This window comes from Ictalurus furcatus, chromosome 14 (assembly GCF_023375685.1).
Source record: "Ictalurus furcatus strain D&B chromosome 14, Billie_1.0, whole genome shotgun sequence".
Taxonomy (NCBI): Eukaryota; Metazoa; Chordata; class Actinopteri; order Siluriformes; family Ictaluridae; genus Ictalurus; species Ictalurus furcatus.
Window position 1 is genome coordinate 7,170,939 of NC_071268.1, and position 144,179 is coordinate 7,315,117.

Sequence of the window (144,179 nt, forward strand, 5' to 3'; positions counted from 1 at the left end):
TCAATTGGGATAAATTCACTCATTTAAAATCTGTATTCTGTGTTTATATATTTCTGTAAAGCTGCTTTGAGACAATGACCATTGTAAAAAGCGCTATACAAATAATTTTGAATTGAATTGAATTATCCTAGTATTTTCTAAATAGTTTATTAGGGGACGGCGCATTTTCCCAGATCTATGATCAGAAATCCCCACAGCCATGCCCCAAAAGCTTGTTGAAGGCATTCCCAGAAGAGTGGAGGTTATTATAACAGCAAAAGGATTGGGACTCAGAAATCAGTATGGTCAGGTGTCCACAAAACTGTAATCAGGTTTAAGGCAACAGAGGAGAACAATGGACTAGTATTATTTTTTTTTCAGCTACAAATTGAATGTACTGTTTCTTTAATTGATTTTATTTTATGCTGCGCAGTCAATAGCGCAGTGTTGATTTGCATGAACTCACTGTAACGTGGAGGAGGACGCCGGTAGTTTTGTTTGCAATCCAAATAGCCCTGTATTCACTACTTAACTGCACTACGTAGGGTAGGCATTAAGGTTGTTTACACACTATGTAGCCCACTAGGTTTTAATCAGCGAGCGATTTGGGATTGAGCCGTAATCTGGTAATACGTGCAGTGTAGCTCTTCCTCACGACGTTTCACTAAACTCAAATGGGCTAGATAGTGTGTGTGTGTGAGTGTGTGAAGCGACAGTCTCCCTGAAACACTGGGCTTCTTTAATTTCATTAGTGTGGTCATAGTGTGTTATGTTTTTGTGAGTGTTCATCCACCGGAGAGTTGCTTCATGAGGAGGAGTCTCACTAACAAGCCAAGTGTGTGAGAGCTGTTGTTTGCTAACGTCGCCGTGGATACGCTGATTAAAAAAGGTAATAAAAATAAACCCTGTTATTGTTTCCTGCTAGCGGTACAGCGTTAGATAGCATTAGCCTGGACCTAGAAAACTACGTAGTTGTCGGTAGCTACCTGGATTATGTAATGGGATTTTTGTTGACTTGTTTAGCTTCGTTAAATTAACTGGATATAGTTTCACTTTCAAACTGTTCATTATAACATTAATATGTTTTGTATTATTGTGTTTTATCTCTGTTTTGTTTACTTTCTCTCTCTCGCTCTAACTCGCTCTCTAACTCTCTATATCTATCTATATATATAATGTGTGTGTGTGTATATATATGTACACACACACACACACACACACACATATATATATATATATATATATATATATATATATATATATATATAAGAGAGAGAGAGAGAGAGAGAGATGTGTGTGTATGTGTATAATGTAGCTACCGTGAACATTTTCTATATTCATCTACAGTAAATAACTGCTAATAGTCATCAAAGTTGTGTGTGATTTTATCTGATTCATCTGAACAGAAAACATCAATATTGTACATATAAACTGTACTGTATTATTATTATTATTATTATTATTATTATTATTTTGTTGTTGTTATTTCAGTTACAGAGAAATTTGGGATTTGTTTGAGCCGAGTGCAAAAACAGTTATTATTATTATTATTATTATTATTATTAAGTTGTTCAGTATTGTTCTAAGTCTGAATAGAAAATGCATGTAGGAATCGTTAATATTCGGCTTGGCAGATTGTCAAAATCCAAAAACTGTACTGTTTCAATGTTCTTCATTTTACACAGAATCCGTTACTGTTGGATCATTTTATTATGTTCGAAAAAATGTCAGGTGTCTATAGTTTGCTCAAACAGCTATTGTTTTTATATCTGTGTAATGTTATAGCTATATATTTAACCAGTTTGTTTTTCTGTGTAACCATGAAGGCCTTCAGACTGACCAAAATCCACACAGCTTATTTATAAAGAGCGCCGTTGTAGACGCTGTGAGCGTTTCCCGTATTTATCTAAATTAAATAAACTGGTGATTCGTTTGGAACGGCAGGTGGTGAAACTGTCCTAACAGTCAAGATCTACAAACATAAATTATTTGGCAGATTTATTATTTACTGGTTATTTTTATATAACGATAATGAGTCTTTATTGGTCACATATACATTAGAGCACAGTGAAATTCTTTTTTCTTCGCATTTACATTATTATTACTGGTTATTCTTTTAAACAGCATATTGTTGCCTCATATTATATTGCTTCAGTTTTATGACTGTGTAAGTAAACTGATTATGATGACGGAGACCCGCTATCCGTTGATCTGTTAGTCTTTTCTAACACGTTCACATGGTTAATAAATTGAATGCGGGTGCTGTGTTCAGGTTAATTCAGGTTGTCCTAATGACGGCTTGGTTAGTTATGACTTTCAGTTTTCCTCTGGCACGACTTTACTTTATAAGGATCACGCCATGTACTCGTGTTATTACTTGAAAACAACGTATTCTTCCCGGTTATATTGTTTCAGCGTATCCAGTAACCATGCGTACCATGTGCGCTACAACCAGCACCTAATATTTGCTTTACAGGAACACATGAAAGGCTGTTTGTATCTTCTGGTGCTTTTTGTTCCCGTATCGAGTTCACCTTTAGCTTTAACGTGCCTTGTGTGTTGTTTTTCTGTGTACTAAAGAGGCAGCATGATGTTCAGAGGCAGACTGTGCTCCGTGACCCTGTGTGTGGACGGGATGACGTGCGCCTCCTGTGTGCAGACCATTGAACAGCAGATTGGGGGACTGCCAGGTGTAATCCACGTAGAGGTAATCTTGTGCAAATAACAACAAACTATACATGTATTGTGACCAGTTGGTAGCAGGGGTATACAGGACTAAGTTTGTTGCGAGTAGTGTTCTGTATTCTTTGTCAACACAAATTCATATTACGGAGAGCTTCTCGGTTATCCGAAGACTTGAAAACATCAACAGTGCAGGAAATATGAGTATGCATTTGAGCGTCCATTGCACAATTTAATGTCAAACTTCTCAGACAGAAAATCTCTGTGTTATATCTACAGTGCTTTAACCAGCAATCATTGTTTGCTTACAAGATGTACAAGCTGGAGAAATGCCTGGTGTGTAAACATTACAATCCATAACAGGTGTCCGAACACATTAAGACAACGTGGGAAAAGACATTCTGAGTATAAAGGAGACTCACTAATGTGAATCTCGATTGATCGGCTTCAGATAGTTTAGTTTGAACTTTACAGACCACATTTCAGCATCTGCACGGTCCTGTAGCTTAGTTCTGTACAACATCGAGAAAATCAGACCCTATCTCACTGATCAGGCTACACAGCCTGGCTCTTGTTATCTCAAAACTGGACTATTGCCACGCACTACTCTTGGACCTTCCAGCCAGCTCCATCAAACCCCTTTAGATCAGTGGTTCTCAACATGGGGGGCGTGGAGAGATCGGAAGGGATGCAAGTTGTTTTCAAGAAGTAGAAAAAACACAGACAGGGCATCATTTGGGTCCTCGGTGTATTTTATTGCGTTTCAAATAGAATGTGAATAAATGAAAAACCCTGTGTCTCCTCTGTGTTCTCTTTTTGTTGGGGAGAGGCGGAGCTTATCCTGCCTTTTAGCTAGCTGTCAGTGCAGACCAGTGTTGCCAACTTTGTGACTTTTCAGACCCCTTTAGCGACATTTTTTTGCAAAAGAAGCACCTAATGATAAATCTAGCAACTTTTTGAACAAAGTTTAGCGACTTTCCCAATGTGGCCAGTACTGTCCTGCAAGCATGGGGTCTTGCTTTCCCGCTGCACTCACACCTCTCTGCGTCCCCTCTGTTCAGTGAGTGACTGAGAGCCGGAGATTTAACAATGTCGTGGATAACGAGACGTGCCGTTCGTCCCAATTTACATCATTGCACACGGGAATGAAGTGAAAATTAATGACTTGAAAGGAAGAAATTTTAAACAAATCCATAAACTAAGACCAATAAGACTAGGCAAAAGTAATGGCTCTCTCTATAAAAGGAGGAAAGCATTAGTGTTTGTGGTAGTCGCTGGGCTGCATTATTGGAAGGTTTCGTGCAAACCACACTTAGGAGGCATCATTTAGTTGTCATGTTTTGTAGGCATCAATAAACGCGGATCTGCAATGCCGTGAACAAGCTTGGTAATTAAAGGGTGATTTGTATTTATTAACATAACCAAAGAAATAGTAAGAAAATCAGCGTTACTGAAACTTGAAAAAATGAAATAACAATCTGGCATGACTCAGAACTTTGCTAAAAGATTGATAAATGAGCCCCAAGCTGTGTAAAGTTTTTTTTGTTTTTTGTTTTTTTTTGTAATCTTGTTTTGTTTTTTTGTAATTCCTCTTTGTGAAGCTGCCTTTGTGGCAAGTTGCTAAAGAGACATCATATTCACTCTATCTGGCTGCTTTCACAATAACATGAAAGTGCTTATGGTACAATGACTGTCACGATCTTCCCTTACAGTGTCTGCAGGTACTCTTTAGTTGACCCTCGAGATGAAGCCATAAAAAGAGACAGTGCAGAGAGAGAGAGATGGAGAGAAGTAAATGATTAATAATTGACTAATAATAATAGTGGTCTCTCTGTCATAACAAAGCACCAAATCAATGGCAGGTAGTTACTGTAAACCCACTAAAGCCACAGATGAGATTTGTAGGTGTCATTTTTGTTCCAGGAATCAGTTAATGATTATAATACTCTGTATCAGTTTTCTATATGCACACAGAACACTGAAAACCCTCATAATAGAATTTACTCGTGTCTTCCCCCAGGGATTGTCACGTAATTGAGGAAAGCCATTCATCTGTACAGGTTAGAGATGCATCCAAATGTGAGCCAAATGTTGTTAATTTGAGCTGCCCTTTTCCTTAATCGCTTTGTTCCCCTGAAGGCTCAAGTCAGAGAAACAGATAATGATGTTATGTATGTGTATACGAGTGCTTTGTCCTTTCCAAGGCAGAAACTGGATGTGCCACTGCTGGTCATTAGAGTCGCATGTCACAATACTATGGTCCCTTATTGATGAATGGGGAATAATACTATCTTTGTAGTTGTTTTAGTCTTGAGTTCAAGAGGAACCAGAATCATTTGGACTTGTTGCACCAAAGACCAGGAGTTAGACTTTTCATTTTGGGGAAGTGTCGATGTCTTCTAGCAAATTAAATATCTACAGATATGACCCTAGCACGTAGCAGACTCTGAATGTTGTTCTCTTCTGTTGCTACTTTAAAGGCCTAGTTTTCATTCATAGAATTCACATGACTTCATATTTCCTTTCTTTTTTTCTTTTCTTTCTTTTTTCAAAGTTCTCCAGGCTTTCTTGCTGCTCACGTGTAGTCCTGTGCTTGTGGATCAGGTGACGCAGTGGATCACAAGTTCTCACTGAGTCAGAGGAGATTACTGAGTTCTGTGTGTGCGTGTGTGTGTAGGCAAACGTGCCAGAAAGCGCATAGATCTGCAGATTTTAAAAACAGTTACATAGACTTCATTGCGCTGTGTTTTATTTTCTTACAGCTTTTCATTGGGCAGTTAAACAGTTAAAGAACGTGTAGTTAAGAATGAACCCATTTCTTCTGCCTCTCTTGTACTATAGGTGTCCTTGGAGCACAAGATTGCCACAGTGATATTTGACCAAGCACATCACACTCCAAAATCTTTAGCAGACGCTATTGAGGACATGGGCTTTGAGTCGAGTGCGACAAACGCTACTCCGACCACGGTTGTTCAGACAGAAACGAGGCTGTTTCCTGTCAGCAGCTGTAGTGCGGTATCTGTCTCTCAGCTCTGCCAGGTCAAGGGTGTACTGGAGGCCAAGGAGAATGGCGAAGGCAGGAACCTCAATGTCATATTCGTCCCAGCTCTTGTGAGTGTCGAGAGAATCCAGGAAATGCTGAACACACTGTCCAACTCTGGCAACACTTCCACAGATCAGGCAAGTTCCCGTAGTTCTGATAGTGTGGTGTTGCTGAAGATGCGCATTGAAGGCATGACCTGTCTGTCCTGCACCACCACCATTGAGGGCAAGATTGGAAAGTTAAAAGGAGTTCAGAAGATTAAAGGTGAGCCTAAATACCATCAGTGTGATAAAATGTATTCAAGTTTGCACAGTTGTAGTAGGCCATGATCCACGGGACTTGTCGCTTGATCTTGAAGAAATGTCTCCACTCACCCAAGAGATTTCATCAGTAGTTTTTCATCATCAGGCATTCATATGTGCAACATTGAAATGTGGAAAGATGTAGACAATGTACATGTATGTACAATTAACATGCATGATTATTAATTAAGTAAGGAATAAAACATGACGGGGCATGCTGTAATTGGGAAATAATCCATGACAGGGTGGTGTGATATGGCTCGACGTGAAGCGTTACTGTTACAACCCCAAACTGGATTATTTTAAAGTTCTGAAGGGTTTTATTCATTTTGTACAACAGCAATTTGCCACCAATTCAAAGTTTTATTATTTATTAATGACTGACACATTGTGTCATGTTTTTAACCATATACAGGTGCATCTCAAAAAATTTCAATATCGTGGAAAAGTAATTTGTTTTCCGTAATTTTATTCAAAATGTGGAACTTTTCAGATATTCTAGATTCATTAAACATAAAGTGAAATATTTGAAGTCCTTTTTTTGTTTAAATCTTGATTACAGCTTACAGCTCATGGAAATCAAAAATCCAGTATCTCAAAATATTAGAATAAAGAATTTATAATACAGAAATGTCGACCTTCTGAAAAGTATGTTAATTTATGCACTGATACTCGGTCAGGGCTTTAATCGTTTTGTAGGAATTACTGCATCAGTGCTGCGTGGCATGGAGGCAATCAGCCTGTGGCACTTCTGAGGTGTTCTGGAAGCCCAGGTTGCTTTGATGGCAGCTTTCAGCTCGTCTGTATTGTTGGGTCTGGTGTCTCTCATAGATTCTCTATGGGGTTCAGGTCAGGCGAGTCGGCTGGACAATCAAGCACAGTAATGGTCAGCAAACCAGTTGCTAGAAGTTTTGGCACTGTGGGCAGGTGCCAAGTCCTGCTGAAAAAGGAAATCAGCATCTCCATAAAGCTTGTCAGCAGACGGAAGTATGAAGTGCTCTAAAATCTCCTGATAGATGTTGCATCGACTCTCGACTTGAGAAAACACAGTGGACCAACACCAGCAGATGACATGGCACCTCAAATCATTACTGACTGTGGAAACGTCACACTGGACTTCAAGCAACTTGGATTCTGTGCCTCTCCACTCTTCCTCCAGACTCTGGGACCTTGATTTCCAAATGAAGTACAAAATTTGCTTTCATCTGAAAAGAGGAATTTGGACCACTGTGCAACTGTGTCCAGGTTTTTTCTCCTTAGCCCAGGTAAGACGCTTCTGATATTCTCTGGTTCAGGAGTGAATTGACACTAGGAATGCAACACTGCAACATTTGTGTATTATAAATTCTTTATTCTAATATTTTGAGATACTGGATTTCTGATTTCCATGAGCTGTCAGCCGTAATAATCAAGATTAGAACAAAAAAAAGGTTTGAAATATTTCACTTTATGTGTAATGAATCTAGAATATATGGAAGTTCCACTTTAAATTAAATTATTGGAAAAAAAAGAATTTTTCCGTGATATTACAATTTTTTGAGCTGTACTTGTATAGTTACATTTAATGTTATGGAACGTCTGTGAAATGTCTTGCTTTATCGCAGCTGGTTCCCTCACCAGCCACTAATTTTTTCTTTCCCTTGAAATTAATATGACAAAAAAAATAATAGAGTGTAATGTTACTGAGAAATTGGTGGCTTTCCAATAGTGGAAAACTTACTGACTGTTACAAAGCGCTGACGCCTGAGACTCCATTCCATAGAGGTTAAACGTCTCCTAACAGAAAGGATTGACCAGTATGTATTTGAATAAACGCAAGCGGAATGGGAATAATGTCGAAATAATTAATTATTTGAAATAAACCCTTGTAGTTAGAAAAATATGCACCTCCTCTTTTAAAGCTAGACACGGTCAAGTGGTGTAAACAAGGTGCTGCATAGGACACACCAAATTGACCCATGGGTATTTATTGAAGGGCGAAGAAACAACAAAATGCCAATATTGTAACACTCCCTTTACCATAAAACATATTTTTTTGGTCTGCCCTATTATTAATGTCATGGGACAGTGCATTTCATCAGGTCAAACATTGAAAGATTTGTTTTGTAAGATGGACCCAGGAAAACTATTATAATTTTTATACAAGCAAATTTAAATCTTTTATTGTGTCATGTTGTACAGAAATATCAGATTTTTTTTTTTTTTTAAAGTTGAATTTTATTGAGTGTTTGATAAATACTTTATATTCGCCATGAAATAGCCATTGAAGCTGGTATGGCAATAAACCCAAATACAAACAAACCTAACAGAAAGCTTCACGATATCAGTGATTATACACGTTTCTTTGTTTTAATAACAACCTTTTTAAACCCATTTATTATTGTTAGATTATGTAGATTGTCTGCCATACAAGTCCCTTTAAATGAGCTGTTAATATTGATAGTGATATTTAAATAAACCTGTGATTTAAATTACAGCCAGAACACCTTCTGACCAATCAGATTCAAGATTTCAGTATTACTGCGATATATAGCTTAATCATTTTATGACTGATGTTAATAAACGCATAAATTCATCAGCGTTGAATTACCATTTAATATAGGTGATTATAAGTGATTATAATATAGTTGACAAGCTGTTGAAGCAGAACTGGCAAAGTCCCTTTTAATAAGTGACCAAATGTCTTCAAGATTACGAGGCACCTTTACTTAATACTACCTAAGAAATGAATTGCTGAAAACATTTATAGGCATATTGAAAAGAAGCTTAATAGTTTGCTGTCATTAATTTTGTGAATTATTTGTGTGTGTGTGTGTGTGTGTGTGTGTGTGTGTGTGTGTGAATTTTTTATTTTATTTATTTATTTATTTTTAAATTCTCAGTAAATCTTGAGTCCCAGGAAGCCTCGGTGTCATACTTGCCCTACCTCATCACCGTGGATGAGATCATGAAGCAGATCGGTGTAGCAGGCTTTAAGGCCTCAGTGAAGTCCAAGCCTCGTCAGATACAGCTCTCTTCACTGGATCGCCTACTAAATGCCTCACGATCCACACAGTGTTCTCCAGAAGGGAGCACCAACAAGGAGGCTTTAGACTTCACCACGTCCATCACCACATTAGTAGACATTACAGGAATGCATTGTAACTCATGTGTGGTGAACATCCAAGACAATATAGGCAAGCTGACAGGAGTCAGCTCAGCGCAGGTCTCCTTGGAGAAAGGACAGGCTGTAATCCAGCACAATCCAAATTTAGTTACGGCACTAGAGCTACAGAGGGCCATTGAAGCGCTGCCACCAGGGAAATTTAAGACCCAGTTAGCTTTACGTGAGGCTGTATCACCAGCTTCTCCCTCGGAACAATCCCTCGCGACGTCCTCTAGCTTCTTGCAGCCGCTGGATTCTGTCGTTCAAATCCACATAGAGGGAATGACCTGCAACTCGTGCGTGCAGACCATCGAGGGCACCATCTCCCAGAGGAAAGGTGTGAGATCAGCGCAGGTGTCTCTGGCTAACCATCAGGGAACGTTCGAGTACGATCCACTGATCACCACATCGGAAGAACTGCGAGCAGCGATTGAGGATATGGGCTTTGATGCGTTTCTTCCTGGTGAGCGTCTGTGCTCATTTTTTACATTATTTTAGTTTCTGCTTCTGTTATGAATTATTATTACAAAATGCTTGATTTATAAGGACTGGTTTTGTGTACATTACGAGTGAGACATTTCATGCTCTACTTTAATTTAGGACCATAAAAATGCTATCTGTACCAGATTGGTTCCATAAATTCCTGCCAAAATTGCTTTTATATAGCCACCTTAAAGTTTATTTATTTAGATAACGGCTTAGATTTGTTACACTGCCAAGAAGCAGTGAAATTTAAGGTCATCTCGACCGTAAGATCTTTTACCTAGTAAGTCTTTTGGTCATAAAAATAAATAGCTTTTGCAAGCATCTTGCTGACTCTGCATATTGTTTAATGCAGTGCAACCTTCTCATAGTTTGGTGGATTAGATTGTAATATTTGCTGTTTTTTTAATGAAAGCCCTAAGAGGCCATGCACTGGTATTTTTTTCTTTGTTGTTTTCTCGTGATCATGACTTAATTTTTTTAAATTTGTGTCCTCGACATAACAACACGTTGTTTTTATTAATCTGGAGGCAGCAAAAGCTTAACGCAGTCCCACAGCCTCATGGATGAGCAAATAAATTTTTACTTTGATCAGGGACTCACTCCAGCTGAAATAGCTCTATGTCTGTCAGTGATTAACAACTTAAACATTAGTATCTGACACTTGAGAAGGAGGCTGTCCGGTCTACAACTTTATCTCCAACGTGCATGCAACACCAGTCCCATTCATGCCAAGATCATGAGAAAACAACCTTTTTTATGTTGAGATAATGAGAAAACAAGAAAGGAAAAAAACATACTAATGCATGGCCTCCTAGGGCTTCCGTAGTTGTTGGGTCCTGTAAGTTCCTTACCTAACTGAAGACAGTGTGACCTTATTTCTCATATATGTGGTAAACAGAGACGAATTCATTGGTGCCATCAGAAGCGAAAAGTCCTCCATCTGTACAGAAACCTGCTTCGTCCCCCGCACTCTCCACCAAAAAGGAGAAGGAAACGGAGATCGATGCTGAGTCGGCAACAAGCACACATTCCAAATGCTTCATCCACATCGGTGGGATGACGTGCGCCTCATGCGTAGCCAACATCGAGAGGAACCTCAAAACCGAGCCTGGTGAGAGAAATCAAAATGAGTTTTCCCCAAAAGCCTTACTCTACACATACGATCGCAAGCTCGTGAGGCACCGACGTATTTCACAAAGCCATTAACTACCCTATTAACAGCAGAATTTCTAATCTGGATGAGGAATTAAAAACTAGTTTGACTGATTGTCAGTATTTATGCAAATGACGTCCGCTAGCTGTTAATTCCTTTAATTTTTGAGTTTGTCACGGTAGCAGTGTGAGAGCGTTTATATCAACTAGTCAAGTTGAAGGTGAAGATATCGGTGATATAAGTGGTGTCGATTTTGGCGACATCATCTAAGCTCAGTTGCTTCAGGGCATTAGTGCTGTCATTGTATATATGTATTTAAGCCTGTACATGAACCCAGGAACAAAGGCATTGACTCCAGTGTCGAGGCCAAAGTTTGCGCTTGCCCCAGCAAACAGCACAACATGATTTTGCTGATTGGTTATTGTTTTTGTCTCATGACTCTGACAGTGATGTAGTCATGTTTAAGGTCACAGGATCAGAGGGCAGGGAGGGGAAAGGAAAAAAGTCACAGAGCTTTAGTGGAAGTGAAAGTCACTGTCTAAAGCGATTAGTACAGATGAATCGTGCAAGAATGAATCTGACCAAGTAAAGACAAGAAGATTTTTTTTTTTTTTAAAAAGGGCATTTTTCATTTTAGGTTGTCTTTTGATGCTGAATTTAAATGAGTCATGTAAAACAAATTGTTGTAATACAAGTAAAATATCTAGTAAGCGTTGTGATATGCAATAGCGTTTGTTCATTGCTGTTGTTCCAGTGCCCAGGGGAGAAATGCTTGATGTTAATCCATTTTAAATTAGAAAGTAGTAAAGTGTAATGTAAGTGGAAACCCTGCCAGTGTTGAAAGATCACATGCAGGTAGGCCTGTCACGATAACTACTTTTGTTGGACGATATATTGTCCCAGAAATCATTGCAATAAACGATATTGTCATTTTAAGACCATTTTTATACCACTGATCTAATGATTAATAAAATAGCATAATAATTCAAGTTCACCCTTTCAAAGAGCAACACACTTTTAATTCTTAAGCATATTCAACTTTGGAATTTCTAATGTCAAAAAATAGTTTTTGTCTCCTGACAAAAAATATCCTTTAAATGTAGTCAATATTTCATCATGTCATATTTATTAATTTGAGTAAATTTTACTCTGACTAAAATGGCATAGAATATTAGACAACTGCATTTTAGTTGACAAGAAAATACAAAAATGAGACCAAATATTCACACATTTTGTGCGTTCGCATCATTTTGTGCAGAAGCAAGTTGTAGTATTAGGTTTATGTTGTGTGTAAATGTCTGATTAATCTCATATGTGTATAGGATGCGTTTGGGTGAGTTAATTCATAAAGCGCTTATGTTTACCGTGTTAGTGTTTATTCACAGTTCAGTTTCAGCTCACGCAGCTTAAGCGGCTCAAACCCCGAGATTACTGACTATGACTGGATTATTTGAAACACGAAAACTTTTCTTTCTAGACTTCAAAAAACATTGTTAGTGCGTTGTTAATATCTTGCGTCATGTTTTTCAACAGTGTTTTTGATTCAAATCGCTAGTGCTCGCTACACATCTTAAATTCGAACACACACAGTTTTTCATTTGAATGTCCATTTTTATCTTAAATTCAACGAATTTTCGAAGTTCGAATTTTAATTTGACATCCCTAGAGCAGACGAAAGGACATATAGAGGACAGAATATAGGCATACAGTGGCCTACAGAAATATTGGCACCCTTGGTAAATATGAGCAAAGAAGGCTGTGGAAAAATTGTCTTAATTGTTTAACCTTTTGATAAAAAAAATTCACAAAAATACTCTGCTCTCATGGATTTCCAAGAATTGTAAACAAAACACAGGTTTATCCAAAGAAAAATATCTTTGTTAAATATACAAAACAAAGATTTGCCAGACACTACTGAACAAAAGATCAAAAGGTTAAACAATAAAGACAATTATTCACAACCTTTTTTGCTCATATTTGCCAAGGGCATTGTAATTAGTGTAAACACATATAATGAACACTTGGTGTATAATGTAAGCATTTTTGTTACTGGTTAATTGGACCAAAAATGTACATGCTCACATATTTTGTTGATTAAATGAGGTAATTAGTACAGCAGGTCCTTTACCAGTGGGGTTAATGGCTACGGTTAATAATATTTACATGTACATTTATTCATTTAGCAGACGCTTTTATCCAAAGCAACTTACAAATGAGGAAATACAAGCAAAGCGATATATCAGGCGGAGAACAATACAAGTAGTGCTACTATACAAGATTAATAATTGAATTCTAGAGAAGCGAGGTGTAGGAGCCAGTGTAAGTGTTTTTATTTATTTATTTATTTTTAAATATAAATAATATTTGGGTTGGCATGTTAGGGGTTAGTTTAGCAGTGTTTTGAAGATAGTGACAGATTCTGCTGTCTGGATTGAGGTTAGAAGTTCGTTCCACCACTGAGGAAGAGGTACTGTGAAGGTTCTGGAAAGAGACCTTGAGCCACGCTGAGTAGGTACTATACCAGGCATCGGCCATTGACCGATCACAGGTTGCACAGGTTGCTTTTATAATTTAAGATAAACCTGAAGGAGAGAGTAGAAATAGGGGGGTGCTGTTCCAGTCAAGGTCTTGTACATGAGTATCAAGGCCTTGAATTTGATTCGGGCGGCTACAGGAAGCCAGTGGAGGGAGATGAAGAGGGGTGTGACATGGGTTCTTTTGGGCTGGTTGAAGACGAGGCGTGCTGCTGCATCCTGAATCATCTGAAGGGGTTTGATGGAGCTGGCTGGGAGGCCCAAGAGTAGTGCGTTGAAGTAGTCCAGTTTTGAGATGACAAGAGCATGGACTAGTAGCTGTGTGGCCTGTTCGGTGAGGTAGGGTCTGATTTTCTTGATCTTATGCAGAATGAACCTACAGGAACGTGCAGTTATTGAAATGTGGTCTGTGAAGGTCAAGCTGTTATCAAAAGTCACCCCAAGGTCTCTGGCTGTCCTGGTGGGGTAATAATACCTGTGGTATAAAAAAAAGTGATAATTATATGGTTGCAGACAACAAACATTTTTCACAATGTATTTTTACTTTTCATATCTGCTTAACTACTGTAGATAATTAGTTGTTAATATTAATATATTGTGCTTTCTCCGTAGGTATCCACTCTGTGTTGGTAGCGCTGATGGCTAGTAAAGCGGAAGTGCGTTATAACCCTGGTGTCATCGACCCGCTGAGGATAGCCGAGTGCATCAAAGAGCTGGGTTTCACCGCCTCTGTTATGGAGAATTACGACGGCTCTAACGGCACCCTTGAGCTTGTGGTATGTACTCGTTAGATGGTCTTGTTATTGGGTTGAAGGAAAAAGATTTCATTAGCTCTAACAGCTCTGTGTCTTTGGACCAACAGGTCAGAGGAATGACCTGCGCCTCATGTGTTCACAAAATCGAGTCTAGCTTAATGAAACAGAAAGGTATCGTCTACGCCTCTGTCGCCTTGGCAACAAACAAAGCGCACGTCAAATATGACCCGGAGGTGACGGGCCCTCGGGACATAATGAGATTGATTGAGGTGAGAATTGAGGTTTTAGTTGGATGAGTTTGTGACAGATAGATTTTAGCCATCAAGAGAGAGAATTAAAAAAAATATATCTGTCTATTTTGCTTGTTGTGATTACAGTTGAGTCTTAGCACATTTTTAGTTACATTTACATTTAAGTTGCTTTTATGTGTTTGACAGAATTTGGGTTTTGAAGCCTCTCTGGTGAAGAAAGATCGCCCAGGAAATCATCTGGATCACAGCAGAGAGATACAGCAGTAAGTGGAACAGTCCTTTGTTTCACTGAATCACTGAAAACTACATCATTTACATTTGTATTTAATATTTCATGGTAAGGGAATAGAGTAAGTTAATACACAGCCTTGTGTGTTGACTGTACTGTTTATTATGAAACAATATTTCATCATGTGTGCCATATTAGGGTTGTAATATTTAAGGAATTTCCTTGATCAGTTATTGCTAATGCTAACGAACAGTGAATGCAAAGCACTACATCAGAGCTGTCTCCAGCTGATAATACACTATATGGCCAAAAGTATGTAGACGCCTGACCATCACACCCATATGTGGTTCTTCCCCAAACTGTTGTCACAAAGTTTGAAGCACACAATTGTATAGAATGTCTTTATATGCTGTAGCTTTACAATTTCCCTTCACTGGAACTGAGAGGCTCAAACATGTTCCAGCATGACAATGCCCCTGTGCACAAAGCGGGATCCATGAAGATTTCTTTTGGTTTGCCAAAACAAGATATTTTGGTTTGCCAAAGTGTTCTGCACAGAACCCTGACCTCAACCCCACTCAACGCCTTTGGGATGAACTGGAACACCGACTGCACCCCAGACCTCCTCAACATCCCGACATCAGTGCCTGATCTCACTAATGCTCTTGTGGCTGAATGATCACAAATCCCCACAGCCACACTCCAAAATCTAGTGGAAAGCCTTCGCCTAAAAGTGGACGATATTATAACAGCAGAGGTTACTAAATCTGGAATGGGATGTACAGCAAGCTCTGATTGGTGTGGTGGACAGGTGTCCCCAAACTTTTGACTATATAGTGTACCTATGTATAAAAGTGATTTTCTTTATACGTAGGTCAGACATTGATGATGGACTACACAAAACACTTTTTTTTTCTGCTCATTCATACCTTTATTAAGAACTCAAAAGAACATAAAAAAATCATTGCTGAACCTAACATGTATAGGCTAATTTGGACTCAACTTTTAATAGCTTTTAGTAGCTTCAATTAACCGAAAAGTAATGTTTAGTAGCTCAGTGCATGCTACAGAGCTCGATGGGTATGCACAGATGCCTCTGCAGTAGTTTAGTCTTGCTTTTATAATTCAGAACTTCATCAGTACCGGCAATGCAAACTTCATAAAATGCTCCCACAATGAACTTGTCGCACTGCTTCGTGTAAATTGTTTGTTTTTTTTTTTTAAAACTTTTTTTCAAAAATTAGCCTAATATAAAACCGAAAGTTGTTTTAATTTGATAATATTGTTGTCTAAATTAAATGATTCATCGTTAACAGCACTGTGCGATATGTTATGTGGTGTTTTCTTCCAGATGGAGGAGGTCTTTCCTCATCAGCCTGGTGTTCTGTGTTCCTGTTATGGGCATGATGATCTACATGATGGTGGTGGACCACCAGATCGAGGTGAGGCACCATCACAACGCCACACCAGAGGACAGACAGATGTACCACTCCAACATGTTCCTGGAGAGACAGCTCCTCCCTGGCCTGTCCATCATGAACCTGCTCTCCTTCCTCTTCTGTCTGCCTGTGCAGGTAACACACAGCTCATGGAGCCTACTGCCCTAATCCATGTTATGTAATATGAAGGGTGTAATAATCCTTGTTGGGGTCTTACTGTAGAAATGAAAGTTCTTGCTGTGGAAAAAGTTTTTGTTTTGGATTTGGAGTATGAAATAATGTCCAATATTTCATTATCAAGGCAACAACGTTGGTTTATCATCATCAGTATAAGAGACGAAACAAAGATTGGTTTAACTCTGGCATTGGAGAAATTCAGAAATTCAAGAGAAGAGGAGCTGCTTGTGTGACTTGACTGAATGCAGCCGTAGTTAAAGTGTCACATCACAAACTGCTGAATGTCCCAAAAATAAACAGTTATTTTTAGTATCATCAGTATGTCTGTGGTTTTTTTCCCCCTCCATTCTCCAGTGTGAAAATTACAGGCTGAATTACAGTCTGATCATTTCAGTCCCGCCCTAGAACACATGTCCGTGATTTTTCTATGTAGATGCCTTATAGTGGGAAAAAAAAGTTTGACTGTTCTTACTTGCTGGATTTAGTGTCATGGCGCACGTATCAGTGACCCTCTCCCAGATATTAAACACTTCCCAAGCTGCGAAATGGCAAATCGATGCTTTGGAAGAGGCATGTACTTGGTCTGGGTGGTAATCCTCAACTACACACCGATGTCTCTTCTCTACTCCAGCGCCTCTTCGACTGCTTGGACACCATTTTGTGAATGGAGCGTGATCACACGACCATGTGACGCAAACATCCGGATGCATGGAAAATGCAACCCACTAGAAATTCACTCCTCTAGTGGTGATTTTATTGCTGTCCAGATGTGGGAGTTTTATCACTGAGGGAGACGCTTATAAAGAAAAATAAATAAAAGATTCCCCCTGATTAATTAATCCGATCCGAATAGGGCTTTTTTTTTTTAAACATTGGAAAACTTCGCAATGACGTATTTTCAATTCAACATGTTTTAGATGTTCTATTTGCTCACTAATGACTCTTCTTTCACTATCACTTTGTCCTCCATGTTAGTTTTTCTAGTGTGTCGTCCATCTTGTCCATCTTGTGATCGGTTCGGGAAGTATAAAGTGCTTGGCGTCACTTGACGCTTTTCTGAAAAGTCTAACTGTTTTTTGGGGTCCTTTATTTTTTCAACTTTTGGAAGTGTTCTGCTGTGATATTAAAATGCTGGCAGCATGTTTTAAAAGTGGTCACGTTCCAGCCACTTTGTGACTGCTTCCCGTAACATTACACCTAAAACATGCGCTGGTGATTGAGGAATAAATGCCAAGTGTGAAAGCAGACTTACTCCCTTATATTTTGCATGATTTTGCAGAGAAGTTCCCCAGACTGTTTAACATATTCTAATGTCAAGGTTCAGGATTTATGCATTCGGAGTCATGGCAATTAATGCGGAAATTAAGCATTTTAAAAGAGCACACCATGACCCATACAATGCTCTGTCTTAGATTTTAGAGAGATGTAATTATCTAAATGGTTAAAGTTTGCGCTCTGTTTCTTGCAGTTCATAGGAGGTCGTTATTTCTACACCCAAGCATACAAAGCACTGAAGCACCGGACTACCAACATGGACGTGCTGATAGTCCTGGCCACTTCTATAGCCTTCAGCTACTCTGTGGTCATTCTGACGGTGGCCATGATAGAGAAGGCAAAGCTAAACCCCATCACCTTCTTTGATACACCACCAATGCTCTTTGTGTTCATTTCACTAGGAAGATGGCTGGAGCAAATAGCCAAGGTACAGCTCCTTAACATGAGTTAAAAAAAAAAAGCTTATTTTACCTTTCTTGTTTTTAATGGGATTGACTTGCTAGTAGTATATTATATCATCTTATTATATCTTATCTTGCATCCTGATGGAAAAAGAAAAGCGACACTCGTAATTGGGATGAAATTCAAACGTTGATTGTGTAAATAACCAACACCAGTCATTCTGCAGTACTTCAATATTTTGTATCAGCACCACTTGCAGTCACAGTTGCTTAACAATTCTGGGAGATGCTTTTATCCAAATCGAGTTACTGTTCAGCTGAGCAGATCAGATGAGGGTTCTGTTTCTTGTTAAAAGCTCCCTTGCCAGGATATATTCAGACCAGTAAATCTTCAGGGAGGTTGTTGTGTCTTAAATGCAGATTTAATCAGTTAAAAAGGGAACAGACTGAACACGTAATAGATCTATCGAACATTTTCTTTGGGAATAATGATGATTTCTGCCTGTGTTTGCTTCATCACAGAGTAAAACATCAGAGGCTCTATCCAAGCTGATGTCCTTACAGGCGACCGAGGCCACTGTTGTCACTCTAAATGAGGACACCATGACTGTTTTGAGGTACCTAAGGTTCTTCTCTGTAACTCCAGTTCTCTCTGTTTTAAACACATAACCCACTACCATTTTAACATTCCCTTGCTTACTAGGTTTTTCTGTGATCCTGAGATCATAATGACCTGAGGATTAATATTAGAGATGCACCGATACTAAATTTCTCAGCCGATACGATAATCGATTATTCAGAGTGATATCGGCCAATACCGATACCGATAGTTCTGCCTTTTATGCCTTCTTTTAAATTAATAATAATTAATTCCACAATTCTGAAAGAAATGCAAATAAAAACTTTATTCTCTCCATTTCAACAAGTTGTTTCACAGTAACTGGTCTCATAAACAGAAAACACATTACTCTAACATTAAAACATGAACTTAATTCTGAAGATTAAAGTAAGATTTCTTAACTTATTGAATGTTATTAATTCATATTAACATTGACTGAATTGTAAAAAAAACCTCCTGTTAGTCTCACATTCACTCTCCACAAACAAAAGCATTTCTACTTCATCATTAACATCAAACTGGTAATATATAATATCAACTTTTTATATATTGACATTAACTGGATATGAAATACACTACTCTACAAATATATATTTCTGTGTAATATATACTTTTTTTGTCAACTCATATTCATTTAAATCTTTCAACAGTGTACTGGCGTATTAATTCAGCGCGAGCAGCTCGAGCAACGCGGCAAAAATAAATTAGATTCGGCACTGAAACTCCCGCTTCACTGCTGCAGCGTCCGGTGTAAAATTTTATCAGTGCAGAGATTACAAACTGCAGTTTTATTTTCATTCCACACAAGAGACATCATCTTTACACACAGCACGGAATCGATGTGTTTTCCCGCCCTATTTTGATTGACAGGATATAATCGGCCTTGATCATCGGATGTTTTTAGACTATCGGCCGATGGCGTAAAACATTGCCTTTATCGGCCGATACTGATTATTGGTTGATACATCGGCGCATCTCTAATTAATATACGCATTTCCTCTATTTGAGGTACTACTTTGTTATCTTAACTGTTACATTAAAGGTAAACCTCAGTTAAAATGGAAGACCTTGCTCCTCCTCTCCTTTTTCGATCTTCATTTTATGAATGTTGGTGCCTCTCACTCAACAAGCCCTAGGAGATCCACACCCTTCATTATTTTGAACAAGGCAACAGATTAACCTCTCTTCCTGTGTTTTTCTCTCTCGCTCTCTCAGTGAAGAGCAGGTGGATGTGGAGCTGGTGCAGAGGGGCGATATAGTGAAAGTGGTGCCCGGAGGAAAGTTCCCGGTAGATGGGAGAGTAATTGAAGGGCACTCGATGGCAGACGAGTCGCTCATCACAGGTTAGGCATACGTAAACCTTCCTAATTATGCTGCATGCTAATGATTAAGAGAATCATTCATTTTTAAGTTAATATGCAATATGAAGAAATCACTCACTCTTGTGGATATTTTGTTGTTTACTGATCCTGGAAGAGAAGCGGATTGTTGTTAAACCTGTGCTGTGCTGCAGGTGAAGCCATGCCTGTGACGAAGAAGGCAGGAAGCACAGTGATCGCAGGTTCCATCAACCAGAACGGCTCTCTGCTGATCCGAGCTACGCATGTGGGCACAGACACTACACTCTCCCAGATCGTCAAACTGGTGGAGGAGGCCCAGACCTCAAAGGTGCATTTATTAGAGAATGTCTTTGTGCACATTTTGAAAATAATTTTATTTATATTTCTTATTAATGAATATAAATAATTTGTATTGTTTTGTCCTAAAGAATGTCAAAGCACAAATTACTTTGTTCACTGTGTACATTGTGTTTATGATTTTATATTTCTAGAGTATTTATTTATTTGTGTTTGACAGAGTATATGTGAAACACTCCATCATTTTATGTCACTTTGATCCAAAACCACGTTGATTTTTATGTAACGGGGTAATGACAAAAGTCACAGCTTTCTGATATAACCCCAATTCTGAAAAAAGTTGGGACAGTATGGAAAATGTTAATAAAAACAAAGAGGAGTGATGTGTAAATGTACTTTGACTTGTATTTAAACAAACAAAAAAAAATATCTAAAGATAAGGTATTTGATGTTTTACTTAATCAACTGCATCGTTTTTTTTAAGATAAACATTTATTTTGTAATTGATGCATGCAATGCATTCCAAAAAAGTTGGGACAGGGGCAATTTAGGACTAACAGCGATGTGACCAGTTGAAATAAGAAGGTGATATGAAACAGGTGAGGCAATCGTCTAATCATAGTATATAAGGAGCCTCCAAAAAAGGCCTAGTCCTTCAAGAGCAAGGATGGGTCAAGGCTCGCCAATCTGCCAACAGATACGTCAGTGAATAATCCAACACTTTGAGAGCAACATTCCCCAAAGACAAATCGGTAGGATTTTGGGCATTTCACCTTCTACAGAGCACAATATAATTAAAAGATTCAAGAAATCCGGTCAAGGGGCAAGGCCGAAAACCACTTCTGAATGTGCGTGATCTCCGATCCCTCAGACGTCACCATGTTAAAAACCGTCATGAGTCTGTAATGGATAACCTGACATGGGCTCGGGAATACTTTGGTAAACCTTTGTCAGTCAACACCAATCGCCGCTGCAGCCACAGATACAAGTTAAGGCTTTACTATGCAAAGCAGAAGCCGTACATCAACACTGTCCAGAAGCTCCGCCCACTTCTCTGGGCTCGGTCTCATCTGAGATGGACAGTAGCACAGTGGAATCGTGTTTTGTGGTCCAACGAATCAATGTTTCAAATAGTTTTTGGACAAAACAGCCGTCGTGTTCTCCGGGCCAAAGAGGAAAAGGACCATCCAATCTGTTATCAGCGTCAGGTCGAAAAGCCAGCGTCTCTCATGCTATGGGGGCGTGTCAGTGCCCATGGCATGGGTAACTTGCACATCTGTGAGGGCAGCATTAATGCAGAAAGATATATATATACACATTTTGGAGCAACATATGCTGCCATCCAGACGTCGTCTTTTCCAGGGACGTCCCTGCATTTTCCAGCAGGACAACGCCAAACCACATTCTGCCCGGATTACAAGTGTATGGTTGCGTAAGCAGAGAGTGCGGGTGCTAGCATGGCCTGTCTACAGCCCCGCAGCCAAAATAAGGCAACGAAGGCCCTGTACAGTTACGCAGCTGAAGAAATGCATAATGGACGAATGAGGGAAAATTCTGCTTGCTAAACTTAACCAACTGGTGTCTTCAGTCCCTGAACACTTAATAATTGTTATTAAAAGAAAAGGTGATGTTACACAGTGATAAACAGTTGACTGTCCCAACTTTTTGGAGTGTGTTGCAGTCATCAGATTTGAAACGTGTGTATATTTTCAAAAATAATTTAAACTCATAAAGTAAAACATCAAATAATGTTTTCTCAATATAGTACAGAGAGAATTGAATTTTCAAATAACTGTCATAACTTTTTTCGTGCATTGAGTAACTAATGCTTATTTTGCAGAGACTATAAGTCTGCACGGCTAAACAACAACCCCTGTCTTTTGATTTCTGATCCACTTCTCTCTCTCGACCCTCAGGCTCCCATTCAGCAGTTTGCAGATAAGATCAGCGGCTACTTTGTCCCGTTTATTGTAGGCGTCTCTGTGCTCACCCTCCTTGCCTGGGTTGTGATTGGATTTGTAGACTTCTCTGTGGTGAAGAAATACTTCCCAGTAAGTGTTGCTTTGCCTCTCACTATACAAACATAGACCCTTCTCTGTGCTTGTATGCTTTCTCTGCAATCACACTTGGGTGCGGACCAAAACAGCTGACCCGAAAGAGTCTGAGTGAGGTCGTCTTAGTCCAGTTCCTACTGAACTCTAGTGTGGTTTGATTGCAGTGAGAAAGCTGAATTGCTGAGCCACGAGGTACAAACTGATTCACAGGACAGAGCTGCAACAATGTCATGTATAGTGAATATTTGTACCAATGAACCAAAAAAGAAAAGAAACGCGTAAAAACATTTTTTAGGTTCTTTTAATTATGTGCAGCGTGAAACCAAACCAATTAGCAAACAAAAAAAAGTTTCAATTGTTCCTCTGATTCAGACTTAGCAAATAGTCTCATAATAGGTGTGAAAGTGCCCTTAGAGAATAGCATTATTTATTAAATACCTATGTGGTAGAATATAATAGTAGCATTGTAACAAAGCTGACTTCATTATGAAGCTCGTGCATAATACGACTTTACTGAAGGATGTTTTTTTTTTCCTCTACAGGATTATGATAGGAGTGTGTCTGAAGCAGAGGCTATCATCCGCTTCGCCTTTCAGGCCTCAATTACCGTGCTTTGCATTGCCTGCCCTTGCTCTCTCGGCCTGGCAACCCCCACAGCAGTGATGGTAGGCACAGGAGTCGGGGCACAGAACGGCATCCTCATTAAAGGCGGGGAACCTCTCGAGATGGCACACAAGGTGAGGGAGAAAGAAAAGGGCTAGTTTTTGGGAGTGTGTGTGTGTGTGTGTTCGGTCACACAATTTGCCATTTGATGTCAGACATTTCACTTTGGCAAATGTACTGTAACTTTTTCTCTACAAAGAAGAAAGATCTAAAAAGTGTTTGATCTTTGCCTCAGATTCAGTGTGTGGTTTTTGATAAAACGGGCACGATTACCCATGGAACCCCCAAAGTGGTGCAGGTGAAGATGGTGGTAGAGGGGAACCGAATGGCTCGCTCCAAACTACTAGCGATTATGGGCACGGCGGAGAACAACAGCGAGCATCCTCTAGGGGCCGCAATCACCCACTTCTGTAAACAGGTCTGTTCTTTTACCAAATGAACGAATGCTTCTGTTGAGTCTGTCTGAAGGCCGTGTCTGACCGTGAGGAATGGAGTGTGCTGTGTGATCTTATTCTGGGCTCATATTCATGTTCAGGAGCTCAGAACGGAGTCGCTGGGTACTTGTACTGATTTCCAAGCAGTGCCGGGTTGCGGTATCAGGTGTCAGGTGAGCAACATGGCGAGCTTGCTGAAGAAAGAGGACAGCAATGGTGAAGAGAACGAGCGCAACGCCATCCTTGTGCAGATCAGCGACCCCAGAGCCAGTTCCAACTCTCATCCTCTCATCATGGACCCTGAGCCACTGAGTGAGTCATCTAACCTGGTTCTGGATTTTTTTTAAAAACCCAAAAAACACGAGTGTTGACAACAGTTACCTTTTAATGCTTAACAATTAGTGTTTATAAATAATGGCTATAAATAAGACACGTACTATAAATTTAAAGTGGTTGTGTTTTTGTTTTGCACTAGCACGTCACATTACCACTTTTGACAAGCGACATAGACACTGAACAGATATGAGATGTTTTGAACTTGACTGCTCATACTTGTAGGAATTAAACCAGACCGGGAAATGAAATTAAATAAATCTATAAAAAAATCTCCCCTTTCTCAATGAGCTGCCTTCAAGTAAATCATGAAATAATCAAAAATAAATGCAGGTGATTAGCAGCAACCGAGGATCTGCTACAGAAGCTGCTGGTTCCTGTTTAATATGGTGGATGGATAGACATTATGGGTGGATAGATGGACAGGATGGATGGGAAAAAAAATGAGTGGATGAATAAAATGGATGAGTGGATGGATAGACGGGATGGATGGATAATACGGATTGATTGATATATGGATGAAATGTGTGGATGAATGGACAGGATCGATTGATTGGATGGTGAATGAATAAAATGGATGGATATAATGTATGGACCTATAGATAAAATGGATGGATATGGACTAAAGCATTAAGTGGCATTCTTACAGATACCATATTTTTATTTAACAAATAATAATTTTTCACAAACGGTACACGCCTTCATGCAGGCTAGTCATTTTATTTGCAAAAGCTATTCAGTAGTAAAAAAAAAAAAACCCACATGTTTCTGTTGTGGTGTTTCAGCTTTGGTGCAGTCGGCCTCATACACCGTCCTGATCGGGAACAGGGAGTGGATGAGACGCAACGCCCTGCATATACAGCCTGAAGTGGACGAGGCCATGATTGAACATGAGAGGAGGGGAAGGACTGCTGTACTGGTGGCTGTGGATGGTTAGCAAGAGCACCAGCCAGCATAGTTTAGCATCACTCGCACTGATATATTTATTTAATAAGGCTGTAGAAGTGATTTAATCTGGGTTCCATTTTCATGAGATGAAAGTTTTTATTTGTGTAGGCTCTGTTATCCTCACTCTGTTATGCTATAGTTTTCTCTCCTCAAGCACCTCCTGTGCATTTTCACCTGTGCTCAGGTGTGCTGTGTGCCTTGGTCGCCATTGCAGACACGGTGAAGCCAGAAGCTGAGCTGGCTGTACACACTCTCACCTCTATGGGTCTGGAGGTGGTGCTGATGACTGGCGACAACAGCAAGACAGCACGGGCCATTGCAGCACAGGTACAATACCCTCCTCTCTTTTCAACATGAATTCAGGCCACCTAGTAACTCAAATTTCACTCTTGTATTCAGCCCATTTTCTTTTTTGTGTGCCGCCTTTGATACATAAACGTTTGAAACTCAACACAGCTGTCCTCTTTGTTCAGAAATGAAACCTGTGTGTAAGAACTAAAACCTATTTTAGCTGCTTTACACCAGTCTGAAGCTTCTGGCACAGCAGTACAACTGGTTGTTATGCAGAAATTGTAAAAACATGTTTAAATAGTAACGAATACAGCAATGAACAAAAATAAAACCACAGCGTAAGCACCTGATTGTAATCACAATGCACCTGTCTTGACTTTACTGTGTTGTTCTGTAATCACTGGTAACGTAATTATGGATGGATTTACGCATGGATAGAATTGTGTGGATGAATAGACATTATGGGTGGATGGATGAACATGATGGATGGACAGGATAGATTGGATGGATGGATGGATGGATTGTGGATAGGGTTGGATGGATAAAGTGGATGGATGGACGGACAAGATGGATGGATATATTGTATGGGCCTATAGATAAAATGGATGGATAAAATAAATGGATGGATATGTACTAAATGATGAATATGTATTATTAATAAAAATATATATATATATATATATATATATATATATATATATATATATATATATATAAACATAAACATAAACAAACTGGTGCTTTTTGCCCGTGTCTGTAGGTTGGCATCAGTAAGGTGTTTGCCGAGGTGTTGCCCTCTCACAAGGTGGCGAAGGTGGAGCAGCTGCAGCTGGCAGGGAAGTGCGTTGCCATGGTGGGAGACGGAGTGAACGACTCCCCAGCTCTGGCCAAGGCAGACGTGGGTATCGCCATTGGCACAGGCACTGATGTGGCTATTGAAGCAGCAGATGTGGTGCTCATCAGGGTGAGAGCTGTCGCACTGTAGTGCTCAAAAGACATTTTATGTCCTCCTTTATTTTATCCACAGCAGTGTTTTGACAAGAACTGAGGTTTTTTTTTGTTTTGTTTTTTTAACAGTGGAGCACAACAATTATCTAATATATTTTGGTATTAATATGAACAGACTTTGTGGTATTTTAATATTCTTGTGCTAACTCTTTATAATACTTCCTGTCTGTCTTTGCAGAACGATCTCCTGGATGTTGTTGGGAGCATTGACTTGTCAAAGAAGACTGTCAAAAGGATCCGTATTAACTTTGTTTTTGCACTCATCTACAATCTTGTAGGAATTCCAATTGCAGCCGGTGAGCACATACATTGGGAGAAAAAAAATGTAGATTGAAGATCAACTTGTCCTTAACAAGTGATAATGGCACCATGTAGAATGGCTTGGTTGCATTTTCAGCTAATAAATAGTCACAGATTTTGGGATTACCCTGACATCTTGATCCAGGAATGTTAATAGCTGCTTCTCTGTGTCTAGGTGTGTTCATGCCTATAGGACTGGTGCTGCAGCCGTGGATGGGTTCTGCTGCTATGGCTGCATCTTCTGTGTCTGTGGTCCTCTCCTCCCTTTTACTCAAATGGTGAGTGAATTGACTGGTCAGTAAAACATGTTATAGTCTGCCTGGATTTACCCCCAAATTATTAATTTTAAAAGCCTAAATAAAAAAAAATACTTTTAAAATCAATTAATATTATTATTGTAATATAATAATAATAATAATAATAATAATATAGGCATCTCTGCTTTCTACTTAATGGCTTGCACCAATATGTCAGCCTTTTTGAGATTAATTTTAAAGGACAGATGTTTATCACGATGAAAGCATCCCACGTCACACCCCTCTTCATCTCCCCGTACTGGGTTCCCGTAGCCACTCGCATCAAATTCAATGCCTTGATGCTCACGTACAAGACCTTGTCTGGAACAGCACCCCCTTATCTCAACACTCTCCTTGAGGTTTATGTTCCCTCACGCAACCTGCGATCGATTAATGACCAATGCCTGGTATAGTACCTACTCAGCGAGGTACAAGGTCCCTTTCCAGAGCCTTCAAACTGACTGTCCCTCAGTGGTGGAACAAACTTCCAACCTCAATCCTGACTGCAAAATCTGTCACTATCTTGAAAGAAAAATGGCTTAAGACCCACCTCTTCTGTGAACATTTAACTAACCCTTAACTTGTCCCCAATAAAACAATTAAAAATCTGCTCCTGGATTCTGTGCACTTTGCTCCTCTAGCACTCAATTAAAAATTTTGTATGGTCGCACTACTTGTATTGTTCTCCGCTTGATGTATGGCTTTGCTTGTATTTCCTCATTTCTAATTTGCTTTAGATAAAAGCGTCTGCTGAAGGAATAAATGTAAATATAAAACACAGCAGTCCCATTGATGCTGGTATTCTAGCACCACCTAGAGGTAGTCCAGTCAGTTAACACAGGGGTTTTCAACCAAAGGAGAGCAAGATAAACTCAAACATGCATGTCTCCCACTGAGGCATGTAGACGATCTCCCTGGCTAAGCAGGCAGAATTCTGTTTTTTTTTTTTTTTTTTTTTTTAATGGATCATTGGCTTGTCAAATTTAGGCATGTAATTTAGGGTTTTTTTTCCATCAGAGGAATCCATATGCAAGATTATTTAAGCCATTGTGCCCTCCACATTAAGTGCAGGGCTACTATGGAAAAGGCAGGAGTATGATGAAAGGTACAGAAAATACAATACATGGCCAAAAGTATGTGGACACCCGAACACTCATATTTGGTTTCCACAAAGTTTGAAGCACACAATTGTATTGAATGTGTTTATTTCCCTTCACTGAAATTAAGAGGCCCAAACCTGTTACAGCATGACAATGCCCCTGTGCACAAAGCGAGCTCCATGAAGATATGATTTACAAAATTGGAGTGGAAGACCTTGACCTGACCTCAACCCCACTGAACACCTTTGGGAACTGGAACACCGACTGCACCCCAGAACTCGTCAACATTCCAACATCAGTAGCTGATCTCACTAATGCTCTTGTAGTTGAATGAACACAAATCCCACAACCTCTCCCCATCCAGAGTAAAGGTTATTATAGCAGCAAAGAGGGGGCTAAATCTGGAATGGGATGTTCAACAAGCACATATGGGTGTGGATGGTAAACTGTCCACAAACCTTTGGCTATATAGTGTATGATTTCACATGCCTTATCTGTATGTACAGTGTGTATGATGGTAGTTATATTGTTTCAGTTTGATGGGGGTGGTAAGGGCACATATTCAAAGTAATCCAAACAAACAGAGAGGAATGCCACCATCCACCCTCTTTAGAGGACCCATAAGACTTTGTTCCTGTTATTAGATACCATAAAAGAGGGAGAATGCAAACTAATACAAGTGTGAAAATCAGTTATAACACAAAACATGACAAAAAAATGAAGAAAAGGAAACACAAATACAGTAATACAGATACAAATAATATCTACAAAGTAATATGAATAGTAATAACATGGGCAATCTGGATAGCAGGGATCTGAGTATATGTGATGAACTAATAATGTTCCTACATTGGACATCTGTTAGTTTCGCATGCAGAAAGATGTAATATAATACAGTTTGTTTTCCATCCCATGAGCGATGTCTTGTGTCTTCTCACTCCTATCTTAACAGTTACACTAAGCCCAGTGCTGAGAAGCTGGAGCAACAGAGATGCGGGCAGCGGAAACTGGGCAGCCTTTCAGACGTCAGCGTTCACATCGGCATGGGCGAACTGCGCCGTCCCTCGCCCAGACTTAGCTTACTGGACCGGATCATCAACTACAGCCGAGTCTCTATCAACTCCCTACGCTCAGACAAGCACTCGCTCAACAGCATGTCATTGAGTGAGCCTGACAAACACTCGCTGCTCGTAGCCGGAGCTCACTGCGATGAGGAGATCGTCTGATGGGGCATTACCAGGCGCGACATGACTCCTTAACACACCTCAGTGCCTGTAGCCTGTAGGGAAGGAACCAAAATGTGATCTCATCCACACACACACACACACACACACACACACACACACACACACACACACACACACACACACATCACACCAGTTCTGCTTAATGCTGCATGACTCTCTGGAAGTTTGTGCACCAGTCTCCATGTCTCTATGGCACCCTGCGTGTATCCGGTGTGATCTTAGAGCCAAAACTGTAAGGAAATAGTAGGCACTGATCATGTGGCTGTTTTGTTTTTGTTTTTAAACTGACAATCTACATACCAACCCAAAGAATTTTGGACATGCCATATTTTATTTCTTAGACAAGTGTATTGAGTTTTAAAACTTTAATTGAGTATTTATGTCATTTATTTATACTTTATAATGTAGGAAATGTAACAAAGCATGTTAGCGATTATTATAATTTTATTTATCCGAATATTTTCCAGTGACAATTTTGCGTCTGATCATTGAATGCACATTAGTTACATTTACCCTGCTCAGTGTTCAGTGTTCACATACACATACTGCTTTTTGCCCAGTACTGAACTCAATCTGTTTTTTATTTTTTATTTTGGGGCTTGAATATCGATATATTAAGATACAACACATTCCAAAGAGGCGGTTGACCTCTTCCATCTAAAGAAGGAACGAAACACCTTGAGTGAAAATTGCTTGATTAAAATTGTTAGTAAGCATGGAAGAAACTAATCCTGCAGGGTTCCTCTGTTGTATCATGTCTTTGATATAACAGCTGTCTTTTTTTTTTTATACAGATGTTACTAATGCGAGAGGTGGAAACTCAAGTCCTTGCTGAAATTATTAGAAGAAAACATAATCACATAGTTGCTATTTATTTTTTCAGGTGTGCCTTGATAGCTGATCTTGATCGAGTAATTGAGTCAATGCTAATTCTAAGTGCTTCTGTCACTGATATACTTTCTTATTTGTAAGGTTTTCTACATTTTCAAATATCATCACCTGAATTGTCCCTGTAGCTCAACCCAAAACACTACTTTAGCCTAGTTATGTAATATAATGTATGGGAGAATAGAAAAACTGCCCATGAAGGAAACCGGGCAGTGGTAGTTCAGTGGCTAAAGGCTCTGGGTTACTAATCGGAAGGTCATGAGTTCAAGCCCCAGCACTTCCTAGCTGCCACTGTGGGGCCCTTGAGCAAGGCCCTTAACCCTCAACTGCTCAGATATATAAATGAGATAAATGTAAGTTGCTCTGGATAAGGGTGTCTGCTAAGTGCCGTAAATGTAAACCAATTGAATCATTTTAGGATTAAATTTGATTTCTAAATGATCACACTAAAGTCACTAGGACGAAAGCTACTTAGGAAATCAAACTTAAGTTTAATTAAAGTTAAATGCATTAGGGTTCTGTTGTGGTAGATACACCAAGGTGGCAGTCAGGTGACAGGGTGGGAAACAAATACAACGGACAACCTCTGAAGAAACTGCTCGATGAACAGAAAGATAGTGGCAGCTGATTAGCAGAGGTTCCTAAATTGGAGAAGGGGTTTACATAATTGTAAAAATGATGATAATAATAAATAAATGGGTCACATTTTATGAAGCACTTACAGAGTGCACTGGTACTGGAGAGACCAGATTCACAATTATATGAATAATATTAATGTCTTAAAGAATAATATTAATGAATAATAATAAAGTCAACTTTATTATTATTATTATTTATATGGCACAATGAAATGAAGTAGCAAGCCCTTAAATTAGGCAAGTAAACAAATGCAAAAATGAGGTAGTTAAGTACTGGTCGAATTGTATGAGTTTTGGTTTCAGCACATGAAGACCTTTTATTAGTGTGCAGATGAATAAATCAAAAATCATCAGAAATTGGATCTGAAATTTTTAGGCTTCTTTAGATTCGGGGTGGGGGTTGTGGTCGTTGTATCTTTTTGCGAGTCTACTCTATGGCCTGCTCTTATAGATTGTTCATTTCTTATGGTAGATATAGAAAAAATAGTTCCAATTGAACAACACGCATTAAATCCAGACATTCAGAATCTACAGCTCTTTCACAGACAACTGACTATCTGGGATTTGTGCCTTTCTATGAACAACGAACTTGTGAAATGTGTCCAACCCTTAAAGTTCTGTGGCGAGGGAACATGGGAAGTTGTGCTACTGTATATTTTTTTTAAAAAGGCACAATCACTATTTTGAAAGTTTTTTCAAGGCCCCAGTAGAGAGAATGAACCGAAATGTAGGCCTCGTGTGTGATCCATGCCTTTATTATTCCACAGTGTTTTCACTGCAGTGAGTTGCTGTATTTATTGCTCTTCTCGCCAGTTGTTCTGTAGGTTAACGTCTATTTGAAGCTGTGAGTTAATGTAATGTATAATACACAGATTCGGCAAATTTTATGGTTGTTACGCAACACGATATATCAATAAGCTACAACGTACGAGCTCCATTTCATTTGCAATAAACAGTTGAACCTGTGCATTTCTTAAAAATACGGTGTCTTCATTCAGCACAACGAGACCTTTACTGAAAATACAATCAAATATAATGATAGTTTTGTTGCAGTTTTTACCTACTTACTTAAATTCTTGGATTGTATCACTGTTACCAACTTTGAGATATTAAATAGTCGTATCTCATCTGCTAATGAGAACTTTATCACAAGATGGCACCCCAATGATATTAATGTGCTGATACTTTGTTTTAAGGAATCACATATTGATCTAATTTACTGAATGCATGCAAATCCAAAGCTTCATTGAAATGACTGTATGCATTTCCAGTACTGCCAAAGCATCACGGAGAACCATCGTGGAGAGAGAAGAAAAAGCTGTCACAAATAAGCACATCTGCTGAAAACATTACGTGACAGAAAGAAAACCGAAGTAAACATTAGAGAACAGAAATTGACATTAATTACAATAATTAACAATAATAAGAGCAACGATTGTAAAGAAGTAAAATAACACCAGAGAGCTTTTCTTTTCTTTTTCAAAAATCAAAATCATCAAAAATCTTTAACTTGAACTTGAGTCCATATCACCATATCATAGGATACACATAGAAAGCATCCCAGGAGAAAAAAAAAAAACATCTTTAATTAATCCAATGAGGATTGTTGATCATAATGCTTTGTCAAATAGAATAGCGATGATAATAATACTAGTGAAAAGAATTTCCTGTAGTTACGTCATGCTGTTATCTAAGACAGCCTGAAGAGAATGGAGGAGGGAGGGCTGACAGCTTTATGTGCTGAATAAAAGATGGATCTTATTTAACAAGGCACTCACCACCACCACCATCATCATCGTACAGCCAGTGTAGATGTTTTAATGAAAAATTCCTGGTCCAATTTTTTTTTTTTTTTGCACAAACATTTTTTTTTAAAAAAAGTAACAACAACAACAAAACACTTACTTTTCTGTAGTTAACTGGTGCTGTTACGTAACTCTATTCTGAAATAGTCAGCCAGTCGTGCACACGCATTCCCAGAGCTCTATTCATTGCACGCTCATGCTGTCAGGGAACGTTGCCAGGAAACTGAAGTTGGGGAGAACTGGAAGCAGCAGGTTTGTGCTGAAGATCCTAAGGAGGGTTGGCAAGTTTTATCTACTCAATAAAACGTTTGTCATATTGAAGGATTAAGTAGAAAAATACTTTATATGAAACTTTATATGATGATGATGGTATTGACACCATAATACATTTTTTTTTTTAAAAAAAAGCACCTTTCACAACACCCAAGGTCACTTGCATGCCAATACAATTCACACAGTTATACATATGCATGTGCAGTGATTGCTTGCTGGTTAAGGCTCTGGGTTACTGATTGGAAGGTCAGGGGTTCAAGCCCCAGCACTGCCAAATTGCCACTGTTGGGCCCTTGAGCAAGGTCCTTAACCCTCTCTGCTCCAGGGGCACTGTATCCTGGCTGACCCTGCACTCTGACTCCAACTTCCTAACATTCTGGGATATGCGAAGAAAAGAATTTCACTGTATATGTGACAAATAAAGACTCATTATACAATATTATAGATAAAACACTATAACATATATTATAATGAAGTATTATGTAACCATGTCACAGAGAATATGAAAGCCTGAAGAGATGAATTTTTAAAGAACTTTGAATCTTGAAATGTATTCACAGTTGCAGATGTGATGGGGAAGTAATTCCAAAGCTTAGGGGCAATGTGACTAACGGCTCTTCCACCCATGGTGGTAAAGTTCATGTCCGGTATTGCTAGTAGACCTGCTGAGGAGGATCGCAGTAAGTGGGGAGGGGTGTAGTTCTCCAAGAGGTTAGTGAGGTAAGCGAAAACATGATTATGTAGGGCCTTAAATGTGAGAAGCATAATTTAGAATTTTATTCGATAGGAAACAGGAAGCCAGTGAAGCTGGATGAGCTGAGGTGTTACATGGCTGGTTGATTTGGAGAATGTAATGATCCTTGCTGCAGAGTTTTGGATTATTTGGAGCTGGTGAAGTAGTTTATTAGGGATGCCAGACAGGATGGGATTGCAGTAGTCAATGTGGGATGTAACATAAGCATTGACCAAGACTTCTGTGCTGTGTTGAGTGAGGGATGGGTGTAGTCTTGCCATGTTCCGTAGATGGAACACTGCATGAAACATTGCTAATGTGTGCAGCAAAGGAGAAAGTGCTATCTAATATGACACCAAGGCTCTTAACCTGAGTGGAGCAGGGTATGGTTCAATTGTCAATGGAGAGGGTAAATTTGTTCATCTTTACAAGTGCAGTTTTAGAGCCAACAATAAGTATCTCAGTCTTATTGCTGTTTAATTTCAGATAGTTCTTAGTCATCCATAAGTTGATGTCATGAAGACAGACTATGATCGTATTGGGAGGAAGAGAGGCTGAGGGTTTCGTGGACATGTAAAGCTGAGTATCATCAACATAGCAGTGAAAGTGAACACCATGATGTCGAAGGATATTGCAGAGTTGGAGGAGATAGATGATAAATAAGAGAGGCCCTTGGTGACAGCAGAGCTCTCTGACTTGCAGCTCATTATTTGGACTAATTGTGTCCTGTCAGTGTGGTAGAATATGAACCACTGATGTACAGTGACACGGACTCCAGTGTTAGCTACACATTCTAGAAGAATCCGATGGTGTCAAAGGCTGCTCTGAGGTCTAGGAGGATGAGAATGGAGAGCAGTCCAGAATCAGTTGCGCAAAGGAGGTAATTGTTATCTTAACCATGGCAGTTTCTGAGCTGTGGTTAAGCCGGAATCCAGACTGGAATGGCTCGAACTGATTATTGTTTTTTAGGTGATCCTGGAGCTGAGATGCCACGTTCCTCTCAAGGACATTTTTAGTAAATGGTAGGTTAGAGAAAGGTCGATAGTTATTGTAGTCATCAGGATCCAGTCCTGGCTTTTTCAGTGTTGGCCTGACAATGGCAGTTTTTAACGAAGGGGGGACCACACCAGTGGTGAGAGAAGTGTTAATTATTGAGGTTATCAGAGAGGAGATTGAGGGCAGGCACTCTTTAAGTAAGTTGGTTGGAGCCGGATCCAGTTGACAGATGGAGAAATTGCACTTCATGATGAGATTTAAGACGTGACTTTCCACTGGGAGACTGAAATGACTAAATGCACTGGTATGTGGAGGGCCCGTAGCATTCAGGGAGCATGGTTCCTTTTCCTCGTTAATTGAACAAGTCAATTGTTGATGAATGGTAGCAATTTTAGAGTGGAAAAACTTCAGGAATGCAGAACAGCGTTCATCAGAGAGATTCAGATGAATGGAGTTATCAGGTTGTTTAAGTAGTCCATTCACGGTGGAAAAAAAGAGCTCTGGTGTTTCCTTCTCCTGCACTGATGATATTTGCATAATATGATGTTTTTGAAACAGAAAGGGCATTGAAGTATGTGATCAGAATACATCTTTTTATGTTTCACAAGATTAGTCCTTTTTGATAACCGCTCCAGACACCAAGCCATGGACTTCATCTGGTGGAGTTTAGATGTATACCAAGGTGCAGTGTGAACAGATAAATCGGTCAGAGTCTTCAGGGGAGCAAGACTGTTAAGCGCAGAAGACAAGCAATGGTTGTAATTGCTCACTAGATCCACTAATGAAGCATTAGGAGCAGGGCAGGGATAGGACAGTTCCTGACCTTGCACTAAGCCTTCTGGCTGCTATTTTCGCACTTGAAAACAATTAGTCATTAAATAAGTAAATAAATAAGCAAATAAATATAAAAAATCTTTTTATGAGTCGTTATTTTTTCTGTACTTAATTGGCACTGTTGTGTAGGACTTTATTCTGCAAGAATAAACAAACACAGGGACGGTCAGTCAGTCATGCATGCGCATTCCCAGTATTCAGTGTGCATTCTATCAGGGAACCTTGCCAGGAAACTGAAGTTGGGGAAAACCGGAAGCAGCAGCTTGGTGCTGAAAATGATCCTAAAGAGGGCTGATAAGTTTATCTACTGAATTAAACATTTATCACAGTCAAGGATTAAGTAGAATAATACTTTATATGAAACTTTATATGATGTGATGATGATGATGATGATGATGATGATAGTGATGATGATGGTGATGGTGGTGATGCTGATGCTGATGATGATGATGGTGATGATGTGATGATAGTGATGATGATGGTGATGATTATGATGGTGATGATGTGATGATGATGATGATGAAGATGGTGATGATGGTGATTATGATGATGATGATGTGATGATGATAGTGATGATGATGTTGATGATGTGATGATGATGGTGATTATGTAATGATGATGATGATGGTGATGGTGATGATGATGATGGTGATGGTAATGATGGTGATGATGTGATGATGATGGTGATGATGATGATGGTGATGATGTGATAATGATGATAGTGATGATGGTGATGATGATGATGGTGATGATAATGATGATGATGGTAATGATGGTGATGTGATGATGATGATGGTGATGATTATGATGGTGATGATGATAATGATGATGTGATGATGATGATGTTGATGATGGTGATGATGTGATGATGATGGGGATGATGTGATAATGATGATAGTGATGATGATGATGATGATGATGATGATGGTAATGATGGTGATGTGATTATGATGGTGGTGATGATGTGATGATTATGATTGTGATGGTGATGATGATAATGATGGTGATGATTATGATGGTGATGGTGATGATGATGATGGTGATGATGATAGTGATGATGATGATGATGATGATGGTGATGATAGTGATGATGATGATGGTGATCATGATGGTGATGATGGTACTGCCATCACCATCATCATATGCTACACCTAGCTGCTTTTCCAAATACAAGTCTGGCATAATAGCCAGTGCAAATATTTCAAATAACAGTTCCTGACATTGCACTAAGCCTACTGGCTGCTATTTTTGCACTTGAAAATGATTAGTCATTAAAAAGTAAATAAATAAATAAACACGCAAACAAACAAACAAATAAATAACCTTTTATGAGTAGTTACTTTTTTCTGTAGTTAATTGGCGCTGTTGTGTAAGACTTTATTCTGCAACAATAAACAAACACAGGGACGGTCGGTCAGTCGTGCACGCGCATTCCCAGAGCTCTATTCAGTGCGCGCGCACGCTGTCGGGGAACGTTGCCAGGAAACTGAAGTTGGGGAAAACCGGAAGCAGCAGGTTGGTGCTGAAAACCTCCTAAAAGATAACAGACGAGGGGGGGCTGCTTAGTTCGTATGTGCCGAATAAAGGATTTTTATCTTACTCAAGGAATGAAGCAGAAATAAACATGGCACTGACCCAGACTGTGGTTTTGTCCTTTTTAATGACGCGCGGCGGAAAAGTGAAGAACACGGAGCTTTTGAGCGCGTTCACGGCGCACATCAACTGCAGCGAGCCGGAGCAAAGAAGACGCAACAGGGATCTGTTTAAGAGTTTCATCAACAACGTGGCTGTCGTGAAACGTGTCGATGATGTCAAATACGTCGTCGTGAAGAAGAAATACCAAGAGATGATCAATGAAGGAAAGTTCTCCATAGCATCATCACCATCATCATCATCACCATCCTCATCATCATCATGCACAACACAACAGAGTTGCTTTTCCAGATGTGAGTCTCGCTCTATAACCAGTGCAGATATTTTAAATAACAATTCCTGGTTTTGCACAAGTCCACCTGGCTGCTCTATTAACACCTCTAAAGATTTAGTCACAAAACAACAGTTGCAAAGTAGACCAGCTGAATGTGATGCCGTGATTTCTCCTGTCACTACATCCAACCAGGAGGAATCTTTGACTGCTCGAGTACTTAATGTAGCTAATAATACCAGAAAGGGCAAAACGGGGGCTGTTTTTGCTGTTGTGGCGATAAAATCACCACCTCATTCACAAACTGAGAAGATACAAGTCAACCTCAGAACACCTGCCTGTCTTCAGAGATTGGACATCCCACCACAGCAGGAGTTAAAAACTGTGGAAGCTGGAAAGAGTTCCCCGTACCTGAATCATGAACCTGATCTAAACAAATCACCAAGAACCAAAAGGAGACAGACGGTGGTGCCTAGTTCACCAGCACTGAAAAGAGGAAACAAAGTCCGTAAACCAGGTTTCAGTGATAAGGACTCGTCAGCGATCCGTCTGGAGCCACGAGAACACGAGTGGCTTGTAATGTCAGCAACAGGACGCTGGAGTCAACTCTACAACCTCTTGCTGCAGGATGTCCTCCTGGCCGAGAAGAGAAACTTCATATCAGGCTTCACGGCACTTCACTGGGCCGCGAAACACGGAAACGTCAAAATGGTGCGCAGAATCCTTGACATTGGTGAGAAAGTTGACGTGAACATCAAGAGCCATGATGGTTACACGCCTCTGCATGTTGCTGCCATTCACAGCCACGAATCAGTCTTAAATTTACTGGTGCGCGACTACGGTGCTAACTGCCATATACGTGACAACAGTGGCAAAAAAGCATATCAGTATTTACGCAAAGAATTGTCGGCTGAAGTGAGAGAGCTGCTCGGAGACCCGGCTGCTTCGTGTCAGGTCACACAGCATGCATGCTCAGATGATCAGCACTTTTCCGATTTGTCTAAAAACCTCAACACATTTAGTAAACTATTTCAATCCAGCGTGGGACACAGAAAGAAATCCAGACTTCGATCAAGCTTTCGTTCAATCAGTGATGAACAGGAAGAGAACAAGAAAGACTGCTCATTAGACCACTAACACGAATAAAGTGCACAAATGAGTTTATGCACTTGAATAGATGTTTGCCGTAACATATCTGTTTTTAATTTCATTTATAGAGATATTTAGCTTTTATACTACAGTACTACTAATACTACAGAATTCTCGCATCCGATTGGTCCGACAGTAGTCCCAGCTCTAATTGAAATGGTAGTTTTATATTAAGGAGCCTGTTCTATTATGGCATCATTTCTATAGTAACAGCTTATTCAGTGGGATTCGTATGGTGGACTCTCTGCATAGTCCAAGAATAATCATAAACATAAAAACAGTGTTATTTAATGAAGAAAAACGTATTAATTGTTACTAAGGAGACATTTATTTAACATCTGTGGAAGGAGTCTCCAGGGTCAGTGTATTTGTGAAAGTTTCCCATCACAAGAAAATCTTTAGGACTGAGGACTTTGCTCTTTGCAGTTTCTTGGAAACATGACAGGCTGCATTATATATATATATATATATATATATATATATATATATATATATATATATATATATATATAAAATGTATATCCATATTTTATAAATATATATATATATATATATATATATATATATATATATATATATATATATATATATATATATATCCAAGATGACCACTGCCTTGCTAAAGAAGCTGAGGGTGAAGGTGATGGACTAAATCCTATTGAGCATCTGTGGGGCGTCCTCAAACGGTGGAGGAGCACAAGGTCTCTAACATCCACCAGCTCCATGATGTCGTCATGGAGGAGTGGAAGAGGACTCCAGTGGCAACCTGTGAAGCTCTGGTGAACTCCAAATAATGGTGACCACACAAGATATTGACACTTTGGGCCCAATTTGGACATTTTCACTTAGGAGTGTACTCACTTTTGTTGCCAGCGGTTTAGACATTAATGGCTGTGTGTTGAATTATTTTGAGGGGACAGCAAATTTACACTGTTACACAAGCTGTACACTCACTACTTTACATTGTAGCAAAGTGTCATTTCTTCAGTGTTGTCACATTAAAAGATATAATCAAATATTTACAAAAATGTGAGGGGCGTACTCACTTTTGTGAGATACTATATATATATATTAACTTCAAGAAAGTGAGGCACTTTGTGATAGGCTGTTATAGGAAAATAATCCACTTACTGGCGGTGATGACGTTAACATTTACAGTATTTTGCAGACCCAGCTTACAGAAGTTGTTTGTAGTCTCGATCAAAACCACATGCTCATGCTAGTTTACTACTGTAGGTCATGGACTAACAGTACTATCAAGGTAAACCCTGTTGGAGGAGGTTAGTACAATATGAAAGAAAACACAGCATGACACTATTCTATTGTGTATTATTTTCCTGTAACAGCACACCCTGAAGAGTTTTATTCCTTATTTAACCACGCTGATGATGGGAAAGACTGTCTGTTGAACCCCAGTGTGTTCCACTATCACTAATATACTGCCCAAATTAGAGTTGAATAGACTTTCACAGTGTACCTGCTGTTAATTTAAATAGCAGTTATTAATTTATTTAATAGAGATATTGATGCACTTGAATAGACTTTTGCCAGAACATATCTGTTTTGAATTTACTTGATAGTGATATTAGGTGGCATGGTGGTGTAGCAGGTAGCATCTCCCCTACAGGGTCTCCGGTTCGATCCTAAACTCCAATTAGTGCCTGAGTGGAGATTCTTCTGGGTTCTCCAGTTTCCTCCCACCTCTCAAAAACATGCAAATAAGTGGTTTTGGAGCACTAAATTGCCGCTATAGGTGTGTCCCCACGTCATGCCCGGTGTTCTTAGAACAGACCTCAGATCCAACACCCACCTTGACTAGGATAAAGCGCTTACTGAACTGAACATGAATGGATGATAGTGATATTTTGCTTCTAGCGAAGTTGAGAACAGCAAAAGACTATATATTAAAATGCAGAATTTCCCACTAACATGAATGAACTTCCCAGTAAAAGTTGATGCACTTGAATAGACTTTTCCACCATATATTTTGTTAATTAATTGCTATTTATTAATTTAGTTAATAAAGATAGTGGTATTTTGTTTAGGTGTTCAGCCAAGTTTTGACTAATTTGTGCATAGAGTTTTCCAACACTAACCACTGTCAGTTTGAATTCATCAGCTATAATCTAAGTTTTATTTTAAGTCTTGAGTATTTTTTGTTTTTATTTAACTTTTATTAATTGAATGATTTGAGAATACTATACTTTTTGTTCAGTTTTAAAAGAAATGTCACAAGTAGATTCCAAGTAGATTCAGATATTACACTATAATCTTGTTTACAGCTTGACAAGTTAGTGTAACTGCCAAATGACATTGTAACCGATGTACAATTTGTCTTTATAGCATTTTTGTAGAAAATATGAGCTATGTACACCTGTCTGTGATGCTGGTTGTATTTGTAGACAAACTAAAAAGTAAAAATGTTTGTTTTTTTGTATGTATCGCAGTGCAAAAATGTCAGCGAGTCATATTTTTCTGTTTGTTTTTATTTTGTCTGAGCACTGAACTGTTTTAGTGTTTAAGTGCCTAGAAGATTAAGAGTTTCAATCCCAGGACTGCCAGGAAGTCAATTTTGGATCCTTAGCAAGGTCTTTAACCCTCAACTACTCAGATATATAGTCCTGTGCAAAAGTTTAGGCACCCTATTTTTTTTTAGTACAAACTTTGTTATAGATTTTTTTTTATATGACTTCTACATTATCGAGTCAATACAAAAACATTTAAAATTTCCAAACATTAGTTTTCTAGCACAAAATTAAATGTTACAGAAAAATGTTTGTAGGTCATTAAAGAAACCAGCATATGAAGTCACAAGAGACACTTTTTGGACAAAAAACATAATGATGGCTGCTGGATTTTGCTGCAAAACTAAGAAGTGGGTGTGACAGAAGAACCGTGGCTGGTTCTGTAAGATGCTCAGTAAAACTTACAGCTCATTTCCTTATAAAACTGCAGTAATTCTACCTGAGACTACTGTTTTTTTGGTTTGTTTTTTAAAAGCAATAAACATCGCCTTTGTTTAATTTATTACTGTTTACTGCTCATTGTAGTATTTTTTTTAAAGTGGAGAAACATTTAATTTCATTATTTTTGAAGGCATCTTTGCTCTATGGCATTTCTTTGCATGTGCCTAAGACTTTTGCACGGTACTGTACAATTAGATTGTATTCTGAATTGTATGTAGATTTAGATAAAATCACGAAAGAATAAATTTACCATATATTTTTTAGAACACTTGATTCTTGTAACTGGTAATGAATTAATTACTAGACACTGATTATTTCATATTGTTTGTCCTTTAAATTTCTTGAGGATAGTTACATTATATTTCAGATTGGGGTAGAAATCCTGTCCGTAAAATCCTATTTTCTTCCTTATGAATGGGTACTTTCTCACATCTGTCATATCTGATTCTCTGATGGTGTGTGGGGTGTGCTGAGAAAAAAACTGGCTGATTGTGCTCGAATAAAAGAACGAGTCAGTCTGTGTGGGCTGTAGGAATGTGGCCCTTGAATTTATTACATTTTGCTTGTATCTATGAAAGAATGAACTTTCTTTCCCGACTCCACAATGATGCAGAATCTGAAAAAGAAGTAAAACATATTTCATGTACACTAATATTATATTTATTTATTTATTTATTTATTTATTTATTTGCATTTTGCTTAGAAATCTTAACGCTTAACACTGGAAAGCTCTGCATCAGACCCTTTGGCCCCACATCAACCTTGAATCTAATTGTTTACCTAATATACATCAATAACTATTCCATACACTTTTCAATCAAGCTACCATTTCACTTCTTGTTTATTTATAATCCATCTTTATAACCTATGTGTTAATGGACTATGTTGAAATGTCTGGTTGGATACAGCAGATCCCTGCTGTTTTTCATCCTTGGGGTGTATGAGTGAATTGTCCTGTATTGCCTGCCAGAGTGGAGCAGTTTGTTGGTGTGCAGGTTGGGTGGCGTCCCTGATTATTTTGGAGGCCCTGCTCTGACATCTGGGCAGATAAATATCCTCAACTGCTGGTAGCTGTGTACCGATGAGCCGATCTGATGACCCCGATCAGGCCAATCACTGTCGTGTTATCTGCGAACTTCGCAATGGTGTTTGTTGTTGCATGGGCAGGTGGACAGTCATGAGTGAAGAGTCCATACAGAACAGGGCTCAACAAACATCCCTGTGGGACACCAGTATTAAGGGTGAGAGAGGAGGATGTGTGCTTTCCTAACCTGACATACTGGGGACGGTTGGTCGGGAAGTTTAGTGTCTAGCTGCAGCTTAGTCCTAGGCTGTGGAGTTTGGACACCAGCGCATTGGGGATGGCCGTGTTGAAGGCCGAAGTGATGTCAACAAAGAGCATTTTCAGCATTCTGCATATTCGTCGCGAGGCTCATTGCATCCTCTGTTGATTTGTTTGCCCAATAAGCAAACTGACACTGGTCCAGAGTGGCAGGGGTGATGTTTTTAATATGTGCTAGAATCAACTTCTCGAAACACTTGGATATCAGAGGCATGAGTGTAATCGGATGATAGTCATTCAGACAACACACATTTTGCTGTTTGGGGTTGGGCACAATTGTTGCAGTTTTGTGGCAGGTAGGGACAACAGTGCTGGTCAAGGAGAGGTTGAAAATGCTCTGTCAGCTGGTTGGCGTATGCATGAAGTATATGACACCATCAGGACCAGCCACTTGATTGAGCCACTGACATTGATTATAAAGCTGAATTTAACACAGGATATGAATAAAAAGTTGTTTCATTTCATTCTTTATATATATATATATATATATATATATATATATATATATATATATATATATATATATACAAATATGAAATATTAACTGGGATGGAATACATTTCTATCTGCCACATAAATGATATATTTGTGCTGTATTACTTTGAAAGAATTTAGAAGCTTCCTTTAGCAATAAAAATAATGTACACAGGTTTTTGGCCATGAGATCTTTTACAGAAAAGTCACATGAAGTCATCAACTTCACATGTGTTAGTCATGTGGATATGTGGCTAAGCCCCCCCACACAAACACACACTTAGTGTATGGGTGTGTCTCGATCAGTGTTGGTGTCGGTAAGTTACCAAAAAAAAGTAATCCTCTACATATTTATAATTACTACTTTCAAAATTGTAATCTGATTACATGGCTGATTACTGCATGTAAAAAGTAATCAGATTACTAATTACTTTACTTTCACATTACTTTACAAACCTACAAAAATACACTACAAAATGAAATTCATATTTGTATGACTGAATGTTCCAGTGCACTGGAATGAGTTTGCAATTGAGACAGCCCTTAAAATGGCCGACTCCCTGATCAGTGCCCTGACTTCTGAACTAGGGAACTGATTGAGATGGACCCCATGTGTTTATTTTTCAGGCCATTTCCCCCCACATGACTCATTCATTCAATAATGTTAAATTTCCACATGTAGGCCATGTGTTTTTATTTGATACACGTTGATAAATTTATTTATCCATCACGATGTTCCATGCGCTTATCTGAGCTCAATTTCAGGCCATGACACAGCCTAATAAAAACACTTTTCCCCTTAATTTTTTCTTTTTTTTTCTCTTTACATGTGATCACGTGTTACTTCCATAATCACACGTGACATGTATTTTGAGTAAGGGTTTGTTGGTAGACAATAAGTAGGAAACAATTATGTACATCTACAGTTTTATTTCTGTGGTAATGCAAAAAGTGAAACAGGCTATCAGTAAGGTTAATTAATTGACGGAGTCTGAGATGCATTTTAATTGAAGTGTGTGTGTGTTTTGCCGGAACTCTCTCTCCCTCTCATGTCCATGTGCTGAAGAAACGTCATCCACGCGCACCCGGTTTGAGATGATTGCATACACCTGAGCGCTAAAGCGCGACCGGAACTGTGCGTGACCCTGGGAGAATTCCGCAAGAGCAGGTCAAAGAATGTGTTCAAGTTTGATGCATTTATTGATCATGGTTAAAGAGAGCTGCGCAGTCTTTTTCCTGAACGCGCTGGTGCTCGTGCTGATGGACGCCGGAGTGTCGGGACTCTCAGGCCGCGGTGCTGGAGGTCAACCCGCCGAGCAGTTAGTGCATCACGGCAACATTTTAAGCCCGTTACTGAAAGCCTTATCAGAGCACGAGCCGTGGGGAACTGATTTCCCGAGAACTAGACCGGATTCGAGATACGTACGGTTCATGAAAAGGCTTTACAAGCTGTCTACGAAGCACGAGAGGAGCCACGAGGCGTCCCACCTGTACAACACGGTGCGCCTGATCACAGCACGGCAGGAGTGTCTGGACCAGAGTGGAGGTACAAACAAAACAAGCACACTCCAGAGATCTATTCAGTTACTGAGTGAAGATTACTTGTGTCATTATTCAGCATCACTTCTAATATATCTAGTGTAAAGGACCAGCTCTCCTTCTCATTCTCAGCAAAGGGGTCACACTCAGTACGTTTACATGGACAACAATAATCCGATATTAACCCCATACTCAGATTAAGAAACTAGCATGTAAACAGCGATTCCGGATGACCGTAATCCGACTAAAGTCATACTCGAAGTAAACACAAATCGAATTAAGACGTGGAGTATTCCGGTTTTAGTCGTGTTATCGCCATGTACACATCTTAATCACAGTATTAACCTCGTGTAGGAGTTTTCGCTGCATTTTGCGACAGGACACGTACACACACGGCAGTGCTCAACCGTTTGACGGCAAACAAGAGCGCACGGCTGTGTCCGAAACGGCGTACTTGCATATGAGATAGATGTATTTCTATATACTATATAGTAGGTAAGTATGCGGTTTCAGACGCAGCCCATGGTTTCGAGCAGTCGTCTGTTTGCACGTATAGCATGACTATATTGATTTCAGTGTTCCCAGGATAGGCTCTGGAGCGACCTTGATCGGAATGAAGTTAGATACAGTTACTTTTATATAGCGCTTTTATAGACACTCAAAGCGCTTTACGTAGTCCGGGGGGGGGGGGGTCGGGATCTCCTCGACCACCACTAGTGTGTAGCATACACCTGGATGATGTGACAGCAGTCATAGTGCGCCAAAATGCCCACACCAGCTATTAGTGGAGAGGAGAGTGATGTAGCCAATTCAGAGACGGGGATTATTAGGGGGCCATGATAGAGAAGGCCCAATGGGGGAATTTTGCCAGGACATCGGGATTATACCCCTACTCTTTCACAATAAGCGTCCTGGGATTTTTAATGACCGCAGAGAGTCAGGACCTCGGTTTAACATCTCCTCCGAAAGACGGTGCTGTTTTTACAGTATAGTGTCCCCGTCACTATACTGGGGCATTAGAACCCACACAGACCACAGAGTGAGCGCCCCCTGCTGGTCTCACTAATACCACTGAATGACGTGGTTCCTCTCAAGGTCTCTGCCTTATGTCATCTCAGGGAGGTTTTCTCCAGTATTGTCATCTTGCTCATTAGGGATCTAAATCTATGTCCATATTTGATTTGGGACAAGGCCTACAGTTAAAATCACTACAATATCCAAACAAATTGATTGGCATGACCAGCTTTGCATGGGTATTGAAACACCTCAATGTCAAAAATGTCCATTCCGTCATCCATTGACCACTGACGGAACACTGATGATCACAAACTGACTATTTTTATTTTTAATTCGTACATGGAAAAGATGAGCTATAATTTTTATCTGTGCACTTTCAAGGTGGATCAACAATGTAGTTGGGTCTAAAATCCTAGTGACACCGTTGTGCCTGACGCGCTCGTACATTCACACACACTACCATATCACATACAACCCAAATAATATCTGGTCAGTGGTGGTCCTATGGCATTCCCTTTTTTCCCGCTGATGAATGGGAATTGTATTTGCAGTCAGTAGTTGTATACTTACAATGTGTCCTCGTATAGTATAAGTGTACCTAATAAAGTGGAAACATGGCGTTTCACTGCAAGTTGTATGCTTGATGTCTGTGGAATTGGATCACAAGTGTTTCGAGGATATTTTTGGCTACAGTAAGCACGAATGCATTAAAATGATGTGAAAATATTTTTCCACCAAACACCATAAAGGTTCTTTTAATTGGTCCTTCTGAAGAACCCTTAAAGTATGTATAGAGGGTTTCCATTACAGAGAAGGTTCCACCCCTGCTGTCAACTCTGTCACACTTATCTCGTAGATCACTAACTAGCTGAGCTGAGGTTCTGCCGTAACTGCATCTTATAGCAGCATTGTATTCTGGAACCGTGAGTCTAACATTTGTTTCTCCACTACATCTACATTGGATTTGTCAAAAGTGATCTAGAACATCGCTAGAAAATGGTAAGTGAGAAAAGAAGTTCTAGGTCTTTTTGTTTTTTGTCGATAACGGCAAAGTCTGATTTCTATTAAACACCATTCTACCTAACAATATCCATAGAAATAACGGAAATACAGCACCAACCAAGAAGCTAGCACCAGAGTCACTAAACACATCGCAGATATTTCAATATAAATATATTTTATGTGTTTCAGGGTGGGGTTTTCTGTTAAGATTTGGCTTTTACAAGTCTTCAGATCTGCAAAAGTTCTTCGTCTTCCTGTTATATAGTGTGAAACCTAATTTAGAGTGACTCTCCAGATTGGGAGCTTGGTTTATGGTTTTGTTTATGACCTGCTAAACACGTTACATTTCTTGTAAGAATTTTACTCAGGCAACGGACATGATTTGTTTCTTAAGCGTGTCTTCTTTCCTACAGAATTGTTCATGCAGGACATTTCCTACAGTCTGAACCGTGTACGAGCCCAGGAACAGCTGCTCAAATCGGTTCTGCTCTACTCCTTGGACCACAACCACGCTGCGTCGCTTACCTCTCATTGCTACCTGTACATGAAGGAACAGACGCCTTCAGATGAGCACATGTGCCTCAGCTCTCCCAGCTCACAGCACTCTGTGTCACTTATCAGTTTCTATTTCCTAGTCAACAGAGCCGGACACCACAAGTGGGTGGAGGTGGATGTGACCCCCTTCCTCCACCCTCTCATCCAGGGCCACAAAAAGGACATCCACCTACACATCAACCTCACCTGCCTGGACGATGAACCAGGGCGTCACACTTCCAGAAGCCTCGTGGAGCTCACGCACATGGCTCCGTCTCTTTTGCTGTATCTCAACGACACCAGCGAGGTGGCCTATCAGAGAGGCTCCACACACACCAGGTTTGGAGAAATCTGGTCGAACCATTGGGGCGAGAATACACAGAGCCAATATTACGGATCTGGTATTCAGAGGCTGAAGTGGAGACATCGAAGGAGTGCTCCAAACACAACCCAGTCAAGCACTGAAAGCGGACCACTGCCCACAGTCGAACACCCAACAGACGACTGCGACCTCTACGACTTCCGCGTGAGCTTCTCCCAGCTCAGACTAGATCACTGGATAATAGCACCCTCCAAGTACAACCCCAGGTACTGTAAAGGCATCTGTCCTCGTGTTGTGGGCCATATCTATGGCTCGCCAGTGCACACAATGGTACAGAATATTATTTATGAGAAGCTGGACTCCTCCATGCCCAGACCTTCTTGTGTTCCATCTGTATACGACCCTCTGAGTGTTTTGACCATTGAAAACGACGGCTCTATTGCATATAAGGAATATGAAGAAATGATTGCTACAAAGTGTACCTGCCGTTAATGGTTTTCTGCATTATTTTTCACATTTGCCATACTCGATCAGGACTAATTGCTGATAACCTCACTATTTCGTGCATAGTGCCCATTTTATTCACCTTTACAGTTTAAGATGCCATTGAATGAATTCTGCTTATTCTGTAATTGTTGTTGTGATATTTTCTCATTTCTATTCAGAAGTAATTTCTATGTATAAAAGAATGTAACTGAGCATATGATTGGATTTTTTTGTTTGTTTGTTTTGTTTTGATAATAATGACTGAAGTAATTTTGTTAACTTATTATTTTTTTTTTTCGGTGGGTGTGTCTCAGTTCTTCATGTATAATGCAAAAGTTTTAAGATTAATCTAATTCTGGACAAATTATGAAAAGTGTGGCCCTGTTGTCTTATTGGAACACTTTAACATATGTTTTTAATACCTGGGGATTGCAGACAGTTGTCTTACGGGCAACTTCTCTCTTCATGATGTCCAGAAAATAAGAAGTAATTTACCCTAAAACTTGAGCAATTTAAATGCTCTGGGGCATTTAATCGCTTTATGCTTTAAAGCGGAGTATGTCATGCGTCTATTTATGTAATTTATGTCTTTGTACGTTAGTCTGACTGGCTCTGATATCACATGAAGTATGCGATGGAAAAACATTTTGATATATTAGAGGAAACCAAACTGGAAATAAAAATAAAGTGAGCACCCTGGAGATAAAGTGTATTGTTGTGGCAGGGATTTTGTAAAGCAGTGAATTCAAATATAACTGTAGTTGGGTGTGTACACTAAATAAATAAATAAATAAAAATACTTTAAAAAAAAAAAATCTATTTCAATCAAAAATAGACATTGTGTCATCATTCAAACCACTGAAAAATCAAATGTCTCTTACTAGAAAGAATCAGATCTGCTGATTGAGGGTCAGTTAAGAGAAAATGATCCAGGTAAGACCATAAGAACTACTTCTAATTTGTCCTGATATTAGTCATTTAGAATTTGTTTTAGCTGGCAAGACCACATGGCATGGCACCTAGCTTTGCAAGCTAGTATAGCTTGTTACTAAAGTTATGTAGCTACTAGGGGTTTGACACCATAACACTCTCTGCATCTGTATCTCTTTAGTGCTCCAATTTATTTATTTATTTTTGTTGTTTTATAACAATGGATCAAAAAAACCTCAGCTATAGAAATGCCAGTACAGTTAGCATGGAGTGTAAATTCTGTCTTTGACAGTTCAACCTCAGCTACATCACTCTCTTTCATAATTGCTCTCAACTAGAGGTACATGTCTGAAGCAACTGTCCGAAAACCTATAAAATATCAAAACAGGAAGTCATTAAAATGTTGGTTTTAAGATTAAAAAAAAAGAAAAAGTTACTTGTACTGTATTCACCGTTCCAGCTCCAGATATAATATTTAGGCTAGTTTGGAGGATAAAAAGTGGAGAAGTAAATTAAAAGTGCATATCTGTAACATCATTAGCCTTGAGACACTCACACAGGTTTTCTTTATGTCTCCCTTCATCATAGGTCACAAAAACATCCTTCCACTCCTGAGCCTGGTCAGACAGCATGATCCATAGAGCACCACATCGTCCTGGCACAGCACGTAACACAACGTCAAAAGGTCATTACTATGGCAACAGGATTTTCTAATCCCTTAATGCATGTACTATGTTTATTTTAAATAAATGCTAACATGGATTCATTTATTATAATCACTAAACCACTGATAGTAAATCTCTTTAAGACATTTAAATTTCTGATCTACTTTTGAATCTGATTAATGCAAAATAAAACGGGATAAACTAGTGTTAATGGAGTGACTCTTTTTCTTGCGTGGTTTACATGCTAATAAACTTTATTTTTCCACAATTTAGGGCACAAAACTGGTGTCTGATTAGTCAGCTGTGAGGAACGCTGGAAGGGAGAACACTAGATATCAAGATATCAGGGCCAATCAGAGTAAAGCTCCCTTTTATTTCGTTTGTTAGCTTTGGAGTCAAATTCAAATAGGTCTCGCTAAGTCATTATTGCTTCTGCTTTTTTTATACAATTATTTTGAGAAAGTTGAAACATTTACTTGATATTCAGGATGCATGTTCAATCATTAAACTATTTGAGTCGTATCTACTTTCGCCACTGAGGCAGCTGACAGCAAGAAAGACCATGAGACGCTTTGTTCAGAAAGATCAGAGTGGTCAGGCCTTAGTCATACGACTGTGGTGCAGATTAAGCAAAGTATTGTCACGTACTTCTCACACGAAAATTTGTGATGGTGTTGGGTGGCACTGTGAAGGGGGAAAAACAAGAGAATGCAATGAATCTTCAAAACATTTGTGTTTCTTGTACAAAAAAAATGTAAATCTTGAAAAACTTTTTGCCTGTATATATTCAAATATTTAAATTTGCACTATAAAAAGGTGCATTAGTATTTTGGTGGATGTCTATGGTTTGTTCTCTTCCAATTTTGCACACCTCATTAAACTAAAATACAGTAATGCAAATTGGATATCGTGTAAAAGTCTTTAAATATCGGAATTTTGTAATTTTGTACTTTTTGAATACTTTGCACTCATTCATAAACTTTGCACTCAAGAATTTCACAACAAATTAATATACTGATATGCAAGCCTGGATATAAACTAGGTCTTGCAATAGTTAGTGCTAAACAAGTTAACACAATAAGGAAGAGTGAAATGCATTTAGATACTTACTCTTTGTAGATCTGTGCTGGTTTATTGCAGTGTCTGTACACGTGTGTGTGAGAAACCTTCCCTACTTTCATGCTAATATGGCTTTTTTGGCAGATGTTTAACGTATAAATGACTCAAAGAATCGATTTCCTTTATGAAGTGGCCAGTGCTACCAGATTGAACAGATTCAACTAATTTCAATAGCATTGTGTTGAGACTAAACTATTTATTGCACTATACAAATTTGTAGAAGCTGCGTTTTATTCAAAAGAATCGAATCTTAAGCATGAATCAATCGAAAGTTTTGCTTTCCTTCTTTGTTTGTAAGCGTGCGTTTTCACAGTTTTTGTCACGCAAACATTCCTGCTCATTTATTTCTTTGGTTACTGAATGTTTTGGTTATAGTATAGGTCGAAATTATAGCCTGAACAAGTGTAACGAATCACAAATCCAGTAATTCAATTCACTTAAAGAGGATCATTCAACAGAAACAAACCAGTAAAGTTACTCACAGCAGCCATCACTACTTTTGTGAAAGTTTTATAATCAGTTATATTGTAGTAAAATGTTTTTTTGTTTATCTTTGCTGAGTCATCCAAATCTGACTTCCAGTGTCTAAAGGCTAGTGTAGCTAGATTAGACAGATTTTCTCGTAACACTGTTGTATATAAAATATACATGAAATAAACACGAGGGAGACCTAGTATGAGTAATATGTAATCTTATTGAGAATTCACTGGGCTGGTGGACTGTATGAACGGATGTTTACCTAAGACACAACACACAGATAAGCAAGGCGCAAACCATACATGTATTTGATTAGTGCGGCAGGCCTCAGAGCGTAGGTGGACGGTCAACTAAGAGACACACACACACACACACAGGCCTATGCCACCATGCACACACATACAGAAGGAAAACAGAACATTATAAGAATAATAAAAGGAGTATTAAGATATTATAAGGATAATATAATGATATTATGAAGTAGGGAGTACAGTAAACCACTTGCAAGCAGTATAACCATATATATATATATAACAGAAATGTAGAGCAAATATGAAAGGAAATTATAAACCAGAAATACAGAAAAATGTGAAAGAAACTTACTCATAATATACTTGGAGGTGGGGAAGAGTCTTGTCTCACGAGAAAAAGTCAGGAGTAATACAGACGAAGGCCTTAATTTTTAAGAGAGAACCAAGAGGGGCCATTTATAAGGGTAGTTGAGTCACGTTGCACCTGCGAGATAACTGTGAGACCAAGGTCTCTCCGAAATGTGTCTTGTACCTCTTTCAAACCTAATGGTGTTCGGAAAAGGCTCTTTTCAAAATATACTGGTAATTTTGATAAACTCTTTCTAAAACACATTGGTGTCTGGGTCATCCTGACCCTAAGAAAACTGTATAAATAGAAGAGCTTCAGCTCTGGTTTTTTAGATCGCATTTTGGGGCGTCTCAAACTGTGTGGATCTTGTGTGGTGGAACGGAACGAATAAACCTGGACCCTTGCTTCTTCTCACTCATGGCTGGTGTCTTATTTATCTTTCTCCAATTGAATATGTGAGTATCTGTTTCTATGATAAGTGTCTTCAGGTAATAGGCAAAATTTGGGCCAGCAACACTCTGCTGAAACGGGTGTTTTCCTTCAATGGGATGACAATCAGGTGTGAGTAAGCACCCTGTTTTATTTAAAGAACATGGATCTATCAGAGTCTTATATTCACAACATGTTTGTGGAAGTGTATCATGGCGTGAATTTCTGAGGAGCTCAGAAAAAGAGTTGTTCATCCTCATCTGGCTGGAAAAGGTTACAAAACCATCTTTAAAGAGTTTGGACTCCACCAATTAAAACCATCTCTAAAGAGTTTGGACTCCACCAATCCAGAGTCAGGCAGATTGTGTACTTAAGGAGGAAATTCAAGACCATTGTTACCCTCCTCAGAAGCGGAGACCAACAAAAATCTCTCCAAGAGCAAGACGTGTTATAGTCCATGAGGTCAAAAAAGGAACCCAGGGTAACTTCTAAGCAACTAAAGTTCTCTCTCAAATTGGCTCATGTTAATGAGTCCACCATCAGGAGAACACTGAACAACAAGGGTGTGCATGGCAGGACTGCAAGGGGGAAACCACTGCTCTTTTCTGAAGACTATTGAAAAAATGTTTTGTAGATAGATGAGACCAAAATAGAACTTTTTTGGTTTAAATGAGATGTTATGTTTGGAGAAAGGAAAATACTGCATTCCAGCATAAGAACCTTTTCCAGTGAATTTTGAAGGAAGATATCAAGATAACTGTCCATGATCTGAATCTTAAGAGAAAGTGAGTCATGCAGCAAGACAACGACCCTAAGCACACAAGTCGTCCTAAGTTATTCTAATAGTAAGAATGGTTAAAGAAGAAGAATAAAGTGAATGTTTTAGAATGGCTGATCAAAGTCCTGATCTTAAACCAATAGAAATGTTGTGGAAGGACCTGAAGTAACCAGTTCAAGTGAGGAAACCCACCAACATCCCAGAGTTGAAGCTGTTCTGTACTGAGGAACGGGCTAAAATTCCTCCAAACCGATGTGCAGGACTGATCAACAGTTACTGGAAACGTTTAGTTGCAGTTATAGCTGCACAAGTGGGTCCACCAGATACTGAAAACAAACGTTCACATACTTTTACCCCTCACGGATATGTAATATCGTATTATTTTCCTAAATAAATAAATGACCAAGTATAAATTGGGTTCTCTTTATCTTTATACTTGTGTGGAAATCTGATGTTATTTTAGGTCATATTTGTGCAGAAATTTTAAACATTCTAAAGGGTTCACAAACTTTGATGCACTACTGTATCAAAGAAAGGTTAACACGTGTACATGGCTCCTCCAAGATGTGTGGAGCTCTGTCGTTGTACCTTTTTCTAATAAAACTGCTCATGAAACAACTCAGGGTAGATAAAGATGCTTGGATGAGGCAATGTCCATTGTTAAAAGCGTTATACAAATACATTGAATTGAACTGAAAATTGAATTGACTTGCAGAAGGTTTCCTACACTGCCATTGCTCTTTGTGAGTTCATTTGTAAACCTTGTTATAGAGAAGCACACCCTGTTGTAGATAAACACATGGCAGATACTGTGGGGGTGTATATTTGTCGAACGGTGAGTTGTAGGCAATGCAGCTCACTCGAACAATATCACTCAGGTGTGCCTGAAGTTCAGGGTGAAAGTCAAAAATCTGAAAACACTCTAATGCTGGCTAAACCACTGCATTTAAATAAAAGATCACACAAAAACTACAATTTTCTATTTCAAGTGAATGATGCGTATTAATAACAATATGACTGGGGACATGCACTAAAAACAGTTCATTTATGATTGAAATTTTTTATTTAAATGTGGTATTAGCCAGGATAATACACAGTGACCGCTTGACCAGCAAATGTTTGGTTATTGTACAGGATGAAATTGTAGACTGCTAACAAAATGTCCAAAGTTCAGTCCAATAGTAAATTGCTCAGAAGAATTGAATAATTGTCATTTTTTAGTTCTTGGGCTAAAAGTAGGCTGTAATTGCAACCTGGCAGTCTTGTGAAAGGCACACTAGGTTAAGTTTGTCTAGATTAGATCATGTCTGGTACTCTGATTTGAAAAAAACAACCCTGTCGATTTGAATTGATTAAACATTCAAACAAGTGTGTGTATGTGAGTGCCTCCTCAATATAATACAAATGTAAATGTTTAATTAAAAACACTTCATAAAAAATAAAACTATTATTATAACAACAGGGTCTTATAAATATATATATATGATAGTTCTTTTAATAGATATCTTAATTATTGAAATAATGCATTTTTTTCTTCTATATTGCATAACTCCACATGAACTCTTTTCTGCTTATAAGACCCCACTGAAAAATATGATTATGATGATTAAGATGATTCACAGTAAGTTGCATCACACCTCTACCAGGAGGGAAAAGATTCAAAAACATATATATGGTCTGTCTGAATACCGGATTCTGATTGGCTGGAAGGTGTGCGTTCAAACCGTTGAATGCACAGGTAGTTCCAGTCAGTTTAATCACCGTTCTAAATTAATGCACCACGTATATATAAAATAAATGTACTATGATACAGTTCATTATTGCTCTCAACTACAGAAAATAGATTTTAAAAACTCAGTTTGTTTAATTTTTTAAACTGTATTATAATGGTCAAAGAAAATGAATCAAAATTCAATAACCTTTTGACTGTAGCAGTTACACATGTAAAACCAAATGCACTGATACAGTTCATCAGATTTTAAAAGTTTTATTTTAATGTTTTTTTATTTTGCAAAAAAGAAAAGAAAAAAGAATTCAAATGAAATAACTTTTTGCGTATATGGGGTACATGTAAAACCAAATGCGCTATAAATGCACCAAATGTCTATTATTCCTACCAACTACTAGAAAATAGATTTGAAAAACTCAGTTACATTTTATTTCATTTTTTTTTGTTGTTTTCTAAAGAAAAATAATAAAAATTCAATAACTTTTTAACTGTAGGAGTTACACATGTAAAACTAAATGACTATGATACAGTCCATTATTCCTATACAAACTACAGCAATTGCAAGTGTCTCGTTTTACATATTTTTTTGTGCAAAATATTTAAAGAAAAAAAAAAAATTGATTGCAGGTATTACACTATTATTCCCATCAACTACAGCATCTAAAAAGTTCCATTGCCTTTCAAAATGTATTTATTTTATTGATTTTGTCCAAAAAAAATTTCATTTTTATTTCATTTAAAGTTATGTTTGTTATTCCTTGTCTAACCTACACATTAAACTACAGTTGCTACAAACTACAATATGTTAGGACAAGCCATTATAACAACTGAATTCTGAAAGATTTTTTGTAATAGTGATTTAATAAAATAACCAAATGCGTCACTGCATTTCTTACTGGTGCATGCAGTATTAGCACAGTTACAGAAGGGACTTCTTTACATCATCTGGCATCACCCAGATGAGGATGGGTTAAGGCAGCCTTGACTAACAAATGACAATACACATTGCTTATGTCTTGGCTAATCTTTTTTTTATTTTCAATAAATGATGCATGTCAGGGAACAAGAGTACCAAACATTAGATCTTAGAAAAATGTATCCACATACAAGAAAAATGGAAAGCTGTGCTAAACAGTTAGTTTTACAACAAAAGTTTGAGAGTGGATCTATCTAGATTCAGCATTAATGCTCAGCTGTATTACTGCTTGCCATTGCCATTGATAGGCAGGCTCTTGTAGGCATCAGAGTCGAGGAAAGCCTTGATTTTGGGACGGCTGGACAGCCTCTGCACAAAGCCTTGCAGGGCGGGGAAGGAGTCCAGACAGTTTGGGCTCAGCACCTGGTGGTTCAACAACACTTCAAAGAGACTGTAGTCTGCAAAGGAGATCTGTGGGGGGGGGAAAAAACCTTAGGGTGAGAACTAAACCATACACATGCACATGATTCAAAGACGTTGTGGTTAGTTTTGTGAAAATACACCAAATATTCCACATTATGTGTAGAGCAAGGAGAAAACTAAAAAGTACTGTGGATGAGCAGGAATAATAATTGTTCTATAGAAACGTCGTACCGAGTCACCGACGAGGAAACCACTTTTGTTCTTCGCCAGAACGGCCTCAAACTTACAGAGGTGGTTCGGCAGGTCCTTGATGTATGCATCTTTGCCAGTGTCCTGGGGAACACAGACAAAAATAAGTGTAATTGTCGTTCAGGGTTTACCCAGATATTTGTGTAGTCCTAGACAGTGACGGCTGGTGGTGATATTATAAAATGTCCCCAAATGGAGAGCAAATCTAGGGAGTGTTTCACTTCCTGTAATTGTGTGACAACTGGATCGACAGTCTGGACTAGAAAGAATAATTTATTTATTTGTTTATTTATTTATTTTTTTAAATAGTGCCTTTCTACACACTCAACGTCGCTTTACAATTAGAAAGCACTTAACACAGCAAGAGAATAATTTATTTATTTTTAAACAATCACAGTTAAGAGTCACAGAAATGAAAAAGAGCTGATTGTTGTGATACATTTGCCACCATCAATTAAATTGCAGAGAGTATGATGAATCAGACTTGTGTAGAGCTTTGTCTTCTTACTGAACAGGCTGTATAGGATTTCAGAGTTTTTTTTTTTTTTTTAGATTATTGCGGTCAAAAATGCTTGATTTTGCTGCAACTTTAAAAAAAAAAAAAAAAAAAAAAAAAAAAAATCTTTTAAAGTTGTTTTGTGCGGTCTTTCACAGTGATGTTTGTTGGTAAATGAGACCTTTTAGCTGGACTCATGGTCGACACACGTGAATCAGAGAGGGCTTTGGCTAAATGTGCATTCGGACAACGTCACATGATGTGTCTTGGCCCAAATCTGCAGTAATTTTGAAAAATTGCAAGCTCCTCCAAATATTGTGGAGTTTGCTTGAATTTGCGTTCATCTCTGTGATCGTAAAATCCTGGAGGGACTGACTGAAGATAAAGCTTTGTTTAGTAGTTTCTTGGGTGTTAAAAAGACAAGCGACTGAATCACTTACATAGTCCTGGTAGATCATTTTCACGTATTTATTACGAAGATCTTCAACTCCATCGTTAAACATGTCGATCAGGGCGGCTTCGTTGTCATTCTTCCCGTATGCACCTGCACATGTAAACTGAGTGTCAACAGTAATCCTAATAAACGGTTATACTTGTCTGACTAGAAGTGTATATGTACACTATATACACATTTGGACATAATAGATTAAATTTATTAAAATGTATTGTAAATAAATTATTTTTACTTAATATTGTATATTTTCCCCAAACAAGTGTTTTATTATTCATTATAATTTGTGAGTAATAATGATGAAAAACACTCCTATAAGCAGGTTTAAATTGTATTATAAATTAATAAACTGCAGGACTAGAGCCAAAACCGTGATGAAGACAAAGTAATATACTGTGATATTGCCCCAGATACAAGTGTTCTGGATTTACATACATTTTGAACAGATGTTACAAATAATTACCATGTTTGCGTCCCAAATACCTCAAAAAGGTATTTGACTGAAACAAAACAAGGTCACCATCCTGGAACTTAGGCAACTGTCCAAAAACCTATAAAATATCAAAATAGGAAGTCATTAAAATATTTATTAAAAAAAATAAAAAAAAGTTACTTTATTCACTGTTGTAATTCCAGATAATATTTAGCCTACTTTGGAGGATAAACAGCAGAGAAGAAAATAAAAGTGCACATCTGTAACAGCATCTGTACAAGACACTCACACAGGTTTTCTTCAGGTCTCCCTTTGTCCACTCATCAAAGCTCACCACAACTTCCTTCCACTCCTGACCCTGGTCAGACAGCATGATCCGCAGAGCACCACATCGTCCTGGCACAGCACATAACACAACGTCAAAAAGGTCATTACTATGGTAACAGGATTTTCTAATCTCTTCTGCATGCATGTACTATGTCTGCTTTAAGTAAACGCTAACATGAATTCATTTATTACGAGATTTACTATAATAGTCACCAACTGCTGTTAATAAATCTCTTTAATTCATTTAAATGTCTGATCTACTTTTGTATCAGATTAATGCAAAATAAAACAGGATAAAATAGTGTTAAGAGTGACTCTGACACTCTTTCTTGCATGGTTCATATGCAAATCAAACTTTGGTCAGAGAGAGCTGTAAAGCTCCCTTTTATTTGGTCGGTTTGCTTCGGTGCCAAATCAAATAGGTCTTGCTGAGTCATTATTGCGTCTGTTTTTTTATTTCTTAGTATTTAGAGAAAGTTTCGTTGATATTCAGATTCCCCACAAAGGCTGCTAACAGCAAGAAAGACCATGAGACGTTTTGTTCAGAAAGACCCGAGGGGTCAAGAGCAAGTCATATGACTGTGGTAGAGATTAAGTAAATGATTGTCACATACCTCTCACAGCAAAGTACGTGATGGTGTAGGGTGGCACTGTGAAGGGGGGGGGGGAAAGAGAGAATACAATGAATATTTGTGGATCAATTTCAAACAGTAACTCAATCACATCATATTTGTGGATTATTATAATTCTACTGATGCACGTTGAGGACATGTTCTGCATTTTGTGCAGTGAAACAGGAAGCTGTGGCATAGTTCTGATTCATCTTGTCATGCTCCATTAACACTTACGAGGTTGCTTTAATTCTAGCTTAATTCAGAACTGTTGATTTTACTGCATTGTCTACAGATGTTTTTTGAACTAGATGTGTTTTTTTTAAAAATTTTTTAACCCCACTCCTGCACATGATATTTTTAACAAAATAGAAACAGTCATTTAAACTACACTGACCCTGACCAGGATAAAAGCATATACTGAAGATTAATGCATTCTTTGATGCGTCGATCAGGGACGTCATTATGCTCCCATGATAGTGTTAATGATCACAACCTTTATTCATTCCATTTGTCCGCCTGAGACTAAAAACCACCTCAACTTTTTTGGTCTGGTTCTGCAGGATCCTAATCTCAATGCTCAGCTCCACTGAAACAGTGTTTCAATGCAACTGGTGTGTTGTGCAACATGGTTTCAAGCCAAGAAACCGTTTGTGCTTACTTTTCACCCTGACGATATTCAAAGCTGTTCATTTTCATTCAACAATGCAGCTTATAAGTAAATGCATGTAAATATGAACACACTACATTAAATGTCATGCATGGTTGACGAAACCATGTCCAGCAGTTTTGATTCACAGAAGATAATGTGATCACTGTCTGTGCCAAGCCTCGCTGGGTGTAATGAAGTATTGTAATTTAAATGCATTTAATTTAATCTTCCATTCAAAACGTTAACATGAAAAACTAATCTGCTGTACTGCATTGCTCAAGCATGTTATCAACTGCACCGTTGCTAGGTTCTAGATAACAAAAAACCCCAAACAATGGACACTTGAGACGGACGCATTGGTGCATGGCATCTCTAAGGAATGGATGAATACAGGAACTAGATAATCATCACCACAGTCACAAGGTCTCAGGAGACCAACAATGGACTGTATACCATCATTAAGTGGATGCATAATGCAGTTTGATAACTGTAGTTCCAAAATTTGGAAAAAATTTAGACCAAATCACAAAACAAAATCAACCAATGGAGTCACAGACGAAAGAAAACTACATAGCAACTGGTAGCTGATTGGTTCTTTTATTATTATTATTTTAAAATCTTTGTCATTCTTAAAAAAAAAGTTGTTTACCATTTGTTTTTACTTATTTTTTGCAAATCTTGAACAAAGAAATATTGCACGTATATATTCAGATATTTATTTAAATTTTCTCTATAACAAAAGTTGCACTAGTATTTTGTTGGGTGTTCGTGTGGTGTTGTCCTCCAGTTCTGCACACTTCACTCAACTAAAACACACAACCGTGCAATTCGTATATCATGCAAAAATAAATATATTTACATATCGTGATTTTGACTGCATATTTACATTCGTTCACAAACTTTGCACTCAAGACTTTCAGAGTGAATGAATAAACTGATATACAAACCTGGATATAAACTAGGTCTTGCAATAGCTCGCGCTAAACAAGATAACACAATAATGAAGAGATAAATGCATTGATCTACTTACTATTTGTTGATTAAGTGCTGGTTTATTGCAGTGACTGAGCCCGTGTGTGTAAAAGTGATCTGCACAGAGACCACAGAGCTTTTCCCCTTTTATACACGCTTAGAATTTTTTTGATGAGTCATGCTAATCTGGCTTTCTTCCCGGATGTTTTGTGTATAAATGACTCGAAGAACCGGTTTCCTTTAGGAAGTGGCCAGTGCGACCAGATTGTACAGATTTACCCTATTTCGACACCACTGTGTCGAGACTAAACTATTTATTGCACTTAAAAGGTGCAGAAGCTGAGTTTTAGCCTGGATTCCACTGAACTTGAAGATTCATGGACGAATCGATTCAAAGGAATCGAATGTTAAGCATGAATCAATCAAATGTTTTGCTTTTTTTTCTTTGTTTGTAAGCGTGCGTTTTCACAGTGTTGTCACCTAAACATTCTTGCTTATTTATTTCTTTGGTTACTGAATGTTTGGTTATAGTATAGGTCGAAATTATAGCCTGCACAACTGTAACGAATCACGAATCAAGTAATTCAGTTCACTTAAACAGGATCATTCAACAGAAATAATGAACCAGTAAAGTTGCTCACAGCAGCCATCAGTACTTTTGTGAAAGTTTTATAATCAGTTATATTGTAGTAAAATGTAAATATATTTGTTGCTGAGTCATGCTAATCTGACTTCCAGTGTCTAAAGGACAGATTATCTCTTAACACACCTTTACCGATATTGGTCTTTAATGGTATCCACTAGACATAACATGCAACCAATAGAAGGCAACAAATTACCAGTAGAAACCCAAAGGGACCATTACAGTTTCCATTAAAACCAATACAAATCCCCATTATAGCCATTAATACCATAACAAATTCTATGTGGGTTTCTATTGTTTCATTCAGCAGGATGGGAAGAAACAAACAGGATTTGTTAGTGATCAAGTTTTTAGTAAACTTTTTTGAGTGAACAAATTGATTCTTTTTTCAAACACTGAGTGAGTCAGAGGAAATTATTTATAAGCATGAGAAGTTTTGTATAACATTTTATATACCGTTGAGATTATGTAACTCTCTCACCTGTCAGAAGCAGTCTCACAAGTGACACGTACACACCTCATGTAAAATCACCATCTTTCATTTTGAATGGGGCGTGGCAAAAACATGACTTGCAGCAAAGGTGAAAAAAAAATATGAGCTGGATTAATCTTTATGCAAATTAGAAGCAGTAACCACATAGCACTGAACAATCCTGACTCAGCACCAATTAATGGTCTGTGTGCAGTGGATATAAAAACTCTACACAACCCTTAAGTCATTTCTCACAAAAAACAAAAACAAACACCTAAGCTCAACTAAATCACTCCAAACCATGTGGCAAAATGTGTTATAGTCTGATGAGACGAATTACAAAAGGTTTAATAATTCCAAATTTCCAAAAGGAATGTTTTGTTGTAAAATAAATGCACATCAACAAAATAACACCATAGCCATGGTGAAGCATGGTGGTGGCAGCATCATGCTTTAGGACTGCTGTTCTTCAGCCAGTACTGGGCTTTTATCAAGGTGGAGAAAATTATTAATAGCTACCAATATCAGTTGATTTTAGTGCAAAACCTTCAAGTGTCTGCTAGTAAGCTGAAGATGAAAAGGAATTGCATGTTTCAGTACAACAATGAGCCAAAGCATACATCCAAATCAACAAAGGAACTGCTTAACCAAAAGATTATCAGTGGCCTATGCAGAGTCCAGACCTGAATCCAACTACAAATCTGTGGGGTGACCTGAAGTGGGCTGTGCACAGGCAATGCCCTCCCAATTGGATGGAATGTTTTTGCAAGAAAAAGTTGGAAAATATTGCCAAGCCAAGATGTGCCATGCTTATAGACTCTTACTCAAAAAGACTGGGTGGTGTAATAAAATCAAAAGGTGCTTCAAATAAAAGTACTAGTTTAGGGGTGTGCACACTTGTTCAACTAGGATATTATAAGTGTTTTATTTTTCTTTTTTCCCCCCTTTTAAGTTTCAGATTGGTTTTCACTTTATTTGTATACTTTTCAATTGCACATTAAAGGTGAGAGAAGATCTAACATGATTTATCTTAGTGTCATTCTTTTACTCCTCAAAAACCTGCTATTTTAATAGGAGTCTGTAGACTTTTTAGATTGTAGATTGTAGATAGTTTACTCTGCCATACATTTCTCCCAAAAAAAATCATACATAAACTGTTATTTATAGCAGTATCTCAGTAATCTGTAATGCATGAGCGCAAGATGCATGATTGTAAATTTTAATTCTTAAATATATTACGAATTATTTGCTGACAGAAGGTTTCCTACACTGTCATTGCTCTTTGTGAGTTCATTTGAAAACCTTGCTCATAGAGAGACACGCCTTGTCGTAGATAAACACGTGCCAGATTCTGTGGGAAGTATGGACGTCAAACAACGAGTTGCATGCGAGGCCAAAAGGCGTGGCAAAAAGATGCAAGTTCATGGTGACAGTTCACCAAAACCACTGCATTAAAAAAAAAACAAAAAAAACTGCAATTTGGTCTTTCAAGTTAATGATACCAATTAATAATAGTATGACTGGGGACATGCACTAAAAACAATTCACTAATGATTTTAAGTTTTATATTAAATATGGTATTAGCCAGGATACTACACATATTGAGTTGGGTTTTTCTTTTTTAAACAGTGTGATATTTTAAGACAGTGATAGCTTGATCCTGCAAATGTTTGGTTACTGTACAGGATGAGCCTGTAGACTGCACAATATTTTAAATGCCATTCTAGATATAGGTGACTCTATATCTAGAACAAAATTTCCAAAGTTCAGCTCAATAGTAAATGGCTCAGAATTGCATCAATGAAATGAATCACAGTAGCGAATAGCAATATCTTCTGGCTGTTTCTATTGTTTCTAGGCTGTCCTTGGGCTAAATGTAGGCTATCTTTTGCTATCTGGCAGTCTTGTGAAAGGCACACTAGTGCATTAACAAATCTGTCTGGCAACTGATTTGAATAAACCAGCATGTCTATTTGTATTGATTAAACAGTCAAACAATTGTGTGTGTGTGTGTGTGTGTGTGTGTGTGTGTGTGTGTGTGGGCGCGTGCCTCCTCCTCATCCTTTTATATAATAAAAATATAGGTCACTTAAATGCAAGATAAAAACATTACAAACTTCATAAAACACTATTATTACCACAAGGTCTTATAAATAGAAATAAGAAATGATTTAAAAAATATTTCTTAAATAAGTTTTTATAATGGATATCCTAAAAATACATACTTTTTTGTATCATCATGCCTCTCTCTCTCGCTTTCTCTCTCTCTCTCTCTCTCTCTCTCTCTCTCTCTCTCTCTCTCTCTCTATATATATATATATATGCAATCAAAATATCAGGTTTATTGACAAAATGTACAGACTTTCAGCTGTTTGCAATGAACAAATCAAACAAAAGCAAGTGAAATAGTTTCAAGTTGAATGCTTCAAGTGTTTTCCCCAAATTCAACTGAAAATGAAACATATAATGACTTCTCCAGTTTCAAAATTATTCAACCCCCTGAATATAATCCCTCACAATAGCACAAATATGCAGAACAGGTGTTGTCTCAAGCACATCTGCAACTAATCAAGGATCTCATTAGTTGCACACGTGCCTGCAGCGTGTGGATGGCAAGATGGATTCATTGAAGTATCATGAAATCCTAGGAGAAAAAATGTCATGCCGTCTGTGAGGAAGCTGAAGCTTGGGTTTCACTGAACATTCCAACAGGACAATGATCCCAAGCATACCTCAAATTCCACCAAGGCTTGGTTGAAGAAGAAGTCTTGGAAGAGTCTACAGGGCCATCACATTCACCTGATTTGGACCCCATAGAAAATCTCTGGTGGGATTTGAAGAAGGCGGTTGCAGCACGCAAACCCAAGAATATTACTGAACTGGAGGCCATTGCTCATGAGGAATGGGATAAGATTCCTCAGGAACGCTGCCAGAAGTTATGCATCTCGTTTGCAGCAGGTCATAACAGCAAAAAGGTGCTCTACTAAGTACCAAAGATAATTGTCATGAAGGGGTTGAATAATTTTGAGACTGGAGAAATCATTATAAGTTGCATTTTCAGTTGAATTTGGGGAAACCACTTGAAGCCTTCGTTGTGTTGAACTATTTCAATTGCTTTTGTATGATTTGTTCATTGCAAACAGCTGAAAGTCTGGAAACTTTTAAATAAACCTGATTTGGGGTTGAATTTTTATTGCAACTGTATATTCTCATTACAGATTATCTCATTACAGTGGCACATATGCAGGGGTGGGAGATATTAGGCAGCAAGTGAACAGTCAGTTCTTGAAGTTGAGGTCCAAAACAGCAGGTCTTGTAAGGTGTACCCGGTATGCAGTGATTAGTACCTACCAAAAGTGGTCCAAGGAAGGACGACTGGTGAACCGGTGACAGGGTCATGAGCACCCAATGCTCATGGATGCGCGTGGGGATTGAAGGCTAGTCCATCTGGTCTGATCCCACAGAAGAGCTACTGTAGCACAAATTGCTGAAAAAGTGAATGCTGGCTCTGATAGAAAGTTATCAGAACACACAGTGCATCACAGCTGTCAGTCATAGCTGCAGACCGGTCAGAATGCCCATGCTGACCCCGGTCCACACTGAAAGCACCTACAATGGGCACGTGAGCATCAGAACTGGACCATGGAGCAATGGAAGAAGGTGGCTTGGTCTGATGAATCACATTTTTTTTATATCACGTGGACTGCCGGGTGTGTCTTTGTCACTTACCTGGGGAAGAGATGGAACCAGGATGAACTATGGGAAGAAGGCAAGTCGGCAGAGGCAGTGTGATGCGCTGGGAAACCTTGGGTCCTGGAATTCATGTGGCTGTTACTTTGACATGTACCACCTACCTAAATATTGTTCCAGACCACGTATACCCCTTCATGGCAATGGTATTCCCTAATGGCAGTGGCCTCTTTCAGTAGGATAATGCACAATGCCACACTGCAGAAATTGTTCAGGATTCCCCAGACCTCAATCCGATCGAGCATCTATGGGATATGCTGGACAAATAAGTCAGATCCATGGAGACCTCACCTTGCAACTTACATGACAAGAACTGCTGATAGCATCTTATTCCACCTGCTGTTAGCAGAACAGCAGATCTGCCGTTAACATCCTATTCCAAAACATAGTAATTGCTATGGATTTGACTCCTCATTTGCTACAATAACAGCCTTGACTCTTCGGGGAAAGCTTTCCACTAGAGTTTGGAGCATGGCTGTGGGGATTTGTGATCATTCAGCTACAAGAGCATTATTGAGGTCAGGCGCTGATGTTGGGTGAGGAGACCTGGGGTACAGTCAATGTTCCAGTTCATCCCACTCCAACTTTGGCAAACCATGTCTTCATGGAGCTTGCTTTGTGCACAGGGACATTGTCATGCTGGTACAGGTTTGGGCCTTTTAGGTCCAGTGAAGAGAAATTGAAATGCTAAAGCATACACGGACATTCCAGTCAACTGTGCGGCAGTCATTTGGAGAAGGCCCACATATGGGCGTGATGATCAAGTTTCCACACACTTTTGCCCATATAGTGTATCTACAAATTAAAATGAGCTGTAAATGAGAATGCTTTACACGTATTTATGGGATTACCTTTATTTTTGCTCAGATTTATTTTTGCAAATGATTTGTCAGTGTAAGTCTTTTCATAACTTTCCATTTGGAGGCTTGTTCCTTTAAATAGATCCTCTTGAGACTGATTTAGCAAGCTTTGAGGTGTGTGGTAATTTCTGAGGACATATGCCTTTCACAACTATTATGCAATCCAACTTGTAACTGACATTCTTTCCTAAAATATTTATCTAATTTTATGTAAACAGTGAGTGAATACATCATAAGGAGACTCTTCTTCCAAAATAATAAATGTCTCATTACTGTAACAGTCAGAAGTAGAGCTGTTCCTTAATGTTTTCTGCCACATGAAGGTCATCAGGACAGAAGACTTTGTGATTTTTTTTGGTCATTTTATTGTCTTATTAACTTTAACACAGATAAAAAAGAGAGGCTGATGAGGGAACAACTGTTTATAGCTGCTATAATATAAGTGATAAATGGTTAAAAATACTGTACATGTGTTGTTCTTTAATAATGAGAAATTGTTCATTTCTATTTAAATTGTAATTATTTACAAAAAGAGAAGTAAAATGCTTAAGGATGTGCTGTTACTGGAAAATAATCAACCTCAGGTTGGTAACAGTAACTATGCTTTGCACGTCACACCATACTGTCATTAATTATGTTCCTATAACAGGACAATCCATCATGTTGTATTCCTTACTTATATGAGTAAATAAAAGATTAACCATTGTTGTACAAAACAATAGGCAATTTTTAGTTACCACAGTGCAACATATCATCCCATGTCATACTACAAAACATGGATTTTTCAGCACACACACACACACACACACACACACACACACACACACACGGGTTTCTATGCTATACATTAAAAAAAAATAAATTTCCAGAGTTGTAAATCTTCCACTCATGTTAAAATCTCATGTATATTTTTAATGCATGCTATAGGGTGTTTTTCACTTGTTCTTCTCTCTATGGAGCTTGTTATTCAGTATCTTTTTCCCTGCTGAGTATCACCTCTAAGCATGAGGGACCAGATTCTGTTGCTACCCAAACGTATGCATGCAACCAAGGCTCAGTGGTTTCAAGATTTGTATGAGAATCTTTTCTCAAGACGTAGAAATGCAATTTTTGTAGGTTCAGGTCTTTGTAAAGACGTTGCTTGGACTTTACATTCAGCAACTTTTTCTACTGCAATGTTTAAAAAATAAGAGGTAAATAAGTGCAAGATTTAAATCACGAGGTGTAGATATTTTGCCAGTGATGTCTCTAGCTGGTAAAATAGCTCTCCTCTCTGCATTTGGTGCATTTTGTAATGTAGAGAGAATGTTGGGAGTCAACTACAATTTGACTCACAACATTCACTTAAAAGAGTTGACTCAAAGATTTGATTCCTTTCGCGAATGACACATCTCTACTTTTTATATTGTCCAGAAGGCTGTTTGATTAACGTTTGCGCATAAAAATAAAAAAGACTACATCTAAAACAACACATTTGATCAGGAACGTCCAGAGAGTTCCTCGAGGCAGGGGTTCAAATGTAAAAAAAAAAAAAAAAGAAAAAAAAAAAAAAAAAAAAAAAAGGGCTATGTCACTAAAGAGCTATTTTACTACTTTACTACTTTAACTACTTTACTAACTTTAATTTAACCACATATACTTATCACCCCAGTAGACATTGTGTGTGTGGCCAAAATAATGAATATGACAATGACACTAATGATATAACCTAATGGTATTTTATTTTTTACATTTATAGAAATAATTACAACAATATGGCAACTTGTACTGGAGAGATGAATCCAAAGAATCTTTAAAAGAAAATTTTAACATTATGAAATAAATTAAAAAAACCCCACAGTATTACCATCCACAAATGTAGTGTACACCCACTGTATGTCACGTACTGTAAAAGTCAGTAGCACTGTTAATTTCACAATTAAATTTACATTTGTCAGCAACACTTTGATTTCCATAAAACTGCGGCAGTGCTTGCTGAACTGGCTTTTTAGCCTCAAATCTTGTCATTTTTGCCTTCTAAATTTCGTTTTAAAAAGATAAATTGAGATTTTAATGATCTTACATCACAATTTTTTCGTATCACAGCTATAGGACTAAATTTGCCACATTATTTAACAAGGGGCAAGCTCCTCTATGTACAGTGGGGGGAATAAGTACTGAACGAGTCAACATTTTTTTTAGTAAATATATTACCAATGAAGATATTCACATGAAATTTTCACCAGACTTCAGTATTAACTCAAGAAATCCACACATATAAAGAAGTCCAAACATTAAAGTTCACTGAAAAAAAATGTTGACGCGTTCAATACTGATTTCCCGCACTGTATTTCCTCCACTGTATATAGTATATTGGCTATCTTGAAAAGTGGGTTCATTATAATTCTATGATGCGACTGCAGCTCATGCTGAATGGAGCAGACTCTTTCAGTTTATAGCATCTGCTCTCCAACTGAACAAAATGGTTTTTATTTATATGAAAAAGCAAAACGACAGTGGGGGCGTTGCTGTTGCGGCAAGGGTAATTGCTGTATGGCTGAACAGAACACAGTGTAACACCGGTAACACTCTTTGTAAACATATGATGCCTTTTTTGCAACTATCTGTCTCACCTTTTTTCATCGATGTTGATAAGGAAGCTGTCCCTTTCGCTGCCTCCTTTTTCAGTTTTTCTTTAATTTTCTGCCATCTCTGTCTGTTTGGCATCGTGCCTTTACTGACTATATAACATACATATAATATAACAAGTCCCACCATGTCCCTGTGTGGACGGAGTTTGCATGTTCTCCCCGTGCTGCGGGGGTTTCCTCCAGGTACTCCGGTTTCCTCCCCCAGTCCAAAGACATGCATGGTAGGCTGATTGGCATGTCTAAAGTGTCTGTAGTGTATGAAGGGGTGTGTGAATGTGTGTGTTTGTGTGCCCTACGATGGATTGGCACCCTGTCCAGGGTGTACCCTGCCTCGTGCCCGATGCTTCCTGGGATTGGCTCCAGGTTCCCCGTGACCCTGAAAAGGATTAAGCAGTATAGAGGATGGATGGATGGATGGATGGATAATATAACAAGGTTACTTGCATGTCTGGAACTGTAACGAACTTGAGTAGCTAGTACTTACCAACACTACCGATGATAAGCATATAAAATGCTACTAATATTATGAAAAGATTAGAGAAGAGCTAGTGGTTTCAGCATACCTGTTTGCCTGGTGATGCGACACGCATCGCTGACTGCAAATGTGATTTGGACAAATAAATAGGAAAGCTGTCCTACTTTCTTGTGATTAATTTGCTAGCTAATATAATTGTTTATTAATTAATGTTAAGATGGGCACTTTTAAGTTATTTAGAGAAAGGGCAGGGACTGGAGTGCCCATAGCACCCCCCCATCCTACATGCCCCTGTATTTGATAGTCTAAAGCTTTTAAATCTGATTCTAAACCTTTAAATCTATTACTGGAGTCATTTCTCAATAACTTGTTTTTAGTTTTACTCAAGTATGACTATTAGGTACATTATACATCACTGTATAGTAACATAAACCATGGAGGGGGGGGGGGGTGCTTTCCTAAAGAGGGAATAGCAACCCAACCCAACAGATGTATCACAGATGTAAGTGAAACATATGGTGATTCATAATGGGGGAAAAAAGCTTTATTGGAAAAACATGGAAATGCAGTATATAGTCTCCATGCGACTGCTTTTATCTTTTTCTTGTGGGACACCGAATAAGTAGCATAGAATATACTTGAGAATAAATGAAGCAGCTACAAAAGATGTTTGTTTATTTTTAATCAAAGTTCAAAGTTGTTATGACAGTGAACCAACCTGAAAATGTGCATAGAATCATAAAAGCATCATTTAACCTTAAACATTACATAACCATAACAGGAAAATTTAAGCCACTATAAACTATTTTATATAACCTACAGTATATTCCCAGTAATTTAAAAGAATAACTGCTCATCTCCACATCTAAGTGTTCCACCTCAGTATAATTGGGCATAATGTTTTAAAAATTTGATTTCACCATTTGCAAATAATGCTGGTCCTTTGTGTAGTCCATTTAGTAAATAACCTCTAGTTCTTTGTCTGTGAATTATAGGAGGGTGTCATTTCCCTAACCATTTCCTTTGACCTGGACCTTTTTGGATTTTAAGCCCTGATTACAGCCTTAAGACGAGGCATGCATTGTTCAACTCCAGAGGGGATTATTTCTCACATAAAGGTAGAGCAGAGGCATATGGGCCATGACGTTTAATCCATAATAGTTAAGCATAAAAACCACATTCCTCAAGGGTATAGGAGCATGTTAGAGCCTGCAGCTGTCTGCTGCTAAGTCAGATTTTTCCAGAAGATAAGAAACAAGAATGAGTAACATACAGTGTTAGACCCTAGTTCGCTTGTATCCTATTATGTCAGCCTAATGATTAAATATAAATCCAAAATGTAGATGTAGACCTAATCTACATTTGACGAATCTGTCACTATCTTTAAAAAAACAGCTAAAGACCCACCTCTTCCATGAGCAGTTAACTAACCCTTAAAACGCCAACCCCACATTATTAAAAAACAAAACAAAACAAAAAAACTGGCTCTTACACCACTACTCTGCACACTTTACTTCTCTAGAACTCAATTATAAATCTTGCATGTTTAGCATTAATTGTATTGTTCTCCACTTGATATACTGATTTGCTTGCATTTCCTCATTTGTAAGTCACTTTGTATAACTGTGTCTGCTAATTGAATAAATGTAAATGTAAAAAACAGCTTTCGTTCAGCTACTCCAGTTTTCTCAACTTGAATGAGGACAACTTCTTTAGCAGATCCTCTGTTGCAGCCAATCACAATCATTTACACAAAATTGTTTAGCTAAAGACAGCTCATCATACCAGAGACTAGCTACAATGATAAATATATTAGGTCAGAAAGGATATTTCTCATTACTATGGTAAAAATGAATTATGACTGAAAAGAAAACGTGAAAAGAGAAACCAAGAAAAGAGAAACCAAGCCCCAAATGAATATTTCCTATTGAGTAGGATTAAAAAAAATAATAATATGGGCCAGAGAAGACTCAACATGCGGTCACTGCTGGCCTTTGAGCTGGAGCTTGTTAAAGAGCTGGACAATTTGTTGGATGAGTTCACGAGCTAGAAAGAAACAAAAAGCAAAAAAGATGTCAGTCACGTATGGTAAGACTGCCTTGTATGACTGAGACTACTCAGAAATTACTAATGGCTGTGTAATGTAGTAATGTATGCATTTTATTTAGCCTGTTTTGGTTTGTGGGGTGGATTGGTCATTGTAGTGGATTGTAACAGGGTAGGAAGGATAAAGGAAGGGGTGTGTGTGTTATGGTCTGCTAAGGTTCCTAACCAGGGGCTCAGGATTACAGTCCAGAATGTGAGTGTATGATGATTGAACATGATATACAGTATTTGCCAGTTGTGTAGTTCCTTCTCCCATACTTTAACCCATGTTTAACACAATACTACACAAACGTGTTGTTAATTAATAAAATTCTAAGAAAAAGTTATTTCAGGGGTTCTTCGGATAGTTAAGGAAACCCTTGTCAAAAAAGAAACACCACTGTAAGGCTCTAAAGCCTTTAAAGGAAATATTTTCTAAATGTCATTTTAAAAATACATATTTGAGCCATGAACAAAGCAACTGTCACTACTTTTTCAAACACACAGCTCTGGAAACAGTTCTTTTCATAAAGTCATTTTATGTAAAACAAACAAACAAACAAACAAACAAACAAAAAACAGATTACAAACTTGTAATTCAATACAGTCACAGGTTTTTTCATAATACAAGCATAGTTGTATAATGTTTTATAGTATTTCTCAAGAAATCTTAAGTTAAATATTTTCATTCGTATAATTACATCAAATGCATAGATTAAATATCTAACAACCTATACAGAGAAGAGAAAACTGGGTGAACACCTCATGAGATAAAAAACACAGAAAGGCTACCAAATTGCTTGGAGTTATATATACAGTGCTGTGAAAAAATATTTCCTGATTTCTTCTGTTTTTGTGTATATCTCATATTAAATAGCTTTAGATCTTCAAATGAAATGCAACATAAAACAAAGGCAACCTGAGTAAATACATAATACATTTTCCTTTCTTTCTTTTTTTATTGAAGCAAAAAGAAATATCCAAAACCTATCACCAATGTGAAAAACTAATTGCCCCCTTAAACTTAAAATCTGCTTGTGCCATTTTATCAGCAATAACTGCAGCCAAACGCTTCTGAAAACTGGAGATCAGACTTTCACTTAATTCTAGGACTAGGATTTACTCCTATGCTTTGGATCATTATGTTTTTGCATAATCCAGTTGCACTTAAGTTTCATTTTATGGACTGAAGATCAGACATTCCTTTTGTGGAATTCTGTGTTTGGTTTACACCAGATGTAACGGGACCCCTGTCTTCCAAACAGTTCTACTTTCGACTCATCAGTCCACAGAACATTCTCCCAACAGGTTTGAGGATCATCAAGGTGTTTTGGCAAAATTCAGATGAGAGTTAATGTTCTTCTGGGTTAGCAGTGGTTTTCACCTCGCCTCTCTTCCATGGACGCCATGTTTGCCCAGTGTCTTTCTGATAGTGGAGCTATGAACAATGACCTTTATTGATGCAAGAGAGTCCTGTAGATCCTTTGATGTTGTCCTTGGCTCTTTTGTGACTTGCTGGATGAGTCGTTGCTGTGCTCTTGGAGGAATTTTGGAAGGTCTGGCACTTCTGGGAAGGTTCACTACTGTGCCGAGTTTTTCCATTTGGAGATAATGACTCTCACTGTGGTTCTCTGGAGTCCCAGAGCCTTTTAAATAGCTTTGTAACCCTTCCCAGACTGATGATTGTAGCCAATCACCGTGTTCCTGATCTTTTCTGAAATTTCTTTCAACTTTGCCATAGTGTGTTACTGGGTAAGACCTTTTAAACAACTTCATGCTGTTGAAAAAGTTCTACTTAAGTGTTCACTTGATTGAACAGGGTTTTCAGTAATCAGGCCTGGTTGCATCTAGTCCAGCTGAACCCCATTATGAATACAGTTTCATAGATTTGTAGAATAAGTAACTACAGGGGCAAATACATTTTCACACAGGCCAAGTTGGTACTGGATAACTTTTAAAAACTGTACTTTGTGTACTTGGGTTGCCTTTGTTTGTCTTGGATTTTTTTTTTTTTTTAATTTCTGAAACAATTTAGTACGAGATATACACAAAAACAGAAGAAATGAGGATGGAGCAAATATGTTTTCACATCACTGTATGTATATGTATACAGGGTAACACCAGTTTCTTAAACAAATGCCTCAGATAGGTCAGATTGAGAAAATCTGTGATTTAATACAATAACAAGACGAACTGTGCAGCTACAGTATACAGTATCCTGCATGGTCTATCATTGAATATGTACGCTATTATTTTCACAAGATAACAAAATAGTAACGTAACGTTTGAAATAATTGTTATTATGGAATTATGCTAAAATAAAATACTAAACTGCATGTTGAACGTGAACTTGAATGGGTTCATTCATAAAGTTTAAATGTACATTTTATGGTATGATGAGCACACACGCAATGTGGTTTTCTGCAGATTAATTTGTGTCATCTTTCATTTATGCATTAGAGACATACTGTACGTCCTGCATAGATCTGGACTCAAAGTCTTCAGGTGTTCTAATATCATACACTCATTCTTATGCCACATTCATACATCCCATCTGACTTCTAATTTCAAATCTTTAAAAAAAAATTATGAAAAGCATTGCAATTAAGGAACACACAAGGAAAAACATCAGACAGACAATACAAAGAATGTTTTTTTTTGTTTGAAATAGAAGTACAAAAAATCTAATCAAGATATACACTACCAATGAGTGTCTCTAGCACAAGTGAACTACACTATCTGCAATATCAGTGCATATATGAATCCTTCAATATACCATGTAGCAGTCTACTGAGAGAATGCTGCCAGGTTACTAATAGTCAACAGGATATCTCCAGAGAGAACAGCAAAATAAAGTGATACCAGACGTTCCAGTGTATCAGCGGCACAGACCTGTAAATGACATCTAAATATGGTCTGATGACGCAGTTGTCTTGTTCTAGGTTGATGCTACATTATATTTTTAAACTATCCGATCAGTTCAGCTCTTTGTGTATTTGCTCCTGACATGTTTTGTAATGGCAAAAATTAAAACGTACATCTATTTTACAATTACAGCAAAAATAGCAAAAAATAGCGAAACTGAAATGTATGTATTTTTGCATTCTGTATGGTGGCATAAGTGCAAAACATACTAGCTAACCAAAAACACAACAGCAAACCAATAGCAAATTCAAACACATCAACATTGATTCAAAACAGAAAGTGTAGGTCCTTATTGGACATCATATTCCTGTTGCTGATTGGACATGGTGTATGACTCTCATGAGGGTAAGCAATGCATCTTTTTCAATTTGTTGTCTAGGTAGCTGAGATTAAACGTGATTTAATGCAAAAATGATTTGTTATCATGATGAGGAGTAATCCTTTTCTGAGTAAACCAGCCTTCTTTAGGTGGATTTTCATTGTTTACTCATATTAATGTCATGCAAAGTTGACAGCATATCTAAAATAATATCTTATGAATGTCCTGTCCTTATTTAAAATAAAAAAGTAAAGCAGAAATAACAGCCTTATTAGATTAATTTAGGATTATCTTTCCTCTTTCGTCCTCATCTTTCAGCTCTGTTTTATGCTGTTTCTCAGACTGATGCACGCTGTAGCCAATCAGCACTGTGCATGTGATGTTCAATAAGGACCGCCCCTTTTGGTTTTCAGTTAATGTTGACGTGTTTCCAAGTTTCTTGCTGCATTTTTAGATTTTACTGTTGTCTTTTTAGACATTGCTGTTTGTTTTTTTAAAAATTATTATTATTATTTCCTGCTATCATTAGGTTTGCTGTTGTGTTTCCAAATTTGTTATTACGTTTTCAGATTTTTTCTTGTGTTTTCTGATTTTCCATTCTGCTTTTGGCTTGTTGATTTGTTTTGCACTTACAGGTCACCGTAACTCTGTAATAAAACAATACAAGTCATGAGACAAAAACAGCAGAAAAAGTTGTTTGCAAAGTAATTTCACCCTGGCCCTCTCAGTCTCCATATCTGAGCTGAAGAAGGCGGTGTAGGACAACCAGTTAGAACAGAAATGTCAGTGAGAGAATGTAGATGGTGAGATACCAGGGGGTCTAGAGTTTTTATTATTTGTAGAATTTGTACTAGAATTTGTATTACTTGTACTAGAAAGGGAGTTTCATTAGTTCTATATGAACATGCACTATTTGAACATTTTTGTGTTGTGATAATGAAGTTCCCTTTACTATTCTTATTTACTTGACCACTTTGCATTAACAAACCATGAAGCTCAGCATTAATAAACCATATAAAAGGTTAATCAAATAACAAAATAAGTGAAAATATCTATTCATTTGTTTGTTTAAATATCAACAAAATACATTTGCATTGAATGTTTATTTGATCCATGACTAAAAAATTAGCCCACATAAATGAGGAATAATTTCAGTTGGAACATGTTCCTAAATGTTGATAAGTTACTGAACTCCAGGTGAAAATATTAAAGCTTGCGTTTCAGCATTCCTTTTTATTTTATTCATTCATGATATGAACATGAAAACATCAATTAATACAAGTGATAGTTACTTTGTTAATGTTCCTGATGGTGTATTAGTGCTAAAGTTCATGTTAACTAATGTGATAAATAATATCAGTTAAGGGAACCTTTAGGTAAAGTGTTACTGTGAAACCTAATAAGCTTAACGTCATGTTGATGTACATCGCATTTCTTTCCCTTCTTCATTTTTTCCTTTTAGCCCAAATCTGCGTTTAGCTTGTCATTAAATTCAATCATAATCATCCTCAGCTTACACAGTGCTATACTGTAGATTATACCAGTGCTTCCTGGTCCTGTTCTACTCCTGCTCTGTATATTTTATCGTTTTTCCTGATCTAACACATCCACGTTGAATCAGGAAGGGCCTGTTAGTTAGCTGATTAGATAGATCTGGTGGATGGAATAGAGGGACAAACAGAAAACTGAAATAAATGAAGAAGCAGAATGTTTTTGAGAGTTATTGTGCTGACCTTTATCTGTGCTTTTGGTATGTTGGTTGCACTTGAATGACTGAAGGAAATGACTTTATAGTCCATGTAGATTAAAAGAAGTGAATTTGGGGAATGTTTCTAGGTTTCTCGGGCCATAATAAAACCACAGTGTATCACAGAGAAACTATAAGACATATAAAGCTAATTTTGTCCACAGTTTTTTGGCCACAGTCAGTCTACTGGAAACGTTAGCTGAATTTCTCAGACGAGACTAACAGGCCTAAATAAATACATTCATGAGTAGATAATACACTGCCAGTTTGAACACATGGATGGTATTTTTGCTTTTTTTTTTGGTTGATAGTTTTCCCACTTATTAACTAAATTTCCCACAATTAACTAGAGAAAAAAATAAACATGTGTTTAACATCAAATGATTTCTAGAATTTCTTTTTCAGCAAAAATAAAATCACAACATCACTCATTTCACTTAAACCTATTTCTAACTAAGATTTTCTAATTCTAGAGTATTTCAGATCAACCCATTTCCAAGATGTTACAAACGTTTCAAAACACTTTTGACTGGCAGTGTGCATGCGAAATAAAATATACTGTATACCTATCATTAAATTCATCAATAAACCACTAAATCAGAGGTTCCCAAACATTTCGGACAAAAGACCACAAATGGACAATGATATTTTTTCTGCGTACCCGAGCCTTGACTCCTTTACATTTTTTTATTCTGGATTTATACTGTAATTTAGATATAAATTCATATTTAATACATGTTTTGGCATGTTTTTGGGTTTGTTTTCTTGACTTTTCTTGACTGAGTCTGAGTCCCGTGATGTTGTTAAGGAATTAGTGGAGGTAGATGTCCATTTTTATTGCTGAAATATTACATATGCTCTTCCCGGGGCTGTGATTTTATAGTTAGAGCAAAACTCATAATATTACTTTGTAAAATAAGAGAATAATACAAAGGTTTTCTCATACCTGTGTGAAATAAACACATAATTGGTTTACTTATTGATGGAATTATTGAAAGATAAATTGATGGTTTTAATGATAGATATATTTCTGCTCTCCATGCTCTGTACATATTGAACCTAAAGCTAAATCCAGATAGTGGATTTGTGTGTGTGTGTATGTGTGTGTGTGTGTGTGTGTGTGTGAAATTTTCAGAAATATCATGCTGAATCACACTGACACACCGACACACCCAGCTTGCTGTGGCAGGTGACAACAAAAACGCTGCATTCTGCAGGCAACAAGCCACAACTGAACCGATCATCTCATCTGGAGTGCGATGATCTGCAGCGTCCAAGCTGTTCGAGAGACGCTCACTGTCCCAGGGTGAGATTATGATGCCTGCATTTTTTCACTGAGTTTTTGAATGAGCGTAGAGAGCTCCTCTGTGGCCTGGGATTTGTCCTCCAACAGCTCGTAGCGAAGGCTAGAGATGTCCTGCTTGATCTCTTTCAACTCGCCTTAGATGAACAAAAACAAACACACACATATCAAAACAGATCCATAAGCTCACACAGCCACGCACACCCATATAAATACATGTATACAGACAACAGGAGGAGGAAAACCAGTCACGCACCTTTGTAAGGACATGTGTCTGCATGTCTGTGTTTATTTTACCCCTTAAAAGCCTTGTATTATAATTCAGTTATTCATCTTAATGCTTATATAATTCTGTAACTACAGTGAACTTAACAGAAAGCGTGTGTAGTCATGAGAACGAAGAATGGAAGCCTGGTCCTGTATCTGAGACGTTAATGTGTTAAATATCCACAGAATAATTCAATCCCAGTTTAACTGAAGCTATTATAGTTATACAAGCCTGCCTGGTCCTGTGCTTTAGTCTATCTTAAGAAGGAATCTGAAACAAGCCTTACCTTCATTGACTTCGTCATTCTCTTTGTCCATTTGCGCTTTCAGGACGTAACGCTTTATGAGACGCTTCATAATTTGCTGTAAGAAGATGAACCACAGTTGATCATAAGGAGATTACAATATCTGATAATCATTTAAATCTATAATAACTATATGTTTATGAAGAAAAAAGGAGGAGAGGAGAGGTGATGAGTGGCTCGAAGATACGTATATATATTTAAGCTAGGAATAAAACACTTGTGGGTGTGCTGTTATGGGAAACTAATCACTAACCAACTGTTACCACCCTGAAGTTGTTTATTTACCAATAACAGCACATTCTCACATCAAGTGTTTTGTTCCTCTCAAACCACAGCAATTTTCCAGCGACTACATTTTTTTAAACTATGTTAAAGAAAAACATAGCATCGTTTTTATCTCTTTATAGTTACGTTTACTATTACATTGAACCGAACGCTCCTGAAACAAGTTAGTTCTTATCATCGCTTATATGAGAACAGCTATAAACTCTCCCTCCCTCAGTCAGACTTTCCCGTGTTTTAAAACTTACAGCTTGACCTCTGACTATTACAAAGTGCTGACACTGGAGGCTTCTTCTATAAATGCTAAATAAACATCTCTTCACAGAAAACTTTACTATATGCACCAAGGATTATGCATTTTAAAATTCCCTTTTTTTTTTTTTTGTGAGCATCCGTCATATAAGTCCCTGTGTTAGTTGTTACTACCTGAATACAAGCGCATTAATATAAACCTGTAATTTGCCTGTCAGAGCTGTCAGAGCTGCTGTTATAGAAAAATTAATCTTCTACCCAATAAAAATTGGGAATTTAACAGCACTGTGGTATAAATAATATATTATGTAGCACCTTTTGATATATTTAAAAGAAAGCCAAACTACTTCACAGCAGGCTCCTCATTTAATTTTTATTTGTAACTAGAGACCCCTTCTAGTGTAAAACAAAAATTTATAGATCACCTTACAGTCCCAGCACAGAAGTATTTTATGAACTAATCCAGTGATTTAACTATTAGACAAATTGTTAGCCAACTGTTCCATGATACAGTTGACTAAACCTCTAGTTTTACTGGCACTCTTATTAAAGTAAAATAAATAAAGCATGTCATGAGTTATACAGTATACTGAGGTTAAACATATGGGAGGACTTTATAGAATGAACATTTATAAACACTCAAAAGTTTTCTTAGGTAGTGCAATGTTCCAGTAAAACATTGGTTTTTAAATTATTGGCACCTTTACAATTAATATTGAGTGTATCCTTCCCTGGAGAGAAAAAACAGCGCTGAGACTCTTACTGTAATGTCTGTGGCCTGTGCAAGGTAGAGGGATCCTGGCCAACTCGTCTATGCACAATATTTTAAGCTGTTTTTTTCAGTATGGTTCAAATTCCACAAAGTGAGATGGTCAGTGCAAAATGTTTCTGTGGTGATTTGCATGTTTATTTGGAGTCATTGTCTTGACTAGATTTAACCTCCTGCCAAATTCAGCTACACTTTGAGCTGAATTATCCAAGTAATTTAGCTGAATATATGATGCCACTAATCTTCACAAGAGACCCCGAACTATCAGCCACAAAACAGGCCCAAAGCTCTAATGATCCACCTCTGTACTTTATATTCAAGTGGTTTTCCTTGCATGCATTCCCCATTATCTCCAAACATGCTGGTAGTTACTTTCAGTTAAATCTCATCTGACCACATCACATAGTTCCACCTGTAGCTGCATTGTCGCAGGCTTAGTGAAGTTCAGCTTGTTGCTATGGAGATGGCACGTAATGCATATAGTGTAAGGTTACAGAGTATTGTGCAATACTGCGACTAAGTAAGTGTATTGTGTGATAATTCAGTTAAGTTTTCAATTCAAGTCAATTTTGGAACTTAAAAAAAATAGAATTCATTTCTGAAACTGATCTTATTTCTTATTTCACTCCCTCACTATCCTCCTCACTATGCAAATTTTCATCTGTTCTCAAAGTAAAATATCCATTAAGTGACTTGTGCAGTTTAACGAGCAAATTTCTGGTTACGGATGACAACTGGAATAACAGCATTTCTGGAGACAGCGTGATCTTTAAAAAGTAGAATAATTACAAAATAATTATTATATGAACGCTTTTATTCTGTTTGAGAAAAAGTTTCAATTGGACAAATTATTGTGTCATGTTTCTTTTTAAAAACATATTTTTCTGCCCTTTTCATTTCAAAGGTGCCAATACTTTTTGTTGAGATTGTTTAAGTTTGTTTTTTATAATACTGAGACGTACATTAAAAACGATTTGAGTCTATATAACTGTAATATAACTATAATAACAAAACAAGAACTGTAACAACCATAACATTAGCTGGTATTTAATAATAAATAAATAAAATTAAACGAATAAAACCAGCAGGCTGTACATCACAGATCCCATCTTTACAGAAGGGAAGAACAATTACAATAAATTAAATAGGTATAACATAATAAGACATGGTATAGGCAAATGTACAAGTATATTATTTTTGTTTTAAGCTAAGGTAAAAAAAAAAATACTTGTATAATTAAATTTCAAATTTAAAAATTGGGTTTGAAGTGTACTTTTTCCCACAAGAAGCCTTGTGAATCAAGGACTAGTAAGGAGATGAGAAAGGAAAAGGAAGAAAGTGAGGAGGATGAAGGGAATATAGATGCCAGTTAAGCGTGCGTCTTGCCTGGTAGCGCGTGGGCTGGTTGAGGATGCTGTTGAAGCTGTGAGACTCACTCATGTGCAAGTTGGACTGCGTGAATAGGTTTAGCTGCAAGCAGTGAAACACACAGTCTGTCAGGAACAGGCCGATTCTGTATCAGTGAACCAATGCAGATTAAATGAACATGCACACACAAAGATACACGCTGCATGTAGGCTGACAAAAACATTTAAACGTGTAATTTGTAAACAGGCGAATGCAATATATTGGGCATTTAAAGCATAAAAATGAGCATGATTTAAGTGTTTTCTTAGAATTTTAATCTTCGTTTATTAAAATTCTGAAATGCTCAAAATTACACCCAAATATATTAGGTTTCTAAATAAACATACTGTAAGTAAAAATCAGACTTGAACATGTCGGGCCACTAGGCGTCACTGCTGAAATGTGTTTAAAAAGCAGTGTGAACCCTCATCTTCCTATCTTATAGAACTCTAGCAACAATCTCCAAACTCCTTATTAAACTCCTCTGATATCAGAACCACATGAGCTTTTAGACACGATACATTATTTATAAATTATTTCAGGGTGCTGTTTGTAATGTCTAAAAACGTTTCTAATTATATCCTTTCAAAGATATCTTACAAAACCACAGATTCACTTTTTATTCATCTATTATTTAGTTCAGGCTTGTGTTTATATAGGTCTATTTTATATAGCTATGCTTCATGAAGTCTTCATCTGATTGGTCAAACATAATCCGGCGAATGCACTCACTTGCATAAAGTTGGGGTTTGTTGATCTTTTGCTGTAGATTTCAGCATAAGTAAACTTTGTGGACACAAATCTTAAAAGGCAACATATGAAGCTTGTGTAGTAATAATAATAATAATAATAATAATAATAATAATAATAATAAACATTTTTTTAATATAGCGCTTTTAAAGCAGCTTCTCAAGGCACTTTAGAAAATAAGAAAATATATATAAAAAAACATAGATAAAAACACAAAGCATACAAAAACAAAAAACAGACTTCAATACAAAATGGTTAAAACCATTAAGAAAACGCTAACCTAAAAAAAAAATAAATAAATAAAAAATGAATTTTTAGGTAAAATTTAAAAATGCTCAAATTCTGTGCATCTCTAATATGAGCAGGGAGTGCATTCCAGAGTCTAGAAGCATAAGATGAGAAAGACCTGTCCCCTACAGATCACAACCATGTCTTTTAGCAGAGAGGCTGGGGTCAGTTAAGGGAAAGGGACGGTTAAGGCTTGTCAATGTTTTGTAATTCAACTTGCAGGCAGAAAAAGTCTGTAAATCAGGGGTCATCACATGCTGGACCACAATCCAGCATTTCAGTGGACCAAACTGAGTACTTGAGAAAAAAAAAAAGAAAAATAAAAAGGAAATTAAAAAAAGAACCTGCCTGTACTTCAACGACCCTAAACGTGTTTTCTCATCTGGTTCATGTTTAGCTCAGCAGCTCGGAAATTGCATCACATAATTTGCATAATTATATTAATTATTTAGCTGGCAGCAGATCATTGGAATTGAGACTAGCTATAGGGCTGGGTATGAAAGGGATCTTTCTTTCTTTCTTTCTTTCTTTCAAAAGGCAACGAGGAAAATAGAATGTTTAAAGACAAATGGGAAGAGAACTATGGGTGTATTATCCCTGTGTTAACTTCAAAACAGAGTCAAAAGTTGTAACCTAAGCAAAACTTAACAACACCAAAGTCATGTCATGTCATGTGAGTTGTTCCTCCAGACCTTTGTAAGCAAGAACATTTATGTAGCTGGACCATAGAAATGACAAAATGGCAAAATGTTCCGGTAAGTGATGAACCTGATACAAGCCTAGAAGCCCTTCCCAAAATCACACTGAAAGAGAAAATGCATTAATTAACACTAATTAATTAAAAGAACTGAAATTAGGTATGGAAATCCACTTCATGTTAAAAGTGAGACAAAAGAAACCCATTCCCTGATTCGTTTTGACAGCAACACTTCAAATTTGCCAGCTTTTCAATTACCCCAGCCCACAAGAAGAGATCCAGCAGCTCAGATTGAATTAGACGCTCGTGGGAAATGTGTTGAATTTCACCACCTATGCATCACTGTAATGCACTTATTCTTTGCGTCCTGTGTACAACTCGTTGAAGGTTTATGAAAAGATAGATGATATGTGCCAGGATAATGAACAAGGATTGTCACTGTTCACCACAGATAACATTTCAGCAGCACTCACTCCCAGTGCGGTGTCAGGCCATAATAAAGCCACATGTCTTGCTTGCAAATTGTCCTTGAGGGAAATCCTTGATAAATTTGATATAGGTGAAAAGGTTAATTTAGATTTATTAGAGAGATACACAATCTGATTGACTATGGCATGACCTTGATGGCTAGTAGAAATGCTGATTTTCAACTTGGCCAAAGAGAGCTGAGAGAAAGAAGGCGAGAGAAAGATGGATAGACGGAGTAGAAGGAAATAGACAGTAAATGTGAACCTCAGTGTTGATCTAGAAAAGAGATGAGAAAAGCACACACACACACACACACACACACACACACACACACACACACACACACACACACACACACATCCATACATACAGACACATGTACATACTCTAGACTTGGAGTTCTCCGTGCCAAGCTCCACATCTTTGTTGAGCTGTCGCCGTCGGCAACGCAACAGGCTAATGAGTTTGCTGATGCAGTGGACAAAGGACTTGGGGCTGGGCACGATGCTGAAGGGAGGCGGCAGGGTTTTACCGTTATCGAAATACGACAGCCAGAGTTTAGACCTGGCAAACTTCCACTCAACATCTGAGTCATCCTAGAAAACAGAAGCTGTTACATTAGTACACATTAAGCCACAACTTTAAATCTGGTCCGGAGCTCCGAAACTCTTCATACTATATGCCAAATGTACTGAGCTTGCAGCAGTTGGACTGCAACACTATTACATATACACTAGGAAACAAAAGTTTGGACACACCTGCTCATAGAAGGGTATTCTCTTTATTTGTAATATTTTAGAATTTTTCAAGGAACTGTTTTGTAAACCTTTGGGATCTTCTTAACCAGCTTCATGAGAAGCTACAAAATTAGCCATGCTCTCTGGGAGGGAGGGATGGCATACGCTCTCACCCTGTCAATCCCAGTGACAACAACCAATTGTGGGCATCTGTGAGACCATGTATGGATAAGAAGGCTGACAGTGCTTTCCGCTGAGTGTGTTACGCTGCCCTGTGACACAGCAGGAGCATCAGCTTGAAAAGATGCATGTGTCAGCCTTTACCCGCCGCTCTTGATAGCTGTCTTATGATTCCAGAGAGCTGGATGGTGGGCAGGAATTAGCAGGAGACCAAATTGGGGGGAAGATCTGGGAAACTGTGTTATACATTGCTCTGTCTTAATCTGAAAAAACTAACTGGAACATGTTTCCTGTGGGATTGCATGGTCCATTAATCGTGGTCAGAACCATGAAAAATCCAAAACTATTTACAGTGTTTGAGATTCCCTTTCTACCCCACCGTCCTTAGTCTTTCATCACCATTTCATGATATAAACGGAAATGATTGCGTTGGTCAATTTTGGGACTGCTTTGGGACAATGTCCATTGTTAAAATCGCTATACAAATGAAACTGAATTGAATTGAATCAAATGAATCATCTTACAAAACAGTCTACAAGAGTAGATTAAAAATATTTGCTCATTAAACTCTCCTGCCAATCAGCTGACAGACCTATTAAAGCAAGATTTACATAAGGAAAAAATACAACAAGATCTGCAGTTTTAAGAAAATAATCAACGATGGCCTGTTGTGATGGTCCAACATAAAGCAGAGTTACTTTGAGAGTTTTATTCCTCTCATACCACAGCAATTTTTAGAATATCGTGGAAAAGTTCATTTTTTTCTATAATTTAATTCAAAAAGTGGAACTTTCATATATTCTAGATTCATTACACATAAAGTGAAATATTTCAAGCCTTTTTTTGTTTTAAGCTCGATGATTACAGCTTACAGCTCATGGAAATCAAAAATCCAGTATCTCAAAATATTAGACTAATAATACAGAAATGTTGACCTGAGGAAGAGCTCTAATCAGCTCATGAACTCAAAACACCTGCATAGGTTTCCTGAGCCTTTAATCTCTCAGTCTGGTTCAGTACACAACCACAATCATGAGGAGGATGAAAGTAAATTATGCATTTCATTTGGAAATCAAGGTCTGAGAATCTGGAGGAAGAGTGGAAAGGCACAGAATCCAAGTTACTTGAAGTCCAGTGTGAAGTTTCCACAGTCAGTGATGATTTGAGGAGCCATGTCATCTGCTGGTGTTGGTCCAGTGTGTTTTCTCAAGTCGAGAGTCGATGCAGCGTCTACCAGGAGATTTTAGAGCACTTCATGCTTCCGTCTGCTGACGAGCTTTATGGAGATGCTGATTTCCTTTTCCAGCAGGACTTGGCACCTGCCCACAGTGCCAAAACTTCTAGTAACTGGTTTGCTGACCATGGTATTACTGTGCTTGATTGTCCAGCCAACTCGCCTGACCTGAACCCCATAGAGAATCTATGAGAGACACCAGACCCAACAATACAGACGAGCTGAAAGCTGCTATCAAAGCAACCTGGGCTTCCAGAACACCTCAGCAGTGCCACAGGCTGATTGCCTCCATGTCATGCTGCATTGATGCAGTAATTCGTGCAAAAGGATTAAAGCCCTGACCGAGTATCAGTGCATAAATTAACATACTTTTCAGAAGGTCGACATTTCTGTATTATAAATTCTTTATTCTAATATTTTGAGAAACTGGATTTTTGATTTCCATGAGCTATAAGCTGTAATCATCAAGATTTAAGCAAAAAAAAAGGTTTGAAATATTTCACTTTATGTGTAACGAACCTAGAATAAATGAAAATTCCACTTTTTGAATGAAATTATGGATTAGATGTACCTGTGTATATGTATGTATGTATGTATATATATATATATATATATATATATATATATATATATATATATATATATATATATATATAAAGCAGCTGGTTACTGAAAAAACAGTGTTACCTAAAGCACTTCAGCTTCACCTAAATCTATTCACTAAATCTTCACCACTTTTAATCCATTTACAGTGTTATTATATGCCATTTATTATAGAACATCTGCCATACACGTCCCTGTGAGTTACTACTACAGAAACTATAGCGTATATAAACGAGCACATTAATATAATCCTGTTTTACAACTGCACTTCTCTTAGAGCTGCTGATAAAGAAAATTAATCTTTTGACTAATCAGACTGATTGTTGAGACTTCAACAGGGTTGTGCATAAATCATTTTAATTAACAGGCTTTCCTTCAACTTGTTGCTTAAATTTGATTTATTCTTTTTTTTACTTTGCTTTTTTATCACATACACTAATTTCATAAACAGCACTCGTTACACTCAACCTTCGTTCTTTCTCTTCATCAATGTCTCATATCTCATATCTTTCCGTTCAACTGTAAATAATTGTGAATATCGGATTTTTGGGACTCACCTCTATCTCCTGGTAGGAGCTGTTGATCATAGCGATGAGCATGTTCAGCAGAACCACCACCATAGTTACGTTATATATCCCATACAGGACGTAGCCAATGTTCTCTATGAACTTATGGTCGTACTTCAGGACCACGGAGGAGACTTCAGACAAGCCAAATATGGACCAGAACAAAGTTTTAAAACTCTCCTCCACTCTGCAGAGATAAATCAATAAAAATAGAGCAATAGATCATTAGATAGATCAATAAAGAGACACATGTGTTACTTAGTATTTAGCCCTATTCCTTTCTTGTTTGAAGACTAACCTAATGCATTCATGAAATAGCTCTTGGCCCAGTTCATTCAAACAATGTGATGACAATTTATTGACAATTTTATTTATTGACAATTTTACCAGGAACTCAATGTCATTTTGTATGAAAATCAAACAGACAGAGGATTGAGTAACTAGTAACAGGAAATGACTGTGAAGTAAATCTGCTTGGTGTGCTAGAGCTCTCTTGATGAAATTACTAGACCTGAGGAAATTGCACGCGCACACACACACACACACACACACACACACACACACACATACACACACAGACTGCTGCAAGAGAACGTGATTCATTCCTTCCTGCACTCTTTAGTGAGACTGTGTCCATGGAGAAGATGAACTACAGCATGAAATGAGTTCTTTGGTCGGGCAAGCTCATGCTTAGCCCTGACTTTCTCCATCTGAATTTGGTCAGATGCTGGAGTTGCAGCATGTGAGCAAACTGGGCTGAAATGATCTTATAGGACTACTTAATTGCCTTTGCATGCTTCACAATTTCTGGCTCTCACCCTGTATTTAATGCAGGGATGTCAAACTTATGGTTCAGGGACCAAGACTGGCCCAATAAATTAACTTACACTGAAAAAAAAAATGGACTCAACCTTTAGTAAATTGTATATTATTATGTTTAGCTTGTCTATTCAATTTAAATAAGGTTTTTTATTTAAATAATAAGCAATTTGATCGAATTCTGTGTCGCTTACACATGCACATTCCCAATGTAGTTCCTTTTTGCCCTGGAAAAAGGGCAAAATATAACTTTACTCATGATGTGTTTATTTGCGATTTCATCTACATAATTTGTTCAAATAGATGGAACGTGATTGGATATCATTGGAATTACTCAATTGAACTGTACTCTACTCGATATAATTAAGCTAATACAAGTAAAAACCAATGAGTAAATGTTACTAAAATATACATCTGCATGTAGACAAAGGAAACTCTTTCACCAATTGATTTAAAAAAAAAAAAATCAATAAGCCATTTTTTTATTGTTTTACATTTTAATTTAAAATACCTGAAAAAGGTCCAGAAAAAACAAACCATTCAGCTAGTCTCTGTTATTCCAATAGGGGGAGAAGTTGAGCAATATACTCAGGACCATAAACTGATCATCAACTCATGATGGAATTCTTCATTAGCAGTGTAAAAATTTTATGTATAATCCCAAATCGATTTACCAGTTAAAGTCCACTTCATATATAATCACAATTCCACTCCATTTCAGTTCCAGGAAGTTACAATACAAAATGAGTTCAATGGAGGTCAACACTTATGTAATACACAGTGTAGTGAAACCATAATTTGACAGAGTTTTTTCTTGCTAATGAACTGCAGTGTGTTCATGTATTTTGTAGGTGATATACATTTAATGTCTGCATTCAGAATGCACCTTTCGGATAAATGCTGGTAATTGAACACCCCGGATATAATGCTTCACCAATATGTGAGAAGAATTGATTGATTGTAACTCACGTGGTAAAGGCAGAGTTAACCTTAGCTCCCAGATAGTAAGAGTAGAGGATGAACATGCCGATCATGAATGCGAGGAAGACCATGATGAAGAGCACCATGAACTTGAAGATGTCCTTCACAGTGCGTCCCAGAGAGATCTGTAGCGGGCCGAAGCTTTCGTTGGCTGGGAGGATGTAAGCAATACGAGAGAAGCTCAGGACCACAGCGATGGCGTACAGGCCCTCTGAGATGAGCTGAGGGTCTGAGGGAAGCCATTTATCCCTTGCTGGAGGAACACAATCACAACAAATATTGTACAACTTTTAGTATAACTGTATACTCTTATACTGTGAAATCGACTTTTATTATCTTATTTTTGTATATTAGACTAATCATACACGCTGATTCTAGGTACGAGATTGTAAAAGTTAGTTGTGGAAACACTCCTGAAAATCTGCTCAGATACAAATACTTAATTTATACTGAAATTTTTTTCAAATGTCAGCAAATAAATAACTGTAGTAAGCAAGTAAGTCATTACATTTCTTAAACATTGCATCCTCCATAGTTTTTGAATAGAAAAAGAACAAAATGTACTTTTTTACTATTTTACAATTGATCTATAGAAATAGACTTAGAATGACCTAAAATGAAGAGCACATGTATCCCGTCAGGACTACCTGACAAACAGATATCATGAAGAACGCGAAAGGGTTATACAAAATAATTGTAACCACGTCAGACCCATTTTTAAGTAAAGCCGTCTCTCCCACTCACCGTACGTGAAGTACTTGATGTCGGGTGGCAGCGTGACCAGAGAGAGGTCAGCGGCGTGGATGTTCTCGTCCACATACTTCTGTGCTTTCATGGCCTGCAGGAAGGCAAAGAAGCGGGCGGTGAACGCTGCGATGAAGATGGACAGCATGCCAAAGTCCAGAACGTTCCACAGCTGCAGGATGTATTCCCTCGGCCCTTCTGTCCAAAGTTCCTTACACTCCGACCACATCATGCCTGCAGGATGGAGTAAAAGCTTCTGAACCACTAAATAACATGAAATAAAATGGTTTTAGTCCATCCATCTCTCTCTTATCTCTCTCTTCTCTGTCTCTGAGGAGACTCAGTAGATAATTGATGTGGTTGGTCTTGAGGTTTATTTAAAAGATTAGATCTTTTATAGAGTTCTAAGTGACTATTTATTCTGATGAATGCTTTCTTGAGGTCATTTTTTTTAAAAAAGAAGACTGCAATTATATCAGAAGTGGGCAGGATGCACGTGTGGGGTTTTATTGAACAAACCAAGTCAAAACCGGGTATACAAAACACAAGAATGCGAAGTAACCACACTGTTATAAGCAAGAACAATATTTTCTAAACATTGGTTATTTAAGAAGCATGAGTAACTGTGAACATGCATGCTTGGTCAGCAGTATGGTGACTGTGAAAAGAGATAAACTCTCCATAATCTCTGGGAAGATTATTTTTTTTCCGGTGATCCTCAAACCGGTGTCCCAGCTTGTCATACAGCATAGTTTATTTCTCTCAGCGCACACAACATGCACAGTTTACTACAACAGCAAGCAATTGACTTAGTTAAATTAAATAATGGCTATATAAAATAACGAGTTAGCAAATTTCTGCACCTGGTTCCAAAACGCTGGTTTCAAAGAAGACGTCAGATTATACAGTGATGTAAAATGCTTTTCCCTTTGTTGAGAAGGCAATCGGCAAGCTAATGAATATTAATGAGCATCAGCAGTCTAGTATTGAATATTAATGAGTAGGTACAATGACCAGGAAGACTCTCCAAGGCAAAGACACGCACTTGATATCAATTTCTATATACTTTTCTAACAATACTAATCCAGAGACAACAAGAGGAATTTTTATTTTTCACAAGAGGAGAACAGTAAACTAGATTAAAATGGGCCTCAGACACTGAGAAACAGTACTCCCAAAGGACATTCGCATAATTTGTGTTCGGTCTAATTTACAGATTGACTGTTGAGCCAATGTTTTTCAAGACAGGGCTGAAAATCACTCACTTTCAAGGCCACTGCGACGGATATGTAATAGAAATGAACCCATTCATTCAGGAACCTCTCATGGACAAGCCAACCACAACAGGGCTGGAAATGGAATTAGTCCGGAGTGTGTTCAGTGTGGCTCACTCAACATGATGACTTCTGTAATGGATGATCATTTCCATGCAGTACACAGGCTGCCAGATATAATGAATGCACTACTTTGTCACACGACATTGAACAGTGTAATACACTGGTGGGGGGGAGTGGACAGGGTTTATTTCTAAATGTTTTTAAAATACTGACCGCTAAATGCATCAGTTGTCTAGCAGAACAAAGTCAGAACTGTAAGTCAAGGCAACCCAGCTTGTGTTATACTCTTAAATATTAGAGGGAGTACCAATGAAGGTCCTCTGGTGAATGGTAAAACATCTAGTTTCTTGACTACTATTAAGACATTTCAAAAGGACTTAAAACTTTTATAAATATAGACAGGTGAGAAATGAAAGGAAAAACCAACATAAAACATCTTAGTAAGGTTTTTGGCCAGCTTCATGCACCTTGGCAAGTCTTATACAAGTCTCTGGAACTGTATTAAAGAAATGCACAACCTTTTTTTCTAAAAGATATTAAATTAATTGGTGTTTTGATGTTGGTAAGTGAGATCGCTGTTTAACACATCGCTCCAAAATCTCCCATAGGTGTTCAGGATTTGGATCTGCTGAGTGTGATGGCCATACCATATGACTTACGCCATTTACTCATCAAACAATTCAGTGAGCCTTTGTGTCCTGTGTATGGGGGCTGAGGCATCCTGGAGGAGACTACTCTCATCAGGATAGAACTGTTTAATCACGGGATAAAGATGACCTATGTCAGTATCTGTGACTTCTGTAGGTATGTCTAGAAATGCTCAGGGACGGTCCCAATTAAATCGTATTAGACATACAGTATAATAATACTAAAATATAACACTAAACAGTATGAGACTGATTGAGTTACCATCCTACCTGCCACCCACACCATGATGAGGATCTCGGTCCATGAGAAGCGAGTGGTCTTCACTCTGAAGATCTGCAGTGGGTAGTCTGTGACCGTGACGTTGGGCAGAGTGCTAATGCCCTCAAACCGGTCAGATGCATTAAAGACCAGCAGGCAGAGGAAGATGATGAAGGACGCAGCATGTGCCACAAACTTCATGAAGGGACTGCGCAAGACTTTACCCAGCTGGAAACATTCAAACAGCAAAGTCAAATATTTGCTCATGGACAGCAGGGTGTTCCACATATACAACATTGACATACACCATTACCTAGAGCATGGGGAGTAAAATTGGCCATGCTCTCTGGATGGGAGGGATGGTGTTACTCTTTCTATCCTGTCAATCATAGTGACACTAGCCAATTGTGGGTGCCTGTGAGCTCATGTAGAGTATGTGGACTTCACTTTGAGTGTGTTACACTGCACTGAGAGGAAGTACATCTTAGCCTTCATCCTCCCCAGTTGATAGCTGTTATATGCTAGGTAGGTGGGAAATAGCAGGCACGTAAGAACTGAAATGAGTGGAGAACGTAAGTAACTTAAGTCTGACCAAATGAAATAATTTGTTGCTTTACCATGTCGTAGAATTGAGAAAATGTCAAGTGAAATTTTACTTATTGTGCTGTTGCTTTGTCATGAAAAACATTAGTCGCACACACACACACACACACACACACACACACACACACACAGAAAATGAATGATGATGTATAACTTCATCAATTACTAGCGAGTACATAGGGTTCGGCTTCCATTCTGTGATTCGGATTGTTCTCTTACTACAAGGCAATGTGTCAAAATTACTGATTGTGGTAATCGTACATAAGCCACAGAGGTATAATGGACTTGGCTAGTTATTCATTATAGGCATGACTACCTCCTTCATCTCTAACTATCAAACATAGCCAGGAGAATAAAAAATAAAGACAACTAAAGGTTTTCAATGAAGGTCAGTTTAAATTCCACCACTGTATGGAGGTGGAATGTATTGGACTCAAATGTTAACCTTTATTACAAAAACAACAACAGCTTGATGAAGTTAGGGGTCATTTGCAAGCAGAAGCCTGTTTCACGAAGCTAGTTTAGGTAAGTTTGAGTTTAGTTTGAGCAAACTCAAGAGCAGTCTCAAGAATTTGTATTGGTTTTTAGCGGGTTTCATCACCATGGTAACTTACGCTACATGGCTAACCTGCTCCGGAGCAGGTTTTATTCTGGGTAAGAAAACTTTGACCCATCTTGGACCAATCAGCTGCGAGCAAAGCGATATAAATCTGATGCATGCAAGTTAATCCTTTAGTGGTTTACGGTTCTTTGCGAGTGATACATCATGTGTCATCCTAATATATTTTCACAAATTGATGTTTATTTTATTAATATTTAATTTAAAAAATTACATTTATATTAAATGAAATTACATGAAAGATGTTGGGGTGAAAAGTTTTCAATCTATTTATTCTCATTGTGAGCCTATAAATGTAAATACGCATTTACACAATCAGTAATGCTCCTGAGCTTTGGCAGCCGCAATGGTGTTGCTTTTTGCAGTTAGTGTAGGTTTAAATTCCTCATATTTCCGCATAATAATTTCTTGCTCCTCGACCGGAAGTATGCACACCTGCTTTCTTTCCATGTTGAATGCTATTGGCTGTTTGCTGCAAACGTCTGCCGTTTATGTGCACGCGCACGCTGAGTAAACCATGATTCAGGGTTAAAACCTGGGTTGACTGACACAGTTGATAATCAGAGTCATGAAACCTGTTAACCTTAATTAACCCGGATTGGATTTGTTTGGTTTTGACAACTCAAAACTTACTCTGCAACTCTGAGTTTGTTCAACTCGCGTCGTGAAACAAGCCTCAGAGGATTACATTAACTCATGTGGTGATCCAAGTGGGTCCCATGGCTGCTTAATGGAGTCTCAAAATCCAAGAAGCCATGGATGGTTGCACATGTTTCCTCTCATTCTTATAATGTAAAAGTAACATATCATTTAAAAAAAAAAAAAAAAAAAGTTACTTTAGAACATCTATAAAGTTACTGAGTAATACGCTTTGGAAATATAAATATATTTTAATCCCTCTGTTAAAATCACAGCAAAGGCTGACATTTGATGCAAAACATGAATACTATCTTGGCTGTTTAATGTAATAGAAGATTTATTAGATCGTAACAATTTGCTCGTTTCTCATGTACATTCTGTTCTTAAATTGAATATGTGGCATGACCATCTGACCTTGTCGAGAAATAAGAAGTCACCCACCAGTGAGTTCCAGGCTAAATATAAAGGTTAATCCACATTACTCTGCAATGTCATCTTGCCATTTTCATCTCCTAGTGACAGATCTGCCAGAGTGACTCGTTTCATACCGTCTGCTAATACTCCACAAAAAACAAACAAACAAACAAACAAACAAACAAACAAAAAAAACCCCAAACAAACAAACAAAAACACTCACTCTTTTAGAAATCACTGTCTTACCTGGACACATAAAAATAATAATGCCTGCATAAAAGCAAAATGACAAGCACTCACTGCAGCATGTCAATACTAAAGTACATTTCTCTGGCTATTCATAATTGAACTAAATGATTGAGTTATAAAATTAAGTTCCTGATCATGATAATAACGATAACGTAGATTAAACACCATAGTACAGTCTGCGTATTGTGCTCTGAACATTTAAACATTAAATAATGGTATAAGGAAAAAAACGAGGATCCAAGCCATTGCGTGGAACATGAATAAAGAGAACATTTTACAGAACAGAACAGAACATTTTAATAATAACAATGATACATATTTGACCATTTTAAGGCTTTATTTTAAGAAATTGTTTCATGGCACATTACCTTGCTGCATGGAGCAAACCAGTACCCCACAGCCAGCAGGGGGAGGCCTAGAGCTACCACCAGCACCACCAGACACTTCACTGCAATGGACTGCTCACGGAGACCTGACAGGTTTTCATACCAGATAGTCAACAGCTGCTGCTGGCAGTTAGGATGGGCTACAAACTGGAGAGGAAAGAAATGTTCAAGTATTTCAGTTTTCATGTATGTATAAGATAAGAAAAAGGTTTTCAAATAAAAGTCACTTCGTTATTGGATGACACATTAAGGAAAATATATCTTAACACAATACTTTAAGACAATACACAATATATAGGTTTGTTAACAACTGCCAGGGAAATCTCAGTGTTGCTTAAAAAAGGTTGATGATACTTTTATTGAACTTCTACAAACATGGCTACAAAAAAAAAAAAAAAAAAACCAAAAAAACAAACAACAAAAAAAAACCCCAAATCTGTAACTACATTTGAACATTTTTTACAATTTAAAGATTCTTTCAAGCAAACTACTTTAAAGTTTGTCAGTGTTATAAAAAATTCAAAAATGTTATGAAATTATATTGTTATACCGCTACAATATCAGTCTATTACAATATCAATATCATGATATTGTACTGTCACATCACTGAGAAAAACTTCTTCCATTCCATCTCGGCCTTGGTTGTTGGCATCATTATAAAAACTCTGAATGAGTTTCAATAAATGGATAAAACTTTCTAGTCACAAAGATTAATTATAGGCCATAAGAATGGATTTGGCTGCATGTATCACAATACTGAGAATACATAACACCCGAAACACTGTAGATTCACTGGCACTATGTGCTGCAGTAAACAACTTCATCTTTCTGACATTAACTGGCTTCTTATTCCAACAAATGCAATTCAGACCATAATAACACCAACGTTTTGAAAATATCATGCTTTATTTATGTTTATACTGCAGAGCTGATGAATTCTTGATTCTGATTTGAAAGTGTTGGTTTATTTTCAAGTCAATCATAATGTGCTTGTACTAATACCTTATCATTACTACAGTAACAACTTAAACAGGGACTTGTATGACTGACACTCCATATAAACTGATTAGAAAATATGTATAATTGTTGAAACGGTGATGTTTTCTTTATGGTGTATTTATGGAACGAGTCTCTAGTGTCAGCGCCTTAAAAAAGACAGAGGTTTTCCAACACATGAGAGTCCTTCAGGATGGAGCACTTTGGAGGTTCACGGTAACATGGCAAACTGCATTGTTACATTTTATTCACTTCAAGAGAGTTAATAAGATAATATTTGTGGTACAACTAGAATAAAAGTCTTCGATATGTGCAGTTATTAGAAAATAATCCACTTCTGAGTGGTATCAGTGACTTTGCTTTGCATCGGGCTGCATCACACCACCCCATCATTGATTAATTTCCTATAACAGAGTGTCCCCAAATGTTATATTCCTTGCTAAATTGACCAACCCTACAGTGAATCCGTCAATATTCTTCATATAATTTCCATCAAATCAATGCAAATCCTGGTTCTTTACACTTTTTTTGTCTGGTAAAGGCATTTTACTGATTTTGCACACTCTTAACACCAATAATAAGAGTTGGAGATCCAAGCAAAGTGTATAGAGCCAAACAGCTTGTTTGACTGAAGCAGTTGCTGAAAGGATAGATGGCCATTTGCATGTTAAGTGGGAATGTCAGAGAAACAGAGAGCAGTCATAATAATCCCATTAACAGATCTGACTTAATTCTGGAGTGATGTATTCAGTGGCAGATCTGGGGAACAGCAGAGACAGTAATGATGGTTGAAGAGAGTTCTCCGTGTTTATGCTTGGACCCACAGCTGGTCTATGCCTCAAAATGTGCACTTGGTGTGGAGAGTGAGATTAGACCCTTGCCTGAGAAACAGCATCCAGAGGCCAGGATGGAGAGACTGAGGACTGGGTGATGGGTTGAATTTTGTTCAGCGGTGAAAGTGTGAAGCATTTTTAACACATCCTTCACGGATACTGTCATGTAATTACCAACAATGACAGCAAAAAGACTGAGAGGAATATCAACATGCCACTCTTCATCTTCATCATCACAGTAAAGACCAGCATAATCAGAATCTGAATGTGAAAAATGAAAGTGTGTTTCATTGGAAAAACCAATTAAAATGATCATGACTCTGCCTAGAAGAGACCGTTCACTAGAAGTCAGTGATTGGGTAAGGAGTTTTTTACTCAGAGAAGCTGCCAACATTTGCATGTACTTCACATTAACATCATTTAGCAGACACTCTTTTCCAGAACGACTTATAGATGTGCACTGAATTTTCTGTTGAAAATATGTCCTCATGTTAGTACAACTAGAACCCTGTTACATACAATAGGTTACAGTGAGAGTTATTGTGGCAAAGAAGACCATATAGGATTTTTTAAATAATAAGATATGTAGATGTAGTGCTTGTTTAAGTACTTAGTGAAGAGGTCTTCAGTTTTTTTTTGAAGACAGATAAAGAATTAGTTGTTTGGACAGCCAAGAGAAGTTCATTACACCACCTGGTTGCCAGGACAGAGTTGGTGGTCTTGGTGAATGTCTTCTTTGTGCCTGTCACACTGTCTATCTTGGAGCTCTGAAGCTCACACAGAAGGAATTGCACACAGCACAACCACAGGATGGACAGTCCAGAAATCTGGGCTTTATTGAAGAGTGGAAAAAACATATGAAATTATGTTTGGTGTTTGCCAAAACGCATGCTGAATACTCAGCAAATATGCAAGAAGGTTGTTGAGTCTGATGAGAGAAAAATTTTACATTTTGGCTGTGGCATAAAGCACTATGTTTGGCAGAATCGCAACACTGATCATAACTGTGAGAACACCATCCCCAAAGTGAACCATGGTGGTGGTAGCATCAAATTGTGTGAAAGCTTTTCATCAGCAGGGACAGAAAAAGTGATCAGGGTAGAGCTCAAGATGGATGGAGCCAAATACAGGGCAATACTAGAAGGAAACCTGTTTCAGTCTGCAGAGAATTGAGACTGAGGCGGAGCTTGCCATCCAACAGGACAATGTTGAAAAAAAGCTACACTGGGGTGGTTTACAGCCGTGTACCTGAATGTGTTAGAATGGCCTAGTCAAGTTTAAGACTTCAATCTCATTGAGAATCTGTGACAAGACTTGAAAATTGCTCTTCAACAATGACCTCCATCCAATCTACCTGAGCTTGGGCAATTTTTCCAGGAAGAAAGGGAAAATTATTAGGATCCATATGTGGAAAGCTGATAGAGAAATATCCCAGAAGCTTTGTAGCTGTAATTGTAGCCAAACATTGTACTGACTTAGATCATCCATCCATCCATCCATCCATTTTCTATACCACTTATTCTTACTGGGTCGTGGGGAACCTGGAGCGTACCCCAGGGGGCATGGGGCACAAGGCGGGGGACACCCTGGATGGGGTTGACTTAGATCAATAAAAACGTATTATTTACTTGCCATAACAGATTACTAGGGTCTGCACCAAGTCCATTATATCAATTAATAAATTAAACTATTATCTCCTTAAATCAGAAATGACTACAGTTCTCTGAGTACAAGAGAGAATTCTCTCGTCTAGCTCAGGATACAAGACTTAGTACATGCTGAAAAGGTAAATCACGGTTTCTGGGCCAAAGCTAAGATCACTGCTTACGCAGAGGATGGATGCTGGCGGTTTTGTTCTCTGGTGTACACGTGGGTCTGATTTGAGTTAGTAGGTTAATTGCGTGTATCTAATGGGAATTATAGGTGTTAAATTCATATCTGCCCTACTTAACATAGCCCTGCTGCTTGATATATCAATGATATGTTTCAAAATATGTCTAATTATCCTAAAAAATATGACGTCAAGTGAAGTGAAGGTAGAACAGCTATGACTATTCTGACAAAGGAGTAAAAAAAACAATCTTTATATACATCATCTATACTATATAGAGTATAACCTTAATAAATGAAGCCACATTATGTGTTGGAATGAATAAAAACACTTTAATAGTGCATAGCTGACCTCAATTGACCATGCTTTAAAAATTAGATTAACATTGCCAGTAATCTCCAGTTCACATCAGATTCTTATCACAAAACCATCACTCACACTTGAATGACCAGATAGTTAGACACCCTTTGAGATTCACACTACAGTATTACAAGTCTTTTACCGTTAGCTTTGTGAGAAACTAATCTTAAATAACTTTAAAACTGTATAGTTTTATGATCAGAAAGCTATAAGATTGCAGCCAGGCACCTGTCTGAGCAATCGTAACTCACAGCCAGTTTGTAATCACCGTTAGAATCAGTTCACAAGGAATTACATTCATGGCTAAATCTCACAGCTGTGCTAAATCAGTATTGGACAACTTTTAGCTCTTCCCCTTTGAATCTCACATAATGACATGCAGCTGACCCAGGAGCTGATGCATACATGGGTCAAACATTAAAATTTCAAAACACCAAAAAAAAAAAAGAAAAAAAAAAAAAAGAAAAAGTAATGTTCCAAAAATACCATAGAGACATCTAGTGACTTTTTTTGTTTGCTTAATTATTTTAGATTAGCATTGTAATATAAGCTGACAGTTTTTTACTTATTTCTCCATTATTATGAACATAAAATATTCAGGTAAAAAAAAAATTGTAGTCGCATAAACTAATTGGTTTTCCTAGTGGTCATTTATATCCCACTTTATTGACCGCTGAGATCCTCTTTTAGTTCAGTGGTAAAGCCGAAACATCCTATAATTAAAAGAATTGATAAAATGTCTAACAAATCTTCCAGACTCGACTAATATATTGCCTTCACAAAGATGAGGAAATTAGCTGATATAAACTCTATTCCTGAATCTTTTGAAAAGCAAATGATATGGCAAACAAAATGTGTTTAAATTCTGTCAGCCAGCTGGTTATTTCTACCACTAAATTATTCACACAACATCGATGAGTATAATATTATAAAAATGTCACCAGCATACATTCTATTTAAATGACATGATTAGAATGATATCCACATATATGTTACATATTAGGACCGCGCAGCAGTATACATTAATTAAACATGATGGTTTTGATTGAAAACAGTAATACTGGTCTCGGCTATTGTCAAAACAGCTATTCATTATTCATAATGGCCATGTTTTTGGAATATAAAGAAGGTGACTTGGTGGAATTCCTCATAAGAACACCATGTACGTCCATTTTGCATATGAAAATGTACACTGATGATGTGATAAAGATCGCTTGTTTTCTGATTGTAAATGTGTTTAAAAAAATAACGAAAGAGTTTTTCCATGATTTTTGGAGATGATATAAAGCCAAGAGTTTGTAACTTATTTCTGAAAACCAAAATAGGGACCCGCCCTCCAGACATACAGTATTTCCACACACACACACACGATATGAAATACACAGGACTGAGGAGTACACTGTATTTCATCCTGTTATATCTCAGGATGGAGCATTCAGAGACAGTAGCAGATGGAGGGAGCAATTAGTGGAATTAGCTGTTACGGGTGGTTATATATTAAACTGAGCATATGGTGGGGAAAGCACGCAGACTGCACATGTCATGTACATTACAGCAGAAGAGGCCAAGCTGAGCTACTTGCCTTCTTGACTTCATATTTGATAGCCAGTTTGACTCTACTGATGAGAGAGCGATGGTGCTGGCCCGCCGCCAGCTCCGCAGATACGTCTCCATTCAGTATGGCCTCCACCTCCTCTGTGTCTCTGCACAGGTCCAGCACGCCCACCACAAAGTCCTTACACTGCATAGACAATTTCCTGTAGTCATTCTGAGAGAGATAGAGACAGAGAGATGGTGTGAGAGAGAGACATAGATACAGAGGTAAACAGAGAGTGAGAGACAGACACACAGAGAGATAGAAAGAAATAGACAAAGAGAAAGAAAAAGACAAAGAGTGAGAGTGAAACAAAGACAGACAGACATAGCAATAAACAGCAAGGAGCTTGAGAGAGATACAGAGACAGAGATAGACAAAAGAGAGAGACAGAGACAGAGAGAGAGAAGGTAGGATCTCTGTTAACACAACAGAACAAAACAGCAAATACATAATTTTGTTAATAAGAGTTAATTAAAGAAAAAAAACAACAACAAAAACGAAGCTTGTCACATTACAGAGAAACCGGAAGTCCCAGTGTCCTCTCTCCTGAAGACGTTCTGATTCCCTTTCCAACTTTTCCCAAAAACTTAAAGTTTTAAAGCTTCATGTACGTCTGACTGGTACAAAGTTCTAACACTGGCGACTCCTTCCAAAAATGTTAAATAAACATCTCCTTACAGAACAGTACAACAATTACACAAACCTTTTTAATCTGTTGATCTGGAGCATCCGTCATATACAGTAAATCCCTGTGTGACTCAACAAAGTCTTAAAAGAAGTGCATTCAAATAAACCTTGTATCTGGAAATACTAGTATCTGAATCATGTTCACGTAAACTGGAACTCATATAGACTTTTATACACCTTGTTATCCTGCTCAGAATGAGAGGATGTTACTGTTTCAGTTTCAACCCCTTTACTGGTTTAAAAAAAAATTGGCGTATATCCATTTTTCCTCACACTGACTGTGAGCTAGCGTTTGGCAGAATTGAGAGACTGTCAGCCAATAAGACGCGAGTGTTTCCACGCATTTTCCTGTAAACCCTGTCTGATTGGTCTCGCCTCCATTCACTGAAGATATACAGTAAAATTACAACACCGCCATCTTCTTTTACTGGCGTTCAGTTACGTGGTGACAAACCGCTCTGAGTGGAGAATTATTCGGGGCTAAAGAAAAAATTTTGGGGCAAAACATGATTTAATTTAAAAATGCATTTTACTTAATATTGTTTTCTTAATAAATCTGTAATGCAAGTAACATAATTTTATTGACATAAGTAACTGTAATCAAATGACACAAATATAAAATGTAATGCGTTACGTTACTGCATTATCAGAAAAAGTCATTAGATTACAGTAATGCGTTACACCAAACTCTGGTTGTGACTGAATGCTTAATGACTAGTGTCTCCTCAGTACTAGCACTTAACGTGTCTGCCAAATGAATAAATGGGAACAGAAATGAAAACGATGGTTTGGACTCGCTTTGGCATACTGGACCAGCAGCAGCAGCAGATTCTACTTGACAACGTTTGAATTAGCAGAAGATGCTGAATGTCCCGCTTGGCTGGGTGTGATACTAATACTTTGACTGTTTCCTCCATGAAGCAAACCAACCATGCTGTCAAATTCAATTACGGCTTAGTAGAACATCAAGTCTTCAAGAACAGTTCTTGTCTGAAGGGATTTGATATGAGGGGCACTGTTGTGCACATTTACCTCATCAAAGCCAGGCTTATTCAGTCCAGGACGTCTGTATATAACTGTTATACATTGAAAAAGTGAGATAACAGTATCTGCTGAGAAGAGCTAATTAAACGTCTTAACCAACCCTGTGAATAAAAACCTCAGAACAAAAAACATTTATACATTATCATAAAGAAGTAATAATAAAATTCAAGTTGTATAAAATGCAATATTTTTTTCATAAGGAAAAAAAAAAAGCTCTGAATTGGTGCTATGTTAAATTAAAAAGTATATTTTTTAACGCCTGTGTGAAAAGTATTCAAGCAGAGCATATCGTTAATACTGACAAACAATTTTCAGAGGTTGCTATAATGAAGTTTTCTGTCAGGAGATGTTTAGTTAGCATTTATGGAAGGAGTCTCCAGTCTCAGCACTTTCTAACAGTCAGAGGAAAAGATTTAGGGTTTCTATACAATGGAAGGTATAGTTGGTAGCTTTTATTACTTTCATATTTTGTATGAAATTGAACAAAATCCACCTTCACTTATTCAAAATCATACAAAGATTGACTTCATCTACTTTCCTGTGGAGTATTATTTACTTACTATTACTTAAAAGTTCATTACAATATTAGATAAAGATATATAAAATATTAAATTATTTTTATTTTAATGTAGAATGATTATACAGCCTACACAGCACTCATTCCATGTAAACTTTTTTCTTCTTCTTCTTTTTAGTGCATTTGGTGGCTAAATAATCAATGACTCTCTCAATATACAGGGCTAAGAGCTTTGATTAGGGAAAGAGAAAACAAAGATAAATTAAAATCTTATATCATGGACACACTATGTAGATTTACACTACAGTGATTATTTATATTCACTGTAAGACATTTCAAACTTTTTAACTTGAGTTCAATATCCAAAACTGTTCATGACAATTGGAGTTAAAGAGAAGAAATAAGTTCACGTAATGGGGCTATCATGTTTTACAGTGTTCTTAATTGCTGACACTATTTGGATAGTATGCTTTAGGCAGGCTATGATCTATCTATAGCCAGACTATCAACTTATTCTCTACAGCAGGCGTGTCCAATCTTATCCAGAAAGCACTGGTGTGGGTGCAGGTGTTCATTCCAACCAATCAGAAGCCACGCCTGAGTCTACTGAAAGCCAGGATCAACTGATTAAACAGGTAGACACCCCTGCTGTATAGTTTGGCAAATTAATGTTGATCATTAAATGGTGTCAGGAGAGTCCAAAACTGAATCCAGTTACATAAAATTGCTAGCTTACAATTTTTCATATAAACAACTAACATGACAGTACGGTCACAACACTTTTCTTTGCAATGCTTAACCATTATTGATTAGCTTAAGGCTATAAATAAGACATTTTTTTGAAGTTGGTTGTCATGCTTTATTTCACAATGGTGCTTTATATTACCGCCTTTTACTAGCGCATCGGACCCTGAACCCTGAACAGATGAGACACATACGTTATATTTTTTTAGTCCATTCATTTTTAAAGTTCATTTTTGTTTTAGATTCACTATTGAGACCAGAGAGAGTAAATAAAATGAAAAATCTCTGAAAGATTGTGAAAGCTCTTCTGAGCTAATGTTTGTCACCCAGTAGCTAGGCTTTGGTCTGATGAGCTGGGCTCAGCTAATTCATTTACATGTGTACTAAATTCATTTACATCTGGACTGAAGTTATTACCTGGTTAGTCATTTATATAATTAAATCAATACATGCTTTTAACCTTTGTCTGAGCCTATTTCCTCCATTGTTTTTAGGTAGCAGACTTTTGTTTTGTCTCCTACAAGACACTGTAAACCAAAGCATATTCATATTTGACATTAAAGCAGGTAGGTGCATGTTAAAGCCATAAAATATCAAAAATCAAACAGCACCACAAAACTAGAAGTACACATTTGATACAATATGGAAATATGTAAGACTTTATAAACATATAATACAAAGCAAGACATAGCTGTAACTGATCAGACACAGATGAGAACAGTTATAATAATAATAATAATAATAATAATAATAATAATAATAATAAAATTCACTGAATTTTTTGTAGCATTTTGTTGACAAATCAGCTCTTGTGATTTAATAATGGCATATAATAACAATTGCTGAATGTCAAAGTAAATCGCTTTGGATAAAAGCATCCACTAAATCAGCAAATGCAAAATTATTCTCAACAAGTGTCTCTATCATCCAATAAAGCTCTGCTCAGGTCATTTCCGCTGATCGGATGGCAGACTAATCCCCCAGCATGCACTGCTATTGAGCACCTGTGCCAAGATCATGATGATCTCAAGTTTATTGCTCTCAGCAAGGGTCATATCACCTCTCCTGATGAACAAGCACACCACAACTACATATGAAAACCCACATTTGTCAGAAAAAAAAGTGTTTAATAGAGCCCTAGAAACAGAACAACAATGTAAATCATAAACGTTTGATTTACTGCTGTATTTCGTGAAGGTTTTGAACGGTTGCACCATCCAGCAATGGCATACGATCTACAACAGTGACAAGAACCTTCACGATTCTTCAAAGCCATGTCCTAAATTTCATGCACAATGCTATGCCTTCAGCTAAATGAAATGGACAAATATAGCAAAAAGTAGCAACAGATGTCCCATCAACCCAGGTCATCCTTTTTATTTTATAACACAAATGAAAATGTTATTTTATAATGCCCTAATATATATTACATATATATCTTTTATTATTAAGATAACAATATTTATGGAAGCAGACACACAAATTGTTTTTCTATGCTCAGTAACAATCCTGATAGCAGGAGTGTGAGCACAGATGGGAATGTAAATAAAAGATGAAGAGACCGCGAAAAAAAAAAGAAAATCTGTTCAAGGCAAAATGATTGGAACATTATTATTTTTTTTTATTCATTATATTGTTTTATATTCATTAATTGAGCCTAGTAAATTGTATACTGAAGTGGAAAAAAAACATTCGTACTGTCACACTTTTAGTAAATATTTCAAAATGGACTATTTTGAAGCCAACATGTTATTAGGCTGGCAAATTCAAAACAATTTGCTCAGCTAAAGTTGTATGAAAAGATACTAAGTTTCTACTTCTTCAAACAAAATCCAACCACATTACCCTTGTCTGTTCAAATCCATACAAATCTCTCAAGCAATCAGATTTCAAGTATTTGAACAAAAAAAAACATTAAATCATCAGGAAGTCTAACCATTCCCAGCCATCGTACCTTAAACTCCTTCTCGATGTTGGCCAGTTTGGCGAGCTCATTGCTGAGCTCCAGGGCGGTGAGAACGGGGTCTTCACTGGAGAGTGAGAGGTATGCAGGGCTGGCCAGACCACGGTATGCGTTGATTCTGGACCTGGAGTGGCTGAACGAGTCCTTCCTGTGTTTCTCCGTGCAGTCGGCGCACTTGCAGAAGTAGTCGTGCGGCCGCTCGATGCGTGCACCTTTTATCAGCAGCATGTGCACCACTTCGTACTTGTGGCAGTGGGCGGCTAGGATGATAGGTGTGATGTCAGGTGAGAAGCGAGTGCCGTCTTCGTCGTATGAATAAAAGTCGTCGTCCTGCAGCTCGCATGGGCTGCGCGTGAGCCTCTCTCCACCAGCGAATGATGGGTGGCCCAGCAACGCCTCCACAATGCGCACGTAGCCCTTTGAGATGGCCAGCAGGAGGGCATCGCCAACACGTGCCAGGTTCTCGCGCCGCAAGAGCAGCTCAGTCACTTCCAGGTGCTCGTTGCCTACGGCCAACTGCAGCCCATTTTGGCCCATGTAGTCCATACAGTTCACGTTAAGCGTGGGTGACTCTTCCAGCATCTTACGCACTACTGGGATGTTACCATACTCGGCTGCATCGAGGAAACGCTCCTCCTCGGCTGTCAGGCTGCTTCCACGTGCATTGAACATGAATGCTGGGCCACGAATTGCCTGCCGACGCCCTTTCTCACGCTGCAGGGTCATCCTCTGTGCTGGAAAAGAGTCCAAAGTTTTCCTGGAAGAAGAAATAGACAATTGATTTGCACCTTGCAAGGAAAAGGTTGTCTGACTAAAAAATCTCACTGTACTAAGATTAAACTTCCAGACCCTCCCAATTCAAGTGAGTGGAAACAGCTCTGTATTCCCCTGCCTACTTTTGTCTAATATGCTAATCTGTGTTGACATTGTCCCATCAGGTAGCTACCTCTGCGAAGGAACAGATGATTGACATTTGGTTTGGACTATTAACTCGTAGGGGGGGTCTGGTGACAGATGAAGTGAACACAGCGAGAGCAGCCGTCTTGGGAAAAATCCCTGTGGATAGTGCAAACTCATCCTGGTTTTAATAGCATTTTAATAAAACACAACAGATGCTACAGGTGGATGCCTCATCACAGCTCCTTCTGTGCCAATTTTAGAAAACATTTATGAACACAGTCATACAAGAAAGAACAACACAATCTATTTGAATATTCTGCATTTAAAGTATTTTACAGTTAGACTGTTTCCAATTTAAATACATACACTTCAGTGTTGTGAACTAGACATTGTTCATAGTTGAACATTTAATTAATGAATCTATAAACAAGTAGTGTTTCTCTTAAGAAACCTCGAGAGGAGCCAGACTCAAAAGAGATCTCATCCTATTCTGGGTAAAACCAGACAGTGGGATTACTACATTCCATCGATGGATTATCAACTAAATGTAGAAAGACATCCATATATGTACCTCTGATGTACCTCCTAATGAGAGCAACTCACAACTGCATGGCAACTTTGTGAATCTTTACTTAGTATATGCAAGTTAATGATGTTATTTTTGGTATACAACCTGTCCAAATATAGTCACACACTTTGAAAATAACAAGCAGGTCCTGATAGAATGTAATATCTGCATTTTTATTCTAAACTTTTGCATTTAATGCATTTCATTCATTGCAATTCATTGCCAGTAGGTAGTATTAGGAGGCCTATACATATATTTAATTTTATACTAATAAAAATGGACAAAGTACATAAAACATAAGTGAAAGTATGGGTAGTGTGTCTAAATCCTAATTAAATGAAGTAGTTGGTAGACTGCAATATACCTGAGTAAAAAGTTATAAAGTGTCCAGTAATGTAAATGTACTAAAAAAATAAATTATTAAGTAAAAAATACATTATTTTATCTGAAATTAGAAATCAGGACATGATTCTTTTTCCCCTTTCAGAATGCTCTCACATTTGCAAATTCCTATTAAAAAAAAATTGTGAGTGTTAAGGTTAGATGTGGGGTTAGTGATTGTACCATTGATGCCTATGAAATTTAATGAAATCCATCCACAATCACAGTTGCTCGAGTTCGTACAGATTTCTCATAAAATAACAAGGTTCTTGTTTCTTTCAAGTTACTTTAATATATCGAGAGCAAGTGACAGAATCTATGAGCATAGACTGACGGTTGTTGCATCTGTACAAATGGGTAAGGATTTGATTGTATATTTGAAGTCTAGTAATAAATAAATTTACAGTGCACGCATCATTGACTGGATTTGTCTGAATAAAAAAATGGATTGGTTTTTCATGAAAATGTAACAGAAAATGTAAGATGTAAATGTAAGAGAGCATGTATTTACTTTATAAATCCTATAAACTGAAGTTAGTGTTCAATATATAATAATAACAATTTCTGGGGTCCATTCCAGCTCGAGCACACGCTGTCATTAACGAACTGAAATTCGTGTAAATTTTTAAAAGATTCTACTTTTCACTCAAGTTGTCAAGAATATTTGTAATGAATATTATTGTAATCTGTAATGCATATTGTTGTATTAAATTAGAAACGAATGCACAGTAGCATTCACAGCATTGTCACTAGCGTTGTCGCCTCTGAGACACTTGGACCCAACTGTATTCCAATAACATCAGTGTAATATCAAATATCTCCACTGTACACTCACTCGTTTTTTTTTTTTTTTCAAACCACAGCGATGAAAGGATGTTTGTGAGTAATAAGTAATAAATGCTAAATGGAATTACACTCCAAGTCTCAAGAGTCCATCAGCTTCCCTTTACAAGAGCATCAGTGGAGCAGAGGACTGTATTTCTGAGAGCAGAGCTGCTCATACTCGCTCCAGTTTACGGTCTCTTCACTGTAGAGTGGCTTAAAACGAGACGGTGATTTAACTTGGAACCAGATGTGAACATCCACAGTGCTTTCCACAGCCAATTTAGACCAATATTACTGCTCCTAATGTCTGCTTATTCAGTGGGCCGTTTAAGATGGCCTCAATCTACTCCAAAACATGATTTGTACAGAGAAGCTGATTTCAACTGGGGCAGAGAAAATCACCAGCATTTTGCTAATAATTTTTAAAAAAAAAATACGTTTAGAATGAAAGATTGTTTCTTTATACTGTAAATACAGTATATATTGCATTTTGAAGCTTTGTGACAGCATCTATTGTGCTGTATCTCTTCTCCACAGGAGGGTTAATAAAAGCGGATATGACAGATTTTATTGCTTTCCTGCACCTTACATGGTACTGTAATTCTTTGCACCTTTGCACCACATAATCACGTTCTGCACCTCAGGCAACTTACACTTCTGAATTATTCCCCCTTAAATGTTTCTGTTTGTGGTATGAACCTTTTACTTAAAGTAGATTTGCAGTGTTGCACCAGTATTTTAAGCTATACATACTGCAGACTACAACTCAATCCATACTTATTAAATTATGTAGTTAATTCAATAATTAATTAAAAACATGAAACACCATGTATTTATTCATTTATTTATTTATTTATTTATCTCTACCCATTGTGCTTAGCTTTGTACTTTGTGTTTGTAAGTTTGCCTTTTGTTTACTTTTGTCTATACTAAAAAATCAAAAATACATGAGGTAATTAATTTAAAATACCAGTTTGTTCTCCACATCTAAATCTTTAGATTTGTGTTTACAAGTTTGCTTTTATTTACTCTTGTCTTACTTTACTTACCTGTGGGGTTGTTTTTTTTTTTTTTCTTTTTCATTTAAAGTGTGGGATGTAGAACTGAAAGGCTTAAATTTGTTGTGTAATGTCCTTAATGACAATAAAGTTGACTTTGACAAATAAAGTGAATTAAATTAAATAACATTGTTTAAGAGAACCTAAAATGTATTCACTTCTTATTACACACAAAGCAAAACCATATGAAACCACCAGTGTTGCTAAGTGTTTGATCTATATGTGTCATTGAGACTTTTTTTAATTTATGGATTTCTCCTATGAGACATGTGAAGCCAGCCAACTACATCATTTCAAACTTCCGTTCATTCTGCGTCACAGGGCAGCAAAACACACTCGGAGGAATGCGTTATCTGCCCCCTTCTGCATGCATGAGCTCACACACACACACACACACACACACACACACACACACACACACACACAATCAAACCCCTGATGTGATAATGGAGACAAAATGGGGGTTGACAACAACATGTCAAAAATGGATTTGTACAAGTCAGGTATTTGATGAAATCAATAGTGAAAATAATCAAGGCACCTCTCAGGCCTCAGCTAGAGGTCTTAACCCCTGTGTACATTCACTTGATTGACTTGAAGTTTAATTCATAATTGAGACAAACAAAAGACTTATATCCTCATAAGCAGAATGTAAAAGCATACATTAATCGCAACCAAAGACAGGTGAGCTGTCAGCTTTCTTGATTTTTCTGCCATGAGACAGCTGTTAAGAAAAGAATGACGAGAATTTAGAAAGTTATTAGAACAAATGACTTGAAGTCATTATATGAGAGTGGGCATAGTTCTTTAGCTCTAGTTTATTTTTAATACCACAGCCCTACTAAATTCTCAACCTCAGAAAGTGTTGATTTTTTTTCTTTTTATATAACAGCAGCTCTGACATTACCAGCTGTAATTCAAATAACAATTTAAAATGAGTGTACTTCTAATATATTATAATTTCTACAGTCATTAGCAGGGATTTGTATCATGGACACTCCATGAAATCTAAGACTAATAATAAACAGAATAACATATATAAATAATAATATAATATTAATATAATATATTGATATATTATAATATATTAACAAACACGAATAAATCACATTGATATTAATTAATAATAATATTAAATATAAATATAATAATAATAAGAAGAAGAAGAAGAAGAAAAACCTAAAATCACTGATATGGTAAATGATTCTGTGAGGAGAAAATGATTTAGCATTTAAGGAAGGAGACTTTCCACTTTTCCGATTCTTAGTAAAATGACAAGCCTGATTTTTTGTATCTCAAGAGAGAAAAAGAGAAGATCATGATAACAAGTAGGTGGTAATAAGAACTAATGTGTTTCATGGATGTTCCACAACATTAAATGTAACTATAAACAGGTAAAAAAAAACCAACAACAACAAACAAACAAACAAACAAAAAAACAATATAAAAATGTAATTGGTCTTAAATTGCTGTAGTAAAAGAAAAATAAAATGAAGATCATAAAGATATGGAAAATAATCAACTCTGCGGTGATAATGGCGTCACACCACTTTCTTTTTCTTATATAACAGCATAATCCACTTAAAATGTCATTTAAAAGTGATATCTTTGGGGCTATTGTGATTTTTCTCACCATGAAGCAGTAGACATGGCCAAAGAAAACATGTGTCTCAATCGGTCTTTGACCTGGACCACGCTCTCATAGAGCAGGAACAGCGGCAACATCTTCTTCTTGTGTTAACACTCATTGTTATACTGGATAAAACATATAAATAAATGACCTCATAGCTAAACATGAGTCTTGAGGGAGGAAAAACCTCTTTCAGCACAGATTTAAATCATGGTAGTAGCTGTGAGAAAACAGGCAAGAAGAGTACAATGAGAACTTGATTTTTTAAAAAAAATACAGACTTCATTATTGTGAAAAATGATTTGATTGAAACTAATCATGCAGCTCATTACTCACGTCAATCTGCTATTTGATCCAATAATAATCAGTCTTTCAAGCTGACATGAGTAAGTTTTACTACATTTTTTATTTAGCTGCTTCATACTCAACACAAACACATGCAAAAACCTGGATCATGATGTAGGCTTCATTCAGGAAGAAGGTAATGCATGCCAGTGTAATAATCGATATCCATATCTGCCTGGAGAGTAGCTACATATTACAGACAGTAAGTGAGCTGTAATGGGCACGTGATGTATTGATGTACTACAAGGCACCGTGTTCCCATTTCCCAAATATTATTATTTTTTATCATATGCAGGCTCAGAGAGAAACAATATTACATCCTCAATGAGAAGATGAATTGGTGATCAGCAGATGAGAGCTAGAGATATATAAGTGTTCCCTAGGAGAGTGCCAGCCTAACACCTGTTACAGAAGCAGCGAGATTACTTCCTGTTTGCCTTTGGTTTGTTTCCAATCCTTATTCATTATTATAGGCCCCATATTATGAATTTTCTGTCTAATTTTTCACCTTTATCTTATCTTGTTGTGGTCTTATAGTCTTTGTTTCCGGACCCCTTCAAGATCTTGTTTCTTGTTTTTTTATTTCTCTAGTTTTCCCACTCCAGCCGTGGTATAGTTTCTGGTTTCAACTTTTTGATCTGGACTATCTACCATTATTCTGGTGTTATGAGAATAATTGTTGAAAATCCCAATGAAAAACTGAGCACTTACTGTGTATCCAACCATATGGAGTTATTTCTGAGCATAAGGTATTAAATAAACTGACAAGCTCTACAAGCAAATGATTAACAAAGAAGATCTAAACAAACAGATGGTTGTTGCGGACACTGTAAGAATAAACTCAAACTTAATGTAATGCAGTCTGTCTGTCAACTATGCTTTCTCTTTTTTGGTGATTTAAAAAAAATATATTATTAAGGAGGTAACGATCAAGAATTTTTCTATCAGTGATCCTTCTGGATGAGGTGAAAAACAAAGTTAGTAGCCTGGTGGCTCAGCCTGATGCACAGGCCATACATATTTCTAAACCTGCATCCCAGCTCTATCTCTGTCCTCCATGACATCTGCTCCATTACTGGCCCTTTAAAATGCTTGCTCTGTCACAGACCACCAGACGCTTTATCCTCCAAGGGCACACAAGATGCCTGCTCAGACAAAGACCTTCAAGACCCCTGCTCCAACAATAGAGCCAACTTGTCCACCATGTTATCCACCGTCATGTGTCAAGGCACCTGCGCCACCAGAAGTTCCAAGACACCTGCTCCATCAGAAGTTTCCACCAGAAGTTCCAAGACACCTGCTCCACCAGAAGTTCCAAGACACCTGCTCCACCAGACGTTCCCACCAGAAGTTCCAAGACACCTGCTCCACCAGAAGTTCCAAGACACCTGCTCCACCAGAAGTGCCAAAACACCTGCTGTACCAAGATACCTAAGATGCCTACATCTCCAAAGGCCAACAAGACACCTGCTCTGCCATTACACCCCAAGCTACTCTGTTCACCACGCTGTCCACCACCAAGTCTACCCAATACACCTGCTCCACCTAGAGTCCCAAAATTGCTGCACCTCCAAAGACAAACAAGAGACCTGCTCCAGCAAGAGTTCAAAAAGAACTACTCCACCAAGTTTTGGCAAGATGCCTACTCCCCCAAAAACCAACAAAATTCTTGCTTCGCCAAAGGCTGCCAAAGGCTGCCAAAGGTTGCCTACTCTGACTAAGGTCCCTAAGACACCTGCTCTGAAAAAAGTTCCCTATACATCTGTTCCACTATCTCTAAGCCATTAGCTCTGCCAGTGGCCCCAGAGATGCCTGCTCTGCAAATGGACTCAAAGTAGCCTGCCCTGCTACTGGGCCCAATGATGCCTGCCCCATAAAACCCTGCTTAGCCCCCTACCATATTAACAATCCCACTGGCTGCTGGATCATTCTGATGCCCGATCAAGTGTAGATCAAATTTGTGATCTAAGAAGTGAAAACTTGTGTGGGTAGAGCTATGCACCCTCAGTGGTAAGTCAGTATATAGTTTCATTTAGTATACAGTAATAGTTGCTCATCATCTAACTTTACATATCACTTGTGAGGTTTCTTGTGGTGTTCCCTCCAACAGTCCAGCAAAAAGGACTAACGTACAAAAAAACAAAAAGCATTTGTTATTTTGACCCACAGCCCTGCCACAACTGGAATCGCTACTGTAATATTGATGGGTACACAGTAAGTAGATACTGATAGTTACAGTCTGATCAGTATTTCATTTCATAAGGCATTGCAGTGTCCCATCCAATGCTGTTTGTAACACAGTGATAGCTTACATTCACATTTATTCATTTGATCTGAAGTGACAAATGAGGGAGAATCTAATCCAAGCACAATGTTGTGGAATTGAGTTTCCATCAACCAGGAACCAGAAAATGCAGCATATTAAACACACATATACACACCCTCGTATAATTCTAATATTGAATGTTATTCCCATTTGCTTGTATGTTTCTGTTACTGTACATGTACTTATCCATAACCCCTAACCGTAACCCTAAGCTCAGTAACCCTAACACTAACCCTAACCCTTAGTGTCCAAAGGGAAAATCTTTCAGACAGCCACATCTAAACAGAAGATATTTTTTCTTTATTAGGTTAAGTGTTGTGGCTTTTTGCCAATCAATATCTAGTATTTATAAATTGCTATTTCAAACGGACAAGCTGCGACATTGGAGAAGTGTGACGCTGCATGAAACGTGTTTACCAAGAGAACGAATGCCTAAAACAGACACAAATGTGAACAACAAGGTTCGCCACTCAGGTAACAGCAGAATAAAACAACGGTAACACTTTATTAGGATAGTCCGTGAAATAAGAAAACATCTACAGACTGTCATCAACAAGCATGTCAACTAATTTTAAATGAAATGTCAACTAATAATGCTTGTTGATTTATAATGTACAATCTATAAACAATCAATACTACATTAACATGTGCAGACACAACCCCCCCCCCCCCCCCCCCGTTCTTTAGTTGATACAGTTTATAGCTCAGAATTTTTAGTAGATCATTTACAGACTATCAGATTGTCTCTAGTTTTATCCCTAGTCTTATCACTATGTCAAATTCAGTCCATGTGTATTCCCTTGATACAATTTGTGAAATGTTGTTGAGAATCATTTAAGAGCCTGACGGTCTTCAAATGGATTGAGGACTGTCTACAATGAACAATTCAAATAAAGTATTACCAAGAAAATGTAGTAACTGCTCACACACACACACACACACACACACACACACACACACACAGGGGGAGGGTGCTGTTTAGACAAGACAAAGGCTTTGCAATGAAGTAGAGAATAAGAAAGAATGATGACAGTGGCAAAGGAGCCTCTTATTGATGCCCATTAGCTGAGTCAGTATTACTGTAGGTAAAAGTGAACCTAATTTCCTCTGCCCTTTGGAATTATGTTATTATGTGTTCACTTAAAATGTTAATTATTGTAAATCTTAAGACCATTTACCGTCTCTACAAAGCAAAGTAGATAACCAATATAAACTAAAGAAGGATTTAATCTTTTAAATTTTACCTTTTAAAAGAGACCGTAAAGGCTCTTTGGAGCAATGGCAGAGGAACCATTAAATCAGATTCAGGACCAGATGCTGTTTATCTTGCCAAGTATGTTACACATATGAAGAATTTGTCTTGGTGTGTTACACACTAACAGACTACACAAATTATGCAGAAGGGGAAGGAGGTACACATAGGCACAAAAAGGTAGATCAATTGAGCTATAAGAAGATTCATGATGTAGATGTGCAAAAAATTATACAAAACTATAGAGACATAAGGTGAGGATTGTATATTGTAATCAGCCTAACTCTTATCATCATTGTCAGTGACTATATTTACATGGACAGCAATAATCTAATTATTGATCTTATTCTGAATAAGACAATATTGTGATTAAGGTGTTTACATGAGTCGGTTTTAGAATATTCCTTTCATGATCCCGTTTTACATGTTATAGAACATAGATCGATTAAAGGCACACGTCATTACGTCCAACGTTCCCTCCGGAATTTCACGTATCGACATACAGTTCGTCTTCGTTATGGTACCGTATACAGATTTAGGTGTTTCATTGTGTGTAATTTTACGTAAGCTTCAAGTAAAGTTAATTATTTGTCATGCTGTACGTGCAAATAGACGACTGCTTGAAGCCATGGGCTGCGTCCCAAACCGCGTACTTACCTACTATATAGTAGCTGAGATACATGTATTTCACCTACTATATAAATGTATTTCTCCTACTGTATAGTAGGTAAGTACGCGGTATAGGACGCAGCCGTGCTCTCTTGTTTGCCGTCAATCGGTTGAACACTGCCGTGTGTGTATGTGTCCTGTCACAAAATATGGTGAAAACTCTCACACGACGTTAATAGTGTGATTAAGGTGTTTACATGTCTGTAATACACGTCAATAATGTGAGTAAAACAGAAATACTCCACATGTCTTAATTCCATTTGTGTTTACTTCAAGTATGATTTTTAGTCAAATTCAGGTCATCAATAATCTCAGTTTACATGGTAGTTGCTTAATCGGGTTAATATCGGATTATTATTGTTCATGTAAAAGTACTGAGTGTAATGTCCCTAACCACAACTAAATGTTTCACACACACACTCTTTTGTCTTACTGTCCTTGTGAGGACTTTCCATTAACATAATTATTAACGCAGCTAAATAATGCCTACATCTTAATCTAACCCTAACCTTAACCTCAGAAACCAAAAGGAAACCTTTTACAAACTTTTTACCTTCAACCTTTTAAAGAAGTTTATCTTGAAGGGAGCAGTCAAATGTCTCTCCAAGATCAAAACTGTCACACACACACACACACACACACACACACACATATATATATATATATATATATATATATATATATATATATATATATATATATATATATATATATATATATATATATATATCCACAGGATGGCGCTACATTGTCTTTACACACACTGGACATTAATTGAATTATTCAGAATAATTAATTTAACAAGTCACGATACAAAATATGTATTTGTAGAAGAAGAAGAATATAAATATTATTATTATTATTATTATTATTATTATTATTATTATTAATGATAATAACAATAACAATAATAATAATAATAGTAATAATAATAATAATAATAATAATAACAATAATAATGCTGCACATAAAACCTGCATCTGTATCCAGTAACACACAATCTTTCACACCAGATCTCTGATAATGAAACTGCATGCACGCATTATTAATTTCAGGTTTCACATTGTATCAAAAGTCCCGTCCTTTCATTAGGTTTGTCTTTTCCTTTGAACTTTCCACGGATAGCTGTTGTACACTGTTTAATGCTCACTGTGAGCTACTCACATGCTGTAGCGGTAGTAGTGCGGCGCGTCTCTGGCACTCTTCACGGATTTCAGGTAACGTGCATCCACACCGCCGTTCTCCTCTTTCCAACACTGCTCAGCATCATCCTCGGGCACCGACACCCTTTTATGGTATTTGGACAGCCTGCTTTTGCCGGACATACAGGCGAGGGCTGCTTCTCCGCCTGAGAGCACCGGATGCGCGCGCACCGCCGGTGCCGGAGCTCAGCGCGCGCGCCAGGGTTCAGCTGAAGTGCACTGCAGTGGAGCGGAGCTACAGGCAAGTTCATCAGTCACAGTGATACTCCTGTCCCTCCTCCTCATTATTCATTAGTAATTCAAATTTAGCTAGTTGGGGATATATATAAACACTTTTTTTTTTTTTTAATGTTACAACCAACCCCCAATGATCACGAAGGACACTGTTTATATATGCTTTATTATTCAGCATGTCTAGACAGTGGAAAAGGAAGACAGGATGGATAGGGTTGTACTTGCAGACATCTTGAAAACAGCTGTACTTCATGTCATACAGGGGAAATCAATCAGAGGCCCATTCTATGTGCCATGTTACTTTGGGCAGATTTTGCAAAGCTTTGCAGAAACTGAACAAGGAAGGGTCAAGTGAGCAGACTGCCATAGCAGTCAGAAGGTCTTCAGTGAGGTCTTCTGTGAGACACAAGAAAGTTCTTGACTGGCTATTTGATGCAGGCAGCAGACCTGTATTATGGACTGACTCCACATGAGGTAAACATATGACAGGTACAGGTTAGCCAGTTAAGCCAAAGTAGAAATCGGATATCACTTTATGTATCAAATCTTACTTATTCTACATTTTAGGTCAGAAATTTTGCATATCAACTGGCAGTTCTTTATAAACTTAAACACCCCCAGTCTTGAGATAAAAAAAAAACCATCATCCCAACCTGTCCATGAGACAGAGGCAACTAGTCTGGCACAAGCTACAAGCTTTAACCATTCAAATGTAGAAAGATTTTCAAGAACCTAGTGATGAGGTAGTGATGGTAATGATAAACTGTATGGACTATGGATGAGACCAGTGTTACAACTGTCCAGACATCTGACTGTGTAGTTGCATGACGTGGGATAAAGCAAGTTGGCTCAAGCTCAGTGGAAAGAGGTGCCCTTGTCTCAGTAGCATGTGCAGTACAATCACTGTGAAAAATCATCCCAGCGTTCTTCATTTTCCCATGCAAGTGGTATGAGGACCTGATGGGCCACCTGAGAGTGATGGGAGTGGTAACTCTTCTGGTTGAATGATAGAGGATGATTTCCTCTTGGTTCTCAGGTACTTTGTCAAGCATACAAAGGTCTGTCTGGAGAAGAAGGTGTTACTCCTTTTGGACAATCACACCTCACATATTTCAGTAAATACATTCGATTACTTCAAGGCAAATGGGATCGTGCTTCTGTCTTCTTCCCCCTCACTGTTCACATAAATTGCAGCCACTAGACCAAAGGACCTTCTTAAGAAAATAGTAAATTCAGCAAGTGATGCCTGGATGTCCATGAAACACGCAAAGACCATGACACCCAAAAACATTCCGGCTGGATTCAGATCCACCGATATTTGACTATATAACCCAGACTTTTTCAAGAGTCCGACTTTGCACGTCACAAGCAACTGACCATCTGGACCCAGCTACTTAGTGGACTCCTCTCCAGCTCAGCTAGCCATCTCAGCCTCCTCTCCAGCTCAGCTAAACACCTCAACCTCCTCTCAGGCTCAGCTTATCCACAAAAGATGTGTAAATCCTTCTGCTCTACCACTATTTCCAAAAGAAGGACCAAGGAAGATTACCTATGGGACAAGAAAGAAGAATTCTTAGAAATTCTATCAGGTACAGTACACCTCTGAAGAAAGCTTTAGAGGAAGAAGAAGAAAATAGGAGAAAAAAGTCTAACAAAAATGTGAAAAAGGTTTTGAAAGGAAGCAAAACAATATAGAGAGAAAGCCAGCCAACATAAGGTCCAAGGCAAACAAGGCAGAGGACTCAGAGACATTAGATGATGAAGGTTTTTGCATTGTGTGCATGAAACCCTTTGAAAATTCAAGACCCAAAGAGATGTGGGTGATGCTGGAGAGGCCCACTGTCAATCATTATGCTGTCTGAAGAAATGTGTGGATGTCTCAGATTTGAATTACAATTCAATTATAGATGGGAATATATGTATATTGATAAATACTTATTACTTATTTACTTATTGAACTGATGTCATATTTCGGGAAAGCATTGAAAAACTGTATTAAATTGTCACTATCATTATCATGATCTACATTTCCATCGAATAATAGCACTCATTCCCATTCTTTGTCATATACAGTACACACCTTTGTTTGTTAAGCTATCCTTATTATTCTGTCTAATATTTAGCAACAAAGGACTCAACATACAGGTGCATCTCAAAAAATTTGAATATCATGGAAAAGTTAAATTTTTTCTGTAATTTAATTCAAAAAGTGGAACTTTCATGTATTCTAGATTCACTACACATAAAGTGAAATATTTCCAGCCTTTTTTTGTTTAAATTTTGATGATTATGGCTTATAGCTCATGGAAATCAAAAATCCAGTATCTCAAAATATTAGAATAAAGAATTTATAGTGTAGAAATGTTCATCTCCTGTAAAGTATGTTCATTTATGCACTCAATACTTGGTCGCGGCTCCTTTTGCAAGAATTGCTACATCAATGCGGCGTGGCATGGAGGCAATCAGCCTGTGGCACTGCTGAGGTGTTTGTTATGGAAGCCCAGGTTGCTTTGATAGCGGCCTTCAGCTCGTCCGTATTGTTGGGTCTGGTGTCCCTCATAGATTCTCTATGGGGTTCAGATCAGGTGAAAAAATGAACTTTTCCACAGTTTTCAAATTTTTTGATATGCATCTGTAATTACTAGAAATTACTCCCAGTGCCAGTACTAGCACAAAAGGGCCTTTTAGGTCAATTCTATATAAACATTTGATTGACTATGGACTAAAACCACTGTTGGCTCAGCAAAAAAACAAAAACATGTGGATAGAATAAAGGAGTGGTAGAGTATGAGAATAATCAATGACTATAGCCAAGAGGGATGTGAAAATCCAAACAAAGCAATTTGGACAGTGCTTACTTGGGAGAATAGGTTAAACATTTCTTTAAACATCCCAATAAACTTGGGTATTGTTTACACAGAAGAAACATGAGATTAAGTTGGAAAATTGTGCAAATATGTCTTTCTTTTCTAAACACAATTATAAAGAAATAAACCTGATTATAAGTATTTGCTTTAGTTAGACATCTTCATATTCACACTTTCATTCAAGTTCATTACATTTGCACAGTTTATTTATGTGTATAGGTCTAAAGTGTCATGTTTGCTATCCTGAATGAGATGTCATGATACCAGCAGTGAAACTCGTCCAGACCCCAACATCATGTCTGTCACAATGCCACAGATATGAATCTCCTCCAGACCCCAACATCATGTCTGTCACAATGTCACAGATATGAATCTCCTCCAGACCCCAACATCATGTCTGTCACAATGTCACAGATATGAATCTCCTCCAGACCCCAACATCATGTCTGTCACAATGTCACAGATATGAATCTCCTCCAGACCCTAACATCATGTTTGTCACAATGTTACAGATATGAATCTCCTCCAGACCCTCATATTAATGTCATGAAGTCACACACAACACTGCTTTATAATGTATGTTGGGGAATTTTACAAGAATCATACTTGATGACTTGGATGACCCTCAAATATCTAACACAAATCTAGTCCTTTTATGTTTTTGTTTTTTGGCATGCATATTGCAGAGGATCTTCAACACTAACTCTTTAGCTCAAAAAGCCTGCGTCTTCCCTATTTCTTACCAAGACTGAGCAAGTGAAAATCCCCCATTTCATCCTCTTGATATTCTGAGCAGCCGCAGATTATGATCTGAGGTCATTTCTACAATGCTGGTCAGCTTTTGCACAGTCATGACATCTAGCTTGTCACCATGATGCTCTGCATAGTTTTACATTTACATTCATTCATGCATTAGGCAGATGCTCTTACAAAACATAACAACAGCTCAAAGGCTACATGATATGCTTGGGGAAAAAAAGGATATGTAAAGATGCAAGATTTTACTGGTCTAGTAAGTAACTAAAAAGCAGTACATTCATAAATATTAAATACAAAAGAGTAGAGAAAACCAATTACCAGAAAGAACAATCATTCCATCAGAGCAAAATGCAGTGTTATCTCTAGGCCTTTATTAAAAGAATAGAGACACAGGGCCATTAAAGTATTAGGGAACAAGGACACAAGATCCAGTGCCAAGTGCTCTGACCTGAACTGGTGAGCAAGTGTGAATACAAAACCACAATACATAGATAATGTGCTTTATATGTAAACAGAAAACATACAGAGGTTACAGCTTTATCTCTGACTATAACAAAGCACTGACCCTAGAGACTCCTTCCAAAAATGCATATATGAATTATTACAGATTTTAAAATCAATCTATGCTAATATAAACCTGTGATTTGCCTTTCAGAGGTAAACTGTGTGCATTAAGCTTTAATAAAAGTTTTGCCCCTGCCTTCATCTCTTTTCCAGAGAGAGAGAGAGAGAGTGAGAGTGAGAGACAGCGAGAGAGAGAGAGAGAGCGAGAGCGAGAGAGAGAGAGAGAGTGAGAGTGAGAGAGAGCGAGAGAGAGAGAGAGAGACAGCGAGAGAGAGAGAGAGAGAGAGAGCGAGAGAGAGAGAGAGAGAGAGAGAGAGAGAGAGAGAGTGAGAGAGAGCGAGAGAGCGCGAGAGCGAGCGAAAGAGAGAGAAACCTCTGTGCAATTCTCTTATAACTGAACAAGTATAAGAAAATCTACTTGAAAATTCCATTTTTACTTTTTTATTCATAAGCAAAAGATTCATTAAATAATAATTGAGGCAATGAAGCCAATGAAGTATGACTGCTAATCCCACCCCTAAACTTAATCATAACCCTCAATAACATATGAACATAACATGAATTGATGTCCTATGTATTTGTTTTTAAATATCAGCTTGGATATAGTATTTATTTATTTTTTATTTTTTTAAATAATTAACTCACGTCTTGCAGGAGGTCAGACTTCATCTGGCCCTTTTCACAATACTTTCTCACATTTAAATCAGTTCTCCCTCAGGTTTCCCAGCAATGCTCATCCACATCACAGCAAGGGTAACTATTTGTGGAAAATATTCTCACATAAAATACATTTTTAGGTTTAGAAGTTTTCAACAGTGGAGGACAGTTAAGGTGAGAAACTACTAAAAAGTGCTAAATATTATTAAGGCTTATATGCCATGCATTGGATCCTGTTCTATTACTGTGGCTGGTACAAACTCCCTGATGTGAGGTCTAATAATAGACAGATGATTTGTGAGCAAATACGGACCTGGTGCAGTCTAGCACTCCTGGGGAAGAGTGAGGCTCGGTTTTCTCCAGCAGAATCGAACGGAACAGCAGTGAAGGAGTCCAGCCTCGTCGATGCAAAACACTGTGTGTGGCCTGCCTGCAACAGCCATGGGTGGAAGAGTTAAAATTGAAAAAAAGAAGAAAATAAAAGCTGAGCACAGTGTTACCAACCTCATTGGTTTCCAGGAAGAGTAAGTAAAAACATCCTGTTGATTTTAGTGAACCTGAAGCACATGACGACATGAGCTGCCCTGCAAAAACAACCCAAAACAAACACACATTAAACACACTCTTGATTATTTTTCTCACCTGTTGCTCATGATTAGTCTTATTTGCCTGAGAATATATTGTTTACACAAGTTTGTTTGGCTAGCAACGTGACTTTTGGTTTTGAAATGATACTATTCCTTTCTCTAAGTGGACCATTTACCTATAACATGTTTTATTCCTCTTATACCACAGTGATTTGACAATGATTATGATTTATCATTAAATATTGTGTAAAGCACAGGTCCTCTGTCCTGAAGACTTTCCTGTGTCGGAAAACTTACTGACAGGTACAACATGCTGACACTGGAGACTCCTTCCATAAATGTCATATAAACATAACCTTGATTTATTAGCCCTTGATTATGCTGAGAGTCTATATAAGTCCCTGTGAATGAGCTGTTACTATAGAAACGATTACACATATTACAATGTATATACTGTAACAATGAGCACATTAATATAAGCCTATTGTTTGAATTTCAGCTGGGACTACTGCTATTATGTACTGAGGTTATGGGTACTGACAGACCTTTTAGTTACTCCACTACTAATTGATTTATGAGAGCAGTAAAACTGCACTTAAACCTGCATCGTAAGTCTGACATAACCATCTCATAAACATGTCATGACAGAGGTCACATGCTATCATGATTTGTGATGGCAGGTTCTGTCAAGTAAAATAAGTTGCATTTATGTACGATATTAATATTAGTTCTCATGAGTGGCGTCATTATGTTTATGCTAGTTCATGTAACATGATAATTTCTCAAGTTAGTATATGTTTCATTACTAGTGTTATGACAGTTTTGGTCACTTGCTTTATATATAATTGCTTAGAAGAGTTTTGTATTTCTATCCTGGAATGTTACTGCAAGTCTATAACAGCATTATAGGGGGCTTGTCATCTGATATGTGTCATAACATAGTAAAATAAAGGGATTTTTTAAAAAATATTTGAAATAAGTTGTCAAATTTATTGACATTCATAACACTTAGATGACAGTGTATATCTGCTTTTCACCTACAGATAGAATGAGGTTGATGGGATGAATTGTGGGATCAAGTGTGTATCATGTATTGCACCAAAGGACTGAAATCAGAGAGCTACTCATCTTTCATACTAATGAAAGATGAATTGATGAATCAATACAAGCAATTAAATGTAATAAGATATTCAATACATTCATTCATATATGTCAATCTCAGACTATGGATACGACTGATCTATATTTACTCCCACCTGCATATTAGTCCACTTAGGATTCAACTCAAATATAGCCTGTGGTGTAACATTTAAACGCTTTAACCAGGGTTTGATGTTGTTTCAGAATATTGAGAGTAGTGTATTTTTTGTCCATCATAAGTCCTTAAAATATATGGATAGAATATCACATTACATTACATTTACATTTATTCATTTCGCAGACGCTTTTATCCAAAGCGACTTTCAAATGAGGAAATACAAGCAAAGCGATATATCAAGCGGAGAACAATACAAGTAGTGCTACCATACCAAGTATAATAGAGTTCTAGAAAGGCAAAGTGCACAGAGTAGAGGTGTAAGAGCCAGAGGAAGTTTTTATTTTTATTTTATTTATGTATTTATGTATTTATGTATTTATTTATTTATTTATTTTTAAGGATAATGTGGGGTTGGCGTTTTAGGGGTTAGTTAGGTATTCATGGAAGAGGTGGGTCTTTAGCTGTTTTTTGAAGATAGTGACAGATTCTGCAGTCCGGATTGAGGTTGGAAGTTCATTCCACCACTGAGAGACAGTTAGTTTGAAGGTTCTGGAAAGAGACTTTGAGCCACGCTGAGTAGGTACTACTAAGCATCGGTCGTTAATCGATCGCAGGTTGCTTGGGGGAACGTAAGCCTTCAGGAGAGAGTTGAAGTAGGAGGTTGCTGTTCCAGACAAGGTCTTGTACATGAGCATCAAGGCGTTGAATTTGATTCGGGTGGCTACAGGAAGCCAGTGGAGGGAGATGAAGAGGGGTGTGACATGGGATCTTTTGGGCTGGTCGAAGACCAGACATGCATCTGCATTCTAAATCATCTGAAGGGGTTTGGAGCTGGCTGGGAGGCCCAAGAGTAGTGTTTTGCAATAGTCCAGTTTTGATATGACAAGAGCCTGGACTAGTAGCTGTGTGGCCTGTTCGGTGAGGTAGGGTCTGATTTTCTTGATGTTGTACAAAATGAACCTACAGGGCTGTGCAGTTGTTGAAATGTGGTCTGTAAAGGTCAAGCTGTCATCAAAAGTCACCCCAAGGTTCCTGGCTGTCCTGGTTGGCTTGAGTGTGGTTGAGCCAAGCTGTACAGTTATTGGTTTGGCCCTCACCTAGTTATAGTTACAAAGTGCAAACCTATGATACATTGTAAATGATTTGTACTACAGTTTTGCTCTTTTCTCATTACTATTCTGACTTAGAATCAATTACAAGGCATTTGGGTCATTTAAATTGACAGCACTTCAGATAAAATGCCTTTCCAGTTAGCAAAAAACAGCACTCTCTCCTTGAGTGTGTGTGTGTCTACATCTGTGTGAGTGTGTCTTCTATCTGATCGATGCTGCTTATGACTACATGCATTAATCTATGACTATGTCTGGGTATTACTAGCATGCCAAATATGATGCGTTCGAAATACATTGTCATGATATTATCAAGCAGTTGTGTATGCTGTGTGGTGGTATTTGTGTCTTGCATTTGGAAGAAGAAAAAGAACTAGTTTTTATACCATGTAATCATATGATTTTGAATCTGATGGTTTGCCAGGATAGTCCCAATGGCTTTATTGGTTGGGCCATCTACAGTGGGGTAAAATATTAATCCACATCCATAGAAGATAACATAATGTGACTATACACATTATTTGTGCATTTGTTTGTCACAATATGCAAGCATTACAATTTTAGTATCATTAGCTACCGATAGCTATTAAAGAATTGAAGATATAATGAATATCATTAGTGGAAAAGATAAAGTCTGATCAGTGTTTGCTCAGCAGTTGGTTTATTGTGGCCAGTGTGGCCAGGAACTATTTTTCATTTCTGTGTTAAATAGTTAAACTTGCTTGCTCCTGCTTGACATTATACTTGTTGACAATCCTCGCCAATCCTGACAATCCCAGTTTTTTAGTTGGCCTTCCATTATTATTGAAACTAGACTATCATAGTGAAATTTAATATGACATTATGATAACCACACTGGGTAATAATGGCACTGACTACTATTACTACTAGTACTACAAATAATAATAATAATAATAATAATAATAATAATAAGAGGAAGAAGCAGAAAAAGAGAAGAAGAATGAGAAGAAGAAGAAGAAGAAGAAGAAGAAGAAGAAGAAGAAGAAGAACAGCATGTCGCTATGCCCATGAAGTTTCTGGGGAAAGATAGATTTCTTGACAGAACATTTCCAGATTTAATGAGAACAGAGTCAGCAACATTAATAATAGGCTGTAGATCTGCTTTAATAGTTATTCATTTTCTTTTTGCACTCTGCTTTTGTTCTGGTGATTCACATGCATTTTATTTCTTTATTTCTTTGCTGTGCCCTAGGCTGATTTGAAGATAGATGATTTTCATTTTCTTTTAAGGCTGACTCTTCCAGGACTGAAGACGTAGTCTGTCTATCCCTCCATCTGTGATACAGATTTCCCAGTAGATGGAAAGGCAGAATCTTAAAGGGACAGTTCACCCAAAAAAGAAAATTCTGTCATCAGTTACTCAGCCTCATGTCGTTCCAAACCCATAAGACTTTCGTTCATCTTTGGAACACAAATGTAGACATTTTAAAATGAATTATCCCTTTACCCAGAATTCCATTATGATAAAGATAATTTCAATTCATTGGGGTGTTATTATCAGAGTTTGTACCATGGTTTGGTCTTAAAGAAAAATGGCTTCACTTAATACTGAAGTATAAATTAATCAGCACTCTGGTTTATGTTGTCAAATTGTTGACATACAGTGCTGTGAAAAAGCATTTTCACTGATTTCTTTGTTTTTGTGTATGTCTCATATTAAATTGTTTCAGAAATTAAAACAAAATCTAAGATAAAACAAAGGCAACCGAAATCAACACAAAATAAAGTTTTTAAATGATAATATTATTTATTGAAGCAAAAAAGTTATCCAATACCAACTGGGCCTATGTGAAAATGTATTTGCCCCCATAGTTACTAATTCCCCAGATCTATGAAACTGCATTCATAATTGGGTTCAGCTGGAGTAGAAGCAACCAGGTGTGATTACTGCAAACTCTGTTCAATCAAAACAACACTGAAGTTGGTTAAAAGGTCTTACCCAGTAACACACTATGCCAAAATTGAAAGAAATTCCTGAAATGATGAGGAAGAAGGGGATTGAAATACATCAGTCTGGGAAGGATTACAAAGCTATTTCAAAGGCCCTGGTACTCCAAAGAACCACAGCGAGAGCCATTATCTCCAAATGGAAAAGCTCGGCACAGTAATGAACCTTCCCAGAAGTGGAAGGTCTTCTGAAATTCCTCCAAGAACACAACAACTACTCATCCAGTGAGTCACAAAAGAGCCAAGGACAACATCAAAGGAACTACAGGCCTCTCATGCACCAATAAAGGTCATTGTTCATGACTCCACTATCAGAAAGACACTGGGCAAAAATGGCATCCATGGAAGAGTGGCGAGGTGAAAACCACTGCTAACCCAGAAGTACATTAAGGCTTGTCTGAATTTCGCCAAAACACATCTTGATGATCCTCAAACCTTTTGGGAGAATGTTCTGTGGATTGATGAGTCGAAAGTGGAAATGTTTAGAAGACAGTTGTCCTGCTACATCTGGCGTAAACCAAACAGAGAATTCCACAAAAAGAACATCATCACCTACGGTCATGCATGGTGGTGGAAGTGTGATGGTGTGGGGATGCTTTGCTGCTTCAGGGCCTGGGCAATTTGCAATTACTGAGGGAAACATGAATTCTGCTCTCAACCAGAAAATCCTAAAGGAGAATGCCCGCTCTTCAGTTCGTAAATTGAAACTCAAGTACAACTGGATTATGCAGCAAGACAATGATCCAAAGCATAGGAGTAAGTCCTAGTTCTAGAAGTAAGTGAAAGACTGATCTTCTGTTATCGGAAGCATTTGGTCGCAGTTATTACTGCTAAAGGTGGCACAACCAGATTGTAAGTTTAAGAGGGCAATTAGTTTTTCACATTGGTGATAGGGGTTGGATAACTTATTTTTTTCTTCAGTAAAATAAATAAATAAAAAATGTATTGTGTGTTTACTCAGGTTGGCTTTGTTTTATGTTGTATTTCGTTTGAAGATCTAAAACTATTAGTATGAGATATACACAAAAACAGAAGAAATCAAGCAAATACTTTTTCACAGCACTGTACACATATACAGTGGGACAAAATATTGTGTTTTCAGGACCATAGAGAAAAACAGAAGACAAGTAAACATAGTAACATAGCAAAGTACAGAATCATAGTTCCAGTAAAAACACTAATAATAAATACACAAATCAGTTTGGATAACTGCACAGAACAATAGGACCTGCACATATACATGCATGATGTAAACACCACAAGCTGGCCTGCCTGGATGGCACCAGGTGGCTTATCATCGTGCAGGTGTCATCATCAACCAGAAATAGAGCGGTAAATGACTGTATATAATCTAATACACCCAGCGGCCTCAAATTTCCATGATCAATGGCTTTGCAGGAATCAAGCTTATTATTCCAAATCTGCTGGTCGAGATGGTGATATTAATAGCTCCCTTTCTTCATGTCAGGTTAAAATAAATTTTTTTAAAAAGCTCATTTTTGGTCTCATATTACAAAAAGTAAAAATATCGAAAAAACTCTTTAGTGCCATTTTATACTGGTTTATTGCTTATGTTCGGGCCTCAGGAGTAAGAATTTGTATTACAGAGTCAGAACAGGCAGAAGTGAGGGACAGCATACATTTGAAAGCATACACATACTTGTGATAACAGAAAACACAAAAGTCATACAAAATACTGTATTTGGAAATGCAGAACACAACAGATTTGTAAGAATTTCTTATCCGGTCCATGTATGTGTAATCACCAGATGGCATAATAAATTAGCCTTCTGCTGTGATAAAGTGAACACTTTGAGAAGACCAGTGTTAATCCAATTGCAGTGGTATATTTAAGATTTTTACCTAGAAAGGTCCATGTTTTGTGACTGATGCCAGGCAGGGTTAACACAGGAAAATCCATAATCAATATATATTAACAGAGAAATGTGAGAACAGAAAAACAGAGAGATGTCAAAACCAGACACACGGAGCATAAAAGATACTGGATGTAGAGAAATTCAGCTTAGAACTGCAATAAGGAATTGCAATAGAAATGTTTTTGTTTAATTTTATGTTTTTAAAAATATCTACAAAAGAAGAGCAACAGAAGAACTGTTAGTGTTAAAATGTCTTGGTCAAATATGTGTAATTGTTTTATATGTTTATGTGTCACGTATGTGGGCTGAGACGGATGCAAATGCAGATAACAGCTTTAATAGAGTAGAGACAGGCAGACAAATCCAAAATGTGAGACAATAACGTGGTCAAAAACAGGCAATTGGTCAGGCGATCTGCAAACGGGCATAAACGAGGCAAAACAGGACCAAAACTATGGCACAGAAACAAGAAACAAAGGCGAATACACTCGGTGATTACACGGAGAATACATTCAATACTTCACGGCGTACATAGATACACGAGGCGTTCAAATAACACACGTAATCAGAGGTGAAACACAACACAGCTGAGAACAATGATGCGGAATAAGGGAAACAAGCAATAACAATACAGGGGCGGAGACAGAACATAAACCATAACAAACCACGTGTTAAAAGTAAACAAAGTCAATCAGTACGTTTACATGGACAACAATAATCCGATATTAACCCGATTAAGACGATACTCTGATTAAGAAACTAGCACGTAAACAGAGATATTGATGACTTTAATCTGACTAAAGTCATACTCGAAGTAAACACAAATCGAATTAAGATGTTTGGAGTATTCCTATTTAGTTAAATTATCGGAATGCATTATAGACATGTAAACACCTTAATCACATTATTAACGTCGTGTGGGAGTTTTCACTGCATTTTGCGACAGGACACGTACACACACGGCAGTGCTCAACCGTTTTACAGCAAACAGGAGAGCACGGCTGCATCCCAAACCGGGTACTTACCTACTATATAGTCGGCGAAATACATGTATATAGTAGGTGAAATAAATGTATTTCGGCTACTATATAGTAGGTAAGTATGCTGTTTGGGACGCAGCCCACAGCTTCAAGCAGTCGTCTATTTGCATGTACAGCATGACAAATAATTAACTGCACTTGAAGCTTTCATAAAATTAAAAGTGAAACACCAAAAACTGTATTCGGTACCATAATGAAGACCAACTGTATGTCGATACGTGAAATTCTGGAGGGAACGTCGGACGGCGTGGCGTGGGGACGTAATGACGTGTGACGTTAATCGATCTATGTTCTATAACATGTAAAACAGGAACATGAAAGGAATATTCTAAAAGCGACTCATGTAAACACCTTAATCACAATATTGTCTTATTCAGAATAAGGTCAATAATTAGATTATTACTGTTCATGTAAACATAATCACTGTCACTGAAACCCAGAAGCGAGCTCCAGCACTTTGCACGAGGGGAAATAAGCAAATACCAACTTGTAAACTAATCTTTTCTTAATGATGAATTAATACATTAACTAATCATTAGTTTATCTGGAAATAATGATGCTTATACATTAACAAATTCTGAGTCATATATGAATAGCCATTAATAATTGCTGCATTACCTTAATATGTTTATTAATATCATTATTTTGTACAGAATCAGGACTGACTTCCACTTGCACACTGTGATAGGACATTGTATTATAAACCTAACAGGTAAAATGTTAACAATATGTATATTTCCTTTCAAGTTTCCTCTCAAGTTGCCTGAAATCGTAGCCTATAATGTGGGTTAACTTAGACTGTTTCCAAACCCTTCATAATGTAAATTATCTTTATTAATACAGTGCTGTGAAAAAATATTTGCTTGATTTCTTCTGTTTTTGTGTTTATCTCATCTAAAATAGTTTTAGATCTTCAAACGAAATACAACATGAAACAAAGGCAACCTGAGTAAACACAAAATACAGTTTTTATTATTATTTTTCATTGAAGCAAAAAAAAAGTTATCCAACACCTATCACCCATGTGGAAAACTAATTTCCCCCTTAAACTTAAAATCTGTTTGTGCCACCTTTAGCAGCAATAACTGCAACCAAATGCTTCTGATAACTGGAGTTCAGTCTTTCACTTACTTCTAGGACCTATAGTATGCTTTGTATCACTGTCTTTACTCAGGTTGCCTTTGTTTTATCTTAGATTTTGTTTTAATTTCTGAAACAATGTAGTATATATGGAGATATATATATATATATATATATATATATATATATATATATATATATATATATACACACAAAAACAAAAGAAATCAGACATCAGCAAATACTTTATCACAGCACTGTATTTCAGGTCATGACAATAATAAACAAGTTAACAAGATGTTAATACATGAGTACTACCATTACTAATGGCTATTCATATATATGACTCAGGGACTGTTTATATAAACACTTCATATATGTTATATATATATTCATATATGCTTATTTGTGGACTTTATATTTTATGCACACATACACATAAAAATGTTCTACATGTAATATTAAATATGACTTTTGCATTTCTGTACTGGCAGCTCACCCACAGGGGCAGGTGTAGCAGAACCGTGCAACCAATGTTAATCTTCATTGACAACTCCGATTAAATACCGTTGAAATATTAATTACCTCTTCTGTGTCACCAACTATTTTAAAAATGTTGCTATTTGGCAGATATAAACCGATGTTCCATTGATTTGCTTGCCTTTCTAGAAGTTGTACAGTACAATCACGCTACACAGAGTTATTATTGCACCTAGTGGTCACAAATTGGGACTGGATCAGCACTAACTGAGGTCCACTGCAGTAGAAAACGTGCTGCCCCATGCTCATGCTGCCCCATGCTCGAGCTATGAACATTTTCAGTGGAGGAAGCTCAGCGGAAAGGGCAGTTAAGGACAGGGATGACATTTCTTTTGTAAGGTATATTGCAAATATTGGGAGAGGGAAAGAGTGATTATGGAGTGGATAATGTGCATATATCAGAAATGCATTTGCACCACTCTGCCTTCTTTCAGTGGCTGTACAATGGCTTAGAAGAGAAGAAAATGTCTCCCTTTTCCAATGCCTGTATTTTTTGGGAAAGTTTCAGGTATTTTGTGTAGTTTTTGAGATAATGTTGGGCTAGATTTTTTCTGAAACCTGGCAATCTCACCTGCTGTATGGAACACAGTTGAAAAAACCTCACCTGACCCTAACTATATAACTATATAACTATCTCCAGCCATCACTAAGACATGGTCTATCCATGACTCTACCCCAGGTCCTGTAGTAACAGCCCAGAGTTGCACCACTTACCATATTCATCTGTGGATACCATGTGGAATAATGCTGATAAAGTCATGAGATTTTGGCTGGCAGAACATAGCCGCAACTTCACCTCTGTCTAAAAGCATGGTGCCATTTTTGGCCCAGGTTCTCATCTTAGACTTAATCCACTTCCAGCTCATTTCCATTGCCCTAAATGACTCTTAAGTACCAAAACTTAACCTTCACCCATGATTGTTTGTTTTCTGGGAACTTCATTAATCAAAAAGATAAGGTTTGATGTCTTGTTCCATAGAAAATGATGCCCCAGTTCTAAGTATGTTTTAAAGAGTTTCTTTCCAGTCTTTTATCCCATGTCTACCCTTGCATAAAGCCTATTTTAATAAGTTAGGTCAGACCAATTACAGTTCATCATTTCAATTGCTGTCTTATGCACAGTGGGTTTCAAGCTCAGGGATTTGTAAAAATGAGGGTAAGTCTCTTTGGGTCAACTCATCTCCCTATTAGAAATCAGTACACTCAACTTGGTCTCACAAAACATTCAGGAAGACTTAACTGTACTTTATATCTCGTTTATATACTATATCTAGTATATTCATAGCTTTAATCACTCAAAACATGCCAAATTCATCAAGTTGAATTTGTTGCAAATTTGACCAAATCCGATGCTATGTATCCAGTGGTATGGCAAGACATTCATTCCAGGGAGGAATGAGTAAATATACTAAATAAAATCACTGCATAATCTACTATTATACTGAGAAGTGTGACATGCTCGTACATTTTGGGTTGATGCCAAACAGCATTAGGAGCAGTGATGGCAAAAAATGTTGCCATAAAAACTGTACCTTTATGACAGTTCCACTGAAAATGATTAAAGAAAGATACTAGTAATAGTCACTACGTAAAAGACACTTCATCATATAAAACCAGATCTACCTTACTTTTACTCCACCTGCAGTAAATCTCCAGTACTTTACAGTCACCTATATCTCTGAGCTCAGAGTATAGCTGTCTTTCAAACGGCAATGGGATCCTGATTGGTTAATCCCGTTTCTCAGCATAACAGCTGGTAACCAGTAAAATGTGATTAAACACAATTCATTTGACATTTGGAGTGCTTATACAGGGTTTTGTAATGATGACTTTGTTTGCCTTTTATGGAAATAAATATAGTGCAATTATTGCACAAAACAATGTTATTTTCCATGTAGTGTTCCAAGTTGAATGATTTTCCATGTTTTACTAAATGTGTAGGCTACTAGCCTGATTTAATTTTAACCATCAATGATCAGATCCTTCCTAAAATGATTTAGATATGTTTGACTAGAGAAAAAGTCTTTATTCCACTATATACCCCTCCAAATATCATTAGGTAGCCTTGAGAAATATTACACACATTACCCATAGTTAGTTAAGGGGTTATCTCCACATATCGCATACATTTCTAAGACTATAAAAGTCTGAAATAGCTCTGAGGCGCATAAAGCAGTGTTTGTCAGTTCTGATCTACCAAGGGAACTGAAAACTATTTAATCTGGTGCTACACTGGGTTTGGATATACTTAGCTTTTTGAAATTATTGTCACCTCAATTATATGCTGCTAGCTCACATTGTGTCCACTGGGTAGCACTACAAAGCTGATAATAAGCTGAAATAATTCTTTCTCTCTTGTAGAGCTAGTAGAGCCACATACTTTTCAATTTAATCAAATAATGTCCACCTTCAGGGACTGCAACACCCTTTCATGCATTGTTATTGCTGAAATAAATACAACAAACGCCTCTTTTTTTGGTCGATCCTTAATTCCCTTCATGGTTGCATTCACACCCTTAGGGGAATGCATGGTGCATAATTCAGAAATAGTGGATATTGACTTGAACTGTTCTCCAGGAGGGGAAAAACACTAACTCTCAAAAGAGAAATTGGGTACATACATTCAAGACTGCATTTCCTCAGCTGTTTGCTTTCACTCAGAAATTACTTGATGGGGCAGCTGGGAATAAGGAATAAGGTTACTGATTAGATGATCTGATCTGGTTGGCAAACAGAAATGAGACTTTTTTAATAGATGATGCTGGAAATGAGAACCAATGGATGCATGGGCTAAGGGGACATTTCTGTGAATTAAAAAGAGGAAATGGAACACTTGAGGTATTTATTCATTACAGAAACATTCCTCTGGAAGCTTCTGCTATTAAAAGATGTAATATCCTCTTCGGGCCTGCGTCACCCAGGCAAGAATGAATGATGCGCAGGCTAAAGTTTGGTTTAGATCTAACTTGACTGACTGTCACCAGTGTCTTAGCAGTAAAGAAGATTCTTCATTGTTTGCAATAGTGCAATATGGTGTCCAAAAAGACTCCATTTTTAATCCCCGCTATAGTTCTATCTTTATATCCAGCATCTTGGACATAATTTGCATAGGAAATATTGGATTACACTTCTGTGTTTATGATACACAAGTATACATGGCAGTTTGCAATCAGCTTCAGCAGCACAACCACACAAAATAAAAGACTGTGGTAAAGACTTTTGATGAAAATTTGAATGAGTGTAAAGTTTCTAAATTGAGATAAAACAGAAATATGATGTTGTGTACTAAGCGATAATGATGCTATGGTAAGTGTATTAAACTCCATGTGATCATATAAGAAACACAGCCAAAATTACATGACATGTTGGCATCATTATCCTTTTCTTGTAGTACTTCCAAACAGTCAAACTCCATTACCCATGATTCCCAGTCACCCTCTATGTCAGCTGATGGACCCCATGCTCCGTCACATGACCAGTCACCAGCCTCACTGGATTTGGATTAGCCTAGTTAATGTTTGTTTGCTCATGGCTTGACCATTTGCTCGCCTAGTCCTCCTACTGTTATCTGTTAATAATGTTTGCCCTGGACTTGTACCTCTCTGTCTGTCATGACAACATACTGCTGAGAAATTAGTACAAGGTTTCATAACTTGTAGATATTAAAGTCAAATAGCCAAATATCCAAAGTCTTGCTTACGTGTGTAAACCTCTAAATTCCTTAACTCTGGTGCATCTTGCTGCTTTCCTGAAGCAGATGATCAGCATGTTGCTCAGCTGTGTTTCCTAAATTATTATATTATTATTTCTTGCTATCTATAATTTTGTCACATTTACAATACACTACAGTGAAATTCTTTCTTCACATATCCCAGCTTCTTAGGTATCTGTGGTCAGTGCACAGGGTCAGCCATGATACATGAAACAGAACTGAACAGAACTCGTGCAAGGCTTGAGACAGCTTGGCAGTGCTGGGGCTTGAACTCCTGAACTTCTAATCAGTAACCCAGAGCCTTAATTTTATATGGTTTGGCTCCACCTGTGCCCTTAGATGGAGACATCACTTCTAAACTAGTACAATGCAGGTGAAACCTATAATTGTATTTTTGTAGATATTTGCCAGAAGGTATATCCACAGTGGGGCTGCAAATACAACAATTGTCAATAGAAACAGGTCAAGGACAATAGACAATGTACCTGAAACTGACATTTAATTAATCAGTTCTCTTTCTGTTATTTTGAATGAATTAGAAACACTCTAAAGAAATAAATGACACTTTCCACAGAAGAGACTGTCTTCATTTTCTTAGTTCTTTTTGGCAAAGAAAGAGATTTCTGACAAATTTGATGAAAATTATTTTTTTTTATTTCAATTATTACTGTGATTTTTTCACATATGCATATTACGTAAATACATTATTAAATATGAGATTGGAAATCTGTTAAGACAAATTATATTTCTTTGAGGTAATGCATAATGTAACAATAATGCGTTGCTTGTGGTCATTGTCAGTGTAATGTATAACCACACTGCAAAATAATGAACACAATAATGGTAAATAAACCATTTACAATTTATGGACATTACGATTACATGAAATAAAGCAATAAGCCATGAGAAGGAAGGTTACATTGAGTATATCACAGGTAAGGGTGTTATTACCTGTGCAAAGCAGCATGTCAAAAAAAAACCCCACTCATCTGTTAGAAAATTATGATCATGCTGTCACAGCTGTGGATGCGGCACAGCCAATCAGATTTTACAACCAGAACTATCTGTTTTATAACATCAGGCTTATTTTAATTAACATGAAAATGAAAGAATTATGAAGATCAATTAGGTCTTTGTTTTTAGGGTTAGGGTTACAATATATCACAGTATTGTAAGTGAACAATAAGAATTAAGAAAATTAATATGCAGTACAATAAAAATAAACAACTTATCATCAGCTTATATTAAGTCTGTTTGTGCTGTGTTAATAGAAAGGAGTGCTGTCTTGCCGTGTGCTTTGAAGTGAGCATCCTCACAGCTTTTGAAGATCACACAGATGTGAATGCACTTCTGTTCTGCCTAGACGGCTTTGATTTTCTGACCAAACAATGGGACAGGGCAAAACACAACATTAACTGGCACTCACTTGGGAGGGTGGGGTAGTGAGGGGAGGGGGGTTTGTCTGTTTCTCTTAAACAGAAGGAGTAAGCGGTAGAAGATGGATGGATGGATGGATCTTAAATATCCGATATTTGAATTAAAATGAACACATGCATTAACAAATACAGTGTCTTGCAGAAGTATTCACCCCTATTGAACTTTTCCATATTTTGTAGTGTTACGATCTGGAACTAAAATGCACCTAATTGGGATTTTATGTCATGAATCGATACACAAAACATCTCATGGGGAAAATTAATGTAGTTAGCAAAATTATTGACCAAAAAGGTGTCAAATTTGCATAAATATTTATGATTGAATAAATATTCACTCCCACTGATTTGAAACACCTAAATTAGTTCTGGTGCAACCAACTCGCTATCAGAAGTCAACTAATTAGTTGAATGGAGCCGACCTGTGTGTAATGTGATCTCAATATTAATATGCCTGTACCTGGAGAAACTGCAGAGTTTGTTAGAGACCATACCTACACAAACATCATCACGAAGACCAAGTAGCTATCAAAAGAATGTCAGCAAAAAGGTTCTGGGAAAGTATCACTCATGGATTGGCTATAAAATAAATCCCAAAATTACCATTAGCTCCATTACGAAAAAATGGACAGAATATAGAACAACAACGACGCTGCGTGGAGGAGGCAATCCAGTATCCTCAGAATTTTATGTGCTATTTTGTGTGGCTTCATGACATATAATCTAAATGAAGTGCATTTTAGTTCCAGGTTGTAACACTACAAAATGCATGTGTTTTTTATATAACCCAAAAGACACCTCAGGAAAATTAGCATTAATGTTGATTTAATTCTAATTATTTGTATTTGCAACACCTTTAGATTTTGTTGGCAGATCATGAAGTTTTGATCCTGAAGTATTTTTGGTGCAAAATGACCTCTAAAATCAAAATTACATATGTACCTTACAAAATAGTTCTACTTAGCTATATAACAAGGTAGCGATGCTAATTTTTTGCCAGCCTTATCTCTTTAGTACAAGCATTAGCGCTATTTAAAAAAACCTACAGTGCTGTGAAAAAGTATTTGCCCCACCCTGATTTATTGAAGAAAAAATATAAATAAATCCAATACCTATAACCAACGTGAAAAACCTAATTGCCCCCTTAAACTTACAATCTGGTTGTGCCACCTTTAGCAGCAACAATTGCAACCAAATGCTTCTAATAACTGGAGATCAGTCTTTCACTTACGTCTAGGACTAGGACTTACTCATATGCTTTGGATCATTGTCTTGCCGCATAATCCAGTTGTGCTTGAGTTTTTTACGGACTGAAGACCGGACATTCTCCTTTAGGATTTTCTGGTTGAGAGCAGAATTCATGTTTCCCTCAATTATTGGAAGTTGACCAGGCCCTGAAGCAGCAAAGCATCCCCACACCATCACACTTCCACCACCATGCTTGACCGTAGGTATGATGTTGTTTTTGTGGAATTCTGTGTTTGGTTTATGCCAGATGTAACGGGACTCCTGTCTTCCAAACAGTTCCACTTTCAACTCATCAGTCCACAGGATATTCTCCCAAAAGGTTTGAGGATCATCAAGGTGAGTTTTGGCAAAATTCAGACAAGCCTTAATGTTCTTCTGGGTTAGCAGTGGTTTTCACCTCGCCTCTCTTCCATGGATGCCATTTTTTGCCCAGTGTCTTTCTGATAGTGGAGTCATGAACAGTGACCTTTATTGATGCAAGAGAGGCCTGTAATTCCTTAATGTTGTCCTTGACTCTTTTGTGACTCACTGGATGAGTAGTTTCTGAGCTCTTGGAAGAAGGTCCGGCACTTCTGGGAAGGTTCACTACTGTGCCGAGTTTTTCCATTTGGAGATAAAGGCTCTCACTGTGGTTGTTTGGAGTCACAGAGCCTTTGAAATAGCTTTATAACCCTTCCCAGACTGATTTCAATCACGTTCATCCTCATAAGTTCTGGAATTTCTTTCAACTTTGGCATAGTGTGTTACTTGTTAAGATCTTTTAAACAACTTCATGCTGCTGAAAACATTTAAGTGTTGATTTGATTGAACAGGGTTTGCAGTAATCAGGCCTGGGTGTTTCGAGTCCAGCTGAACCCTATTATGAATGCAGTTTCATAGATTTATGGAATTAGTAACTAAGGGGGCAAATACATTTTCACACAGGCCCAGTTGGTATTGGATGACTTTTTTGCTTCAATAATAAATAACATTATCATTTAAAAACTTTTGTCTTTTGTATTTACTCAGGTTGCCTTTTATTTTATGTTAGATTTTGTTTTCATTTCTGAAACAATTCAGTATGAGACACAAAAACAGAAGAAATCAGAATGGCTCAAATACTGTAGCTATTTTTATCATAGGTGAGAAACTAGCAAATAAACAACACATGAAGCATGTCACCAATTATTATGATGGCATGGGAATTTCATTCAGTGAGGCTTGATTTTAGTGAATTTCATAGGAGTTGTAAGAAAGTTGTGAGAAAAAGTACAAAACGTAATCATTTAAATAAATTTAAGCTGTGCAAATTGACATGACCAAATGAAAAGTCTGCTAAGTCTACATTTTTTATTTAAAATTATGATAACACTGTAACAGTGGTAAACAGACACCAGTTTATTAAGTGCAGCTTATCTACATCAGTAGGCCTACATGGCAGCTTCTTTACCCTGAGAGGAAAGCTTTGTTTAAAAACAACCCCCAAAACACTACAACCTTAGTGGTATATACCATAAGTCTTTCCCTTGGTAAGTGACGTATTTGGAGATTTATTTCTGACTTTTTATTTATGACTTTTTATTTCAGCACGTTTATCTTACACGTGATATATCTGAGCAGATGGCATGAAATGCCTGAGCAGGACTAAGCAATGTGTAATTCTCTCTGAATAACACAATCATACTGAATGTCTCTACACTGCTTGTATGTACATTTACTCAAAAAGACAGCAAGGAACACAGAGCTGTCAATCAAACGTGTACCCTATTCCTGGGAATGGAGACTGATTTTGAAATAATCCGGGGATAGGTGTTTTGTTTTCTCTAGTATTGATTAGGGGTTTCATAGATTAGTTATCTGATACATTCAGTGGTTGCTGCTCTTAGGATGTTGAGTAGAATAAAAACAGTGAGATAGATAGTAAAGAAAACAGGCTAAATGTACTAATCTGTGATATCAAATTAAGTAAGTATTTGTTTTTATACCTAGCCTACTAAGTTTAAATGTTATAATTTTATTGTGCCAGTTGTATACAGTGTTTTGCTATCAGAAAACTTTAGTTGTGCTGTCTGTTTTATCTCTATACCAGTGTTATTGTGGAGAGGTGTGAATTGTTTGCCCAGAGTCACAATACTTTACACACAGAAACCCAACAGCAACAAATAAACAAACTAATTCATTTGTTTATACTAATCGAAAATGTCCAATAAGTTGATTTCCATTCCGAATTCCTCCTACAGTTATTTTTGTTGTACTTTAAAGCTAAATAAAATGTAAATAAAACCCTTGCACTGTGAATTCCTTTGTGACTATCACGGTGTAAAACAGTATTTATGGAGCCACGGATTGCACATCACTATCCAATCCTATTCAGCTAGTTTAGAGTCAGATCAGTGGTCCATGCCAGCTCAAACCAACCTAGACTCGTTTTTGGATGATATTGAGGTCAGAGTTAAACATGGCATTAAAAACTCCAGACTGCTGTAGACACCACATCCTCCACCCATCATTCAGCTATAAAGAGCTTCCATGCTCTTTTATTTATCTATAAATTATCTATTATCTATTATCTATTATTATCTATTATTTATTTATAAATCATTTATTTAAAACAATAGTGAATGAAACTACTGCTTATGTATGGTGAGATTTGTTTTTTCCATATGCTAACAGTTACCAATAAGAACAAAGTCTTGAAGATAACTAATTTAGTCAGAAAAATTATTGGTATTCCCACCCCTAATTTATCAGACTGTTTAATTTCATATACGCTCTGGAAGGCACATAAAATTTTAAACAATCCAGACCACCCACTTTTTCAATATTTCAACCCCATTACTTCTGGCCGCAGGTATCCATGTGCAGAAAGGCTGGCTATGGTAGGAGTTTTGTTCCTATGGCTATACAAGCATTAATCCCATAGGTAATCAGCCATTGTGATGCCATCTTATGCTCGGGCATTTGTTGTATGATCCTGATGTTTTCATTGTGTTCCCTTCCCTCTATGCCTGTGATTGTTTATGATGGTTTATATGTATGATGTTGTTGTGTTTATGTTTTTCTACGCACCCACGGTGGAAACAAATTTCCTCTTTGAGGACAAATAAATGATCTATCTATCTATTCATTGCTGTAGACTATGTTTTTGAATTGCTAGTTGACCAATAAAAAATATAGCAGTGGAACCACTTGTTTTAATGTCAAAAGACACTCATAAACTATTTTTGCTTTCATTTTTGGTGCACATAGCTACTGTCTGGTTGGTAGCAATATCCAATTTAAAGAATTTATAAATCCTATTTCATATGCTGCATTTGTCCTATAGGAGAGCAAGAAAAGGACCTTGAGCAGAAGTGTTTTAAGTGATGGACGCTTGGCTGAGTGCCACTAAGCCTGTATTCACATCATTCTCTGGAGTGTGACGGTCTTTGTGAAGCAGAACAAAAACAGTTGCAGTTCAGTCCCTGACTTTAGTGAGCATCTATTCCTTTTGCCATCTTTCTCCCTTTCTCTTCTCTCCCACTGTAGCTCCTCATAGGAGGCAAAAATCTTTAAAGCAATCTCCTCAATATCTCTATAATGTATCCTAGACTGCAAGATGATCAGCTAGAAAGCAAAGGAGATGTCAGAGAAGTGTCTGGTCTCTAATGTTTTTTTCTCCTTTTTTTTTGTATTGTATTCAGTGTAGTACTTACATTACATTTACATTTATTCATTTAGGAGATGCTTTTATCCAAAGCGACTTACAAATGAGGAAATACAAACAAAGTGATATATCAAGCGGAGTAGTGCTACCATACAAGCTTTTTAACTGAGTTCTAGAGAAGCAAAGTGCATGGAGTAAAGGTGTAAGTGCCAGTGTAAGTGCAGCATGTTTTTTTTTTTAAATATATAAAAGGGGAAGGGGCAAGTTAGGGTTTAGTTAGGTGTTCATGGAAGAGGTGGGTCTTTAGCCATTTTTTGAAGATAGTGACAGATTCTCCTGTCAGGATTGAGGTTGGAAATTCATTTCACCAATGATGGACAGTCAGTTTGAAGATTCTGGAAAGGGACCTCGTGCCTTGCTGAATAGGCACTACTAGGCATCGGTCGTTAACTGATCACAGGTTGCATGAGGGAACATAAACCTCATGGAGAGTGTTGAGGTAGGGGGTGCTGTTCCATACAACGTCTTGTACATGAGCATCAAGGCCTTGAATTTGATCCAGGCAGCTACAGGAAGCCAGTGGATGGAGATGAAGAGGGGTGTGACATGTGTACTTTTGGGCCGGTTGAAGACAAGACGTGCTGCTGCATTCTGAATCATCTGAATGGTTTTGATGGAGCTGGCTGGGAGGCCCGAGAGTAGTGTGTTGTAATAGTCCAGTTTTGAGATAAGTAGAGCCTGGACTAGTATCTGTGTAGCCTGTTCAGTGAAATATGGTCTAATTTTCTTGATGTTTTACAGAATGAACCAACAGGGTTGTGCAGTTGTTGAAATGTGGTCTGTAAAGGTCAAGTTGTCATCAAAAATCACCACAAGGTTTCTGGCTGTCCTGGATGGCTTGAGGGTGGTTGAGCCAAGCTGTACAGTGAGGTTGTGGTTGATTGAGGGGCAGACCAGGATGACAAAAAGCTCAGTTTTTGCCAAGATGAGCTTAAGCTGGTGTTCCCTCATCCGGTTAGAGATGTCAGACAGGCAAGCGGAGATGTGTGCTGAGATGGAAGGATCATCATGCTGGAAGGACAAATAGAGCTGGGTGTCATCAGCATAGCAGTGATATGAGAAGCCATGAGACTCAGCCGCAGGCCCCAGAGATGTAGTATAAATAGAAAAGAGCAGTGGACCCAGAACTGATCCCTGGGGAACCCCAATTGTGGGTTGTTGAGTTTCCGAAATCCCTCCCCTCCACAATGCCTCTCTGTCTGACAGATAGGATTCCATAAAAATAAATGCTATAACACAGAATTGAAATTGAAAACCCCTGCTCTCAAAAAAGGACACTGCTGCCCATCTGCAGTTCATTATAGATCGCATGGACAAGCCAGAAGGCTAATGGAAAATGTTTTGTGGATGAATGATACAAAAAATTGACTTTTCGGCTTAAAAACGTTATGTTTGGAGAAAGAAAAACACTGCATTCTAGCATACGAACCTTATCCCATCTGTGAAACAAGATGGTGGTAGTATCATGGTTTGGGCCTGTTTTGCTGCATCTGAAGGCCTGTTCTGCTGCATCTAAAAGTTTGCCATCATTGATGGAACAATGAATTTGAATTATACCAGTGAATTCTAAAGGAAAATGTCAGGACATCTGTTCATGAGCTGAATCTCAAGGGAAAGTTGGTCATGCAGCAAGACAATGACCCTAAACACGTCATTCTACCAAAGAATAGTTAAAGAAGAATAAAGTTAATGTTTTGGATTGACCAAGTCAAAGTCCTGACCTTAATTCAATAGACATGTTGTGGAAGGACCTGAAGTAACCAGTTCATGTGAGGAAACCCACCATCATCCCAGAGTTGAAGCTGTTCTGTACTGAGGAACGGCTAAAATTCCTCCAAGCTGATGTGCAGGACTGATCAACAGTTACTGCAAACGTTTAGATGCAGTTATTCCTGCACAAAGGCATCACATCAGATACTGAAAGCAAAGGTTCACATACTCATGCCACTCACAGATACGTATTATTGGATCATTTTCCTCAATAAATAAATGACCAAGTATAATATTTTTGTCTCGTTTCTTTAATTGTGTTTTGTTCATCTAATTTGTGAAAATCTGATGATGTTTTAGGTCGTATTTATGCAGAAATTTAGAAAACTCTAAAGGGTTCACAAACTTTCAAGCACCACTGTATATTGCAAAATTAATTAGAAATAAAAACATAAATGTTATGATTGCAAAAGGATTCACCCCCACTGCTGTGAAACCCCATAAAATTAGTTACCGTCACAAGTTACATAATTAGCAGAGTGGACGTCATCTGTGTGCCATGTCACATGACCTTAATATAAATACACCTCTTCCTGGAAGACCTAAATATGCACTGTCAATTAACTATCAAAACAACAAACCAGACGCAAAGTGTTATAACTTAGAGATCTTGTGGCAAGCAAAATCTGTCACTTGACCCAGGTGTTATATAGGCCTGTGCCAGTTGTCAAGAAGGGCTCATGCAGCCCTATGAACACTACCTTTAATTAAAGTGTTGCTAAGGAATGCTATTTTCGTATAAAGTATGACAGATGAATCTCTGAGGAGAAATTCTCTTAGATTGCATGTTATATTTCTCACATACGTCAGATCATGCGCTGTGCGTCTTCTTGTCATATTGCAATCACATTAAAAAAAAAAATGTTTTGGAATTCTATTTATTGTAAAATAAAGGTACAGTATGTTCTTTTGTGGGGGTTTTTTCACTATGAAACCAAGAACAATGTACACATTTGACCTTGACTACAATGGGTATTCAATTAGTTATTTCACATAACATTTTAAAGCAATTATAACACTCATAACATCAGCCTCATATATTGGCAACTGTACTCTATGCTTATGTCAAACACAGACTGTGTAAAAACTTTCTCTCCATGTGTATATATTATGAAGGACGTTTTGAGGATAACTTTAAATGACTTCAGTAAATGGTTCTGAAGTAATGGCCAGTAGGCAAAATGAAACATTTTACAGCCAACATCAAACTCCTGAAATAGAATTAGAAATAACACCAGTCGTATTTGGTGTCTTTATAAGAGTACTGAACCAAAAAAAAATAAACATTCACTGCCTCAGTTTATACCACTTGATGAAAGCATATATCTTATTATCATGAAAAACAAATAGGGGGAAAAGCAATAAAATGCATGATAGTTGAAGATAAAATTACCTTCTGGTTAGCAAATGGAAAAAAAAAAAAAAAGATTGTTTAATGTGTTTTTAAACATTCTCATAATTGTTTCATTATGCTCATTCATTAGGCTGTTAAGATGACATACTGTCCAAATCAGTGTACAAAAATGTTTATATTTTAATTTGTCTGCAATAGCTTTATATATATATATATATATATATATATATATATATATATATATGGGATTATTTTATTCTACTGGATCAATATTAAATCACTACAGTTTTTAACAAAGTTACAATCGGTTGTAGGACAAATCAGAAGCATTGAGTCCAAATTCAAATAATATGAGTTTTCAAATCAGTTTAAAAAAAAAATAAAAAATCAGAATCAGATTCTCATTCACAACAGCCAGTGTGATTTACATACAGGAACAGAACAAAACAAAACAAAGCAAAAAACAAAAAACAAAAAAAACAAAAAAAAAACAAAAAAAAAAAACAAAACAAAAACACTAACAAGAGTTTCCAAGGAACAGCCATGCACTGAACAACAGCAACATTCAATAAACAACAATCAAGAATAAATAACACATAAATTCTAAAAATTTTACAGGAACCAAAACAAAAGCAACAGCAAAAATGGTAACGTAACTACAATAATAGCAATAAAAATGGTAACAATGTCATGGCCCCCAGGGCCAATTCCATCTTTGGCCACTAGAGGGCATCCTGACTGTCATGCAGAACAAGTTCTTCTGTTGTCTTCCACCATTTCGTGTTTTAACTATTCCCATGTGTGTTTCATTCTCCTGATTGATTAGTGCTCCTATTTAAGTTCCCTGAGTTTCCGCCTTAGTTACATTGTATCTAGTCAGGTGTCGGTGTCCTGGTTCGTAGTGGTTTTAATCCTTGTGTTTGTTTCTGAATAAAGAAGTTCAGCATTTTGTATTCACCTCTCTGGATTCCCATCTTGAAATGGAACGATTGACCTTTTTTAATGGACAGCAATTTGCTATAGTAAATTGAGATGTGA

General features: G+C 37.5%; 5 protein-coding genes across 6 annotated transcripts; 3 read left to right on the top strand and 2 right to left on the bottom strand.

Annotated features, from left to right (window-relative positions):
- Window positions 1-437: 437 nt before the first annotated feature.
- atp7a (ATPase copper transporting alpha) lies at window positions 438-32,162 on the top strand. Of its 2 annotated transcripts, none has more exons than XM_053641333.1 (23): window positions 438-868; window positions 2,560-2,686; window positions 5,503-5,968; window positions 8,889-9,614; window positions 10,536-10,748; window positions 13,937-14,100; window positions 14,187-14,348; window positions 14,517-14,593; window positions 15,911-16,133; window positions 17,644-17,877; window positions 18,374-18,468; window positions 19,686-19,813; window positions 19,984-20,138; window positions 22,024-22,158; window positions 22,704-22,898; window positions 23,060-23,242; window positions 23,360-23,570; window positions 24,377-24,523; window positions 24,754-24,866; window positions 25,591-25,794; window positions 26,017-26,134; window positions 26,314-26,416; window positions 28,487-32,162. In XM_053641333.1, exons 2-23 carry the CDS (start codon window positions 2,567-2,569, stop codon window positions 28,758-28,760), a joined length of 4,446 nt encoding a protein of 1,481 aa, XP_053497308.1. In that variant the 5' UTR covers window positions 438-868; window positions 2,560-2,566; the 3' UTR covers window positions 28,761-32,162. The 2 variants fall into 2 exon arrangements, with proteins under 2 accessions (XP_053497308.1, XP_053497307.1); XM_053641332.1 differs by having other exon boundaries at window positions 439-868; window positions 24,724-24,866.
- Window positions 32,163-35,018: 2,856 nt separating this feature from the next.
- sowahab (sosondowah ankyrin repeat domain family member Ab) lies at window positions 35,019-38,440 on the top strand. The gene has a single exon (XM_053641849.1). It carries the CDS (start codon window positions 36,573-36,575, stop codon window positions 38,007-38,009), a length of 1,437 nt encoding a protein of 478 aa, XP_053497824.1. The 5' UTR covers window positions 35,019-36,572; the 3' UTR covers window positions 38,010-38,440.
- Window positions 38,441-43,399: 4,959 nt separating this feature from the next.
- On the top strand, window positions 43,400-48,611 carry gdf9 (growth differentiation factor 9). The gene is made up of 2 exons (XM_053641673.1): window positions 43,400-44,349; window positions 46,775-48,611. The coding sequence occupies exons 1-2, from the start codon at window positions 43,980-43,982 to the stop codon at window positions 47,707-47,709; spliced, it is 1,305 nt and encodes a 434-aa protein (XP_053497648.1). The 5' UTR covers window positions 43,400-43,979; the 3' UTR covers window positions 47,710-48,611.
- A 6,828-nt stretch (window positions 48,612-55,439) lies between these two features.
- On the bottom strand, window positions 55,440-60,159 carry LOC128618547 (glutathione S-transferase P). The gene is made up of 7 exons (XM_053642194.1): window positions 60,019-60,159; window positions 58,340-58,375; window positions 57,688-57,794; window positions 57,429-57,516; window positions 56,955-57,058; window positions 56,001-56,102; window positions 55,440-55,817 (listed from the first exon to the last, which is right to left on the bottom strand). Coding segments are annotated over exons 1-7 (627 nt in total). The 5' UTR covers window positions 60,020-60,159; the 3' UTR covers window positions 55,440-55,628.
- A 16,623-nt stretch (window positions 60,160-76,782) lies between these two features.
- trpc3 (transient receptor potential cation channel, subfamily C, member 3) lies at window positions 76,783-115,869 on the bottom strand. The gene is made up of 12 exons (XM_053641802.1): window positions 115,362-115,869; window positions 104,235-105,000; window positions 99,274-99,459; window positions 93,654-93,818; window positions 90,773-90,989; window positions 88,519-88,752; window positions 87,763-88,027; window positions 85,966-86,161; window positions 83,041-83,250; window positions 80,431-80,514; window positions 77,724-77,799; window positions 76,783-77,306 (listed from the first exon to the last, which is right to left on the bottom strand). Exons 1-12 carry the CDS (start codon window positions 115,520-115,522, stop codon window positions 77,179-77,181), a joined length of 2,688 nt encoding a protein of 895 aa, XP_053497777.1. The 5' UTR covers window positions 115,523-115,869; the 3' UTR covers window positions 76,783-77,178.
- Between the last annotated feature and the right edge of the window lie 28,310 nt (window positions 115,870-144,179).

Excerpts from the sequence above, each read along its gene's own strand:
- atp7a (XM_053641332.1), top strand. The coding sequence starts at position 2,567 with ATGATGTTCAGAGGCAGACTGTGCTCCGTGACCCTGTGTGTGGACGGG. Across the intron at positions 20,139-22,023 it reads AGGAGGCCCAGACCTCAAAG|GCTCCCATTCAGCAGTTTGC; the intron begins GTGCATTTATTA and ends CTCGACCCTCAG. Across the intron at positions 24,867-25,590 it reads CACGGGCCATTGCAGCACAG|GTTGGCATCAGTAAGGTGTT; the intron begins GTACAATACCCT and ends CCGTGTCTGTAG.
- sowahab (XM_053641849.1), top strand. The coding sequence starts at position 36,573 with ATGGCACTGACCCAGACTGTGGTTTTGTCCTTTTTAATGACGCGCGGC.
- gdf9 (XM_053641673.1), top strand. The coding sequence starts at position 43,980 with ATGTGTTCAAGTTTGATGCATTTATTGATCATGGTTAAAGAGAGCTGC. Across the intron at positions 44,350-46,774 it reads GTGTCTGGACCAGAGTGGAG|AATTGTTCATGCAGGACATT; the intron begins GTACAAACAAAA and ends TCTTTCCTACAG.
- LOC128618547 (XM_053642194.1), bottom strand. Across the intron at positions 57,795-58,339 it reads CACGTACTTTGCTGTGAGAG|GACGATGTGGTGCTCTGCGG; the intron begins GTATGTGACAAT and ends GTGCTGTGCCAG. Across the intron at positions 56,103-56,954 it reads AAATGATCTACCAGGACTAT|GACACTGGCAAAGATGCATA; the intron begins GTAAGTGATTCA and ends TGTGTTCCCCAG.
- trpc3 (XM_053641802.1), bottom strand. The coding sequence starts at position 115,522 with ATGTCCGGCAAAAGCAGGCTGTCCAAATACCATAAAAGGGTGTCGGTG. Across the intron at positions 90,990-93,653 it reads GGTTTGCTCCATGCAGCAAG|CTGGGTAAAGTCTTGCGCAG; the intron begins GTAATGTGCCAT and ends GAATGTTTCCAG. Across the intron at positions 77,800-80,430 it reads ACCAGCCCACGCGCTACCAG|CAAATTATGAAGCGTCTCAT; the intron begins GCAAGACGCACG and ends ATCTTCTTACAG.